Source organism: Phacochoerus africanus, chromosome 8, assembly GCF_016906955.1.
Source record: "Phacochoerus africanus isolate WHEZ1 chromosome 8, ROS_Pafr_v1, whole genome shotgun sequence".
In the NCBI taxonomy this organism is placed as follows: domain Eukaryota; kingdom Metazoa; phylum Chordata; class Mammalia; order Artiodactyla; family Suidae; genus Phacochoerus; species Phacochoerus africanus.
In genome coordinates, this window is record NC_062551.1 from 36,383,560 (window position 1) to 36,519,521 (window position 135,962).

At 46.2% G+C, this 135,962-nt stretch overlaps 1 protein-coding gene across 2 annotated transcripts; it reads left to right on the forward strand.

Moving 5' to 3' along the window:
• The first annotated feature begins 12,031 nt into the window (after window positions 1-12,031).
• ABCC12 (ATP binding cassette subfamily C member 12) lies at window positions 12,032-78,564 on the forward strand. Of its 2 annotated transcripts, XM_047791061.1 has the most exons (29): window positions 12,032-12,150; window positions 15,106-15,261; window positions 17,882-18,029; window positions 18,303-18,536; window positions 20,241-20,414; window positions 20,856-21,003; window positions 25,038-25,186; window positions 27,904-28,011; window positions 33,046-33,321; window positions 37,588-37,659; window positions 42,358-42,482; window positions 45,743-45,815; window positions 47,432-47,635; window positions 51,279-51,413; window positions 51,522-51,597; window positions 51,679-51,750; window positions 54,819-54,908; window positions 55,603-55,706; window positions 57,774-57,971; window positions 58,669-58,895; window positions 61,363-61,500; window positions 65,579-65,765; window positions 70,169-70,258; window positions 72,746-72,935; window positions 73,390-73,549; window positions 74,868-74,946; window positions 75,956-76,069; window positions 78,127-78,291; window positions 78,393-78,564. In XM_047791061.1, the coding sequence occupies exons 1-29, from the start codon at window positions 12,032-12,034 to the stop codon at window positions 78,483-78,485; spliced, it is 4,104 nt and encodes a 1,367-aa protein (XP_047647017.1). In that variant the 3' UTR covers window positions 78,486-78,564. The 2 variants fall into 2 exon arrangements, with proteins under 2 accessions (XP_047647017.1, XP_047647018.1); XM_047791062.1 differs by lacking the exons at window positions 12,032-12,150; window positions 15,106-15,261; window positions 17,882-18,029; ... (10 more) ...; window positions 51,279-51,413; window positions 74,868-74,946 and having other exon boundaries at window positions 51,549-51,597; window positions 51,691-51,750; window positions 73,390-73,535.
• The last annotated feature ends 57,398 nt before the right edge of the window (window positions 78,565-135,962 follow it).

Below are 135,962 nucleotides of genomic sequence, written 5' to 3' on the forward strand. Positions count from 1 at the left end.
TACTAATATGTTGTTGAGGATTTTTGCACATATGTTCCTCAATGATATTGATCTGTAATTTTTCTTTTTATGGTGTCTGTCTGGTTTTGGTATCAGGGTGATCCTGACCTCTTAGAAAATTCCTCCCTCTTCAGTTTTTTGGATAGATGTTAACTTTTCTCTAAGTGTTTGGTGGAAGTAACCTGTGAAATTATCTGGTCCTGGACTCCAGTTTGCTGGAGTTTTTACAGATTTTTGATCTGAGTTCCCATGAGGTTTGTATATAACAGCCTTTATAGATAGATGATTATTTTAAGTTGATGATCTCTTAAGTTTGATCACATTTTAACAGTCTTGCATATTTACTTTCTCTTTCCCCCAGGTTTAATGTTTTTGACATCATATTTTACATCTTTTTCTTTTGCATGTCTCTTAACTACTTATTGTGGATATAGTTGATTTTACCACTTTTATCCTTTAAAACTTCTGTTAGTTTTATAAGTGGTTTATGTATTACCTTTACTATATAATTGCCTTTACTAGTGAAAATTTTCTTTTTGTAATTTTCATATTTCTAGTTGTAGTCTTTTTATCCCCTTAAAAAATTCCCTTTAACATTTTTTTTGTAATGTTGGTTTAGTAGTGCTGAACTCTTAGCTTTTGCTTGTCTCTAAAACTCTACCTCTACAGCAAATCTTATTCAGTAGAGTATTCTTGGCTTTCAGTTTTTTCCTTTCATCACTCTAAATATATTGTGACAATCTCTTCTGGCTTGCAAAGTTTTTGCTGAAAAGTCATCTGACAGTTTTATGGAAGTTCCCTTGTATGTAACTTGTTGTTTTCTCCTTGCTGTTTTTATTTAAGATTTTCTCTTTATCTTATTGATTGTGATTTTAATTAACAGTGTTTCTTGGAATGGATCCCTTTGATTAGATCCTGTTTGGAACTCTCTGTGGTTCCTGCACCTAGATGTCTGTTTTCTTTCCCATGTTAGGGAAGTTTTCAGCTATTATATCTTCAAATATGGTCTCTGCATCTTTCTCTCTTTCCTTCTGGGACCCCTCTAATGTGAATGTTAATATGCTTGATGCTGTTCCAGAAGCCTCTTAAACCTCCTTCATTTAAAAATTTTTTTAAAAAATTTTAGTTCCACTTGGGTGTCTTCCAGTTTGTTGGTCCATTCCTCTCTATTATCTAATCTACTGTTGATTCCTTGTAGTCTATTTTAAATTTCAGTTATTGTATTCTTTAGCCCTGTGTGGTTCTTATTTCTATTTTCTAATTCTGTGCCATTAAACTTCTCACTATGTTCATCTTTTCTTCTCTTGAGTTCACTGAGCATCTGTATATCATTACTTTGAGCTCTTTATTGGGGGTAAATTTTTTGTTTATCTTCACCTCACATAATTCTTCTTTTGAGGTTTTATCTTGTTCCTTCATTTGGAATGTATTCCTTTGTCACCTCTTTATTTTATTTTATTTTATTCTATTATTTTAGGGCTGCACCTGAGGCATATGGAAGTTCCCAGGCTAGTGGTCAAATTGGAGCTGTGGCTGTAGCCTATGCTGCAGTCACAGCAATGACAGATCTGAGCCACATCTGTGACCTATGTTGCAGCTTGCAGCAATGCCAGGTCCTTAACCCACTGAGAAAGGCCACGGATAAAACCAAATTCCTCATGGATACTGGTTGGGTTCTTAACCTGCTGAGCCACAATGGGAACTCCCTCTGTTACCTCTTAATGCCTTATTTTCTATTTTCTATTTCTATATCCTAGGTAAGGGGTAACATTTCCTGATCTCGAAGAAGTGGGCTTATGTAGGTGATGTCCTATGGGGCCAACAGCACACTCTCCTCTGGTCACCTTATCTATATGCTCTAAGGGTATCTCCCTGCACAGGCCACAAGATCCCTTCTGTGGTAGGGTCAACTACTGTGGGTGTCCTGGTGGTATGGAATGCCCTCATATCTTTTGGCTGCCTAGCTCTGCCTCATGCATGGGTCTCCTGGTGGGAAGGTTCAGTTGTCAAAGCAGCTAGCTACAGGTTCCAGAAGGTCCTAGTGCTGCTGCTGGATTTCTGGTGGATTAGGCAGGTCCTGGGGTGACTGACTTTGGGGCTCCAGTGGGCCTGGGGCTGGAATTGTAAATTTTACTATAATTTTTTTTAAATTGTGTGTCTGGAGTTCCCACTGTGGCTCAGTGGCTAACAAACCCGACTAGCATCCATGAGGATGTGGGTTTGATCCCTGGCCTCACCCAGTGTGTTAAGGATCTGTCATTGCCATGAGCTGTGGTATAGGTTGCAGATGTGGCTAAGATCCCATGTTGCTATGGCTGTGGTGTAGGCCAGTGGCTGCAGCTCCAATTTGACCTCTAGTCTGGGAACCTCCATATGTTGTAGGTGTGGCCCTAAAAAGACAAAAAAGACAAAACACACACACACACACCCCACAAAACTGTGTCTCTTGATAATGTTACTATCGATGTTGACCTTGATCAGCTTGCTGTGGTAATGCCTGTTAGGTTTCTCCACTGTTACTTTTTTTTTTCCTCTTCCATATTTACCATATTCTTAGAAGGCACTGATTCTAGTTGGTAAAGTTGTTTCTCAAAGTGCTATGGATTGACGATTCTGATACTATTATCCTGGTATTTCTTTTTCCATCCTTTTATTTTCAACCTATTCGTGTCTTTAATATTAAAAATGACTCTCTCCTAACAGCATATCACTGGGCATTGCTTTTATGCCCAATCTGACAATCTCTGCTTTTTAATTTGTGTTTACTCCACTTACATTTAATGTAATTTACTTGTCTGTCACCTTGCTCTTTGTCTTCTATTTGTTTGTTCTATTTATTATTCCTCTGTTCTTCCTTGCCTATATTTTTGGGGGTAAATCTATAATTTCATCCTCCATTTTATTTTCTTGTTTAACTTCATAGCTTTAAGTCCTTATTTGTGTGTATGTGTGTTTTCTAAGGTTAACACTATGCTGTGGTTTTATATTTTTATGTGTATTATTGTGTGCTTATTTCTCCCTTTTTGGGGAGAGGAGTTGTGTCTTAGACTTCTCTCATACTCATCGTTATTCATTCATTCAATTCATTCATTCAACATGTTATTATCAAACATCTACTATGTGCCAAGGACTGTCTATTTTTTGGGAATATGGCTATGAATAAGAGAGATATAAAGCCCACAGATCTGTTTGGGGAAATAGATAAGTAAGTAGAGAAGTTTTCCCAGAGGAGGAAATATCTGAACTGAACCTTGAAGGCTGAACAGTGAAGTTCAAGTTTCTTCAAGTGAAGAGAGGGGTGTTAAATAGTTCCAGGTTGTGGCAATGGTGATTGAAAAGACCCAGAGGCAGGAAAAACTGAAAATTTTCTCAGGGAGCAGTAAGATATAAAGCATGGCTGGAGCAGTGTTAGGTGAAGCAAACGAAGGTGGAATTGTGAAATATGGTGCCGTTTGGCAAGAAATTTAGGGAGTCTCTGTTTGGTGATTTCTAATGTTTCATAAATCTAAAGCTGCAGCCATGATACTCATGTCATTAATGTACATTAATCAAATGATTTAAGAAATTTTGGATGGAATTATTGCCTATAAAACATGTGTCCTCTCTAACTGTGTATAATGTCTTGGTTTCACTTTGGGGGATTTGTCTTTTTGAAGTGAAGACAATTCTTTTTTGAAAAAAGAATATATTCTTCCAGAGGAGTGCTCCTTGTAATATAAGCAAAGGATTTTTCAGAGTTGTTGGAAAAGAGAGGGTGCATTCGTTTACCTATATCTGGGCTGCTTTAGATGAGACAGTGCTATTCATGTTACATATATTCTTTTCCCCTGGTTTTATTGAGATAAAATTGACATATAATGTTGTGCAGTTTCAGGGTGAACAATGTGTTATTTGACCCGGGTATATATTATAAAGTGATTTCCACAGTAGTGTTAGTTAACACCTCTATCTACTCACATAATTATTTCTTTTTTTTTATGGTGAGGGCACTCATTTACTGTCTTAGCAATTTTCAAGTGTACAATACAGTAATGTTAACTATAATCACCATAATGTACATTAGATTCCCCAGAACTTATTCATCTTATAACTGGAAGTTTGTATCCTTTGACAAATATCTCCCTGTTTCCCATACCACAACCTCTGGCAACGATTATTTTACTCTCTGTTTCTATGAGTTAGACTTTTTTAGATTTTACATGTAAGTGATGCCATACAGTATTTGTCTTTCCCTGTCTGACATATTTCACTTAGCAAAAGGTCCTTAAGGTCTATCCATGTTCTCACAAATGACAGTATTTTATTTTTCAGGGTGTTAATTTTGTGAGTGGTGTTAGATAGAAGTCCAATTTTATTCTTCTGTATGTGATTATCCGGTTTTCCCACACTATTTTTTGAAGAGATTATCCTTTCCCCCTTGAGTGTTCGTGATTCTTTTGTCAAATATTAGTTGATTGTATATCTGAGGGTTCATTTCTGGCCTTGCAATTATTTTCTATTCCTCTATATTTCTGTTTTTATGCCAGTACCATACTTTGTAGTATACCTTGATATCAGGAAGTGCCATACTTCCAATTTTGTTTCTCTTTCTCAGGATTGCTTTGGCCAGTCAGGGTCTTTTGTTGTTTCATACAAATTTTAGTTTTTTTTCTTTTTCTATGAAAAATGCCATTAGAATTTTGATAATATTGCGTTGAATCTATAGATGGGTTTGAGTAGTATGGACATTTTAACAGTATTAATTTTTCTGATCCATGAACTCAAGATATTTTTCAATTTGTTTGCATCTTCTTCAATTTCCTTCCTCCAATTCTTGTAGTTTTTAGTGTACAGGTTTTTTTACGTCCTTGATTAAATTTATATTTAAGTATTTTTATTGTATTTAATGCTATTATGAATAGGATGGTTTTCTTTATTTCTTTTTCAGATATTATGTTTTAGTGTATAGAAACACAGCTGATTTTATTTTCTTTTTAAAGCTCATCTGTGGCATATGGAATTTCCTGGGCTTAGGTTGGATTGGAGCTGCAGCTGCAGGCCTATGCCACAACCACAGCAACATTGGATCTAAGCTGCATCTGTGACCTATGCTGCAGCTTGTGGCAATGCCAGATCTTTAACCCACTGAGTGAGGCCAGAGATCAAACCCATGTCCTCATGGACACTATGTTAGGTTCTTAACCTGCTGAGCCACAATGGGAACTCCACAACTGGATTTTATAGGTTTTTTTTTTTTTTACCTTGCAGCATTACTAAAATTGTCAATTAGTGCTAATAGTTCTTTTGGTAGTGTCTTCAAGATTTTCTATATATAAGATCATATCATCTACAAAAACAATTTTACTTATTCCTTTCCAGTTTGGATGCATTTTATTTCCATTTCTTTCCTAATTTCTATGGCTAGGACTTTCAGTTGAGTAGAAATGGTGTCAGTGGCATCTTTGTCTTCATAATCTTAGATGAAAACTTTTCAATCTTTCACCATTGAATGTGATGTTAGGTGTTGCCTTGTCATATATGGCCTTTATTATGTTGACATATATTTCTTATATACTTAATTTTTTATCATGTATGAATGCTGTATTTTGTTAAATGTTTTTTTCTGCATCTATTGAGATGATCATATGATTTTATCTTTCATTCTATTAATACGGTGTATTAATTTATTGATTTGTATATGTTGAACCATCCTTGCGTCTCAGGGATAAATCCTACTTGACCATGTTTTTAATGTTGAATTCAGCTTGTTAATATTGTGATGATATTATTTGCATTTATATTTATTAAGGAAATTCGTTGATAGTTTTCTTTTTCATGTAGCATCTTGTAGCATCCTTATCTCGTGTTTGTATGAGGATAATGCTGGCTTTATAGAAAGAGTTTGGGAGAGTTTCCTCTCTTTAATTTTTTGGAATAGTCTGAGAAAAACTGTCATTAACTCTTCTTTAAATGGTTGGTAAAATTCGCTATGAAACCATCTGATTCTGGGCTTTTCTTTGTTGGGAGATTTGTGATCCAATCTCCTTACTAATAATTGGTCTGTTCAGATTTTCTATTTCTTTATGATTCACTCTTAGTCATATATTTCCATGAATTAACCTATTTTTCTGTTATCCAATTTGTTGGCATATAATTGTTCATTGTTTCTTGTGATCCTTTGTATTTCTGCAGTATCATTTGCAAGGCCTACTCTTTTTCTCCTCATTCTTTTTTTCTTAGACTAGTTAGAGGTTTGTCAATTCTGTTTATCTTTTTAAAAACCCAGTTTTCAGCTTCATTGATATATATAGCTCCCCAATATAGTCATTTATATCTTCTTAATAAATTGAAACCCTTATCCTTATGTAATTACCTTTATCTCTTATAGTTTTTGGCTTAGAGTCTATTTTCTCTGATATAGGTATAACTACTTGCTCTTTTTGTTTCCTCTTGCATGGAATATCTTTTACATCCCCTCACTTTGAGCTTATGTGTGTCCTTAAAGCTGAAATTAGTCTCTTGTAGGTAGCATATACTTGGGTCTTGTTTTCTCAGATCCATCCAAACCCTCTATGCTTTTTGATTGGGGAGTTTAATCTATTTACATTTAGAGTAGCTATTGACGCACAAGCTTTCTGATTCTTTTTGCCTTGTCAGTTTTGTAGTTCCCTTGTTCCTTTATTCCTCTCTTTCTGCTTTCCTTTGTGAATGGATGATTTTCTGTAGTAGTATGATTTAATTCCCTCCTCTTTATCTGTGAATCTACTATAGGTTTTGGCTTTGTGGTTACCATGAGCTTACATAAAATTATCATCTTATAGATATGATAGTCTACTTTGTGCTAAGAACTTAACTTTGGGTACAAAACCCATATGCTTTGTGTTTTGATACCTTTTAGTGTTTTGGATGTCATAATTTACCTCTGTTTATATTTTGTATTCATTAACAAATTACTTTAGCTATAGTTATTTTTAAAAATTGTATTGCAGCATAGTTAGTAATATACTATATATATATATATATATATATATATATATAAACTTTTTCATTTTCTTTTCCATTATGGTTTATCAGGGGATACTGTAAAGCACAGGAATATAGACTCTCTGTGCTATATAGTAGGACCTTATTGTGTATCCATTCTATATATAATAGTTTGCATTTGCTAATTCCAAACTCCCAATCCTACCCTTCCCCACCCCTCCCTCTTGGCAACCGTAAGTCTGTTCTTTGAGTCTGTTTCCGTTTCATAGATATATTCTTTTGTGTTGTATTTTAGATTCCATATATAAGTGATACATGGTATTGGTCTTTCTCTTTCTAACTTTACTTATTTGACTTACTTCACTTTGTATGATAATCTCTAGTCCCATTTATGTTGCTGCAAATGACATTATTTCATTCTTTTTTAGGGCTGAGTTTTATATATATGCATACACATACACACACACACATACCACATCTTCTTTATTCATTAATCTGTTGATGGACATTTAGGTTGTTTCCATGTCTTGGCTACTGTAAATAGTGCTGCTATGAACACAGAGGTGCATGTATCTTTTTGAATTATAATTTTGTCTGGATATATGCCCAGGAGTGGTATTGATGGAACTTATGGCAACTCTATTTTTAGCTTTTTGAGAAAACTCCGTACTGTTTTCCATAGTGGCTTCACCAATTTACATTCCTTTTTCTCCACACCCCTTCCTAGATACAGGTTTTTTGTTTGTTTGTTTGTTTTTCCTAGGGCTATACCTGTGGCACATGGAGGTTCCCAGGCCAGAGGTCCAGTCAGAGCTGTAGCCACCTGCCCATGCCAGAGCCACAGCAACGTGGGATCCGAGCCACATCTATGACCTACCACAGCTCACGGCAATGCTGGATCTTCAACCCACTGAGCAAGGCCAGAGATCGAACCCACAACCTCATGGTTCCTAGTCAGATTCATTAACCACTGAGCCATGACGGGAACTCCAGATATAGTTATTTTTAATACTCTTGTCCTTTAGCTTTTATACTAGAATTTAATGGTTAACACATGACCATATTATAGTATTAGCATATTCTGAATTTGATTATATACTTAACCTTTACCAGTATATTGTATATCTTCATATGTTTTAAGATTACCAGTTAGTACCTTTAATTCTGGCCTGAAGATCTCCTTTCAGCATTTCTTGTAATGTAGGTCTAGTGGTGATAAAATCCTCAGTTTTTGCCTGGAAAATATTCATTTCTTCCTTATTTCTGAATAGTATCTTTGCCAGATAGAGTATTATTGGTTGGTGGTTTTTTCTTTCAGTATTTTGAATATGTTATTCCACTCTTTCCTATAAGGTTTTTGCCGAGACCTCTTTTCATAGCCTTATGGGGATTCCCTTCTAAGTAACAGGCTTCTCTTCCCTTGGTGCTTTTAAGATTCTCTCTTTATTTAATTTTTGACAACTTCATTAAAATGTGTCTTGGAGAGGATCTTTTTAAGTCCAGTTTGCTTGGTGACCTATTACCCTCATGTAATGGCTGGATTTTTTTTTTTTTTTTGCTTTTTAGGCCTGCACCCACAGCATATGGAAATTCCCAGGTTAGGGAATGAATTGGAGCTACAGCTGCCAGCCATAGCAACGCAGGATCCGAGCCATGTCTGTGACCTAGACTGCAGCTCACGGCAACGCTGGATCCTTAACCCATTGAGCAAGGCCAGGAATTGAAACTGGAACCTCAGAACAGAAACTCCTTTTTTTTTTTTTTTTTCCTTTTTAGGGTCGAACCTGAGGCATATGGAGGTTCCCAGGCTAAGGGTCGAATCGCAGCTGTAGCCACTGGCCTTTTCCACAGCCATAGCAACATGCGATCTATACCTGCCATACCTGCAGCCTACACCATAGCTCATGGCAAAGCTGGATCCTTAACCTACCAAGCGAGGCCAGGGATTGAACCTGTGTCCTCATGGATACCAGTCAGATTCATCTCTGCTGAGCCATGATGGGAAATCCGGGATATTAAAATCTACCCAAATTTGAGAAATTCTTAGTTACCATTTCTTTTTTTTCATTTTTTTATTACTCAAATGAATTTATCACATCTGTAGTTGTATAATGATCATAACAATCTGACTTCACAGGATTTCCATCCCACAGCCCAAGCACATCCCCCCACCTCCCAAACTGTCTCCTCCGGAGACCATAAGTTTTTCAAAGTCTGTGAGTCAGCATCTGTTCTGCAAAGAAGTTCAGTCTGTCCTTTTTTTCAGATTCCACATGTCAGTGAAAGCACTTGATGTTGGTGTCTCATTGTATGGCTGACTTCACTTAGCATGATAGTTTCTAGGTCCATCCATGTTGCTAAAAATGCTGGTATTTCATTCTTTTTAATGGCTGAGTAATATTCCATTGTGTATATGGACCACATCTTCTGGATCCACTCCTCTATTGATGGACATTTAGGTTGTTTCCATGTCTTGGCTATTGTAAATAGTGCTGCAATGAATATTGGAGTACACGTGTCTTTACAAGTCGTGGTTTTCCCTGGATAGATGCCCAGGAGTGGGATTGCTGGATCAAATGGTAGTTCTATGTTTAATTTTCTGAGGAATCTCCATACTGCTTTCCACAGTGGTTGCACCAATTTACAATCCCACCAACAGTGTACCAGGGTTCCTTTTTCTCCACACCCTCTCCAGCACTTCTTGTTTGTAGACTTTTGGATGATGGCCATTCTGGCTGGTGTAAGGTGGTACCTCATCGTGGTTTTGATTTTCATTTCTCTAATAATGAGTGATGCTGAACATCTTTTCATGTGTTTCTCGGCCTTCTGTATGTCTTCTTTGGAGAATTGTCTGTTTAGATCTTCTGCCCATTTTTGGATGGGGTTGTTTGTTTTTTTTTGGTATGGAGCTGCAGAAGGTGTTTATAGATTTTGGAGATGAATCCCTTGTCAGTTGATTCATTTGCAAAGATCTTCTCCCATTCTGTGGGTTGTCTTTTTGTGTTGTTTAGGGTTTCCTTTGACCATTTCTTTAAATTAGTTTTCTACCCCCTTTTCACCTCTCTTCTCCTTTTGGAATGCCAATAAATTGCAAAAAAAAATTTTTTTGGGTGGTATTCCATAGATTATGTAGGCTTTCTTCATTCCTTTTCATTTTTTCCTTTATTTTCCTCTGAATAATTCCAAAGTTCTTGTCATCTAACTCACAGTTTCTTCCTCCTGTTGATACTCTCTATTACAGTTTTAATTTCATTCATTGTATTCTTCAGGTCCAGTGTGCTTGTTTGGATCTTTTCAATGATTTCTATCCCTTTGTTTACCTTCTCATTCATGTATTGTTTTCTGGATTTAGTTGAATCCATCTTTCTGTGTTTTCTTGTAGCTCACTGAGTTTCCTTAAAACAGCTACTTTGAATTTTTTATCAGGTAAGGTACAGAGCTCCATGTCTTTGGTCTGGTTACTGGAGGATTATTTGTTGTCTTTGGTGGTTTTATGGTATCATGCTTCCTTGATTTCTCATGTGCCTTGAAGTTTTGTGTTGCTGTTTTTGTATTTCCAGCAGGAGTCACCTCCTCCAGTCTTTACTAACTGTCCTTGGGAGAGAAATACCTTCTGTCGGCTTGTTGGGATTCTGAGGTTTTCTCAGTCCTTCTATGGATTCACTTGCAAAATTGCAGTTATTGGGAGGGAGGGAGACACAAATGAGGTACATCTTGGCCATGATTTGATGTCACTATTACATTTTCTCTTGAGTAAGTCCCTTCCTTTATCTAAGCCTCTCTTTCCTTTTCTGAACAATGAGAAGTTTGTCAAAGATTGCATCTGAGCATGCTTCCAACTCTGACATGCCATAGGTTTATCATCCATTAAAACCTCGATGGGAATTGGTTTGTTTCTAGCCATGAAAAATCCCAAAGAGAATTCATAGGATGAGAAACCATGGATTTATAATTGTGAATATTCTGGTTGTAAGTAACAGAAACCAACTCAGGATAATTTAGGAGAAAAAGGATAATTTATTTATAGGATATGGAGAGCACAATGTCATGAAACTAAAGGGCCAGAATAGAGCTCTGCCTTAGGGAATAACTGGAAGTAGGAATAGAAAACCTTCAGGAATTGTTCTCTATTCTTTGGGTTTAGGTTCTTGGTGAATAGGATGGTTGGTTTGTGGGCTGGGCAGGCATTCCCAAAAGTATCCTCTCCACCTGGATTGTTGACTTCCCTTTGTAGCAGTGGTCACAGAAATGGGAGGGGTGGGGCATGGGCTTGCTCAGATGTGCCTGGTCCTGAGAGGTGGTCTTGTTGAAGTTCTCTGATCCTTGGATGTGGGAACAAGGGGATGTGGGTGCACATGATCCTGGATATCTTAAAGAATCAGGGAGAAAAAGGGGTATGTATGTGTGACAAGCTTCACCCTGGGTCACACACAGGAGGCAAACCTATATTCTTGGGGTTCGTTTGCCGGGCTGGGAGTCAGACGTGGCCATGGGATGGCTCCTGGTAGAAAACCTGCAATGGGCTGCTCCAGGTCAACCTAAAATGGGAAAGAAGAGGAACAGAATATCTTTTCTTTTCTTTTTCTTTTTAAGGTCACATGTGTGGTATATGGAAGTTCCCAGGCTAGGGGTTGAATAAGAGCTGCAGCTTCCAGCTGACACCACAGCCACAGCAATGCAGGATCCAAGCTGCATCTGTGACCTGCACCAGAGCTCATGGCACACCAGATCCTTGACCCATTGAGTGAGGCCAGGGATCAAACCTGTGTCCTCATGGATACTAGTTGGGTTCGTTACCACTGAGCCATGATAGGAACTCCCAGAATGTCCTTTCTAATAAGGAAGGCACAGAGTGGAATTGAGGGCTGTGTGGGTCTTCTGGCCACACTCCTCCATAAATGTGGACGGTTAATTGATGAAACCAGATCTGAGTGGTTGGAGCAAGAAGCTGGTCTGGATGGAGTGGGGGCTGCCTGATCCCATTCCAAAATGTCCTCATCTCCACATCTCTCTGCTGCAGAGTGAATATTCCTAGGCCAAGAGCCCAGAGCTCTAGACTGCCACCAAGATGGTAAATGATGGGCCCTACCTTATTGCTGATCTGGACCGGCGAGGCCAGAGAAGGTCCTTTGCAGAGAGATATGACCCCAGCCTGAAGACCATGATCCCAGTGAGACCCTATGCAAGGTAAGAGAGGAGGATTGGGAGGTGGCCCCAGGGACAACTTGTAGGAATACCTTCCAGCCCATCAAGAGAGTGGACACTGCCCATGAGCCCCATCCTTCTGCTCTACATGCTTGTCCTTTTGTCTTTCCATCCATCCATCCATTTATTCATTTATTGACAATTCACCTCATGAACTCTCCTGTCCTTTGGTGAGAGGAAGACAGTACCAAATGTTTAAGGAGAGCTTTCCATGTGCCAGGACCTGTTCAAATTCTTTACAAACATCTTCTCATTCACTCTCCACAACCACCCTGGAAGTGTTATTATTATTTTTATCTGATGGGTGCGTAAGTGGGTGAATAAGAAAGGTCAAATAATGTGCCCAAAGTTAATTAGGTAGATTTTGCTGTGTAACAAGCCATCTCAACACTTAGTAGCCTTAAACAATTGACATTTATTGAGCTTATAATTCTATGGGTAGGTCAGCAACTTGGGCTAGGTCCAGTTGGGTGATTCACCTGGTCTTGACCAGGCTTACTTATGCATCTGCTGGTCAGCAAGATGGCTGTGCTTCTGGGGGCTGACTGGCTGGGGGAAGGTGGGCCATGTGAGTTATCCAACCTTCAGCAGGCTAGCCTGTGCTTGATCACATAGTAATGCAGTAGGCAGCCAAGAGGATGAGTTGAAGCATATAGGCCTTCAGGAGATTTCAGCTCAGAACTGTCTACCATTTCTCTCCCTGCAATGTATTGGCCAAAGCAAGTCACAAATCAGCCCTCACTGAAGGTGTGGAGAAATAGACTTAACCTTCTGAAGGAAGGAGCTACAAGGTCACATTCCAAGGGTCTGGGATACATATATTGGAGAGAGAATCAGGTCAGTTTTGAATTGCAGAGTAGGAACTAAGGCAGCCTGACTTCTAAGCTCACATGATGTTATATTATTATCATATATGTATTATAACACTGCATAAACTATAACTATAAAAGCTGCCTTTTCTGCATGAGAAGGGCCTGTGATATTTTCTCCCAGCAGAGGAAGGCAGGTGACACAGCACTACTCTCTCCTAGAATCTATGGAAGAAACATACACCCGTGAGCCCTCTAAAGTGAGAGGGAAGGCAAAAGATAAGAGCATTAGCTACCATCCTTAGCCCCAGGCAGGAGAGAGCTCTAACTACGCACTGCTTTGGCTCAGTTTGTAATCGCTTTGTGGACAGGCGATGTGGGATAGTGATTAACAGAATGATGGAACCTGGAGTCAGCAAGCAGTGGGTTTGAATCCTAGCTTCACCACTTAACAACTATAAGACTTGGGCAAGTACTCTAACCTCTCTGTGCCTCGATATTCTTGTCTATGAAATGGGCTCACCACACAACCCACATACCTAGTTCATGGAGTTGTTGGATTATATGAGGTAATGAATGACCTTATCATAAAAGTTACCCTTTAGGAAATGTTTACTATGTATCAAGTGCCTTAATAATAGCATCTCATTAATATTATTAATATTATCCCCAAAGTAGAGCCTGAGTCAAAAACTTGGATGCAGGTAGCTTATTGGAGAGGCAATTTTAAGAAGCAGGAGGGAAGATTTAGGGAGAGCGAGGCAGGGAAGAAGAACATGGGGTGTACATGGGGTGTGTCATTGGTGTCGCTGCTGTAGACATGGGTACTGGATTCTACTAGGTCCCCTGGAGAAGTGTACAATTTCCCGCCTATAGGATGAGAGTTGGGAACATTTGTCCATGGGCTCTTGTACTCTGTTAGTTACTTGGGTTTTCCCCTGGCAGCATAAGCCCCCTGCAATTCTGGGCTGCACTTATGCTCTGAGAAGACCCTAAAACCACATAGTAAAAAGAGGCACAGCATACCTGTGAGATGGGATGCTGTTAGCACAAGCGCTCCACAGCGAGATGGGACGTGAATGTGACAAAGTCGGTGACTTGGGGCATCTTAACAACATCTAGTACAAATACAAAGCTCTTCCAGGGCCGGGAATATGACAAACACTCAGCAATTAGTAGGTAGCACTTTGTGGCTCTGACTTTTCTACCATCTTGGACTGTTAATTCCTCAAGGGCAGAACCATCTCTCTTCCTCCTCCGTCCTTACTTCTTCCTCCTTTTCTTCCTTTCACTTCCCCTTATCTTCCTTCTTTGTCTGCTAGCTATTTTTTAAATATAATATCTTACATGGAATAATCCATTCAATCCTCAAAATAAACCACAAGTTTACCTCTAGCTCTTACTTCCTTGGGAAGCCTTGCCCCCACTGGAGGCACACTCTGCCCTGCCCTTCTCCGTCTTTCTGAGAGCAAAAGTCAGGCACCCAGCTCCTCTGATGGCCAGCTACTGGGTGGGTCTCCCTTTCCTCATGCCAAGTGGAAGAGAAACCCTCTTGTGGGATGGGATGCTGTTAGCACGAGCCCATTGTGGGATTGTCATTGGTAAATGCTCACTAAACCGCTCACTAAAAAATTCCCTGGATTGTACCATTAATCCCCTTTTATGGTGTGAGTCCTCCTACCATGGCTGACTTCAAGCTACAAACATGATGTCGCTGAGCACAAAGCTGAGAAGAGGTTCATGACATTAGATCCCGATTCTGCATGGTATTTCTACCAGAGATGATAGACTTACATAATCTAAAGAGCAGAGGTACTAGTAAAATCTAGGGCTATGTGTTTTGAGTATTTATTGCCTTTGTCTTTAAGATAATTGACTTACATTTCCGTAATTTAATTTTTAATATTCGCTGTATTTAAGAACTGATTTGAAGAATTCCTGAAAATTTAACAATCAGCCTTCACAAGCTGGGAGGAGCTGGTCCAGCACACTGCAGCTCATGGGGCTGATGGATGTGAGTCACAGGTCTGAGCGTGGCTGTGGTTGTTACTATGGTTGATAATTCCAGCCAAGGACTCAAGGCAGGGACCCCAACCTCCTGGAACACCAAGCATCTCGTTTGTCTTAGGTTGGCACCCAACCCTGTGGATGATGCAGGGCTGCTCTCCTTTGCCACGTTCTCCTGGCTCACCCCACTGATGGTTAGAGGCTACAGGCACACCCTGACTGTGGACACCCTGCCCCCGTTGTCACCCTATGACTCATCTGACACCAACGCCAAAAGGTATCAGGATTCTTTGGGGTCAGATCTGGGGGGGGGGCACCTAGGAGGGGACCTGCAACCCCTTTCGTGTGCTCCCATTTTGCCATGTGAAAATCGATGCCCATGGGTCTTGGTGGCCCTTTTCGGTGGCTTATCTCTGAGAGGTGGGCTGGCCTGACTGAACTTCCTGGCTCAGTCTCTGGGGAGGTGAGGACCAGGGAGAGTTGGTGGGGAGAGAGAACTTCTTGAGCACATTGGCCTGAGGCTTCAGGACCATTCTGGCCAGGCTATCAGCTGGTTTGTCTGAGCACCACATCAGGACAAGAGTGGCCAGACTCTCACTTTGCTCTGGGTTACCTGGACCCCACTTGGGCTGCTTTATGAGGTTCCAGGCATGGTGTTTTTGTTTCACTTTAAAAATTGGCATCAGATCTTTGTTTTACAAAATACGCTTAGGTTGAACCAAATGAAAACTGACAAGTTTGACTTGCAAAACCATACATTTCATAGGTTTCAGCCTAATTCATATTCACTATAAAAATATTAAAGCAACAAGTTTAAGTGGTGGAAATATATCCCTACTGTACTCCTGCTCCACTCCCCAGAGGTCAGTGCCATTAAATCTTGGTGCATCTGTCCAGAACTTTGTCTGCTCTCATTAAACAGCCCCTATGCCACCATCTTCACAGATCGACTCCTCTTCTTTTTTCTCCCTGCTCTGCAACCCACACCACAAGTTGTGGCTATGTTGGATCCTTAACCCATTGAGCCAGGCCAGGGATTGAACCAGCAATGCCATAAGGACAAGCAGGATCATTAACCCACTACACTCTGGCAGGAACTCCAGAAGTTCTTGTCTTAAGTGGGGAATCTCTCAAAGCCCTCTCTCTGCATCTTCTGGAATTCTCCTCTTTGGCCTCATGTGCTTGAAGGCCTAAGAGTTCTAATCATGCTCTAGCCATCGTTTTTTTCAATTGTGCATCCCCTCATCTGTGCCCTGAGGAAATCTCTGTCAGTAGTAGTTTCCCAAATCTACAGTCTGGAGAAAATTGCCAGGGAGCCGGAAGAGGAATGAGACCCAGGTGTTCTTTCTACCTCTCTGTCTGTTTTTAATGTTTCCTTCCATCTATCCCATATACCTGAGATCCTCTTCCCTTCCATACTAGGTTCGGTTCCAAAGGCTTAGCCACTGAACACATGCTGACAAACTCAATAGCACGCCATTGTCAGACCATGACTCTCTTCTGGACTTCACACTCCCAGCATCCCATCAGACAGCTGAACTTGGATGAGTCACAAGCATCTTACATCTAAAGCTGCATCCTTGATCCTCTTTTGTATCTAAAGCCCCATCTGATGATGTTCCCTCTTCCTCTTTTCCCCATATCTGTAAACCCCATTCCCACAGTTGGTCAAGCCGGAAAACTGGGATCCCTAACCCAATTCCCCCTCATTTTTCCCCACATTGAATTCATCAATAAGTCCTGATCTCTCCCCCATGTACCTTTCTTTTTTTTAAAGGACTCCATCAGGGGCATATGGAAGTTCCCAGGCTAGGGGTGAAAATTGGAGCTACAGCTGCTAGCCTATGCCACAGCCACAGCCATGCCAGATCTGAGCCACTTCTGTGACTTATACCACAGCTCACGGCAATCCTTAACCCACTGAGCAAGGCCAGGGATTGAACCCGAATCTTCCTGGATACTAGTCTGGATGGTTACTGCTGAGCCACAACGGGAACTCCAATCCACATTTCTTTAAATGCCACCGCCACTTCCCACCTGGCTGCTGGCGATCTTCCACTGTGGTTTCTCTGCTTCTGTCTTTGCTTCCCACCCCCATCACCCACTACTCTCACAGAAGCCCCATGTTCTTTTAGATACATATAATAATCTTGACCTGCAGTGGCTTCCTTTGCACTGGGAATTAAATCCATCTGGCCCTGCCTTGCCTCCCCATGTCACCACACTCCTGTCCCACTGGCCTCGTTTCAGATCTTGGAAATGGACAAGCTCCTCCTTGCCCTTTAGATTTTTTATCTTGGCTTCTTTGTTGCCTCTCTCTCTTTTTTAAATCACAACTGGTATTGTGCCAGAGACCAGCAGGAGAAGGAGGAAATCAAATCCTGAAAAAGAGCCCAAATGCCAGAAAACAGCTCATGCTGTGTCAGGGCTTTGCCCACTGCTCTTCCTTGGCCCATCCACCCCGCATAAGAAGAAGGGAGAACCGCTGCTGTTCATCTGAAGCTACCGCTGCCAGGTATGGGGGAGGCGTTGTGCTAACCCTCTTGCAAAGGTTTGTCCATCAGAGTAGCTTTAAACAGCAAATGAGAATGTAATTCCCCCCCCCTTTTTTTTTTTTTGCTTTTTTAAGGCTGCACCCAAGGCATATGGAGATTCCCAGACTAGGTGTCGAGTTGGAGCTGTAGCTGCTGTCCTACACCACAGCCATAGCAATGCGGGATCCAAGCCACGTCTGTGACCTACACCACAGCTCACAGCAACACCAGATCCTTAATCCACTGAGCAACGCCAGGAGTTGGAACCTGCATCCTCATGGATACTAGTCAGGTTCATTAACAGCTGAGCCACGACGGGAACTTGCGTAAGTCCCTTTCTTTCTTCCTTCACTTTCATCACAGATTTCGAATCCTTTGGGATGAAGAGGTCGAGAAGATGGGTCCTGAGAAAGCCTCCCTGGGCCGAGTGGTCTGGAAATTCCAGAGGACACGTGTTTTGATGGACATCGTGGCCAATATCCTGTGCATTATCATGGCGGCCATAGGGCCGGTGAGTGGGGTGGCCCTTCTTCTGCCTGGTGTCCCAGGTCCCCAGACTGGCAACGAGTGTCATTAGTTACTTTCTCTATGAATTGGTGGGTTTAGTACATTATCCTTATCCTTGCATTCCTTGGGAGCACATTTTTGTAAAGCTAACCCCTGTCAAGCACAGCGGCAGCCCCTGAAATTAATGAAAAAGTTTGCCTCATAACGTCAGCTTGCTGACATTATCTGAGCCCTCCTCTACCAGTCCTCTCTTCTTCCCCGCCACACTATTTTGCAGACTGTTCTCATTCACCAAATCCTCCAGCAAACCCAGAGCATCTCCAGGAAGGTCTGGGTTGGCATCGGCCTGTGCATGGCCCTTTTTACCACCGAGTTTACCAAAGTCCTCTTTTGGGCCCTGGCCTGGGCCATAAACTACCGCACAGCAATCCGGTTGAAGGTGGCCGTCTCCACCCTGGTTTTTGAAAACCTGGTGTCCTTCAAGACGCTGACACACATCTCTGTTGGGGAGGTAAGCTGGTCCAGGAGGAATCTAATTTTAGAACACAAGATTCCAAGTTTTCTGAGTATGTATGAGATGTGCTTCTGGGATGGAACCTCTGCTTCCCTTCTGTTTGTCAGTGTCCTGCCCATCACATCCCATCTCCCTGCCACGTGCAGTGGCAGAGACTCCAAACACAAGAAGAGGAGTTCCTGTTATGGCGCAGTGGTTAATGAGCCTGACTGGTATCCATGAGGATGAGAGTTCAATCCCTGGCCTTGCTCAGTGGGTTAAGGAACTGTTGTTTCGGAGAGCTGTGATGTAGGTTGCAGACGAGGTTTGGATCCCATGTCGCTGTGTCTGTGGCTGTGGTGTAGGCCCGCAGCTGTAGCTCTGATTCAACCCCTAGCCGCATCTTCTGCCCTAAAAAGCAAAAACAAAACAACAACAAAAAGTTGACTGACTAAGGGATCTGACCAGTCCAGTTGTGTAGTATTTGGGATGCCAACACATCATAAAGACCATGCCTATTGGACCTCAAAGCTGGACATTTTCCTAAGCCCTTAATCCTTAGCAATAAAATCTTCACCCTTAACATGAGGAAACTTCCTTGGCCAAGGGAACCCTAGGTGGAGTGAGGTAGGGAAAAGACTTGCTTCTTTCTTACAGTTGCTCTTTCAGTTCACAGCATCCTGTATCGACTGTGATTAGATTCAGTTGCATGTAACAGAAAACCCCAAAAGAAACCCTAAATTAAACTGGAGGGATTTACTTCGCTCTGTGTAAAAGGAGTTTGGAAGAAGATGACCCAGGGCTGGTGGGGGTAATTCCTCATCTTTCCATCTTTCTTCATCACTTTCCTAACACATGGCTCCTGTAATGGTTCAGGATGGTTGCCGCAGGTCCACCTATGTTTCGGAGAGCTGGTAGGAGGAAGGGGAAAGGAGCAAAAGGGGAAGGTCTTCCAAGTTGAGTTAGCCCCTTTAAGAATTCATCCCCAAAGTTCTTTTTGCCTCTTTGGCTTGTATCTCACTGTCCTTAACATTGTTATGTGGCCACATTCCTTGCCCAAGGAGACTGGGAAATGTGGTTTGTTGTTGTTGTTGTTGTTGTTGTGTTTTTTTTGCTGGGTGCCTGGCTGCCCTGATTAAGCAGGGTTGAGTAAATAAGGAAGTGAGAGCTATCAGGTAACCAAATGGCAAACTCACCAGCATGCTCCTAGATGGTAATACTGCTCTTAAAGCTTTTTTTTTTTTTTTTTTTTTTTGCATTTTACAGCCACACTTGTGGCTGATGGAGGTTCCCAGGCTAGGGGTGGAATCAGAGCTATATAGCTGCTAGCCTATGCCACAGCCACAGCAATGCAGGGATCTGGAGCCAAGTCTGCAACCTACACCACAGCTCACGGCATATCTGGATCCACAACCCGCTGAGCAAGGCCAGAGATTGAACCCACATCCTCATGGATACTAGTCAGGTTTATAACCCGCTGAGCCACAATGGGAACTCCTTAAAGCCTTTCTTCATTGGGATCCTCAGTTTTAAAAGACTGGTCTCTCCAAAGTCCTACTAGAATGAGACCCAAACTCACCATGTTGGCTCTCTGATGACCCCCAGCCCCTCTAATTCAGTTTCTCTCTTCCTTCCTCAGACCTCAGCTGTTCTGAAAGCTTTCAGTTCAGGAAACCTTTGGGTGGCCCTTCCAAAGCCTGAAGCCATGTGCTTTCTTTGCAGGTGCTCAATATACTATCAAGTGATAGTTATTCCTTGTTTGAAGCTGCCTTGTTTTGTCCCTTGCCAGCCACCATCCCAATCCTAATGGCTGTCTGTGCGGTGTACTCCTTTTTCATTCTGGGGCCCACAGCTCTTATCGGGATATCAGTGTATGTGATCTTCATCCCCATCCAGGTAATGGCAGGTCTTTGCAGTTGTATTTCGCACACCCTCTCACGGAGGTGGACAGAGGGCTTTGTTTCTACTTCTTCTGCACCCCTCCTTTGTGCTCCCAGATAGGATCATTTGTTGTTGTTGTTGTTTTTTAAATTGAATTTGAATGCCCTGGGGGAGGGGGATCTGCTTCTTTAATTTGTCAAAATCCCCAGCACTTGCTTCATGTCCTGGCTATGCATGCAGTCCTACCATCTGCCCAGATCCCCAGAGGTGACTCCACCACCCTCCACAGGGTGCCTCTGCCACAACTCAAGGGAAGGCTGAGAATTCTCCAGCTGAGAATCGCCAGCCAACGTCCCTTAGAACTTTTCCTGGCACTTAGGCTCTGATCCCCGGATTTCTAGGCCAATTGCAACTCAGCAGTTCTCTCTGAACACACTGTTTGTACCTTGATTTCAGATGTTTATGGCTAGGCTCAATTCAGCTTTCCGAAGATCAGCAGTTTCAGTGACAGACAAGCGAGTTCAGACAATGAATGAGTTTCTGACTTGCATCAAGCTGATTAAAATGTACGCTTGGGAGAAATCTTTTACCAACACCATTCGAGGTAGGATGAGCAGCTGCCAAAAGAACTACTTACTCTGTAGAATGTGATCTTTTAAGCGATTCTTAAGGTTCCCAGGCCAGGTGTTCTGGAAGTTCTGGAAAGGGACCCTGGAGCTGGTTGGCAGGCTTTTCAAAGGATTGCAGAGATTTTTAGAATAGGCCCAAGCATCTCTTCCAGTGAAGCCAAGGGCTCAGCAGGTGAGTGACATATGGTTTAGCCATATTGAGGCCAGTGAATGCTTATGCTAGCCAGTTACCTTTCACAAAAATAATTCACTAAAACATTATGAGCGGGAGAAGAGCTGTCTCAGGCTATTTCCGTGACTTGGAAGATGTCCACACGTGCTCACTCACATGTACCCTTGTTGCCAGCAGCAGCTTCGCTGGTATCATATGTCCCATTGACTTGATGTGCAGATAGGAGAATGCATATATATGCATATGTAGCTGTTTTTTTAAGATATTAAAACTATTTCAAGCAAATAAAAATGCAAATCTAGTGGCAGGAACATTTACATAATTGCTGACATAGACTCAGGTGGTTGGCGGTTTAATGATCTGAACCACCGTTACAACTGACTTTGGATCTACAATTACACTTTTAGTCCAGCGTGTAACTGGGCCTGCAGCTATGTGTCCGTGTTGTAGGAAGTGGCTTTAGGATACCTGCTTCTGAGCTTGCCAAAGGGAGTGCCTCAAGTTGAGACCCTGGCAACCCTACAAGTTGGCAAACCGTCTTTGAAGACACAGAACTACCTCCTCACACATTGAACTCACTTTAATAAAATGGATTTGATGTGATTAAATTTGATTCCATTTGACTGAGTTCAGTTTAACTCAGCTCAATTTAATTCAAGTCAGTTTAATCTGATAAATATGTGCCAAGTTCCTACTCTGTGCAAGGCCATGGGAACCACACAAAATACTTAAGAAAAGGGCCTCTACTTATAAAATTAAGGGAGGCTGAGTTAACTAAGCTCAAAAATATATCTAACTTTGTTTTTGTTTTGTTTTGTTGTGTTTTGTTTATTGCTTTTTAGGGCTGCACGCTTGGCATATGGAAGTTCCCAGGCTAGGGGGTGAAGCAGAGTTGCAGCTGCTGACCTACGCCACAGCAGCGCAGGATCTGAATTGAGTCTGTAACCTACACCACAGCTCACAGCAACACTGGATCCCTGACCCTCTGAGTGTAGCCAGGGATTGAACACACATCCTCATGGGTACCAGCTGGATTCGTTTCCCCTGCACTACAATGGAAACTCCTTGTTGGCTGTACTTCTAAAATACATCTGGAATCTTTTTTTTTTTCTCTTTTTACTGCTACACCCACAGCATATGAAGTTCCTGGGCTAGGGCTGTAGCTGGGGCCTATGCCACATCCATGGCAACACTGGATCAGAGCTGCATCTGTGACCTATGCTGCAATTTTGGTAATGCCTGATTCTTAACCCACTGATCGAGGCCAGGCATCAAACCTGCATTCTCACTGAGACAATTTTGAGTCAACCCACTGTGCCACAACAGGAACTAATACATCTGGAATCTGTCAGCTTTTCATTCCACTGCCACCCTAGTCCAAGCTAACATCTTCTCCCTTCTGGACTACAGCAAGAACTTCTAGATGCAACCCCTCCTTTCCTCCTTCCTTCTAAAACCCATGATGCACTCAGCAGCCACAGTGACCTTTTTAAAATGTCCCATCAGATCCCATCTCTCCCCTGCTGAAAAATCTTTAGTGGCTGCTTATCACACTTAGATTATTCAAATTTAGGACTTTTGAATGAAATCCAGATTCCAACCTACAGCTGTTTGATCCAGCACAATCTGGCCTCTGCTGACCCCTGTGACCCCAAAACATTTTATCCTAAGCCTTGATAACTCTGCTTGAGCCACACAAACCTTCTGTTTTTAGAAGAGCATCCGGGCTCATTCACACCTCAGGATCTCCACCATTGTGGTCCCTCTGCCTGGAATGTCTTCTGCTAGATGTTCATGGTGACTTTGTCTGGACTTTGGGTCTCCTAGGGTCAATGCCATTGACTGAAAGAGGCTGACTTGACCACAGCCCCACACAGGTCCACTCCCCACTTCCCTTCTTAATCACTTTACCATGTTTATTTCTTTCATATCACTCCACACAACCTGCAATGACCTTCTTTACTTGTTTGTTTGTTTCTTTATTGTCTATCGCCCCTCCTAGAAGAGCTGAGACCCTGTTTATCCCTATATTCCCCGGCATCAAGCACAGCATCTGGCATGTAATAGATTAAAATGTAATGAATGAGAGAATGCATGAGTTAATGACAGGATAAAATGAGTAAAATGCCATGAAAGAAAAGGAGAGGAGCTCCATGGGTGTGAGACATCAGGAAAGGCCTCCTGGAAGAGGTGGCATTTATTTATTTACGGTCATGCCCAGGGCCTGTGGAAGTTCCTGGACCAGAGATTAAACCTGTGCCACAGAAGTGACCAGAGCTATGGCAGTGACAAGGCCAGATCCTTAACCCACTGAGCCACCAGGGAACTCCAGAGGTTGGCATTTTAGGCAGGCCCTGAAGGATAACAGGGCTGTGGACACAGACAGAGTCAGGGAAGTCCCTCAGGCAGGAGCAAAGGCCTAGAGGCTGTGCTTGGGAAGAAGGAAGTAGCTGGTGTTCTCGAGGGGAAGGGCATGTGGACAGTAAGCTTTGGATCCCAGTGGAATTGGGTTCCAATTCTGCCTTGACCTCTTAAGAGTCAAGGCACTTAACCCTCTAAGTTTTACCTCTACTGTCAAAAGCGCAGAAGGATGGCTTCTGCCTTGCCCATGGTGGTGAGAGAAGTCTAATGAGAGCGTGCCTGCACAGTGTTTCACAGAACCCCTGGTACGTAGCCAGCACTGAGCAAGGATGGCTGTGGCGCCATGTTGAGAGGGTTTTTGCAGAGGAGGCTGAACTGCTATTGAGGACTTTAAACACCGGGGAGGGAAGCTTGGATTTTATTGGTAAGTGGTACAGAGTCATGGCCTCATCTGGACTTGGGAGAGGGAGAAATGTTCTTGTGTTTTTGTAGCTGTTGCTGAGACACAGGGCAGGGGCCTCAATCTGGCCATCTTCACACTGGCATATGTGTCTTATTTGGCCCCGGCAGTACTTTAACTTTTTCAATTAGTTCCTAACATTTAAAAGTAGGGTGATGTCTCACAAGATTCCAGATTTCAGACCTCAGAACAGTTGACAGTCTGGTGAGCCTAGGACTGCCTCGCTTTGGTCTTGCTCTCTGCCCCCTCCCTTCATTTACATTACTTGTCCGACCCCTGTAGACATCTGAGTGGATGAGTCTTGATGCCCAGAGAACCAGGATGGGAAGGGAACTTGGAAACCATCCATAATGGCAGCTGCCACACACTGAGCCCTGGTACATGCTGGCATTGTGCTTGGGGCTGTCTGTGCTTCCTCTCATTTAAACTTCACAACAGGAGTCCTTAACACTGATTTGCAGCAGAATTGAGCAGGAGTAATATGTTTCTTTCTTATACTGAAGCATAGCTGATTTACAATACTATTTTAGCTTCAGGTATACAGCAAAATAATTCTGTTATACCTACTATACATATGTATATATTCTTTTTCAGATTCTTTTCCATTATAGGTTATTACAAGACATTGAGTGTGGTTTCCTGTGTTATACAGTAAATCCTTGTTGTTAATCTATTTTACATATAGCAGTATGTATCTATTAATCCGTACTCCTAATTTATGCCCCCCCTCACCCTTTTCCCCTTTGGTAACCATAAGACTGTTTTCTATGTGAGTCTGTTTCTGTTTTGTAAATAAGTTCATTTGTATCAACTTTTAAAGATTCCATATATAACTGATGTTATGTATTTGTCTGACTGACTGAATTTAGTATGATAATCTCTAGAACCATCCATGTTGGAAATGGCATTATTTCATTCTTTTTTATGGCTGAGCAATATTCCATTGAGTAACAGTTTCCTAATGCTGGTGCTTGACATGAAAAGTAAGACCACCAAGGACTGTTTCTAATTCACAGATATTAGGAAGAGGGAGAGGAAATTACTGGAAAAAGCTGGATTTGTCCAAAGTGGAAACTCAGCACTGACTTCCATTGCATCCACCACAGCCATTGTACTGACATTCACCTGTCATATCCTCTTGAGACGCAAGCTCACTGCCCCGGTGGTAAGCACCTCTTCTTCACCCACCTCTGACAAATGCCAGGTAGGTAGCTCCTCCCCACCTCTGCCAAGCACTAGCATCAGAACACCCGAGCATGGTGAGCTGGGCAATGCCAGGATTCTACCTTGACTTTTAAAACAAGTGCTTGAGCTGACAGGGAGCCAAGGAAAGCTTGGCAACAATTCTTATTTGGTCTGTGACAGAGCTGGGGTCGTAGTTAACACTGGAACACAATTTTACATTTGGAAAACAAAATTCAAACCAAAGGAACCCTTGGCTGGTTTATTCATACTTATCTATATACACATCAAGTGGAAAGTTTTTGGAAGTTCTCTTAATGGGAAGGGTTGCCGGTATTGGAAGAGGCTGTGTGGTGTCAGGATCAGAGCTCCCTTGTTTCAGTCCTGAACCCAATACTTGCTCACTATGACTTACAGCAACTCACTGAACCTCTCTTGCCCTAATTTCTTTATCTGTAAATGGGGTGATGACAGTCCTTATGGTTGTGAGGACAGAAATTCTTTTACACAAAGCATGCAGGACGGTGCCAGGAATGCAGTAAATGCTGCATCAGTGTTTGCTGTTCTTGTTAGCCAGATGCTTACCCAGACCAGGCTAATTCAGGTTGAAAGCCTCAGAGGGAGAACTGGAGGGAATGTGAGGGGCTCAGGGTTTTGTTTTGTTCTTTAACAAGGGGGGCTGTGCATTCAAAAGTAAACCTGAGTTGGAGTTCCTGCTGTGGCACAAAAGGATTGGCATCATCTCTGCAAATCTAGGATGCAGGTTTGATCCCCAGTCTGGCACAGAGGGGTAAAGGATCCAGAATTGCTGCAGCTTCATCTTGGATCTGATCTTTGTCCCAGGAGTTCCATATGCTGTGGGACAGCTGAAAGAAAGAAAGAAAGAAAGAAAGAAAGAAAGAAAGAAAGAAAGAAAGAAAGAAAGAAAGAAAGAAAGAAAGAAAGAAAGAAAGAAAGAAAGAAAGAGAAAGGAAGGGAGGAAGGAAGAAAAGGCAAACCTGAACTAGAGGGGACATGGCCCCTGACTGAAATAAAGAAACAAAGAGCTCAGATATCAAACCAGTGTCTCACAGGCAAGTGGTTTGAGGAAAGAACACAAAGAAGGGAGAGAGAGCGAGAGGGAGGGAGAGAGAAGGAAATAAACAAGAAAACAAGGAGAGGTGTGCTCACAGGGCAAGAATTGCACCAAAATCAGGGATGTGGAGGGGAGGCTGGGGAGATATTTGAGAAGGCAGAACGCTTTTCTGGGGCATCTGTTTTAAGGCTGTCAATGCCGCTACTGCCCATGTTTCTTTGGAAGGTACTTTTTACTTGGTTCCTTCATTCACAGTCTTCTTTCCCACACACTGGGGGCTGGAACCCAGCCAAGAACCCAAAGCCGGAGTGAAGGGCAATGATCGACGTCCCAAAGCCTGAACAAATGCTACCTGATTATTGTGACTACTGTTTATAATCCCAAACCAAAAAAAAATTGTTTCCCAGAACACACCAAGCAAATTGATTTAAAGCCAAATTGAGTGTACATAGTTGATATTCTCTAAAATGATGATTTAGAGAAATCTAGAACAAAAACAAATGCCCTGAAAGAAAGGCTTTTGTTTCTTTAGACTCAGAATCCCTCGCCAGTAGGAGGTCAGCCCTCAGGCAGCTAGGGTGCTCTGCCAGCCAAGGCCTAGTTTCCAGAGCCAAGACAATGCTCTAGGACTTGGGGGAACTGAGTTCTCTTTAGGGATGTATTTAGCACCAGATGTGATGAAAGAGCGTCCTTCATCATCCTCTTAATGAACTAGCTAGGATTAGTGGAAGTCTGGGGCCCTGTCCATGGGGTCCATTCACCAGCGGGAAGGATCACTCTAGATTTGTGGATGGAAGTTGTGTTATTAATTTCTTAGATGGGTGGTTAGGGAGAGGCTGCTAATTACATATGGGACAGATGAGAGGATGGAATCTAAGAGATGCGATCATGACCTCCCCGGGGTACCCACAGAGCGAGGAAATTTGTCTTCATTGAGGCTATATGATATTAGCCACCTGCCAGGCAGGGCTCAGTGGGGAAGGCCCTAGAGAAGTGGGGGGTGTGTGGTTCTTTGGAAATGGCAGTGGAACAAAGGCACTCAAATCAGTCCTGAGTGTGTGTGTGTGTGTGTGTGTGTGTGTGTGTGCGCGCGCGCGCGCGCACAGGGCATGGAGGCCAGACCCTGGGGTCAGGAGAACCAGCAACAAGCCTGGGCCAGGCACATCATTCCAGGGAGCTTCTACCTTCATCCCTGGGCTGTGTGTAATGTGGAAAAGGTTGCTTTATCTCTGAAAGGTCAGATGAGAGAAGGGGATGATTTAGGAAAATCTGCTTAGGGTTTTGAGCAAATGTTCTAGGCCAAATGAAGGTGTGCTATGGATGGAGATTTCCAAATGCATACAATTAGAGGTACTTTTTGGACCTTATCCTCTGGATTGACAGAGACCAGGGGATACATCTCCCACCATTTTGGTGAAAATCCAATAGCAAAATAGACGAAGATGTTTATATCCTTAATCTGCCAACCCATGATTTCTGAGCCATGAAATGAGAAAATTGTTCCTTTGAGAATCCCAACTGTGCTACTGTTTCTCATCTCAGCAAGTTTAATCCCTACAGATTTAATGGTTCAAAGCCAAGGCAACATCCCATCCTAAACTCTATGCCTCTTTTTTGTTCTTCAGGCATTTAGTGTGATTGCCATGTTTAATGTAATGAAGTTTTCAATTGCAATCTTACCTTTCTCCGTCAAAGCAGCAGCTGAAGCCAATGTCTCTCTAAGGAGAATGAAGGTATAACTAACACTGGGTGAGCAGGGAAGAGACATCTTGTTTGGGGGCAGGAAAATTACTAAATAAGGCAGGGCTGTTTCAACCTATTAGAGAGCTGGGTCATTGGTTTGGTGGGTGTTGGGAGAAGACCCTCTATCAGTGCTGGATATATACATATATATGCAAAAATATGGACTTAGGCAGAGTAATCTAGGTGGCATGCCCTTTTAGTACAAATGAGATGGAGTCTCCACCCAGGGAGGCAATGTTTCTGATCCTCCACTCTTTCTCAATCTTAAATTGTTCCAGGAGTGGAGTTTAGTTTGCATCGAGCCATCTCTCTTTTGCTTACCTAGTTTGTCCTATAATGGATTTGGTGACAGAAGTGATGAAGACAGTGGTGGGGGGACTGTATTTATACACTCATTTAGTCCCTTTATTCATTCATCAAATAATTACTGTGTGAGTCCAAGACAGGATTAACTGAAAGAGGATCATACCAAGACACACTGTAATTAAAAAGGCAAAAACTTAAAGAGAAAGAGAAACTATTAAAAGCAGCAAGGGGAAAGCAGCAAGTTACCTACAAGGGAACTGCCATAAGGCTATCAGATGACTTTTCAGCAGAAACTCTGTAGGCCAAAAGGGAGAGACACATATATTTAAAGTGATGAAAGGGGAAAATCTACAACCAAGAATACTCTACACAGCAAGGTTCTCATTCGGATTTGATGGAGAGATAAAAAATGTTACAGACAAGCAAAAGCTAAAAGAATTCAGAACCATCAAACCAGCTTTAAAAGAAATGTTAAAAGGGCTTCTCTAAGCTAGAAATAAAACACCGCAACTAGAAACATGAAAATTACAGAAGGAAAAAGCTCACTGGTAAGGGCAAAAATACAGTAAAGGCAATAAATCTAATATGTATGAAGTTATTAGGAAAGGTACAAGATAAAAGTAGTAAAATCATCTATATCCACAATAAAAAGTTAAGTGATAATGGAACAAATAGATGTAAAATATGATTTCAAAAACAGTACTCGTAAGGGAAGGAGAGTAAATGCAGGGTTGTTAAAATGCATTTGAAATTAAGAGATCAGCAACTTAATTATCTATACATATATAGATTGCTATATATAAACCTTATGATAACCACAAACCAAACATCTATAATAGGTACACACACAGAAGAGAAAAGAATCCAAACATAATACTAAAGATAGTTTTCAGATAACAAAGGAAGAGAGCAAATGAAGAACAAAAAAGAACTACAAAGAAACCCTCCCAAACAATTACAAAATTGCAATAAGTACATAACTATCCATAATTAAATGTAAATGGACTAACTACTCCAACCAAAAGACATAGAGTGGCCAAATAGATATGAAAACAAAACCCATAGACATGCTACTTGCAAGAGACTCACTTCAGATCAAAGACACACAGAGGCTGAAAATTAGGGGATGAAAAAAGGCATTTCATGCAGATGCAGATCAAAAGAAACTGGGGTAGCAGTACTTATGTTAGAAAAAATAGTCTTTAAAACAAAGACTGTTATAAGAGACAAGGAAGGGAGTTCCCCTCATGGATCAGCGGTTAGCGAACTGGACTACGATCTGTGAGGATGCGGGTTCAATCCCTGGCCTCACTCAGTGGCTTAAGAATCTGGCATTGCCTTGCCATGAGCTGTAGTGTAGTTTGCAGGTGAGGCTCAGATCCCAAGTTGCTGTGGCTGTGGAATAGGCCAGCAGCTGGCTGTCACTCTGATTAGACCCCTAGCCTGGGAGCCTCCATATGCCGCAGGTGCGGCCCTAAGAAGCAAAAAAAAAAAAAAAAAAAAAAAAAGCATGGGTTCTTTTTGGAGTTCTCATCATGGGTTAGCAGTTAATGAAACTGATTTCATCCATGAGGACACAGGTTCCATCCCTGGCCTTGCTCAGTGGGTTAAGGATCTGGTATTGCCATGCACTAAGGTATAGGTTGTAGATGCAGCTCAGATCCTACATTCCCGTGGCTGTGGCGTAGGCCAGCAGCTATAGCTCTGATCCGACCCTTAGGAATTTGACCTGGGAACCTCCATATGCCTCAAGTGTGGCCCTAAAAAGCAAAAACAACAACAACAATAACAAAAACCATTAACAGATATAAAGGAAGAAATTGGCAATAGCACAGCAAAGGAAACCATTGACAGAATGAAAAGACAACCTATCAAGTGGGAGAAAATATTTGCAAATGATATGATCACTAAGGGGTTAACATCCAACCTTTATAAACACCTCATACAACTCCACATCAGAAAGCCAAACACTCCAATTAAAAAATGGGCATAACTGAATAGACATTTTTCCAAAGAGGAAATGCACATGGTCAAGAGACACTTGAACAGATGGTCGACATCCCTAGTCATCAGTGAAAAGCAAATCGAAACCAGAATGAGATATTACCTCACACCTGCCAGAATGGCTATTATCAAAAAGAACACAAATAACAAAGGTGGGAAAAGAGAACTCTTGTACACTTTTGGTGGGCAGGTAAATTTATGCAGTCGTTATGGAAAACAACAGAGTAAAATTTCCTCCGAAAACTAAAAATAGAACAACCATATGACCCAGTAATTCCATCCTGGGGTATATATTTCAAAGAAAGTGAAACACTAATTTGAAAAGATACATGTACCCCAATGTTCATAGTAGCGTTATTTATAAAAGCCAAGATATGGACACAATCTAAGTGTCCATCAACAGATGGATGGAGAAAGATGTGATACATAAGTACAATGGAATACTACTCGGCCACCAAAAGAATGAAAATGAAAATTTGCCATTTGCAGCAACATGGATGGACTTGGAGGGCCTATGCTAAGTGAAATAAGTGAAGCAGAGAAAGACAAATACCATATGATATCATTTATACACGGAATCTAAAAAAATAACATCCCCCCAAATAAAACAAAAAAGAGGCAGACTCACAGATATAGAGAACAAACTAGTGGGTACCACTGGGGAGAGGGAGAAAGGGAGGGAGAATATTGGGGTAGAGCATTAAGAAGTACAAAATGGACTACAAGGATATTGTGTACAGCACAGGGAATATAGCCAATGTTTTATAATAATTTTATTTTTATTCTTTATTTTTTTGTCTATTTAGGGCCACACCCATGGCACATGGAGATTCCCAGGCTGGAGGTCCAACCGGAGCTGTAGCTGCCAGCCCACGCCACAGCCACAGCAACGCCAGATCCAAGCTGCATCCACGACCCACACCACAGCTCAAGGCAACGCTGGATCCTTAACCCACTGAGCGAGGCCAGGGATCAAACCCGAAACCCCATGGTTCCTAGTCAGATTCGTTTCTGCTGCACTGCGACGGGAACTCCTATAATAACTTTAAATGGAGTATAATCAATGAAAATTTTGAATCACTATGTTGTACACATGAGACTAATGTAATATATATAATATTGTAAATCAGCTAATCGACGATACTTCAGTTAAAAAAGATTTACTGTGTGCTTCCTATGTTCAAGGCACTATGGCAAGTGCAGATGTTAGAGTTGGTATTCTTTAGAGCCTGCAGTCTAATAGGGGATCAGGTACGCCAGGGACAGCTACACACAGTAAGGAGCTAAGTGAGGTGCAAGAAGGGCAGATAAAGAGGTTTTGAAGTTGAGGCAGGAAAGGAAAATAAGGAGGGCTTTGCAGTCAAGAAGAGCACGTTTAGACAGCTGTGAACTGATTGGATGATCTTTTTTTTTTTTTTTCACTCAAGCCTGAAATGTGGATGTCATTTTAAACATCCTACGTGCTTGTATCCTTTTTGAGTTTTCCTGATCACTGTATTCCTTCAATTTTAAGAGGCACTGATCGTAAGACTGGGTTAGAAGGGGCAGTGTTGAGTTATTACTTTTTGAACAAAACACAGAAGTCAACCTCCTCACATTAATTGCATAACGATATCAGATAGACTAAAGGGACAGTGACAGCATTTTCAATGTCTCCACCTCCATGCCGTCCCTGTTGTCATCACCTTTATTCAAGGTCTCATACCCTTTCATCTGAACTATTACAGTAACTTAAGAACCAATCCTCATTTTCCAGGGCTGTCCTTTTTGAATCCATATTGCCCTGTTACCTGAGCTGTTACAATATTGGTCTGATCACTGATATGAACCTGCTTGAAATCCTCGCCCTTCCTCCTCCAGGGCTGAGCCCGAGCCCTCCATCCGCCAGTCCTCAGTTATGTCTCCACCTCCTTTCCTATCTTCTTCCTAACCCTGAGCTCTGGGCCTCAGTAATCCTGAATTTCTTGTTCATACCCCTCACCCCCCCCAAACCATGCTACTTCCTGTTTCGTCACCTTGGCTCATGCTGTGCCCTCTGTTAGAAGCCTCCCCTCCTCTCCCCCTTCCCTCATCGTTGCCTATACAGCACTGTACAGACTCAGCTCGGGCATTAATTCCTTGGGCTTCCAGGAGGGGGAGCCAAATGTCCCACCTCTGGCAGTTACAGGGCTTTGTCCCCAACATATTGCACTGAAACAACGGGTACATGTTCCCATCTCCCTTTGGACTGTAGTCTCTTCAAGGACAAGAAGCCATGCCGTATTCATATTTCCATATCCACTGTTTACCCCAGAATCTGGCACTTGGCAGGTGCTTTGTTGAAGTGGGCTGAGTGGGGACCTAGGAAGGAGACACAGCAGAGCTGAGCATGTGACCTTGGTTTCACAAGCATTAGTGCCAAGCAGTGAAGCCTACCTCCCAAAGATTAGCCAAAGCTGGCCATCTTGGGTAAAATGAGGGTACGATGTGGCTGGGATCAGCATTCTCCCATGTGGGTGACCCAGATGGGCCTTGTGGTTAAAGAGGTAACCCTCCTAGATGGGATGAGCTAACAGACTATTTTTGCTGCAGCTTCTCCCGGGGAAATATCTTCTACCCTGGGTGTCCTGGATAGAATTGCCAAGGTTATGCTTTGGGGTCACTAAGAGCTATATTGGGATAACTCTTGCAAATGGATGATGTCTGCCCAGTTAATTTTGTTTCTTTAATCTTAGAAAATTCTCATAGCTAAAAGCCCCCCATCTTACGTCACCCAACCAGAAGACCCAGATACTGTCTTGCTTTTAGCAAATGCCACCTTGACTTGGGAGCAAGAAGCCAGCAGGAAAAGTGACCTAAAGAAAGTTCAGAACCCAAAAAAGCATTTTCTCAAGAAACAGAGGCCGGAGGCATACAGTATGAATCCATCAGCCCAGGGAGTCACTGGCCCCGAGGAGCAATGTGGCAGCCCCAAGTCGGTTCTGCACAATATAAGCTTTGTGGTGAGAAAGGTGGGTATGTGTGCCAAAGGTGTGGCCTCCACCCTTCTCCTTGTGTCACATGGCCATGGCCTTCTTGAGGCTGAATAGAATTCAGTTAGTGCAGGACGTGGTGGTGGGATGCCTCTAACCAGACTGATTTCTCCCTCAATTTTAAAGCTATGTATGTCCACGGTGGAGGAGTCTCTTCAAGCTGGGAGAACACCATTGTCTTAGTGGTTGTATTAGAGCTGACCTTCAAACTCTGGAGGAGTTGAAAGCCAGCTGCGTGTTGAGTAGTTATCTGGTTTCAGCTGGCTAGACTCAAATGGACTAGTTTTCCTAAATCTTTTCAGATTGGTTCTTTTTTATAAATTACTTAATGAATTTTATTACATTTATAGATGTACAACAATCATCACAACCAAATTTTACAGCATTTCCATCCCAAACCGTGTATCCCCCCAACCCCGCAACCTGTCTCATTTGGAAACCATAAGTTTTTCAAAGTCTGTGAGTCAGTATCTGTTCTGCAAAGTTCATTGTGTCCTTTTTTTATATTCCACATGTAAGTGATAGCTTTTGATGTTGGTGTCTCACTGTCTGAGTGACTTCACTTAGCATGATAATTTCTAGGTCCATCCATGTTGCTGTAAATGCCAGGTTACTTCTTTCCTTTTAATGGCTGAGTAATATTCCATTGTGTATATGCACCACATCATCTTTATCCACTCATCTGTCGATGGACATTTAGGTTGTTTCTATGTCTTGGCTATTGCATATAGTGCTGCAATGAATATTGGAGTACATGTTTCTTTTTGTGTCATGCTTTCTCTGGATAGATGCCCAGAAGTGGGATTGCTGGATCAAATGGTATTCAGATTTGTTCTTAATCTCACATTGGAATCCAATGATAGACAATAATAGCTGACAGTTATGAACACTTTCCATTTACCAGGCACATAATGAACTCGCTTAAAAATTCCATTAACCCTATGAGGTAGGTCTATAGCCATCCCACTTTATGATTGGGGAACCTGGGGTACAAGGAGGTTAAATAACTCGCCAAAGTCACGCAGCTCGTGGGTGGTAGAAGAGGGCTTCACACCCAGGGCGCCCAGCCCCAGAGTCAGTGCCCTTAACACCATGCGGCACTGCCCTTGTGAAAAGCAACATGAGAGCAACAAGCAGCCCAGCAAGGCAGCCAGGCAGAGTCAGGTGGCTGCTCCCCTCCCCACAGGATTGGGGGATGGGGTCTTTAAAGAAGCTCTGCTGTGGGGGAATGTTTGACCTTCTCTTGTGTATAGTTTTCTTGCCCTGGGACTTCGGCCGCAGTGTTCCCCGGGCGGCAGTGTTGATTTTGTTGCAGAGGCTTAGCATTAATCTGATGCCTAATATTTTAATCTCCTATCTTGCTGACTCACCCTTTCCCCATGTGAGCACTATAGCAGGAGAGGCTCTTATGTATTATGTGATGCTAAGCTCAATAGCTGCTGTAGAGCGGTACCTCTTAGAGCTAACAAGGCTGTCTGCACAAATTCATCGGAAATGATATTTGGTCGGCTGAGTGCAGTTGAGCTCTGCTCTCTGCTAAATCCTGCTGCATGCAGCCCACTTGCTCTCGCATCACCTCTGATGTGCAGCACCTGGATTACTTCAATCCAGCCTGCTCCAGAGAGGCCCCTGTGAACTGCTCTCGTGTTGTAAAGAAGCTGCCTTTTAGTCCTGCAGTTGCTTTCCTTCTTTCAGGACGTTGGTAACTCCTGACTTTTCATCAAAGACATGTGTGAAATAAGCAGAAGACATAGCGGGCAGCACAGTGTTGCAGGGATCAAGGCTATGCCTCCGAGTCTGGTAGACCTGGGTTCCAGCCCCAGCCACTCATCAACTGCATGACCTTGAATACATTGCCTGACATCTTGAAGGCTGTCTCTTTACCTGCTCCATGGGTATTTATTTTTTCTTCTTATGGCTTCAGCTGTGGCATATGGACGTTCCCAGGTGAGGGGGTCAAATAGGAGCCGCAGCTGCTGGGCTACAACACAGCCACAGCCACATCCACACTGGATCTGAGCTGTATACGCGATCTACACCACAGCTTGTGGAAACATCGAACCTAAACCCACTGGGGGAGGCCAGGGATCGAACCTGCATCCTCACAGACACTATGTCAGGTCCTTAACCCACTGAGCCACACTGGGAACTCTGTGCTCCATGTATATTTTAATAATAGTACCCGCTTCTCAAGGTTGGTATGAGGACAGAAAGAGACACCATCACATAAATACTAAGCCCATCTTAAGTTCCCAGGAGGTGAGCTATGTTCTTGCCTTTTTCCTCTTAACAGTCATGTCCAGCTTAAGGGCTGCCCTTAAATGTCCTAAATTCAGGGCATCCATGTGTTTCCATAGTTAGTCCCCAGAGCCTCCTTGAAATCAGGGCACATATCTGTCTTGTTCACAGTGGTGGCCTTGCACTGAGCCCAGAACCAGGCACGGAGTAGGTTCCCAATAATATTTTCTGAATGAACGAAGGAGTGATCAGAGCCTCAGGGGTGCCAGCCTCATGGATTTCCTGCTGAAGACAAGGATGGATCTAGGAGGCACACACCTGGTCACAGGTAATAGGCAGGACTCAAAGGAGTGCCAAGTGCCTTGGGAGCCTCGATCCATCCCTGTGTCTCTTTGTCCCAAAGTCTTCATAATGTTCCTTTTCCTGGTAGTCCTTTTAGTGGGATTAAAACAGATCAGTTTTACTTCCTGCAGCTCCACTGACACTAAGGCAGAGAATAGGACCGCCTCAGTCACTGCTTTATTCTCAGTGCTTAGCATGGTGCCTGGTGTTCAGTAAACATGGCTCCCATGGAGCCAAGGGAGGCGGGATGACAGGCAGCAAACCTCATATGCTGGGGCTGGCAGGCAGGTGCTGGGCCTTTCTGGTCTAGTTCAGGTGGCCCCACGCTGGCATTTGTATCCTAAGGGATCACTGGGAACAGGTCTTAGTGAGAATGATCTAGACGTTCCAACCAGCATCTAGATGTTCCAGCATTGCAATAACTGCTTGAACACCCCACCTCAGAGTCTCCCCGGGGACTCTTGATCCACCAGCAGCGGCTCCCCCCAGAGTTCTACAAGTCCCAGTCCCTTGCATTCTCTGGGGCTTCCTCAAACACCACCTGTCGCAGGTACTGTCAGTGGCCCATCTGTGTGTCCTGGCCATCCTCCAAATTGCCAGACTGCATCTGCGGGACCGAGGGTCCTCCCCCCCACCCTCAACAGCTGAGGCAGCAGCTCTCAAACACCCACGGTTGCATATTTATCCCAACTCCTTCAGCCATTGGGGGGATAAAGCCATACTGGACTCCTTGAGTTTCTAAGCAGGATTGAACTCCATTTGTCTCCTGTGGGAGCTGACCTTTCAGTCCACCCTCAAGGGAAGGAAGTCCGCCTTCCCTCCCCTGTACCATCCCCCTCTTCCCAGCTAGTGTTTCCTCCCAGACAAGCTGCCCTCACTCAGTTCCCTGCTTTGGGGCCTCTTTCTTGGAGAACTCAAGCTAAAGGTATCCACCTGTCCATTGAGGCACCCAGCTGCCATCTCTGTCCTGCTTTATTTGTTTCCATGGCACGTATTTGACATACTCCATATTTTACTGATCTTTATTGTTTCCCCAACTACAATTTAAGCTCCATGAGGGCAGGCACTGACCTTTGTTGCATTCTCTGCTGTACTGTGCTATGGCTGGGGTTCAGAACCGGGCCCGGCACACAGCAGGTTCTAACAACGATTGGTTGGTTGAATTGACAAATCGCAGCTGTAGAATAATCCATGAACCCAACAGGTCAGAATAGCATAACTGCTCAGTAATTTCAGACTGAATTGTAAGGGTGAAAGGATGCTTTAAAACGATGTTGAAAAAGCCCTCGACCCTCTGCACTTCAAAACTATATCACTGTCCCTCTGGGCTGTGCAGACTTGAACTTCCATCACATTTGCTTTTCCTGGAGTCTGGGCACAAGGCAACCCTCACCCTCACGTTTTGAGCCTGTGGGTCCCAGACCAGCACAAGGCTGTTTTGTATCAGCTCTTGTTCATGATTTCCAGAAGCCCTCCAGGCATTCTGCTGTTCTGTGCAGGCAAAGGCACCTAATTAAGACTTGGGCTCCCGCGTCCTCCCAGGCTGTGGCCAGGACTGGGTTGTGTGGCTGCAGATGCCACGTTATGGAGCCAGCAGTGACCCAGTGCCTGGCTGGGCCACCACAGTTTGGGAGGGTGACTGTGTCTTTTTTCTGTTCCTCGCAGGGGAAGGTCTTGGGAATCTGCGGGAACGTTGGAAGCGGGAAGAGCTCCCTCATCGCAGCTCTCCTGGGACAGGTAAGCTGTGTGCTGAGCACTGCGGAGATGGACCCGAATGGAAAAGGGGGTGGCTCCCTGCCTGCTGTGTTTGGGGTCCTGGGCACCGGGTCATAGGTTTATTTTGTTGTTGTTGTTTTTTCGATTTTATGGGGTATAGTTGATTCACCATGTTGTATTAGCTTCACAATTATAGCAAAGTGAATCAGTTATACATGTACATATATTCATTCTTTTTTCCCAAATAGCTTATTACAGAACATTGATAGACCTCCCTGTACTCTCCAGTAGGTCCTTGTTAGTTGCCAGTTTTATACATAGTTGTGTGTCTATGAAAATCCCACCTTCCTAGTTTGTCTCTTTCCCCCACGGTGTCCCCTTTGGTAATCTTAACTTTGATTTCAAAATCCGTGAGTTTGTCTCTGTTTGATAAATAAGTTCTTTTGTATCATTTTTATTAGATTCCACATGCAAGGGATATGTGATATTTGTCTTTCTCTCTGACTTGACTTGATAGGATAATCTCTAGGTCCATCCATGTTGCTGCAAATGGCATTATTTCATTCTTTTTGTGGCCGAGTAATATTTCATTGTATACATGTGTACATTCCAGAAGCCTTCCAGGCACTCTGCTATTCTGTGCAGGCAAAGGCACCTAATTAAGACTTAGGCTCCCGCGTCCTCCCAGGCTGTGGCCAGGACTGGGTTGTACCACATCTTCTTTATCCACTCCTCTTTTTATGGATATCTAGGTTGCTTCTGTGTTTTGTCTATTGTAGGTAGTGGTTCAATGAACATTGGGGTGCATGTATCTTTTCAAATTATGATTTCCTCTGGATATATACCCAGAAGTAGGATTCCTGGATCATATGGCAGTTGTGTGTTTAGTTTCTAAAGGAGCCTCTATATTGTGCTGTATCATAGTGGCTGTGCCAATTTACATTCCCACAAACAGTATAGGAGGGTTCCCTTTTCTCACACTCTCTCTAACATTTATTGTTTGTAGACTTTTTGATAATGACCATTTTGACTGGTGTGAGGTGATACCTCATGGTAGCTTTGACTTGCCTTTCTCTAATAATTAGTGATGCTGAGCATGTTTTCATGTGCTTTTTGGCCATCTGTCTGTGTGTCTTTGGAGAAATGTCTGTTCAGATCTTCTGACCACTTTTAAATTGGGTAGTTTGCTTTTCTGATGCTTATCTATTTTGTGTAACATATTTTGGAGATTAAAACATTGGTCAGTTTCTTCATTTATAGTTTTTCTCCCATTCTTTGGGTTGTCTTTTCCTTTTTAAAAAAAATGGTTTCCTGGAGTTTCCGTTGTGGCTCAGTGGTTAACAAATCCGACTAGGAACCACGAGGTTGCGGGTTCAATCCCTGGCCTTGCTCAGTGGGTTAAGGATCCAGCATTGCCGTGAGCTGTGGTGTAGGTTGTAGATGTGTCTCGGATCCTGTGTTGCTGTGGCTCTGGTGTAGGCCGGTGGCTACAGCTCCGATTCAACCCCTAGCCTGGGAACCTCCATATGCCGCAGAAGTGGCTCTAGAAATAGCAAAAAGACAAAAAAAAGAAAAAAAAAAGAAAAAAAAAGGTTTCCTTTGTGGGCCAGAGGCTTTTAAGTTTAGTTCGGTTCCATTTGTTTATTTTTGTCTTTATTTTCATTCTTCCTCCCTCCCTCTCATTCTTTCTTTCTTTCTTCCTTTTTTTTCAGCCACATCTGTGGCATATGGAAGTTCCTGGGCTTGGGGTCAGATAGGAGCTGCAGCTGCAGGCCTACGGAATAGCCACAGCAACACCAGATCCAAGCCACATCCGTGACCTATGCCACAGCTTGTGGCAACCTCGGATCTTTAACCCACTGAGCCAGGCCAGTGATCAAACCCCATCCTCACAGAGACGTTGGGTTCTTAATCTATTGAGCCGTGTCAGAAGCGCCAGTTTTAATGGTTTTAATTTTCATTACTCCAGGAAATGGATCAAAAAATGTACTGCTGTGATTTATGTCAGAGAGTGTTCTGCCTGTGTTTTCCTCTAGGAGTTTTATAGTATCTAGCCTTCATTAGCAGTGATTCTCAGTCAGCCAACACGCTTGGCAGCTCCGTGTACACTCAGGTTTGCTGCCTGAGGACATGAGCTAAACAGTGATCGCTTCCTTGCCTGGAGCTCCATCTTGGTCAAAGGAAGAGACAGGTCATTAAATCCATGGTTTCTCCAGGACTTGCTTGGGCTGTGCTGATGAGAAAGGCCAGCCAGGTGCCTTGGCAGGAAGAACCCAGGAGCCTGCAACTCACAGTGACTTCAGGTCTGTCTCATTCCCCAGTGTCTGCCCTGCGATGCAGGAGGAGCTGGATGGAGGCATGAACAGAGCATACCACGTGGTAGGAAGAGAGACCTCAAGCTTCTTGTTGGCTTCCTCCAGCCACTGGACCCCAGGGAAATGGCTGGGCCATTTATTGTACCTACAAGTACATGAATTGTTCACAGTTGCCAAGCCTTCTCATCCCAAAAGAGAAATAATGTTAAATCCTCTTTCTCCCGACTCTGTGTTCCTACAGAGAAGTTTGGACATCTGGGGTTGCCCTTGCCTTTAGTAGGGAGAGGGGTCTGCTAGGCTCAGGAGAGCCTAACCAGACCAGGGGACTTCTTGTGGCCTCAGTCGACTCACTTGTAGAAAGAGTGACAGTATTTTCCCTGCCTGAAGGTGGAGGTGAGGCTGAATCAGATGAGCCTCTGTGGTCACTTGTGCTCTGGGATTCTGCGTGTGTGTCTCTGTGACAACGCTGGAGTCAGCAAGCGTAGTACAGGTGACCCAGCCCAATTCGCCATCTGATAGAATGAATCATCTCCCCTGCATCCTGTAAGAGATGAGCCAGCCTCTGCTCAGATGCCTCCGGTGATGGGGAGCTTATTTTCTCAGCCCTGTTGCCTCTTTGGAGAGGCCTGACATCGATGTATATGGGAGAGTAATGAGCCTCCTTTTAACTTCTGCCCTTTGGTCTGCTCCTTTGGAACACCCCTGAGAAAAGAGAATTTGTCTCCCACATGACAGTGGTGGGATCAGACCCCTCACTTTGTCACTGAGGAGGCAGGGTGGCAGGGTGGCAGGAAGAAGGGTCTGGACTGCCTGTTCACCGGCTGTCTCAGCCTCCACCTCACTGTTTAGCCTGGGACAAGTAACTTAACCTCTCTGAGCTCTGGTGTGCTCATCCGTAAAATGGGGATGGGAATGCTTGCGATGAGGATTCAATGAGATTACCTATGTAATAGAGGTTATAGGGCAAGTCCCAGCACCGGCCACAGTCATCAGCATTGTACATGCACCTAGCACAGTACTTGGTATATGCCCTATACATTCAGCTGTTATTATTATTAATAATGGTGTTATCATCATTCCGTCTTCTCCAAGTCTCCCGTCCTCTATCTCTTGGACCATTCCTGAGGAGAAATGCAGTCACGTCGCTTGGCTGTCTTGGCTATCCTCCTCCCCTGTCCCCTGACACACTGCCACTGACCAATATGCCCCAGTCCTGAGCACCACAGCTGGCCTCACACATCCCCCTCACAACAGCGACAAACATAGTATCACTACTAGCTTCCCCCTCTACCGACGGAGGCTCACCATGAGGGGCCTTTTTTGTTGTTGTTGTTGTCATGTATTTTGGCTGCGCTCTCAGAGTATGGAAGTGGCCAGGCCAGGGATCAAATCTGAGCTGCAGCTGCAACCTATCCATCAACACTGGATCCTTAACCCATTGCTCTGGGCCAGGGATCAAACTGGCAACACCACAGAGACAAGCTTGATCATTACCCACTGTTCCACAGTGGCAACACCCCATGAGGGGCCATTTAAAATGAACTTGTGTACTCACAGTCACAGACTGGAGCCCATGCATGTCTTTTTCTCCCTCCCTCCCTCCTTCCTTTCTGTCTTTCTTTCTGTCTTTTTAGGGCCACACCACTGGCATATGGAAGTTCCCAAACTAGGGGTCAAGTCAGAGCTATAGCTGCTGGCCTATGCCACAATGGCAGATCCTTTAACCCACTGGGTGAGGCCAGGGATCAAGCCCACGTCCTCATGGATACTGGCCGGGTTCATTACCACTGAGCCACAATGGGAACTCCCCCATGCATGTTTCTTAATGTGTTTCCTCAATGTTTTAAAAGTTTAGAGGTTTCACATGAAACTAGACATTCTACTCTTCTTGAAAAATCAGAAACTCTGGCCATACCAGGCTCCTAGCCTTGCTTAGCACCAACTGTGCAACAGAGTCGAGGCTGCTTCCTTAGGATGGGACACGCCAGGGCTACTATTCCCAGCAGCGCAGGATATGCCCTCTCCCTGGGGGCCTGATTGAGGAGGGCTGGGTCCAGCCAGTGCACCTGCAGGAAGAGGGTGCCTCTGTGATGGGTCTGCTCAGAGGCCCTCTTGTTCCGGCTGCCCCAAGGTGCATGTCTGGCAGCAGCCCTGCAGGCTGCACTCTCCAGTGCACAAGGCTCACTACTGCCCCTTCTGGAACATTCCCACCCGGCTTCTTGCAGATGTTTGACTTCGAGACCATCGGTCTGCACAGGTGGGCTTTGCAGTGTATGGCAAGGTGTCTTGTCACTCTCATGCACCTTCAGAATTAGTGCTCATGGAATAAGTAGGTGGCAAGGGGCCTCCGAGGAGAAGTCAGCAGGGTCTGGCTCCTGAAGGTTCTCTGGTGTTGTTGCTCCAGATGCAGTTACAACAAGGGATTGTGGCCGTCAACGGGACCCTGGCCTATGTTTCCCAGCAAGCATGGATCTTTCACGGAAATGTGAGAGAGAACATATTATTTGGAGAAAAGTATGATCACCAAAGGTAATATTAACTTTGAAAGCGTGAACCGCTTTAGCGCATGGTATACTCAGCTCCAGATGCTGGTGTCGTTGGCAGTGACGGCTAAATGAGTTTCTTTAATGAGTTCTGATTAAACATTCATCAGATCCAGATGGGTGCTGGTTTTTCTCTTCCTGATCCAAGAGTTCAGGAGAGGTGCCTTCTGCAGACCCGTGATCGCACTCTTAGAAATGGATGGAACCGACACTCAGTCCCGGTGCAGAGGAACGTATGTTCTGAGGTTCTTTGCAACAGTGCATATGGTGTCTGACTAGAGAAAGTGGAATCTAGCAAGTTTTTTTTTTTTTTTTTTGGCTGTGCCTGCAGTATGTGGAAGTTCCCAGGCCAGGTGTTGAACCCATGCCATAGCAGCGACCTGAGTTGCTGCAGTGATGATGCTGGACCCTTAACCCGATGTGCCACAAGAAAACTCTAAATCTGGCAATTTTGCTTTCAGCCAAGGAACCAGAACCTTGCTGGAAATTGTGAGCAGCAGGTATGCAATCAATCAGGCCTGAAATTATGAATTGACACCAGAGCGGGATATAGCACAGTTGATGTCCTCAAAATGATCCAAGGAAATAAAAACAAAGTTCAAGTCATAATTTTGGACTACACTTTGGGCCATTAGAGTTAAGCTCTGGAAATGGTTTCCTAAGGTTCTTTACTGAGTGTGCTGTGCTGCCATGTCCATGTGCTCCCTAGAGTCCCACAGCCACCTATTTAGGGAGATCTTGGCATCACGTCCCCATCTTACAGATGAAGAGGTTGAGGCCCAGAGGGGAGAATGGATCTGCCAAAGGTCAAAGCTATTAAATGCCAGAGTCAGTCTTGAACTCCAGGCCAGCCTGATTTCCTCCACTGGAGCCATCCAACATTGGGGTCACCTCGGAGCCTCCCAACATTGGGGTCACCCAGGAGCCATCCAATATTGGGGTCACCGTGGAGCCTCCTCAAGTGCCACAATGCTGAAGTAAAGACAGGGGGAGTTGGTTTTACAAATCTGGCTGTCAGCTCTTCAACTGTGGTCTGGAGTTTCACATCTTATTGTCTGAACCCACGAACTCTGTCCTTACTGGCCAGCATTGGGCAGCATGTGGTTTCCCAGCAAGGGATATGTTACTTTCCCTCCTTGTTCCCGGCCATGCCATCCTGTGGTCCGGAGGCTCAGCCCAGGAGTCCTTGGCACCAGTGGAATTGCTCTGCTCAGCACCTCCTGGCTTGCCTGTGCCTCCCCCCAGCTCCACCTAGAATGGCTTCTCTTTCCAGAGAAGAGAGAGGGAGTTTTGTCTTTATCAGTATGTCAGAGAGTAAATATTTACCAAATAGCTGCACTACATAGGACTGTGCAGGACCATGGGGGATACCGGAGTGGCTCAGATGCATCTTTGCCCTTGAGGTGCTTAAGTCAGGAAGGGCTTGTTAAGAGATGCACAGAAATGACAATGGGCCAAGGAGGAACCTGCCAAGGGCAGAGACTGTGCCAGGCTGTTCAGAGGCAGCAGCGATCACAAGAGGGAAGAGAGGGTGGTGCTTGACTTGGGCCTTGAAGCATGGATGGAGCACCCTTTGTATGTGGCATCTCTAGCAGAGGTTTTGCTCCTAGCGTGGACACTGAGGCTCAAAGGGCCACAGGAAGAAGGAGGGGAGGAAGTTTAAGGTAGAGGTGGAGGTGGCCGGGGCTGAAGATGTGCTGAGCCGCTGAACCTCATGGTCGAAGCTTGGCAAAGGTAATAGCATCAATTATAAGTACCCCTGATGGAGAACTTGCACACACCAGACGCTGTGCTCATGGCTTTACAGATGTGTTCCCTCTTCCTTCTCACAACCCAGTGAGAGTTATTAGCCTAACTGTGTAAAGTGGAGAGTGAAGATCAGAGAGGTATAGTTACTTGTCTAAGGTCACCCAGTTGGATTCAAACCCAGGTTGCTCTGATTCCAAAGCCGCTGGCTTAACCATGCATACCAGCCCAGAAGTCGATACATGGGCCCTGCTGCTAGGGCCTGGGGTGCCACCTGCAGGGTAGTTACCTGTGACTGGTCAGCTGGCTCTCTTCCTGGTGCCCTTTCTTAGGAAGGTGTATCTTGCAAAGCCTGAGCTGTGAGACTGGCCAATCACCATGCAGGGAGAAGAGAGGAGCCCAATGATGGTGGTGGTGACTGGATCAATTACTCCAGCTGTCAATCAGCCATCAACCCCATGGAGGCAGGCAGCCCTTCAAGTGGAACAGAAACCTGGGGCTCTGCAGCTCATTGGATGGGTCACAAGGCTGAATAGCTGCCAGGCACCCCAGGAATTCAGAGCAGGAGCTGTTCTCGAGGCAGCTGTGCAGCGTACAGCAGTGCCCCAGGGAAGATTGTTTGTAGTGGGGGCTGTCTGAGTGGGATAGAAGTGTAGAAAAACTAGGGAGGAGAATGTGCAAGCCTTTTCTGATCATCTCCCATTTTCTACCCACTCACCTGCTGACTTTCCTGGATCCCTGGTGTCTGAAGTCCTCAAAGAGTAGGACTGGGGTTATGTCCAGTGGGTCAGGGGCCCCCTGGCTCTGCTGTCCTATGTAGGATGAGGTGCTGGCCCCAGCAGTGTGACTGCTGAGAGCTGGTCGAAGCTTTGTCTACCAGACTCCCCACTGGTCTCCAGAACTGGACAGAGGGTGATGCTGAGGGGCAAAACCGAGAGGCTGGGAGATCCAGGGAGCTGGGGTCCTGTCCTGTTTGACCTCTCTACCCCCTCGGCAGCCTTCTCTGTGCCTCTGTGACCTCAGCTGTGAACCCTGTCCCCCCCCAGCCTAGTGGGTGGGGCTGGTGGACAGAGGAGCACCCTGGAGCATATTTCGGAGCCCCCATTCACAGCCACCACTGCCCTCTGCTGCTTCTGCCACCCACACACTTCTTCTCATCCATTCATGGTCACATGTCCTTTGGGATGCCTCTTCCAGCGACCTCCAGATCTCCTGGCTCTGACTCCCATGAGTTTTCCCTGCAGGGGTTTCACATGCGCTTATTTCATCTTTCTTGAATGGATGGACATCTGTGAGGGGCAGGTCCTCCTGAGTCACCTCTGCATCAGGTGGGAAGGGAGGAGGTCAAGGGGAAGCTGCCCTTGGACATCAAAGACAAAGCCACTAGCCACCTCCTCACCTGTCCTTGACACCACCATGCATTTTGCGCATCCTGGGGCACCACCACCCCCGGTTGTGGGGTCCATCTCACTGTGCTGACTTCTAGCCTTGTACCCCCAGGTACCAGCACACTGTTCGTGTCTGTGCCCTCCAGGAGGACCTGAGCAGCCTCCCTTATGGAGACCTGACTGAGGTGAGTGGAGCCTGAGCTCCAGCTCCAGCTCAGCCCACAGCCACGCACAGTACCCCAACCACCAGGTCCAAGGGGCTGATGCTCAGCAGGGGCCAGCTCCATCCTCATCCTGGCTCCCTGGAGGACCACATCCCCAGGAAGTGTGTCAGGTTGCTTTCTCCACCTGGGTCCTTTCTGGAATGATGTCACAGTGGATGTGGTACCAATCCTGCTTGAGTTGGGTTCAGCAATGGTCACTCTTGGGGTCACCCCTAATCTGCCTGTCATCTCAGCAAAAGTTTCTGGTAAAAGCTGCTTCCTCCCCTCAAGGCCCACTCTGTCCTCCAAAGAGGGAGATGGGAGGTACCGCATTGAGCCTGGAGGCTCAAGGGCCCCTTCTTGCCTTGCTGGCTCTGCCCACCCAGGAGCGTCAGGGTCATCTCCAAACATCGCCCCCTGGTTTCCCTTTAAAGGGCTGGCTGGGGCCCAGGCTGAGCCTGCCAGCCCAGATGACCCAGGGGAGTCACCAGGCCACCATCTGTCTCCCGGTGCATCTTTTGCATAGTCTGCGCAGGAAACCAGAGAGTGAAAGCATCCTGAAGAAAGCCCAGTGCAGAGCACTTTGCTACTGTCCACTGGTGCCTCAATATGACAGCCACCGCATTGGCACATGGCCACTACAGCCACTGCAGCCCTGGCTACCCTGCTAGGGATGACTTCCACCCACCCCTATCTGCCTACCTCACTGTGTACTCACCTTCCAGGTTCTAGACTTCTGCTCCTGCCGCTTACCACCTTCAGAGTTCCAACCCCAAATCCACACCCTTGAGGAAGGCTTTCCAGAGTCCCCCCGTCTGAAGTAATTTGCCCCAAAGTTTATGCTTCTCAGTTGGCATTTGTTAAACTCTTCTTTGTGCCACTATGATGCATATAACTAACCACACACTCCAATAAGATCTGAGCTCCCAGTAGACAGGGGACTTTCTTGCCTGGCTTCGTGTGTCCTCCCCCAGTGCCCAGCCTAATACCTGGCTGAACTCCTAGAGGCTCACTTTGGGGTCAGTTGGATAAAATCACCTGATGCAGGCAACCTAGGTTTCTCATCCTTTTAATAGATGCTTGGCCAGGTGTGGTCCAGACCTTAGGGATGTAATGATGAACGAGGCAGTCATGTCTCTTATATTTCTGGAGCTTAGAGTTGCTTAGCGGGGTGGGGTGTGGATCCACAAACAGAAAGCCCTCTTGTCCCTCTGCTCCCAGCCACTTCTCCCTCCCGGTTGCTTGTCAACTTGCCCAGAGCCTTCTGCTCATCAACAGTGCCCTTTGGTGTTAGTGGTCAGTCCTACGGGGTTGCCCTGGGATGGGGATGTGGGGAGCCAGGTACCCCTTCCTTAACATGGGAAGGAGTTTTCTCCTAGTTGCCACTGTCCACCAGGCTTCTTGCCGAAGCAGAGCCTCCCACTTCCCAGGGTACCTGGTTCAGCCGGGGGTTCCCATAAAGGGTGGAGGTGCTTGGCCATGGTGATGAGCCGTCTGCAAAAGAGTCTTGAAAAACTTCAGGAAGCTCCTGTTCCCCAGAGACAGCAGGGTGGGGGATGGGGCCCAGTGATGGATGATAGCCTTGCCCCTGTCTGCAGATTGGGGAGCGGGGCCTCAACCTCTCCGGGGGGCAGAGGCAGAGGATCAGCCTGGCCCGTGCTGTCTACTCGAACCATGAGATCTACCTGCTGGATGACCCCCTGTCAGCCGTGGACGCACACGTGGGGAAGCATGTCTTTGAGGAGTGCATCAAGAAGGCGCTCAGGGGGAAGACCATTGTCCTGGTGACCCACCAGCTGCAGGTGACGGGGACCAGTGGGACCCATGAGGCCACACAGTGGCTGTGGCTCCTGGTGCTCAAGGAATCCCCTCTTCTGCCTAAACCTGCTGTCCCCAGGTGGACAGGGTTGGGGAAGGAGACACTGATGGTCTCTGGCTATTCTGGCCTCCATGAAGCCCTGCCTGCCCCTCCCTGGGCTCGTCCTCCCCATGGCCCCACCTCTGGGCTCAGTATGGCCACGACATTTCCTCCAGGAGCAACTGGCCCCCTCCCTGTGTGATGGACCTGGGGCACCTTCTCCAGCTCTGGGCCACTGATGTTGGGGAGATGGGAAACCAGGTAAAAGCACCAGACCAACCTTCCCTCCCGCAAGGGCTTCAGAAGCCTGAGGCCAGGTATGAGGGGGCATGGGCATGGCAGGGGATGATGGACCCCTTGATGAGGGGTCTAGATGCCCCTGGCCTCACTCCTCAGGGGAAAGCACTGGAGGCTATGACTTCAGGGCTAAGGCTGGCAACTCCTCCCTGCTCAGGACCGCTCTCTCAGGCTTAGGAACACGAATCTTGCCCAGGAAAGGGACTGACCGAGCTTACCCTGAATGAGCTTGAGGATTCGGCAGGATGGGGACAATCCTCACTGTGTCAACCCCACAAATAGGGTTCTGAATGCCTGGCGGGAATCCAGAAACACTCTCTATCCTGAGATGAGCCAGGCTACCCCCCGTCCTACAGTGAGTCCCCAGAGGGGTGCATGCGTGCGTGTGCGTGCATGCACGTGCTTGAGGGCGTACCTCCTGCCAGAGGAGAGAGCCCACAGGAATTGCCTGTCATGAGAGGTCAGTTGTAGCCGAGGGGGTAGAATTCTTGTCTTCTCGACTCTCCTGCCACCTGTGCAGAAAATGTTAAACAATAGGTAAGAGGCAGGTCTCAGGGCCTTTGCAAGGGTAAGTCAAACTGGGGGAGGGTGGAAGCCTACAGCCAGTGAGGTTGCCATGGCTACAGGATGCTCTCACCAGCATTTTTAGGCTTCTGTGTTGGCTAGAAGGGTCAGCCTAAAGAGGGGGAATTTCTTCAAGACCCAGGAAAATAAGGCTTTCCTATTGCTCTGTCTCTGCCCCAGCCTGTGTCTCTTTGCTGATGGCTACAGTTCTCAGAATAAGTTCCAAGCACCTGAATTTGGCATGTGAGGATTCCCTAGGTTCCCTCTGAGTGGGCTCTGTCACCTGCAGGAGGTATCAAGCTTGGCAGGTGCCTACGCAAGCTTCTCAGTCCTCCGCTGGGCCAGGGCTGGGGTAGAGGAGAAGGTTTGATTTCTTTTGGGCCCCCATGAAGTGACGGAGAACAGGCCTTTGCCCAGCCAGGGTGCTAAATGTGGTGACCACAGGCTTGCAGGGTGAGGGTCTCACCCCTGGGGACCAGCTGCAGCAGGGAGGGCTGTCTTGGACTTCTGGGGATGCAGAGGGACACTCTTGGCCCCTGGCGGATGTGGGTCAGAGCTGTCCTTGCAGGAGTCCTCAAGAGGGAGAACGTGATCTTGACCCTGGCCCAATCTCTGAAACTCACTCACCCGCAGTAAGACCTCAGGCAAGAACCCAAGAGGCCTCCTCAGAGACTGCTTTTCACCAAGGTCATTTCATGTCGTTACCTTTTGCTCAAAAAATGTTGGGGGAAAAAAAGTGTTGAAAAATGCAGGCAGCCACCAGGTGGCGCTAGAATCTCAGTCCAGCTACCCAGTGTTGGGGAGGAGGGGCTCAGAACCTGGACCTGGAGCCCCTGGGCTTTTCCAGAACATTTCCCTGGCTGCTTTTACCACAGAGGCCCACAGGCAATCTGGATGCTTCCGAGTGCTTGGGCTGGACGGTTGCTCTTCTATCACGGAGGAAACAAATGAAATGAGGCCAGCGGCCGGTGGCTGAAGTGCAACCCAGGGCCAGCTTTTGTGAGTTTGCAGAACAAAGCTGCACAGATCACACCTGGTCTCACTGGAGAGAACTGGGGGCTTGCTGGTCAGAGGGGCTTCCCTAGGAGCTTCCAGGGTTGGAATATGTGCCCCCATGTCCGTGCCTCAGTTTCCCCATCTGGGAAATGGGCTAATGGAAATGCTGCCTGCTCTCTTGACTGGGCTGTGGGAGACAGAGAGAGGAGATGCGGTTGGGCTTTGAAAGTTAGAAGATGCTGTGCAAAGGTGAGAGGTGATGTTCAGAAAAATGGCCCTGTCAGAAATTGTCTCGCTGGACATGAGAAGCCAGGCTGTTCCTGCTCGGGCTGTCTGGGAAAGTGGACAGGGAACGGGGCACTTAGTCCTGAGGAGGAAGAAAGGCTGGAGCTGTTCAAAGCCAAGTGAAACTGCTGTCCTTTGGCCTTCTGGGTACCACCCTCTTCTCCGCCCCCAACACCTCATTAGGTGCATAATGACCAAATGAAGCTACTTCTTTCCGGGCTTAATCAAGAGTATCAAGGGTAGATTTGACCTTGGGTGGACCCCCAAATACAGGGAAGACCTCTTATCTCTATTGCAAGGCCCATTTAAATCTCACAGCATCTTGTCCAACTCCAAGGAGGGGCTTCCCGCCCTGAGATGGGCTGATCCTATGGGGAGAGCTCCATCTCATTCCAAAATGAAAGGAAACTCCTCTTCACAGCTCTTTGATCTCAGGCATGATATGGAAATGAAGGGAACTCGAATTAGAAAAACAGAAGTGCTTTGGGCAAACTGTGGGATGCTATCATTAAATGTAGCTCTATTTTTAGAATACCGAGAAAGCTGGTGTAAACTCCCCAGGCCAGGTGGTGTGGTCTGGTGGTTGGGGACTGCACCGTGGACTGCGTCTCCTGGGCTGGGGCTGGTTGAGGATGATGAGGTGGGCTTGTAATGCCATAACAGAGGGGGGCCACTGCTCAGCTCCTCTTTCGCTGCTCCAGCAAATCTTGGCTGCAGCGCCTTTGTCAGTTTCATGTTCCAAGTCTCCATGATCAGCTGTCTTAGTAAGACGTCCCATGTAGGAGCAAGAACAAAGGAAGGTCAATGTGCTTCACAGCGACAGCCAAGGGCCCCTTTTGTGCTTATGAGACCCATGGGCACTAAATCCGTGCCTCTCAACTGGAGCCATTATGCCTCCTCAAAGGCCTTGGGCATGTCTGAAAACACTTTTGCTTGTCACAACTGGGGGGAGCGGAGGCTCCTGACATCTAGTGGGTAGAAGCCAGGGAGGCTGCTAAATAAATACCCTACAATTGAGAGTTCCTGTCCTGGCTCAGCAATAACAAACCGGACTAGTATCCATAAGGACGTGGGTTCAATCCCTGGCCTTGCTCAGTGGGTTAAGGATCCGGCAATGCTGTGAGCTGTGGTGTAGGTTGTAGACACTGCTCAGATCCTACATTGCTGTGGCTGTAGGGTAGGGTAGCAGTTGTAGCTCGGATTTGACCCCTAGCATGGGAAGTTCCATATGCCTAAAAAGACTAAAATAAAATAAAATAAAATACCCTACAGTGCACAGTCAGCCCCACCCCTATCCCCAGTTATCTCACTGTCGATGTCACTAGTGCCAAGGCTGAGAACCCCCGGACGAGCTCTGGACACAGCTGGATGGGGAGTCTGGCGTGGCGTTCTTCTCCCTCGTCCAAGGCAGGCATTCGGTGTAGATCACTTTAATATCTCTGCAGTTCTTGGAGTCTTGTGATGAAGTCATCTTGTTGGAAGATGGAGAGATTTGTGAGAAGGGAACCCACAAGGAGTTAATGGAGGAGAGAGGACGCTACGCAAAGCTGATTCACAACCTCCGAGGGTTGCAATTCAAGGTAACTCTTCCCACTTGAGTGCAAGAGATGGGGCACCTTCCCTTATGACTTCTGGCCTGGGGAAGCTCTTGTCATTTCCCTTTCAGAGGTATTTCCTTTTGTCTCCAGGATCCTGAGCACATTTACAATGCAGCCATGGTGGAAGCCCTTAAGGAGAACCCTGCTGAGAGAGATGAAGACGCTGGTACAATCAGAGTTCAAATCCCACTTCTCATTACCCAGGGCTCATGAATGGACACAGATGTCTCTTTATTTCTCGCCCTAGTTTTGGCTCCAGGAGATGAGAAAAATGAAGGAAAAGAACCGGAAACAGAATCAGAATTGGTAGACATAAAAGGTATTTGCTTTTCCTTCCATCAGTTACAGACCCTTAAATTTTTGTTGGGCACTTGCCATGTGGAATAGAGATGTGTAAGCTGAGCATACGTCCTTTGGGGCAGCTAAAATTATATAGTTTATTGCAGCATGAGCCTTGGATTCAACTGCCTGAGTCCACATTCTGGCTCAACCTTATGCTAGCTTTATGATTTTGAAGCAAGATAGCTGGCCACTCTGAGTTTCTTAATCTGTAAAGTGGGGAAATAAGAGTACCAACCTCATAGGCTCTTGAGAAGATTACATGAGAAACTGTACATAAAATGAATAGCACAGTGCCTGACATATAGTAGCTCTCACTAGTTATTATTATCCTCACTAGTTGGAAAGATCAAAACGATGCCCAGAGATTAATTATAGGCAACACACACAGAGAACGTTTCCCATTTTCATGGGGGAATGTTGAGAGGGAATCATGCAGCCGTGAAGATATCAAGGTGGGATAAGGTTATTAATTCTGTCCACAAATAAGGACTCTGAATTCTACCATGTGTTGGGCACTAAGCGAGGCTGGGGAGAGAGGGGAAACATGCCTCCATCCCCAGGCAAGTTCACGGGAAACTGTGATAAGAGTAATGGGAAACCGGGGTGGAAGTTAACAGTGAGGGAGGGCTTCACAATGGAGGTGACCTTTAGATTGGTCCTTTAAGCATGTGTAGGAGTTTGCGGGGGACACTGTGGTGACAAGGTGGGGAAAGGGGATGACTTGGGGTTGAGGGCACCAGGCAATTCCAGGAAGGCAGAGAGGAGAGATGAGAGGGATAAACCTGGCAAGGAACGGGCTGGTCAAGCTGCCTCTCCTCAGACTCTGTTACCTTCCATCCCTTCATCCTCCCAACATTTGTTGAGCACTCTGTGCCCTGCCCCGTGTTGGGCACTGAGAGGGTAGGGGTCAAAATGTACCTTCCTCAAAGTACCCACAGCCAGGTCCCTCAGTAATGTGTCCCTGAACAAAAACCTTTATATATTCCATCAAATTTGAGATGCCACCCATTTTAAGATCACCATCATTTTAGGTACTGCTTAGAAAGAAGTCTCTGCCAAATTAGATGTTATGGCATACTCCTGAATGGGGCACATCCTGATTTTCAGAGATGTTAAAATGTGAGAAAAAAATGTGCGTCTTGGCACCATTAATGGTGCTTGTGACAAATGCATGCCCATTTAGAAAGACAACATATTTTTATCACTCTGGAGGCGGCCAAAGCCGAAGTGGGGGGTGGGGGGCAGCCATCTCTTCCATGCTTTCCCAGGAAGGCTCCAGGCTGCCCAGGACTTGGGGTCCTGTGGGAAGTAAACCCTGTTCCTCTTCTCCTCCTCACCCTCCTTCTCTGGGGAGGAAAGGGAAGGTATGAAATTAAGTGCTCTGAGAGCTATAGGACAGGAAGTGTTGAAGGCGGCACTGCCCACTGGCCTGGCACCAGGGTATTTTCCAAGCGCAGCAAAGGTGAGCAGAGCATCAGCAGCACAGGTGACTGGGCTGGGGCCACAGGGGGGTCTGACAGTTCCTTCTGCGCTCCAGGATGCCGTTCCTTAGGCTCTGCCAACCCACTGAGGCGTCCTTCTCATGCTGCAGCTTTAGAGGGGAAGACAAGCAAAAGGCTGAACATTCTCAAAGAAGCACAAGGGTTCCCAGGCAGAGACTATAAAGGCAGGTGTATTCATGAAGGTGCCTTTGAGATGTGACAGCTTGCCTTGCCCGGCAGGGTGCAAGAGAGCATGTGGGCAGGGGTGCCCCCTTGTCTGGCTCTATTTATGTCTGTTTATGTAGCCAGGTATAACCACAAGATTCTGCCTTGGAGCTGACCTTTTCATGCTTCTCTGGGGAGCAGAGCGAAGAGAGATGCATTCAATCCTGGCTGCTGGGCTTTCTTTGGCAACATCCCTGCCCCTCTGAATGTTGTTCCAATGAGAACTTGACCCTTTGCAAAATGGAGAGGACTTGGGACAGTCACGTCGAGGGAATTGGGAATCCATGCAGCGGCTGACCTGGGAGGGTGCCCTGGGTTTCTTCTCATGGTGTGGGCTCCGTGGTAGATGCCTTCTTGTTGGCCCCTGTGGTAGATGCTGTGGGTGCCCTTAGCACTTCTGCACATGCAGCCCAACTCCCAGCTTCCACACCTGCCTCCCTTTGCCTGGGCGTCTCTCTGGTAGCTGCCACCTGCCGATGAAGCTGGAAGTGCTAGGGAATGAATCTCCTGCAGGGGGAAGCCCTCACCCAATGGCCCATGGGAAGTGGTGTAAAAATAGCCCAGATCCTGATGATCACTGAGGTGTAGCCTCTGAGATGTAGTTCTGCCCTAGCTGGAGAGTCCTCTGTGCTGGAGTTAATGGTGCTGTTATGCTCCCATTGACCATGGGGAACTGCCTTGATGAGATGGCTGGCTTCTACTTTTGTGTGTGTGTGTGCACGTGCGCGCTTTTTAGTGAAGGTGTGGCACATGGAAGTTCCCAGGCTAGGGGTCAAATCGGAGCTACAGCTGCCAGCCACAGCCACAGCCACAGCCACAGAGGACCTGAGCCACATCTTCGACCTACACCCCAGCTCACGGCAACACCAAATCCTTAACTCACCGAGTGAAGCCAGAGATCAAACGCGAACTAGTCGTGTTCGTAACCCACTGAGTCACAACGGGAACTCCCTGCTGGCTTTTAGTGTTGCCTTCCTTTCCCTGTACCTCCAGTAATCCTGGGAACATGACATGTGCTCACATCTTCTTCCCGGGATCTGCTTCTGGAGACCCAGGTCAGGGAAGCAGGGAACCAGACAACCCCTCTCTCCCCAGGGCTGAGCGCATAGTAGGTGCTTCATAAAGATTTCCCTGAAGACTGAAAGCCACCTGCCTCCTAGGGCTGTCATAAGGACCAAATAAAGCAAAATGCACAGAAGTGTATTGGGAGCTTCAAAGCACAGGCTCGTGGAAGGAGGAACCACACTGCCCTTAGCGGTGGGGGGAGTGTGCGGGAGGGCTCCCCACCTACCCCCCACCCACCACGGGGGTGCCACAGGGCTTGTGTTTGTCTCCACAGTTCCTCTGCACCAGCTCATCCAGACTGAGTCTCCCCGGGAAGGAACTGTGACCTGGAAAACGTATCACACGTACATTAAGGCTTCTGGAGGTTTGGTGTAAAACAAGGGGTTTCTCGATTTAATTTGCGTTAAGAAATTCTTTCTTAAACTGTTGGGTTCACCTTTTATGATTTCTTTAACAATTACTCTCTTTATGCTAGGGTCGTTTCTCAGCGCTTTTATTTTTTTCTCCCTGAAAATCTCAAATCTGATAATACAGCCTTTTAAATGGAATCATCCTTTATCTCCATTAAAGCTGCCAGACTCTATTTATTGAAACCGAGTGAGCAGCAGCATGACCCAGCTATAGTTCTAGTGCAACCTTGCACTCTAGTCCGAGTATGACAGCCACCCATTTGCTGCCTGCCTTCAACGCGAGAATCCCATCTCCCTGGGCAAAACACACCTTATAGTTTCATTCCGTGTCTCTCTCGAGCAAGACTGGGTTTTTATGTGCTTGTTTGTTTTAAAGAATCCTGAGTCACTTCTATTAAAGTGCATAGTAGTGGTTTTTCTAATATGTTGACAGTTTGGACCCATTTTCCAGCCAGGTGAAACAGGTGACCTGTTGGGGTTCAGGGACCCAATCCCCAGACTTGTCACATCAGCCTAAGGGGTGGTTCCTAGGGGTGGGGGTGCTTTTCCTGCAGGCTTTGAATTTCCCACCATGGTTGACCCCAAGGAAGAGGAGCCTACCACAGCCCCCTCTCCTCTGTAACCCTGCACCTCCCCCCTCCTCTGCAGGGTACCTCCTTTCTCTCTTCGTTGTGTCCCTCTTCCTCCTGATGATTGGCAGCTCTGCCTTCAGCAACTGGTGGCTGGGTCTCTGGTTAGACATGGGCTCACAGGTGAGTTCTCCTTGGCACCAGGAAATGTTGAGTCAGTTCCCGATGGAGAGTCTGAATGTACCCAACACCACGGGAGGAGCCTCCCACTGCTCCCCACAAGGCTGAGGTCAGCTGCTTACACTCCACAACTCAACTCCTGAAGCTCCCTTTGATTTTTCAAGACCAGTCGGGCATCCAAATTTTAGGTGCCACTTTCAGATTTTAAAGAATTGGCTCAAAAGGTGGTGCCAGGAAAATGTCTGGAGTCCCACAGGTGCCGAAGAGGGTCCGTTTGCAGTCTCTGTTGCAAGGCACCTCTGAGGCGGTGCTGGGAGAAGCTGGGGAAGCCTAAAAGAGGACCTGGCATCTTGTCATTGCTGCTTTCTGTGTCAGAGGGTTCCACCTGGCTCTGCTCCCCAAAGCTCTTCTACAGGAACAGGACATGCAAAAGTCAGAGTCAGTCCCCGGATGTGCTGCAGGGCCACTGGGGATCTCTTTCTGCCTCCCTAGGTCTCATCTAGGCTGGGTCCCTCCTGGATGCTAAGTCTGCTCCCGCCCAAGCTTGCTGGAAGCTCTCCTGGCTTCTGGCTCATGGTTTCAGAGCATTCCTGGAGCCCTGGGAGATGCTATGGGGTTGCCTGCCCATCCTCCAAGATTACATTTTGATACAGTTGTGTTGCTATGACAACCAAAGTGAGGAGGCCCTCGGAAGACACGGGCAGGGGAGAGGCTGCTGCAGCCCTCCTGGAGTTTGGCACAGTTCCCTGAGACCAGTCCCAAGGGGAGAAGCCCATGGCTGGCCTGCTCTGTGCAGAAAAAACTCATCTCTGCAGTGTCCCCTCAGATCCCTGCTTGCTCCTGAAGAGCTCAAGGTTTGAATGAGAGTGGGGCCTCCCTGTATGCGTGGTGCTTCCCCAGTGTGCCAGGGCTGTGCTAATTGGGCAGCAGGCTGACCCACGCGGTTGCCCCACCCCCAGACACGGAGGGCACAGCCCACAGCACAGCGAAGCCTCCTTTGCACGCTGGTCCTTCGGTCAATTAGCTCCCCAGGGATGCTTTTGCTTTCATGGATGTTCATCCATCAGCGGCCACCTCTGGTTTATATTTCCGCTATTGCTGTAATCAGCAAAATGGCATTTAGAAGAAAGATGCTTGGTTGCTCCCCAAAGGCAGTCTTGACTTTTAGCACAGAGCTCAGAGGGAAATGGAACTGCCAGTTTCTCAGGAGGAGGAGATGGCCTTTCTCCGGAAATGCAGGCATCCTCAGGGAGGAGGGAGCCATAAGCGTTTACTCTGAACCCTCCCAGAGCCCTTGGTTCCCCAGGCTCCCTCCTCCCCACCAGGCCTCCAGGGCAGAGGACCAGGGTCCTCCCAGGTGTCCCCTGAGAAGAGGAAAGGAAGGGGCCCCGGGGCTGGCCCATCGTACAGAGAACCCCCGAGTCTCCCCAAGGCCTGGTGGCTTCTGCCAGCAGGTCCCTGATTCCCTGGCCTGTCGGGGCCGCCTGAGGTTTGCTCAGCCAGCCTGTAGGATCCAGATTCGGTTACTTCTGTGATTTTCCTGGTCCAGCATCACCTCTGGTCTCCTGGCTTCTGAGATGGCTGCTTTATTATTCAGGCTGATTTGTCCACTTTGCTTTTCCCACTGACTGTGCTGAGACTCCTGAGCTGGAGGATCCCAGTGGCCCAGGGGGAGGACCCATGTAAAGCTCAGGAGTACCCCTCCCCTGCCCCCAGGAGGTTGAGTTTATCACCTGACTCATTCTTAACATCTATGTATCTTTCTATTTTTTATTTTTTTTTAGGGCCACATCTGCATCATAATGGAAATTCCCAGGCTAGGGGTCGAATTGATCTGAGCCGTGTCTGTGACCTACACTGCAGTTCATAGCAACGCCAGATCCTTAACCCAAGGAGCAAGGCCAGGGATCCAGCCCACACCCTCATGGACGCTAGTCATTCCTTACTGCTGAGTCACAAAAGGAACACCTGCACCTCTTTTTAGTGTCTTCTCCCTGTAAGGATTCTCTGGAAAAGTCCCAATCTTTTGAGCATTGATCAATTCCTGGTGCTTCTCGTTTTCCCCCCAAGATGACGTGTGGGCCTCAGGGCAACGCGAGCACGTGTGAGGTGGGCACGGTGCTGGCCGACACCGGGCCACGGGTGTACCAGTGGGTGTACGCCGGGAGCATGGTGTCTGTGCTGGTGTTTGCTATCACCAAAGGCCTCACCTTCACCAAGACTACGCTGATGGCGTCCTCCTCGCTGCACAACCAAGTGTTGCACAAGGTCCAGTCCCCCTCCCCTCCCTCACCCCATCCCTCCCCACCCCCACCCCCGGGGCTGCCCACACATCCCATTCCTCAGCCACTGGCATTTACTGAGCACCCTCAATGCGCCAGACACCATGCTGGGCTCTGGAGCAGACACGCTGCTCACGGAGCTTACAGTCGCATCCGGGAAGAGTCCTCCCACACCTAATTATCAACCTCAAAGGCCAACTCCAGGGAGCTCTGGGGAGCGGGGGTCCCGGGCCCAGGCAGGGCTGGGAGTGAATGAGAGGGTGGTCTGGAAGGATTCCCTGAGGATGCCGCCCCGGAGCAGATGTGCGCAGGCGCAGAGGGCCTCCCCTGCTCCAAAGAGCCCTGGGTACACCGGGCCCCGCTTCATCCCACTGCTGCCGTGGAGGGCCCCGGCCTGAGCGCTCAGGTGTAGCCCGTACCGATAGTGGGACTTAGTTTTCTGTTGCCCTGGGGCACGAGGTTCCTTCCTCTACCAAGGAGGTCGACTCCCACTCAAGGTCACGTGCATCACGGTGGCCGCAAGAAAGGGACGCGCACATGCTCACTTCCCAGGATCATGTGGCACTCTGGGAACAAGCTCAGGCCTGGCTCCGCATTACAGCCCCAGAAAACGCCACCCCGGTGTCGGGTGGGGGGGTCACCGGACACGCCCCTCGACCCTGACGCTCCACTGTCACCCATAGATCCTGGAGAGCCCCATGAGCTTCTTTGACACGACTCCCACCGGCCGGCTCATGAACCGATTTTCCAAGGATATGGACGAGCTGGATGTGAGGCTGCCATTCCACGCAGAGAACTTTCTGCAGCAGTTTTTTATGGTGCTGTTTATTCTCCTGATATTGGCTGCCGTGTTTCCTGCTGTCCTTTTAGTCCTGGCAGGCCTTGCTGTAGGCTTCTTCATTCTTTTACGGTAGGTTGATGCACTGTTTAGAAAGAAGCACATGAAACCTACACGTAGTTGCTTAACCCTGCACAGTGACCAGTAGTATCACCGTATTGAGTCCCCGCTATTTTGTTTTTGTTTTGCCTTTTTTTTTTTAATGGCTGCCCCCACAGCAAATGGAAGTTCCCAGGCCAGGGACTGAATCTGGGCTGAAGCTGTGACCTATGCTGCAGCTGTGGCAATGCAGGATACTTAACACACTGTGCTGGGCTGGAGATCAAACCCACGAATGCACCTGCAACTCCATAGTGACTGGATCCACTGCATTTGGATCCTTAGTCCACTGCACTACAGCCGGAACTCCCTTACTGTCTCCTCTGAGTGGTGGAGCACATTGAATTCTGGTGTGAAGCGAAGTGACATATATCTGGCACTTGAGCCTCAGAGCAACGCTGAGAGGTGGATATGATTGGGCGGTGAAGTCACTGGTCCCAGGCCAGGAAACTAGCAACCTTGGTGGCGGTCTACCTGCTCTTACTTTCTTGATCATGGGGCTCTGGCACTCATGCTGCTGGAGGAGAGAGGAGACCAGTCCTCAGTCTCTCTGAGCTTTGAGAAATGGTCCCACCTGACTACGGATATGGCAAAAGAAGGGCCTTGGGCTGCTTGGCACCAGGGAGTTCCTGAGCCCACCTTTGCCCCCATGCTGGGGAAAAGTGGGAGGGCAGTGTGGGTCCCAGCCTTCCAGGAAACTCAGACCCTCCCGGTTCCCAGGCAAGCTGAAATTCTCAGCAGGCAGCCTAGTGGGTATTGTATGAGGGCTGAGGATAGGAAATCAGATGAAATTTGCACCACAGTCCCAACCCTGCTGCAAAACTAGCTGGAGGGCCTTGGAGAGGTCAGAGAAGTGCTGTGAGCTTCACCATCAAAATGATAATCATTGAAAGAAGCACCTCCCCTGTTCCTGAGGAGTTCTCGTGAGGATCAAATGAGACTAGGTGACAGTAAGTGTCTCGTCAATGCAGAATGAGACACAATGTTCTACAAACTTTGAGTTTCTATAAAACTCAAGAAAATGCTTCTTAGGTTCCTAGATGTGCCATCCCTGGGCTGGACACGAGGGGCTTGAAGAGGGTCCCCAGATTGCAAAGGATTCAGTCCACAAATCTTTCACCCACATCCACTGTCAACACGCAGAGCCAAGATTCAAAAATACCGCTTTGGGAGTTCCTGTTGTGGCTCGGCAGTAACGAACCCAACTAGGATCCAGTGACGACACCCCCGCTCAGTGGGCTAAGGATCCAGCGTTGCTGTGAGCTGCAGTGCAGGTTGTAGACACAGCTTGGATCTGGCATTGCTGTGACTATGGTGTAGGCTGGCAGCTCAGCTCCGATTCAACCCCTAGCCTGGGAATTTCCATGTGCCATGGGTGTGGCCCTAAAAAGCAAACAATTAAAAAAAATTAAAAGTTCAAAAAAGAAATACTGCTTTGGCCGCAGTGTGGAGGGTGAGTGAAGGTCCGGAGAGGTCAAGATAGGGAGGGAGGCTATAGGCCAGGAGACTCTTGAAGGGCAGAGTCTGGGTGAGCATTGAGACCTAGGCAGCAGCAGTAAGGGTGGAAAAGAGAGGTGGATTCGGGAGCCATTTCCAAGATAGTTCATCGGGGTTGGGGGATAGGAGAGGCCAAGGATGAGTCCAAGATGAGGAGTGATGTGAAGACAGATCCAGGTGATACAGGCGGAGATGCAGTTGTGGGTCATCAAGATTACAGATTTGGTTTGGGATGTTTCAAGTTTGTGGTGCAGCGAAAAGGAATCTGACTAGTACCCATGAGGACACAGTTTCGATCCCCGGCCTCGTTCAGTGGGTTAAGGATCTGGCATTGCTGTGAGCCTTGGTATAGATCGCAGACTCAGCTCGCATCCCAAGTCACTGTGGCTGTGGTGTAGGCCACCAGCTGCCCCTCCAATTCAACCCCCAGTCCTAGAACTTCCATGTGCTGTGAATGCGGCCCTAAAAAGGCCAAAAAAAAAAAAAAAAAGGCAGCCCCCGAGGAGACCATATTCAAATTTCATTCAGCATTACCTTTGAAGATGCCTTTCAAAGACTGCACCCTGGCAATTGATGTGCTGGATCCAGAATTTCCTCCAGAATTGGAACAGATCACTTTTCCTTTGGTGGGGCACCCCAAAGTGGTCGGCTTGTATTTAGAGGCTGCATTGTGTGACAAACTCAAGTCTTCAAAGACCAGAGTCATTTCTCTGGCAGCAAGATCCTTATGCTGCAAGAAACCCCAGGGACAAATGGCTCATATTTCTGAGCCCCCCCCTTCCCCAGGCAGGGATGGCACCCTCCGAGGAGATGGCGCCCCCCCCCCCTCCCCAGTTAGATGGTACCGTCCGCCTCGGGCTTTGTCTGGAACGTTGAGTTGGGTCTGTGTGAACCCAGGACAGCCCGGGGCGACTCCTCCTGGCCGCTCTTGGTTTTCCCGCAGCATTTTCCACAGAGGCGTCCAGGAGCTCAAGAAGGTGGAGAACATCAGCCGGTCCCCCTGGTTCTCCCACATCACCTCGTCCGTGCAGGGCCTGGGAACCATCCACGCCTACGACAAGAGGGAGGACTGTGTCAGCAAGTGAGTCCTGGGCGGGGCTGCCCCAGGCCGGCCCCCAAGGGCGGTTCTCTGAGGAGGGACGTCTGGGCCACGGGGATGGAGCCCCCAGAATGGAGGCGGGGAGCCCCTCAAACACCATGCCTTCCTTCCCAGTATCCGGGGCCCCCAAAGACTCTAGCTCATCCATTCAATGACAGCCTTCGTCTGGGGTTTTACACATTTCATTTTTTTCACGTTCTGAGTAAAATATGTTCAAGTCAAGAAAATAGGAGAAAACAAAAAAAGAACTATCACCCATAGGCTCCTCCAACTCAAATCCTCTTCATATTTTCAAATAGTTTATTCCAGTCTTTTTTTTTCTGTTTTTGAAATCTTTATAATCATTTTTGTCTTGTTTTATTTTTACATGGCATTTTTCATGTTATGACATATTCCTTGGAAAGTTCACTTTTTTTTTTTTGTCTTTTTCCTATTTCTTTGGGCCGCTCCCGAGGCATATGGAGATTCCCAGGCTAGGGGTCCAATCGGAGCTGTAGCCACTGGCCTACACCACAACCATAGCAACGTGGGATCCGAGCGGCATCTGTGACCTACACCACAGCACACGGCAATGCTGGATCCTTAACCCACTGAGCAAGGGCAGGGATTGAACCCACAACCTCATGGTTTCTAGTCAGATTCATTAACCACTGTGCCACGACGGGAACTCCTGGAAAGTTCACTTTTAAAGGCCATGTTACATCTCATTTAGTGGGTGGGCCAGTTTTCTCCTTTTTAAAATGTCGGAACTGGATTAATAAATTTCTCTGGAGTCCTCCAGCTTCAAAAGTCTAAAACCCTGTATAATCCCATGTAATCACTGTGTACCAGTCACAGTGGGCTCAGCGTGGTAACAAACAGCTCCAGAATTTAGGGGCTTAACAGGGTGCATGTTTGTTCTTCCTGGGGTCACAACTGAAGAGGGTCCATGGGCAGGAGTAGGGGACCAGGCTCCACACTCAGGCACACGGTCTCTCTCGTTCAGGGCTTTTCTATCCTGAGGGCCTTGGGGATCTTTAACCAGAAGAGAAGAGGAGAGATGTGGGTAGAAGACCCCAAGGAAGATGCTCATCATTTCTCCACCTTGGTTGGTCAGATTTCAGTCACATGGGTGCACATAACTGCAAAGGAGGCTGGGAAATGTAGTCCAGCTGTGTCCATAGGTGGAAAAGTAAATGGAGTTTGATGAATCTATTGCAGTCTGCCACATAGATGTTCTTTTTCCATCCTCATCCTTTCTCTCCTTAAAAACCTAATTCACACTTCATTAAAAGTTTGCATCTCTCTCCCCATCACCCATAATCTCAGTGTAGACCTGGCATCCCAGCATGGCTTTAGTTCAGCCAGCAGCTAGCCCTGTTACTGGTTTGATCTGAAAGTCCTCTGTCAAGAGTCCTGCATTAGGAGTTCCCGCTGTGGCATAGTGGGATCAGTGGCATCTCTGCAGCACCAGGACGTAGGTTTTATCCCCAGCCCAGCACAGTGGGTCAGAGGATCTGGTGTTGCTGCAGCTGTGGTATAGGTGGCAACTGTGGCTCAGATCTGATCCCTAGCGGGGGGAGCTCCATGTGCTGCCAGGCAACCAAAAAAGAAAAAAAAAAAAATTCCTGCATCACCCTTCTACCCTTCCAGTGTCTTGGTCATGGGCCATTTATCAACTCACAATAAGCCCAACTGATTCAAGCCTTGTCTTCCTGCAGTTTCTCCCCCAGGGTTTCCAAGACGATCCTGGAGGAGAGCTGAGCCCTGCATCGTTGATGAGCTCTCCCCTCTTTGGTGCTTTTTTTCCCTGTCGTGGATGTTCCTGAGGGCTTGGGCTTCTGACACATATTGATTTTGCAACCAGACGAAAATGCTGCCCCACTTAAAAAAAAAAAAAAAAGCTTTGAGGTTAAATTCCAATTTGATCCCAGCCAGTGATTCTGTTTCTGCACAACCTAAGCAACCTCACAGATAAGACCACAGATGATTCCTAAGTCACTTAAGCTGTCAGTTGAATTTGTAGGCTTTACAGCTACACGGTAGGAACATCACGGTATTTGGAAGAGTATTTCAGAGTGGAAACAGAGAGGAGGGGAGTGCCACAGCGCCCAGTTTCTCCCCCAGGATTTCCAAGAGAATCCTGGAGGAGAGCTGAGCCCTGCATCATTGATGGGCTCTTTCCTCTTTGGTACTATTTTTCCCTATCATGGACTTTCCTAAGGGCTTGGGCTTCTGACAAGTATTGATTTTGCTCCGGGGGGCGGAGCAGGGGGGGGGGGTCAGAGGTGCTTCTAGACAGAATCCTTTGAGGAGGTTTAGAAGAGAATGGAGCAGCAAGGCCCATGCATGCCAGTGTCATGACTGTGCAGATGGAGGGATCTTAACTCTTTAGGGATTTAAACATAGGTTTTCACTTTTTTCTAATAATGTCTACCTTTTTTGTTTGTTAGCTTGCTTGTTTTCTGGCTGCACCTGTGGATGCAGAAGTTCTTGGGCCAGGGATTGAACTCGAGCCACAGCAGTGACCTGAGCCACAGCAGTGATGATGCTGAGTTCTTAACCACTGAGCCACCAGGGCACTCTACCAGTTGTTCTGATGAAGTCCCTTTCCAGTTGAGGGAAATGTCAGTGGCAATTGCATTTGATGTCCCTCCTGGTCAGTGGTTAGCTCGGTCTCGTTAAAATTTCAGTCTTGGGTGTATTCAAGTCACAGCACTTCTCCTCCCCACCGCATCTGCTCAGCGGCTTGGAGTGGTCGCCCTGTGCTGCATGTCTGTTTTGGGCAGAGAGTGGGTTGCTGCTGAGAAGAACCTGGTTTGTTTTTTTAAACATCCTCTTCTTTTCTCTGGGCCTGGTTCTCTGAGGGTCTGCAGGGGGATGGAGGTGACACCCTCAGGGGACCACTCTGTCTGGGTCATTCTCCTTTCAGCTGATCCAGCTCCCATGTGGATGTGGCGTGGCAGGGGAGAACCCCCAACAGGGCCTGGATCCCTAGCGGCTCTGCCAGGCACTGCTGATGGGCAAGCTCTGCTTGCATCCTCCAGGGAGCTCCTCCTGGCACCTCCCACTGCCTCCTTTGATGTGAGGCCTCTTGCCTCATGCCAGTCAGTGTCACATCAAGACTGCAGCCCACATGCCATCTTCCCTCTGCACCCCCAACTCGAGGGACTGCGGGAATGGGCAGAACCCACGTTCCACACATCCGGGAGTGGGTCTTGCCCTCCTCCCTCGGTGTTGTCATCTCTCTGTTGTTTTGCCCTGTGCTCTTTCTCCTCTTTGGCTCAGTGGACACACAGCAGGGTTACAAGATGTCAGCTTCCTCTTCTTTTTTTTTTTTAATGGCCACACCCATGGCATATGGAAGTTCGAGGGCCGGGGGTCGAGTCTGAGTTGCAGTTGCAAACTATGCTGCAGCTGCAGCAACACCAGATCCTTTTAACCCATGGTGCCCAGCTGGGAAATGAACCTGCACCACTGCAGTGACCCAAGCCGCTGTGGGTGGATTCTTAACCCATCTGTGCCACAGCGGGAATGCCTCAGCTTCCTCTTCTTAAAGATACCTCCGGCTTTATAAGCAATTGCCTTGACTCTTCTTTCTCTGAAGTGGGGGGAAGAACCAACCCAGCACCCTCCCTCCCTTCCTCTCCCACCACAAACATTGCCATCTCCTCCACCTCCCACCCTTTACAGATCGAAGGGGACGATGGTCATTTCCAGTGGCCCTTAGGCTGGTGGCTGACTCCAAGGCAGGGCTCCATTGAAGGCAGAGGGTGGGGTTCTCAGCCCCTTTTGTTCTCAGCTGTGGGTTCCAGTTGCCAGTCCTGGGAAAGACAGAGCCCACTCAGCACCATGCTCTACCGCCACATGGGATATCTCAGAACAAGTGCAAACCAAAGATGTCTATGGTGGCAGATTTTGGAGAGAGTGGATATACGTTCATCTTTGTAAGAGACACCTCTGTAGGAGTGCATTGGTCCTTGCTTAAAAGTCCCCGTTGCCCTATTTCTCTAGGAGCCCTAACCCTAAGTCTGTGGAAGCACTACGTGATCTCCTGTTTTGTCTGGTTTCTTAATTTTAGGTTTAAGATGCTAAATGATGAAAACTCCAGCCACCTCCTATACTTTAACTGTGCTCTCCGGTGGTTTGCTCTAAGGATGGATGTCCTCATGAACATTGTCACCTTCGCTGTGGCCTTGCTGGTGACTCTGAGTTTCTCCTCAATCAGCGCGTCCTCCAAAGGCTTGTCGTTGTCTTACATCATCCAGGTAACACCTCATGTAAGGTTGCACTTGGCCTGGAGGCTCTGCCATAGAGTGTATCAGGGAGGATGGACCTAACAGAAAACCCACCTCAAGTGGGTTAAAACAATAAAGAGAGCTTGGTGGCTCACAGCTTTAAAAGGTCTGGCTGCCATGTGGGCTTCAGGCACAGTTGGATCCTGGCTTTGTCCTCCTCCTTTGATGACTTTTCCTTCGTGGTTGTACAGTGGTAAGTGGCAGCCTCTGGGGGCTCTTGCAGGAAGAAAGCAGGAGGAAAGCACTTCCTGCTCCAGCCACTGAACAAATGCCCTGTGCTGCATTCTTACTGGATTAATTTAGGCGTCTCAGAGCGAATCATGGCTTGATAGGGTTGGAATGATTGGCTTAGGTCAAAGGATGGCCTCCCACATCATCCTACCCGCAAGTCGCACAACAGCTGCCCCATGATGGAGAGAAGGAAAGGGATGCTGGAGAGGCACCGACTCTGACGATGACGGTGTCCATGATAAATGATTCCTGACTTCGCTTTTTGGTTGCTTTGATGTTGTTCTTTTGAAAAATAACAGTAACGGGGACGTCCTCATAATAAAGCATAATCACCATAAGAATAAGGAACACGTGCCGTTTTAGGCTGTGTCCTTTCCATGAAGTAACTCATCCTCATAACAACCCTGTGAGGTAGGGATGCCCTAATCCCCGCTTTGCAGGTGAGGAGATGGAGGCCCAGAAAGACAGCGCGTGTGAGAGCCAGGATTTGAACCCAGGTCTTCTGGGTCTGATAACTCATCTGCATCTGCATCCATCACTTGATGCACACCTCACGTTTCTCTGGAAGCTTCTGCCATGTGGTCCTTATCCCTGATGCTCTGACATTCTGGGACAATGAGTCTGAATGTGGGTGGGTTTCCATTTATTCTGTTCAAGGCTGTGGATGGAATAAAGTCAAATCTCTCTTTAAGTTGGAAAAAATTCTCCTTTTCCTCCTCTTGATAATTTCCTTGTCCCCTTTCCCTTTGTTTCTTCTTTCTGTGACTCGTATTGATTGCATATTGGATTTCTTGCATCCGTCCTCTGTTTCCTTTCTGTTATCTCAAAGTTTCCATGTTCTTGGCTTTTTATCTTTATTTGGGGAATCTTCCTTCTCTTGGTCATTCAGTCACTTTTGTTTGAAATTTAGCAGTCATAGATATGGAATTTCCACAAACCCTTTCTTAATCTCTGAGTTTTTAAAAGAATCACTTCAAAGTGGATGCGGTGTATGTTTTCATGTCCCCGAGGACGGTAGGCCGAGCTCTCCCCCTTTCTTGCCCTCTCCTCTCTTCTTTGACCGCTCTCTGTTTTTTTCTGAGGTCAGGCTTTTTGTTTGTTTGTCTAGTTCTTGCTCTTTCCTGCCATTGGTTTTGTTCATAAGTCTCTTGATGCGTTTGTGTTTAAGGATGAGAAACTGGGTTGGATTTTCAGAATTTCCTCTGTCTTTGTATATGCCTTGCCTGGTCTCTCCCTGTGGGAGGTTTTATAACTATGGGTGGGTGGGTTGGGTTTTCCACAGGCTGGCTTTACTTCAGAGGAGCAGCCAGGGAGCTGGCCTTCAGGCACCCAAATGTTAGATTTAAACTCATTTTATCTAGGATGCTATTCTGGGAGCCCCGCTTAGCCCCAAGAAATTCATTCAGTTTCTTTAAAGAGGTGTGCACGCACGTGTGTGTGTGTGTGTGTGTTGGCCTAGGGTAAAATGTTCAGCTACCTCTGGTTGGGAGAAGGATGAGGCTGGGGAAGAAATGGGTCTAAGAGACGTTATCTGTCTATAGATGGCCTATCAGCCAGTGTCTTTGTGGGCCCCTTCTCACCCTTGGAGCCTCTCTGAGTGAGTCCTACTAGACGTTATGCTCTGGAAGCCCCCACAGCATGCCCCACCTCTATACTGTCAAAAGGCTCTCATCCTCTTTCCATTTTCCAGAAATTTGTAACACTCTCAACTGATGATCTCTCTTATTAAACCCCTTGCTGTTAAAGGTCTATTCCTCTTTTTTTTTTTTTTGAACTCTTTCTACTATCATTTTAAAGGTATTTTGGAAAGGAAGAGAATAAATATATATACTCAGAACCCCCCCTTTTTTTTAGGGCCGCATCCATGGCATATGGAAGTTCCCAGGCTAGGAGTCAAATCAGAGCTGCATCTGGGGCCTCCACCACAGCCACAGCAACGAAGGAGCTGAGCCTCATCTGCCACCTATGCCATGGCTCATGGCAGTGCTGGATCCTTAACCCACTGAGCGAGGTTGGGGATCAAATCCATGTCCTCATAGATACTAGTCAGGTTTGTAACCCACTGAGCCACAATGGGAACTCCCCTCACAACCTTATCTTAAGTGAGAGAAATGATTTTTCCTTTGGGAGGCAGTTTCCTTCTTTGATGGATGATTTTATTTATTGTTGCCTAGTAAAATCTATTCAACAGCTGATGTTGAATACATTCCTGTACTTGGCCCAAGTGGAACAGCTTTCCTCCCCTGGGGGAGAGCTTCAGCTTTCCATGGGATTGTTTTCAAGCATTCCTGTAAGGCTGAAGAGTTTGCACACACCAAGATCTAGGGGACTTTTCCCCTCCAGCTGGCTTTGGGGCTTTATGGAGCATTAGCCCCGTTTGGAGAACACAAAATCCAAGGGACAGAGCTTCCTGTGAGAACAGAGGAGACTCCCTCCATGGATGAGAAATAGGTGTGAAGTCCCGCAGAGCGGAAAGCGAGTGTCAAGTAACATCGTGTAGAATGAGCACTTCTGTCATTGTGCTGATGGAATTCTTAGCCCACAGAGGGGCAGTCGGGGCTTTGAGGGGTTGATCCCTTTGAATTGAACAAAATACATATATGCCCTTCTCAAGGGCACAGTTTATTCATTCACCAGATGTCCGCTCAGCACCTGCTGGGAGCCAGAACCATGCCTGCCGGCTGCTGTGGGTTCAGCAGTGAACAAGCTGGACAGGTCCCTGCCCACACTGACGCCTCTCCGAACTCTTCTCTGTGCCTCACTTCTCCCAGACCCCACTGGGACTTTCTGGGCCCACCTCCTGGGATTGTTCCTAGGGCTGCTTAATTAGTTATCATAAATTAGTGGCTTAAAACCAGAGAAATGTATTCCCTTGAAGTTCTGGAGGTCAGGAGTCTAAATTCAAGGTGTCAGTAGGGCCATGTTCCTTCTGAAGGCACTAGGGAGAATATGTTCCCTGTCCCTCCAGGTTGCTGGGGGTGGTTAGTCTTCCTGGATGTCCCCAGGCTTGTAGCTGCGTCATTGCAATCCATCTCTGCAAGTCCTCCTCCTTGCTCTCTTATACAGACACTTGTTGGGTTAGGACCCACCCGGCTCACCCAGGTTGATCTCAAGATTCTCAATTACACCCCAAAGACCCTTTTTCCAATGCAGTAACACTCACGGGTCCCAGAGATTTGTCTTTTTTTTTTTTTTTAAGGGCCGCATCCATAGCCTATGGAGGTTCCCAGGCTAGGGGTTGAACCAGAACTGTAGCTACTGGCCTATACCACAGCCACAGCCACAGCCACATGAGATCCAAGCCGGGTCTGCAACCTACACTGCAGCTCACAGCAATGCCAGATCCTCAACCCACTGAGTGAGGCCAGGGATCGAACCCGCGTCCTCATGGATGCTGGTCAGATTTGTTTCCAATGAGCCATGATGGGAACTCTGGGTCCCAGAGATTTGGATCTGGACTATCTTCTGCGGGGGGACGACTATTCAACTGGCTCTAGTATACCACCCACCCTCAAACCTCAGAGTTGGCTTCTGGGGGATCCTGGCCTATGGCGGCCACCATCGAAGCCTAGATTTACTCAGGACCAAAGCAAGCAGATAGGCTTGGTGGTTTTCTTCCACCTCTGATGAAATGGGATGATTGGATTTCAGGCTGCAGGTGGGGTAACTCGGGGAGGGCATGGTGTGCAGGACCCCACCGGGTGGCGACAAAGGGGAGGGTACCTGGCAGTTCAGAGATCCCAGGAGAATACCTGCTCATGGTTCCCCACCTCTCCAGACAAGAAGCCAGTGCTGGAGCGGTGCTGTGGTGAAATGCCTCTTACTATCTTGAGTGCCAGGGAACATGTAATTACCATTTGTTTCTAAACACAAAGGAAGTGTTTGAAGGCAAAACACCCCAATAGGAGTGTCTTTACATCTGGGCACTTGGCGGGGAAGGCAGGCCTACCTGTTTTTTTTTTTTTTGGCCACGCCCATGGCACATGGAAGTTCCCCGTCCAGGGATCGAACCCGCCCCACAGCAGCAAGGAGACAGGCCTACTTTGGTGGGGTCTTGGGCAGTGCGACTGGAGGGGTGGCTCACAAAGCTGCCTCTGCGAGCACAAAGTGCTCTAACTGTGGCTGCTTGTTCCCCACAACAGCTGAGCGGGCTGCTCCAAGTGTGTGTGCGAACAGGAACCGAGACCCAGGCCAAGTTCACCTCCGTGGAGCTGCTCAGGGAGTACATTTTGGTAAGAAGTTCCTGCAAGAGGAGGAGCGAGGTCGCTTTGGCAGAGCTTATGCATTTGATATGTGAAAGAGATCTTTTTAAAAACTGAACTCAGACTGCAACACCTTTCCTTAAAAGTCCTCTCTACGGAGTTCCCGTCATGGCACAGCAGAAACAAATTCTGCTAGGAACCATGAGGTTGCAGGAGTTCCCATCATGGCTCAGCAGAAACGAATCTGACTAGCATCCATGAGGACACAGGTTCAATCCCTGGCCTCGCTCAGTGGGTGAAGGATCTGGTGTTGCCGTGAGCTGTGGTGTAGGCTGTAGTCACAGCTTGGATCTGGCGTGGCTGTGGCTGTGGCGGAGGTGCGCAGCTGTCGCTCCGATTCAACCCCCAGCCTGGGAACCTCCATATGCCGTGAGTGTGGCCCTAAAAAAAGCAAACAAACAAACAAAACAAAACAAAACAACCCCCCCAAACCCCCTATTTACAATACAGTCTAAAGTCATTGGTGTTGAGGGAGTTTTCTTTTTAAAAAGTTTCCTCAAGGGTAGTTTCTGTACACAAAGAAGAGAATTCAATGGCTTACTTTATTTATTTTATTTTTGCTTTTTGCTTTTAGAGGGCCAAGAATGTGTGTCATATGGAGATTCCCGGGCTAGGGGTTGAGTTGGAGGTATAACTGCTGACCTACACCACAGCTCACAGCAAGCCGGATTCCTAACCCCCTTAGCGAGGCCAGGGATCGAACCCACATCCTCATGGATACTAGTCAGGTTTGTTACCACTGAGCCACGAGGGGAACTCCTAATGGCTTACTTTAATTTCTAAAAATTAATATTTGATTGACTAGAATTGTAAATTGAGAAAAAATAGTCTAACTCTTAAGTTGTGATGTTCCACTTACAAATCCTGTTATTCTTTAAAAAGAGGTCTCGCCAATTCAAGCAGTCACTTTTAAGGGTCTTTGCATAGCATTTGGCCCTACTTACAAACTTAATTAAACACTTTAAAACATTTCAAACTGCATTTTAAAATTTAATGCGCTCCATTTCCTTCTTAAGTACCTCAGTGATCTGATTTAACAAACAAACCTTCCTGGGGTTATATAAATCTAATAAATTAAACTTATAAATATAGTGAGTTCTAAGTTCTCATAACAGTCCCAATGCTGTATATAAACAGTAAGTTTTTAACATAAAACCATGTTTAAATAAGTTATTCAATTATACATTTTAAATTAGAGTCACAGGCCTGAATGTTATTAACATCGTCAATACTTAAAACACCAAATGTGCAGATTCCATAAACTAAAAATGTTACGGTTACAATTTTGCTTCTCTGAAATACTATTATTACTAATTCTAAATCTTCTAGGGGTTAAAAATTCTCACTATCTACGAGGACAATTATTTTCTTAGCTAATCGTGGTTGCCTATATCCAGAGATCTGGGCTGGTCAGCCACCCTGCTGGAAAGTGGCGAGTCGAGTTAAGGCAGTCAAGTTGCTCTACTCCTTAATTTGAGTTTGCATTTCTCTTCGGGACCTTTCATTCCTTTCCTGTGGGACTCTGAATGTGACATCCTGTGTTATTAGCATCTTCCTACTTCGAACCCCACGATGTGACTCTTGCAGATAACAAAATTGTATCTGATCAAATGCTGCAAATTTCAAGGCTTGATCTGGATTGGTCACACAGCTTCAAGGTCACATGGCTGACACTTGCCCAGGCTCATGAGGGCCCCCAATGGGCTGCTCCTTATAATTCTCCCTCCCTCTTAGCTATTCACTAAGCTCTAGCCACACAACTTTTCTTCCTGTTCCTCAAAGTCCCCAGGCTTGTTCTGGCCTCAGGGCCTTTGCACTAGCTATTGGCTCTGCCTGGAACGGATCTTCTTCTTCTTTTTTTTTTTTTTGTCTTTTTGCCTTTTCTAGGGCCATACCCGCAGCATATGGAGGTCCCCAGGCTAGGGGTCGAATTGGAGCTATAGCCGCCAGCACACACCAGAGCCACAGCAACTCGGGATCCAAGCCACATCTGTGACCCACACCATAGCTCATGGCAACACCGGATCCTTAACCCACTGAGCAAGGCCAGGAATCAAAGCCGCAACCTCATGGTTCCCAGTCAGATTCATTAACCACTGAGCCATGACAGGAACTCCAAGGAACGAATCTTCCTATAGCCGGCATCTCCTCAGCATTCCAGGTCTCAGCTTGAATCACATCCTCATTGATGCCTTCCTCCAGCCTTATGAAGTGACTTTCACTCCTCCTCCTGCCTCCACCACACACATTCTATCTTCTATTACAAATAATTTATTGTCTTCCTTTCTCTTTTCTTGTTTACTACCTGCCTTCAGTGCAGCGTGAGTTTCTTGAATGCAGAGTCCTTATTGGTCGGGTGTACCACCAGGAACACCCGCACCTAGAATGGCGTGAATGAATGAAATGAATGAAAAAGCAAGTGACTATTAATCCGCTCTTTGGGATTCTGCCTTTCAGACCTGTGTTCCTGAATGCAGTCACCCCCTCAAAGTGGGGACCTGTCCCCCCGACTGGCCCAGCCGTGGGGAGATAACATTCAGAGACTATCAGATGAGGTACAGAGACAACACTCCCCTTGTTCTCAACGGGCTGAACTTGAACATCCAGAGTGGGCAGACGGTTGGGATCGTGGGAAGAACAGGCTCTGGTGAGAACAAGCTCTGACCGTGTTTCTTTTGGGTTGTGTTCTTTGCATTTCCGCCGGGCGTGCTGGTGAAATCACCACAGAGGGTGATGTGTGTGGCGGCGCATTGGCTGTTTTTTTTTTTCCCTGCCACCTCTTTACTGTAAATTAGGATTTCAGGTTGAATGAGTGTGTGGAGATGGAAGTAAACACACATCAGTTTTTGAATTAATTAAATGAGGATCATTCTGGCGAAATGAGGCCCAGAGGATGAGTCATAGGCTAACGGCCCCTGCGGGGTGGATCTGCTAACCTCGTTAGGGCAGCCGTGGCCCCTGCAGAGCGAGGGATCGCTGTTGGCACAGCCATCCACACAGAGCCGTTTCCATTGCATTAACAATTCCCTTGATTGGATGCTCAGAAATGATGGAACTTAAACTGATATTGGATTGGCTGCTGTCACACTTATTGTTCCCAGGAAAATCGTCCTTAGGAATGGCCTTGTTTCGTCTGGTGGAGCCTGCAGGGGGCGCCATCCTCATCGACGGCGTGGATATCTGCACTGTTGGTTTGGAAGACCTCAGAACCAAGCTGACTGTGATCCCCCAGGATCCTGTCCTGTTTGTAGGTACAGTAAGGTAGCTGTTTTTGATTGTTGTGCCTCCCTATTTTTGGATTAGTGAATTCAGACTGGCTAGAGCTTTGCGAAGCGCCCACGTCGTGGCTGGCCTGAGGCGGTTACCTCTGATGGGAGCTGCACCCTGAGGGGTTCACACCTCTTGGGAAGAGCCTAGGACCCAGGATCCCAAACATCGCTTGTATTTTATTTTATTATTTTATTTTATTTTATTTGTCTTTTTAGGGCCACACCCACAGCACATGGACGTTCCCAGGCTAGGGGTCAAATCAGAGCTGTAGCTGCCGGCTTACACAGCCACAGCAACACCAGATCCCTAACCCACTGATCGAGGCCGGGGATCGAACCCATGTCCTCATGGATAGTAGTCGGGTTCATTAACCACTGAGCCACGACGGGAACTCCATCACTTGTATTTTAGAAGCTGCACTACAAATAAACAAGATGCTGTTGTGCAGGGGAGCAGACATCCCCTGGCCCTGGAGAAGCCCCGGTTTGTGCCTCCGTCCCAGCATCCTATCAGGTTTAGCAGCACTCACTCCCCAAACGACCCCACTTTGCACAATAAAGTAGATGGTTGTTCTATACATGCAGCCATCCTTTGGGAAGTACGTCAGTTCACTCCCGCTAAGGAGTGAACAGAAGCTGCTCAAGCACAAGAACAGCAGCGTTGCCAGGACTCAAGATCTGTTGTCAAGGCACGAAGGGAACACCACAGGTTCTCACTTAGCCCAGTGCAGCGGCTGCCCCTCTAATGAGAGGGACATTTCCCCCGTGGAGCACCAGATGAAGTAGTGGGGGCTGCATTTAGAGTCCTTCGAAACGTCCATTCCAGGTCTTGAAGTGCTAAACTTGCACCTTGCCTATGAGACGCTCACTTTCTGCAAGGCCCTGGAGCTGCAGATAGATTTTTGCCTCTGAAGACACAGTGAATGCAGGGACAGATGGAACTGCTTGCTCCTTCTGTCTCTGCCAAGACTCTGCATAAGGTCAGAGCCACTCTGCTGCACACAGCCACAGGGAGGACCAAACGCCATGCCTGAGTGCCTGGCTTGGCACTGTCTATTGGCAGGGCTGGTCCTCCCCTCCGCCCCGTCCCCGCCCCCGCGTGGTCTCTGCTCCAGCCCAGAGTCCTGGGTCTTTGATCTCTCAGCCCAAAGATGGTATTTCATGGACCATCGTCCTGGGCTACGCACAGCTGTTGTTGCCGTGGCATTGTCACACACCGCCTCCCGCTCTGCCCCACGTGCTGTGGGCAACACGCTCTCCTGGCGTCTCATTCTCGGAGATTCAGCTCCCTCTCCTTTCCTTCATTGCAGGTACAACTTGGATCCCTTTGAGAGTCACAGCGATGAGGTGCTCTGGCAGGTTCTGGAGAGAACATTCATGAGAGACACAGTAGGTCTCTGGGGCTGTGCAGGGGGAGCCCGTTTCCAGCATCACCAGTGCCTCAGTTACCTGGCCCAGGTTGAAATCTGGTCCATTGTTTGTTGGCACCACCTGTGTCAGTAGAATACAATCCTTATTTGCTCCTTATTAAAAGTAACCATAGATGCTATTTATTAGGCCACTGCATTGATACAGTTAAGAGCTCTCTGTGTATTATCTTGGTGGGTCCTGATCACGAACCCTCTGAGGTTGGTACCCCTGCCCCCACTTTTAGAGATGCAGAAAATAAGACTCAGGGAAGCAACACCCTAGTGGCAGAAGGGAGGCTTGGCCCCAGGTCCGTCTGACTCCGGACAGATGAGTGCCCTGCTGCTCTGCCAGCAGCCTCATTTGCTGATTGAAACGGATAAGCCCTGGAAAGGGGAGGGGGCATGGCCTCTAGGAATGAACCATCATCTGCATGAGACGGGGCTCTGTCCCATAAGACCCGCAGCTGGGATCAGCAGGTGAGTGTAGCCACATCTGCAGCCCAGAGGGAGTTTTTCTTTTTCTTTTTTTTTTCCCCACCCAGGGCTCGGTATCAGGGCAAGCATCTCGCAAAGTCACTCAGACTTATCATGCTGCATAAATCAGACCCTGTCTTACCTTTCCTGGATGGCCAGAAAACTCTCTCTTCCCATCTCAGCTTTGGCCATGGACGTAGGGACCCTGAAAGCCATTTATTTACACGTGTTTGTGTTTCTCTGGAGCTATGTGTGCTACATTTGTACTCTTTTGGTGGGTGGTCTCCAGGGTTCTGTGAATCACACTGTGATTTTAAATTATTAATGGCCGCCTACTCCTTGGTCTTTCCCTGGTGCCCATTTGCAACATTGAAATAATCGTTGTTTTGCGCTTTCTTTTCTGCAGGAACATAAAGCCAGCTGATAAATGCAAGAGAAGGGGGCCATCAATATAGACACTGCAGGACGATTTTATAGATCCTCGGCACAAATATGGCATTCTCTATGTTTTGTAGATAATGAAACTCCCAGAAAAATTACAGGCAGAAGTCACAGAAAATGGAGAAAACTTCTCAGTGGGGGAACGTCAGCTGCTTTGCACGGCCCGAGCGCTTCTCCGTAATTCAAAAGTAAGCAAACAGCACGGAAAATGGGTTGGTCATATTTGGAATATTTCCTGCAGCTCCGCTCAATCCAGGAGACAGAGCCACGTGTTTGTCTTTGAGCAACGAGAGAGCCATTGAGCTGTTTAAAAACCGATCGCTTTTTCCTAAGGCAAAGTTGGGAGGTTACGTAAAAATTGAAAAATAACAGCCATTTACAGAAATAGCACCTGCTACCCCTGGGCCTTTCCCTGGGAGTGCTTGCTTTGTCTTCTCGCTGTTCTCCTAAGTGGTTTGGGTTTGAGAAATCATCCTCTCAGCTTTTTCCTTTTGTCCCTGAACAGTCCTCAGGCCCGATAAACAGTCCCCAGGATACTAAAGAAGGCCTTCAGAATATGAGGATTGTAACATTCCATACGAATATTTTCTTAGTGACTTAGCCATCTTTGCTTCCTGATGCCAAGGAAGGGAGCGCTGTTGCTCTAGAAACCTTTCTCCGAACCCTGATTGAAGTGTAAACAATTGTGTGTGCTCCCTAGATGTGCTAAGGGCAGGGCAGGGAGCCAGCATGAAGCTGTGAGCTGTGGTGCAGCTCACTGCTGAGTTGGTCTGTGTTGTCTTGGCATTTCATATTCACCCCTTTTATAGACAGAGAAATGGAGCCTTGGGGAAATTAAATAATTTTGCCAAGTTCAAACAGAGTTAGAGCTGAGCTCCAGCCCTCTGACTTGCAACCGGGGACTGCGGTAGGCAGAATAATGTCGCCCCCACACCCCACCCCACCCCACCCCACCCAAATGCCTATGTCCGGCTACCTGGAATCTGTGAACATGTTACCTTACCTGTGAAAAGGGGGCTTTGCACATGTGATTAAGTCAGTCTCTTGAGATGGGGAGATTATGCTGGATTATCCAGGTGGGCTCAGTATAATTACACAAATCTTTAGAAAAGGGGGCACGACAGAAAGAAAGAAGGCGATATGACGATGGATCTGCAGGTTAGAGTGATGCCAGGAAGGGGGCGCAGGCCAGGAATGCAGGCAGCCTCTAGAAGCTGGAAGAGGCAAGAAAACCATTTCTCCTCTTGAGCCTGCAAAAGAAATGCAGTCCTAGCAATACCTTGACTTTGGTACTTCTGACCTCCGAAACTATAAGATGATAAATTTGTGTTGTTGTGAGCCTCTATTTTGTGCTAAATTGTTATGGCAGCAACAGGAAATTAATAAGAGTGCTGTTATTATACCTCACACTGACTCATGTTAACGCAGTAGATAAAGACCGGGGCATTTCTTCTTATCAGTTTGTAGGATTAGAACAAACCATTTATAAAAAGAGGAATACAGAGTATACAAGCTTGGAGTTCCAGTCATGGTGCAATGGAAACGAATCCAATTAGTAACATGAGGATCCCTGGCTTCGCTCAGTGGGTTAAGAATCTGGTGTTGCCATGAGCTGTGGTGTAGGTCGAAGATGTGGCTTGGATCCACCTTGCTGTGGATGTGACTGGCAGCTAGGGCTCCATTTCGACCCCTAGCCCAGGAACTTCTTATGCTGCAGGTGTGGCTCTGGAAAAAAAAAAATATATATATATATGTATACGTATACAGCCTTATTTCTCCAGGAAGTCATTCTGAAGAAGGTGAAGGTGATGTGGTGTGACTTTTATTCTCTTGCTATTTTTGCAACTTTTTGAGATGGATTCTAGCTCGTCATTTTTCAGCCTTTTTTTTTTCCTTGTCTTTTTGCATTTTCTAGGACCGCTTCCTGTGGCATATGGAGATTCCCAGGCTAGGGGTCCAATCAGAGCTGTAGCAGCTGGCCTACGCCATAGCCACAACAGTGCAGGATCTGAGCCACGTCTGCAACCTACACCACAGCTCACAGCAACGCCAGATCCTTAACCCACTGAGCAAGGCCAGGGATGGCACCCGTAACCTCATGGTTCCTAGTCAGATTCGTTAACCACCACGCCACGATGGGAACTCCTTCAGCCTTCTTGTTAAATAAGTTGAGCTAAGACTATAAGTTTTCCTCCAGGTACAGCTTTGGCTTGGCGTGACTTTCACAATGTTCCTTCCTTGATAGATCATTCTCCTTGATGAAGCCACGGCCTCCATGGACTCTAAGACCGACACTCTTGTTCAGAGCACCATCAAAGACGCCTTCAAAGACTGTACTGTGTTGACCATTGCCCACCGTCTCAACACAGTCCTCAACTGTGACCGCGTTCTGGTCATGGAAAACGGGAAGGTGCAGAAGTTGGCCTCACCTCTCCAAAGGCTTCAGTGGCTTGGGCGCTAGGGTGGGTGGATATGTTCTGACCATTTCAGCTCTTCTTCTCTGATTTTCAGGTGGTCGAGTTTGACAAGCCTGAAGTCCTTGCTGAGAAGCCAGATTCTGCGTTTTCGATGTTACTAGCAGCAGAAAACAAAGTCCGACTATGAAGGGCCCCATGTGGGGGAGGACCACTTCAGCTGATGTTAGTGGAAGAGGAGGTGGCGTAAGATGAGTCAGATGTGCCTGCCGGGGGAGGGACTGTCATCTCAGGGGGCAGCCCTGGTCTACCATCCTCTTATGCCTGAAACACAGGCTGAGCTGGGGTGGAGTTGCTTCCCTGCCTCACCCAGCATGTGCCTCCTGACCTCACTTGGAGGGCTTGTGCCACGTTCTGGGTGATGAACAGAGGCAGAGGAACCTAGTGGATTAAAAAACTGCCCTCCCCTCCTAAAACCCCAAGGGTCCCTTGTGTGTCCTGATCAATACCACCCCGGTGCCTGGGACTGGAAACGTTGTAACTTTCAGTAAAAAACTGGTCAAATGGAATGAGAAAAATGCCCAAGGATGGACCTTTGTAAAGGTTTTCTGCCTTGTTATCGGAAAGGAAAAGAACAGAGTTTTCTTTCCGCTTAACTCCTATTCACATCTATTTTGAGTGTGTGACAAGCAATAACGACACAGATCTTGTAGCATGGAAGATTGATTACAGTGTTTGGTGAAAAAAAATTTTAAAAAATCATATCGTATGTCCCATTTGATCTATTAGAATAACCAGGAAAACAAAACGTTGGCATTTTTCTAAAAATGACATTTTTATATCTTCTATATTGGTCATTAAAATGCAGTAGGAAATTAAACTACCCTGAAATGTTGCCTTGCAATTATTTTGCTGAAGATATTCCAATTTCTGTACTGTTTCCTCTCACAGATCTTTGTCATGCTCTCCATTGACTCAGTGATAAACCCCCACGGTGTTTCCCAAATAAAAGGCTGTCTTTCCCATCTCAATTTTGCTATGAGGAGGCAGTAAAGACATAGTCCCAGCAGCCCAGGAGTGACTGCTGCTAATTCATGGTGACATTTGGGGGAAAAGTAGAAAATTCAGAGGGCTCTTGGGCAGGGTTTGTCACAGTGAGGCTGTTTCTCATTCCTTGTAGGATTGAAGGCACTATTGATGGTTCAGGGAGGTTTCCTGGACTCCTCTCCTGGATCCCAGGCTCTTCTCTAGATGTGGCCCAGGGCAGCAATGGCCATGAAGCTCTTGTCCCCTCCCCTTCTTAGTTCTGGTCCCACACTTCACTCTGTCCTTCCAAACTTGGAGGAGGGCAAGCCTGGCACATAGAACTCTACAACACCCTGATGGTGAGGTGGGTTAAGGATCTGGAATTGTCACTGTAGTGGCTTGGGTTGCTGCTATGGCTCAGGTTCGATCCCTGGCCTGGGAACTTCCACAAAAAGAAATAACGACATGAGTGCGTGATGCCAAGATGAACTTATCCTGGTAGAGACTCCCATCCTCCTCCCCCAGGGTACATGTGCATGTTAAAGGGTTTAGTCTGGAGAGGCTGAGGTTTAGGGCAGACAAGCCATCAGCTAGCATCTCAAAGGCTGGGCTTATGGGGTTTGCTTCCAACAAATGATTCTCCAGCTCTTCTCTGGCTGGGCCCCGGCAGGTGTCTGCAGGACCAGAGGTGAAGCAGGCAAGTCTGGCTGCAGGTGGTGCTCCCTGTCTGGCGGGTACTAAGGCCCAAGGTAAGGCAGCTGGGCAGCGACTGTGCCATCAGCATAGAAAGAGGGGTGTGTTTGAAAAGGCCATGAGTAAGGGGTCTCTATGACAGGCAGCTCCATGCCAAGTTCAGAGCTCCCTGTGAAGGGCCATTCTTCTGACCTAGCCTTCTCCCATCACAGGATGTAACGTTGATTAAATGCCTATCTGTGGGGCTGTGGAGCAGCTACCTTGGGCTGAGTGCAGCTTCATCCTGATGGGTGTCCAGTGACTCCCCTGGGAGGGAGTCTGTGCTGGCTCTGGGAATCCGTGCCAGCCATGTAATGGGGGTGGATCCTTTATTTCCTACCTCCCCTACCAACTGGACAATCAGCCTATGATTTCAGCGGGGTGTTTCTAGGGGGCCAAGGCTGCAAATATCCCTGTGGCTCATTGAGATGCACTGATGGGTGAATCACCTTCTATCACTCCTTCCCGCCCATGCTCCCTTTGGCTGGTCCCATCCAGGAGAGAATACCCACCCTGATATCTGGTGAGCCCCTGCAACATGCCAAGTACTATGATAAGCATTTTTACATGAATAGTTTCATTGAATGTTCACCCCATGAGATGGACACTTTTATTATTCCTATTTTCCAGAGGAGGAAACCAGGGCTCACTGAGGTTAGTAACTTAGCTATAGATGTACCACGAGGAACAGAGGCAGGATTTGAGCCCGAACCAGTCTGACTCTAGGGTCCTGCTCCTTACCCCTCCCTAGAGCCCCTCGTGCCGCTTCCCCTGGCTTGTAGCAGGGGCAGCGATGGTTGTCAGCAAGGCACACAGCAGGAGGGAAGCCTCCTGTTTGCCTGTGCACTGGCATGGAACCATCCCAGTGCCCTCCCCTCCCACTCTTTAACTGTTGATGAAATGTCAGCCAGGGACAAAGTATGTTGAATAATAATAACCAATGTTTAGCCAGTGAAGACTCATTCATCCTAAAGATATTGCAGGTTTGGTTCCAGACCACAGCAACAAAGCGCATCACGTAATTTTTTGGTTTCCTGGTGCACATTAAAGTTGTATTTTGCACTGCAAGTTCCCTTGTGACACAGCAGGTTAAGGAGCCGGTACTGCTGCTGCTGTGGCACAGGCCACAACTACGGCACAGGTTTGATCCCTGGCCTGGGAACTTCCACGTGCTGTGGGTGTGGCCAAAAAAAAAAGTTATATTCATATTATCCTATAGTCCACTAAGTGTACAATAGCACCTGTCTTAGTTAAAACACACTCATTGCTAAAAAATGCTAACCAGCATCTGAGCTTTCAGTGAATCACAGTAACATTAAAAATCACTCATCACAGATCACTGTAACAAATACAGTCATGAAAAGTTTGAAATGTTATGAGAATTATCGAAATGTGACAGAGACAAGAAGCAAGCAAATGTTGTTGGACAAATGGCATCAACAGACTCGCTCGATGCAAGGTGGCTGCAACCCTTTGTAAAAAACAGAGTATCTGTGAAATGCGATAAAGCAAAGTGCAGTGAAGTGAGTAGTCCTCAAAACACAGGCTTAGCTCATTGAATCCTCACCACATCCCTGAGGAGAAGGTACCAGCGTTATCTTTATATTACTGATGAGAAAAACCGTGGCTCTGAGAGTCACTGGACCAACATCACCCAGCTAGTGAGATCTGAATCCAGGTAGGCGGACACCAAAGTGTGTGCTCCTCAGTCCCACGAAGGACTGCTGCAAACCTGAGACCCTTCGGGTGAGACAGAACCCAGTGTTCTGAGTTGCAAAGCCCATGTATTGGTCAGGATTAGGCTCAGTTATGCTGTGGTAACAAACAGCCTCACATCTCAGTGGTTTATTTCCTGTTCACGTGACAAGACCATCCTGGGTCGGTTGTGCCTGGGCTGTTTATCTTCCTCACTCTGCAGCCCAGGCTGGAAGAGGGATCAGAAGTGCCACATGCCTCTTCACCACATTTCAACAAGTCACGCGGCCACTGCTGAGTTCAATAGGGAGGTGTGGGGTATGTACTCTACCTTACAGGAGGGGCATCTCAAGGCCCATGGTCAAGCTTGTCTCTGTAGGGAGTTGTATAATCCACCTCTTGGAAGGGGCAGTGGATATTCTGAACAACATTACAACCTACCACAGCCTGGGTTTGGGTCTTAATTTTGGCACTGAGTGGCTGTGTGACCTAGGGAAAGTAGCTTGCCCTCTCTGAGCCTCCTGTCCCTCATTTGTAAAATTTGGGGGTTTGGGCTGAGTGCTAAGGTTCTTTTCAGTCTTGAATTTCAATACAGGAAAAATAAAAAGGAGATATGAAAATAGTCTATAAAGAGTGGCATTTGGACTTCCAAAGGGATTATAGCGAACCCTAAATGTAACTAAACATTTTTGGAGACGTTAACTTTGTAAAGTCGAACAAGGTTTAACAGAGTTCTGAGTCTCTCCTTAGTGTCTGCTTTGATGCTCCTTAGGATATAAGAATGTCTTTGAAATTCGATTCTCATTTTATTTGGTGCCGCAGTTTTGCTGTATTCTGCTAATTTTCCTGTCTATTGGGTGATCATATGTTCAATGTTATAAATTAGAACTTCTCATATATTCTCTGTTTGATGTCAGCAGAGATGAGCATGAACCACTTATAAACATTGTAAATTAATCGCAAATTGCCTGTGACATGTTTCAGGCCAGCTGATCTAGAGCAAAGATGGGCAAACATGGCCATAGGCCAAATCCAGGCTGCCTGTTTTTGTGAATAAAGTTTATTGGAAGTCAACCATTCTCATTGGTTAATGCGTTACCTATGGCTGCTTTTTGGCAGAATTGGATGGTTGCAACCAAACAACCCTGACGCTTTACAGAAAAAGCTTGCTGACTCCTGGTTTAGGTATTGGTGGGTAACGCAGTTCAGGCCAGTGAGACTGGGTGGGAGGTCAGCTGAGGTGTGGGGGTGGATTCTGGAAAATATTCTCTTCCATTGCCTGGTGTGTGCAGTTGCCTTGGGACCAGGAGGACGTGGAGAGGTGGACAGGTAGACGGAGCACAAGCCCTTGCTGGTGACACTGAGTGGCTGGTTTGCGACCCTGCACTCACCCCACCTCTTATGTGAGAGGATGCGTTTTCCTTACTGTTTGGACCAGCTGGAGTGGACCCACTGTTACTTGTAGCCAGAAACACAGACCACGCAGAAGACAGTGGTATCCTCCTTCCTGGGAGGCTGCTGAGCCGGGCCCGAGGCAAAGGAACCCAGGTCCCTGCCCTGGACTTATACCTGCCTTCCTCCCCCTTAGAAGTGGCCCAAGTGGGCATCAGTTCATATCCCGGCAAGGAGGACTTTCTAGTTCTCATGCCCTGCCAAAGCTTCATGCCACTTCTGAATATTTCCCTCACTTTCCCTCCCTGCTGCCTGAGATCAGAAGGACCCAGAAAGAACTCATAGATTTTATTCTTGCTATTCAAGCGAACAGATCTGAAATTGGCCCAGAATTGTTGGTCAAAATGTGAAATATTCTTTGCTAAGAGTTAGAATCACTTTAGCCAGAACAGCATGATTTAAAATGAATTGAAAAACGCGGGAGGTCAGTGTGGGATCAGATGGACGATCAAAGAAATCACTTTTCTTTTGGCCATGTGTAGAAGGTCACCTCTGGGTGAGGCTAAATCGGGCACTAAAACCTTCAAATACATGCTGATTTCCATGGAGAAGGGTCCGCCTGACTCCACGATGTGCATGTTCACGGCTCCTGCTGAAAGGTTTTCCCTCTGGTGGGACTGGCATTAAAGGGCCAGATCCAGGCTGTTCCTATGGGTTCAGCACAAAACACGGAGGCAGCCAGGCTGAACTTTACCCTCAGCACCAGGAGCCTCTGGCAAAAATCACACCCAAATAAACTCAAATTTGGTTTTTGGCAACTGTTTTATATTCCTTCAAAATGTTTTTTTTAAATTATTTTAATTTAATTTATTTTAACATACATTTTTATTATTTATGTATTACGTAAAATGTACCTTTTAAACCATTTTCAAGTGTACAGTTCAGTGGCATTAAATACATTCCCATTGTTGTGCAACCATCACCATCACCCATCTCCAGATCTTTTTGTTATTCCAAACTGAAACCCCATACCCATTGAATAATAACTCCTATTTCCACCCTCCCTGCCCCCCTGAGCCCCTAGTAATCACTATTCTACTTTCTCTCTCTGAATTTGACTGCTCTAGGTACTCATGTAAATGGAATTATAGAGTGTTTATCTTTTTGTGACTGGATCATTTCTCTTAGCATAATGTCTTCAAGGCGTGTGTCAGAATTGCATTCCTTTTTCAGGCCAGCCTGTTAATTGGGAAGTGGTATCTCACTGTGGTTTTGACTTGTCCCTGACATTTAGTGACATAGAGCATCTTTTCATGTGCTTATTGTTCTTGCATTTCTTTCTTTTTTCTTCTTCTTTTTTTAGGGCCGTACCTGCGGCATATGGAAGTTCCCAGGCTAGGGGTGGAATGGGAGCTGCAGGTGTCAGCCTACCCCATAGCCACAGCAATGCCAGATCCAAGCCAAATCTGTGAACTACATAGCAGCTTGCAGCAATGCTGGATCCTTAACCCACTGAGCGAGGCCAGGGATCAAACCCATAACCTCATGGTTCCTAGTTGGATTCGTTAACCACTGAGCCACAGTGGGAACTTCCATATCATTACGTCTTTAAAGCAACTCATAGTTACGGTCCTTCCTGTTTGTTCAAGAAGGTTACAGAATCTGCCCAACTGTACTCAGCTGGTAGGTAGAGGAAACAGCATTTGCACCCCAGAGGCCACCCTCTCAGTCCAATCCCTCCACTTCAAAGACTGGGGAGCCGAAGCCCAGAAAGTCTGAAGCTGGTCTGAGTTCATCCCGAGAGTGGCAGAGGGAGGACTTAGGACCCGAATTCCAACTCAGTGCTATGTCAATGATGCCACACTGACCGACGCACAGATTGTTCTTGAAAAGACCCATGGTGGCCCAGTTCTGTGACCTTAAAGGAAATTTTTTTTAAAAAAATTATTTTTTAAATTTTTCCCCCAAGGAGCTTATCATAGTACTGGGGAAATGACTTAAAAGTGCCAAAGAGCATACAGCAAAATGCAGGAGGGTGGAGTGTAAGGTTAGATGTGAGCTCATTCATTCATTCATTCATTCTTTCATTTATTTATTCACTCATTCAGTATTTTGAGCCTTCCTTCCATTTTAATAAAAGGATGAAGTTTTGAAGAGGTGAGAATGATTCTGGAAACAACAGGGAGTCCCTGTAGGACAGGCGGGGGCCATGAAGGTGGGGTGATGGGAAGGGTGCTCCCGGTTGGGGAAATGATTCAAAGACGTGAGGTGAGGAGGATCCTGGTTGAGGGAGATGGCAGGTGATTGCCTCACTAAGCCTGAGGGCTGTTTGGAACGTGGTCAGGCATTTCACTGTCTGCATCTCCAAATGCAGTCAGAGACCACTGATGGCTTGGATATAATTGGTGACAGAGAACGGTTTGCTGTGGGGACAATTCGGGCAGGCGCTAGAAAGAGCCCATTAGCAATCAAAGGAATATGGCCAAGGAAAGCAGGGCCTCGGACAATCCCACTGCTGTGGAGCCAACAGGCTATGGGAGACAGAAATGTGTTGGTTCTGCACATCTCACTCCACCCCCGCCATCACCCCCCCCCTCCCTGGAGGCAGGGTGGGTGTCCTGAGGACGAACTGCCAGGGACATGCAAAGGTCCCATTCGCTAGCCTGTAACGTGCACGCAGCCTGCCAGCAGGAAGCTCTCTCCTGGGTGCGTGATGGAAGTGAAGCCAAGTTCCCTCTGGTGCATCTGTTTCACTGTGTGCCTCTTTGCTTCTGCAGCGGGTGAGTCAGATTATCTGCACAGCAGGATCATTTAGAAATGATGAGGCTGCTCTGTGCAGAGAGCATGTTTGGCTTGGCAATCAAAGGGCTTCTTTGGTAAGTGGTCATAACAGTGCTACAATGCTAATCACATTCCTCAGTGTTCTCTGACGTGGGGATTTTATTTTATTTTATTTTATTTTATTTTATTTTATTTTATTTTATTTATTTTATTTGGCTGAGACAGTGGCATGCAGAAATTTCCCGGGTGAGGGATTGAAACCCAACTACAGCAGTGACCACGCTGGCTTTGACATTCCTTAACTTTGAGGCCACCAGGGACTTCCCCATGTGGGGATTTTAAGCCAAGTGTCCTCACTCTAGGCAAAGGCAATATGTTAATATCTGGATGGACAAACTGGGGGATAGGGACACGTGGTGTGGAGAAACAAGCCTGGGCACTGGGCTTCTGGGGAACACTGTCGGTGCTCTGCCCAGATCCCTCTGGTCAGTGGGATGCTTCAGCCTGCTCTCAGCTTCCAGAGGACTCTACTAGTACCTCTTCTTCTCAGGACCACTGTGGGCTATTGGAGCCACTCAGCTCACAGGGAAGGCAGAAGACCCTAGAAGTTTACATTCCTCCAGGGCAGCTCTGCACGGATAGGCCCAGCTCCCTGGTCTCAAGGCAGGACTGTTGGGAAGTGTAACTCCCACTTGAAGTTCCCATGTGGGATCCAGCTAAAGGGAGCTCAGACAGGACTTGGCCAGAATCTGGACCTCTCCTCCTTCCTTGTCCTGCTTTCTCCCAGTCTTAGAGATTTTCCCTGGGAGCACTTTCCTGCTAAATTACTAGCATAGGAGTTCCCAATGTGGCTCAGCATGTTAAGAACCTGACTAGTATCCATGAGGATGCTCTACAGGTTAAGGATCCAACATTGCCATGAGTTGCAGTGTAGGTCGCAGATTTGGCTTGGATTTGGCATTGCTGTAGCCGTGGTTTAGACTGACACCTGCAGCTCCCATTCCACCCCTAGCCTGACAACTTCCATATGCTGCAGGTGTGGCCCTAAAAAACAACAAAGAAAGAAAATAAAGTACTAGCACGTACATCCTTATCTCCAGGTCAACTTCTGGGAAAGCCTACCTAAGACAGAGGGGCAGAGAAATCTGAGCTCAAATCCAAACCCATCAGTTTCAAGATCTCAGCACCTTTTGGGGGATCACTAGCCATCCTGTTCCCAGTCTAGGATCTGAGCATTTCAGATGATGCTGATCCACCAACTGTCTGGGGTGGGGGGGCTGGGATAGAGATGAGGCCCATGAGAGAGTCACACTTCTATGGCATTGTGAGAGCTCTGGGGGTGGCAGGTGACTCAGCCTGGGTCAGAGTCAACCCCAGGAATTAATTAATTAATTAATTAATTAATTAATTTTTTCTTTTTAGGGCTGCACCTGTGGCATATGGAGGTTCCCATCCTAGGGACTGAATCAGAGCTGCAGCTGCCAGCCTACACCACAGCCACAGCAACATGGGATTTGAGCCACATACGCCACAGCCTGCAGCAACGCCAGATATTTAACCCACTGAGCAAGGCCAGGGATTGAAGCCACATCCTCATGGACACTAGGTTGGGTTCTTAACCTGCTGAGTCACAATAGGAACTCCCAAACCCAGGACTTTAGCTGGAACCAAGGGGGAAACAGGGAATTCTTCTTCCTGGATGGGGAGAAGGACCCTCACCAGAAGGCCCGCCCAGCCTCCCAGGCCAGGCTGGGAGCTAGATGCTCTTTCATGCCCCTGCTTCCCCTGCACAAAACCTCATCCTAAAAAAACAGCCCCAGGAGTTCCCTGCTCTGTTGCACTGTCCTACCAGCATCCTAAAGCACAGAAATAAGAACACAGTTATTTAGTGCTTGCCACGTGCCAGACCCTATTTTCTGTGTTTTGCAGGATGATGGCATTTGTTTCTCACAAGAGCATGGTTAGCTTCACGTTTCACTGAGGCCCAGGCAAGTGAAGTCACTTGCTCAAGAATCCTGCATTTTAAAAGTCTCATCAAGGTTTTGTTTCAATGATTTTACATCTTTAATCTCCTTTTATCATCACGAGAGTTTCCTGAATTGAGATTATTATCCCTCATTTAGAATTAAAAACAACCAACAACTACCCAATGCATAAAAAGTTGAAGCAAATCACCTAGGTCAGACAAGGACTCTCAAGTCAGCATTTATTCACAAAACCATGGAGGCTCAGGGTTGGAGGGAACTTCAGAAACCATGCAGTTCCAGGTGCTCATTTACCGGTGGGGTGGTGGAGAGAGGGATCTGCCCAAAAGCAAGCTGGGGTCTGAAGTCTTCATCTTCTCAGCTCTTTTATTCTAGTGTCCTCTTGCCCTCTTCTTTGGAGGAGGTGTGATTCTCTCTCTCTTTCTCTCCCCCCCGCCCCCCCACTAACTCTGCACCTGCCTACTTTCTCAGAACGGCTCACCTCCATCTTCACCCCAACACCCCTTTGCCCCAAAACAGCCTCCCTCCAGAAGGGACAGAGGGTCTACGCTGGTTGTAGTCCCCCTGATGAGCTAGGGAGTGATGAGCTCCAATCCAAACAATTTTATTCCCCCCCCCCACCAGGAAGTGTCCTTCGTTGTCCAAAGAAGTTTAAGTTTTCCCTGAATTGTTTCCGAGCTGAGGCAGGAGGCAAGCACACGATGAAGGGACCAGCATCTGGGGGATGGTCAGAGCATCTCTGTGGAATAACACTGCTGCGAGGACCCTGGCCTTCCTCCACCCCATGGACTGTGAGTGCCCAGGAGATCAAATGGGAGGAGAATGGGAATGGAGGGCTTGACCACCAACCAGGCAGGCCGATGGGCTATTGCTAGTTCAGAGAATACCCAGGGGGGTGCTGGTGTTCAGAGTCAGAGAGAGAGACCCACACAAAGGAAAACTATCACCTATTCTGGGGAGGTAATGAAGAAAGCAAGTCAACAGAGGTAATGCAAACTCCGACCACTAAGCCGGGCCCATCCCTTCTCCCTTCTGAAAAGCTACCATGTGTGGATTGATGTGTATCCCCTGAGTCGAGGTCAGCAGCGCAAGTAGAATTCATGAGGGCAATAGCATGGAAATGCATTGTGTTAACAGACTCAATCACAAGACAAATTTAAACGATTTACATACATGCATCCAAGATAGGAACAGAAAGAAGACACAGAGGAAGAGAGGACGTGCTGAGGGGCATGACTGTGGGGGATAGTTGGGAACACATGGGACATGATTGCTGAAAGTTAACTTTTGGAAGCCCTTGGTGACAGCAACCCCAGAGATGAGCTATCTGATTAAACTGAAACATGAAAACATGGCAGTATTCAAGGTGCTGGCACCTGAGGAGAGAGTGAAGATGACAGCAGAGGACAAGGTGAAAATCAAGTGAAGAGCACGATGCTACAAAATTGGGTTTTGCAACTGTGTGCAAAGTGGAGTCCCTTGGGGGCAGAGTTCCACTGGAGGAAGATCTGGAACATTGACAGATGCGGCATCAAAGAAGCACAGTTCAGTGGGCTCCTGGCACCCACCTTGAGATGGATATCTCCTGAAGGTGTTGGTAAGTGTTCCAGGGAAGGAGCCCAGGGAACATTTAGATCTGGGCAGTGGGTGATATTTCCAAGAAAAGATGGCCATTACACAAGTGTTTCCCAAGGCTTCAGGCTTTACAGTTTCCTGTGTGCTAATGGGAACAAGGCAATGAGGTCTCAGATTGGGCAGTGTGGGGTTGGTGTCTTTCCCCAATGGCACTTATTTTCCTTATCTGATGAAGAAAAGGTGGAGGGACTCTTAGCTTCTACTTGCAGCAGAGTCAGTGGTCTCACCAAACATTCCATCTGCTCCTCCCCCACCCTCACCATTCCCAGCCCTCTTGCTGTCGGGGGGGGGTGGGTGGGTGGATTTTTGCCATTCTCTTGAAATTTTGGTCAGTAGGCTTCAATGGAAGGGGACACATGTCAACATGGACTCATGCATGGAAAAGACAGTGAAGAACCCTCCCAGTGCCTCTTCCACATTCCAGATGCCATTCCAAACGGCGGGGCTTCTATCATCCTGGGTTCCTGAGTAAGTGTGTGAAGAACAACCCCCACCCCTTTCCTTCTCCACTCCCACTGCCAGCTGACCTGAATAGAACATGTGGTATGAGTGAGAAGTCCATTTCTGGAAAGATAAATCTTTGTTGGGTTGAGATTTTGTTATTGCGGCATGGCCTAGCACACTCTGACTAATGTGCTACTTAATGGGCACCTACCACTATCCACACTGACATTTGACAACTGTAAGCTTTCTTAAGGTTCAAATATTTAAATTCAACCTCGTATAATGAAGTAACTCCTAAGTTCTAGGCACCATGATAGGCCCTGTGGCTGCTAAGATGAATAAGATCCAGGGTCTTTCCATCTATCTGAGGTGATAGATTCATGGGTATGTATTAATGACGCAGTGAAAGAAGGTTTATAGCATTGAGTTCAAAAGAACCATGGGGAAACCAAAGAGCTGAATCCTGGAAGCTGAGGTGGGGTGAGGGGGTCAGGAAGACCCTACAAAGATGGTTTCCTTTAAACTGGGCTTTGGAGGAAGTGGATGGATGTACTGGATAAAGAAGACTTCAAAAGCACACAAGTCAAAGAACTGAGGAAGACTGGAGTACCTTCTTTGTGCTTCTCTCTTGGGCTAACTTAGCAGCTACATATCCTTTAAAATCTTCTTAGGCACGGAGCCTTTCTGAAAGCCTTTCTTCCCTCCACTCCCCTCTGCCATCCCCTCCATCACGCCCAGAACCCCAGCCCTAGGCAAAGATGGGCAGCCCTCTTCTCTACCTCTGCAACATGCCAGCCCCATCACAGCAGCATTTTGTAATTTCTTGCCCATCTTCCCCATTGCGCTGGAACCTCTTAATGTCAGGACTATCACTGGATTCCCAGAGCCCAGCAGAGGGTGTGAGCCAGAGTACACACTCAAATAATGTTTTGAAAAAAGTTAATAAAAACAGGAGATGAAGAAATCTAATTAGAAACAGCTCAAGATTCCATCTGTGGAGATCTGGGTTCTGTCTGGTTCCAGGTTCTAGGTATAATGAGGATGAGGAAGAAGGAGGGAAGGGCTGCATAAGGCAGGAGTCTGGGGTCTAGAGAAAGTGAAGTCCAGCTGGGAGAAATCAGCTGACCCAGGAGAGGACTGACCTTTAAAAGCAAAAAGAGGGCAATGATCAATGTGGGAAGGTCCTGGAGGTGCCATAAGCTATTGAGTTTGTTCAATCATTAATGATGGGCTATTGAAATTCCCATTGTGGCTCAGCAGAAACGAATCCGACTAGTCTCCTTGAGCATGTGGGTTTGATTCATGGCTTTGCTCAGTGGGATAAGGATCTGGTGCTGCCTTGAGCTGTAGAGTAGGTTGCAAATGCGGATCGGATCTGGCATGGCTGTGGCTGTGGTGTAGGCCGGCAACTATAGCTCCAATTTGACTGACCCCTAGCCTGGGAACTTCCATAAGCCTCAGGTGTGGCACTAAAAAGACAAAACACTAACAAACAGAAAAATATCGGCTATTGGCCAGAAAAGAGCATCTCTCTTCCCTATGATTTCTAATTTTTCCAGGAGCCTCTTTGCTGTTCTGGAATTCCTGTTAACTCATGTGTTTTTATGGAAAATTCCACCTGTCACCATTCTTATTGCCGTTTCTTGGAGGCTGAGCGCTAAAGCTGATCCTGAGTCTGGGAATCAGCAAATACTTTCTAAGCCCTTGCTCTAGAAAAGATGCAGGGCTAGGAGTGGGGAGGAACCATGTAGACAGGACATAACTGGGCTCTGTAGTAGTTACAGTCTAGGGGAAACAGATAATGTTTTATACCATCGATTGACCCCTCAAGGTGGCAGTGGGGTGCAGAGCAAGCCCAGCTAACATTGGGCATCAGAGTGGTCCACGGGCTGGAGGCAGGCTGGGCTCATGCTGGAGGCTTAGGATAGCAGATATCCAGAAGGAGGAAAAAAAAAAAAAAAGACTGTTTCCTAAGCACAGCAAGAATCGATACCAAGAACGTCAACCTCTGTGCTCAAGTTCAAGGAGGAAGCACCAAAAATGGGAGAACTATTGAAAAGTCCGAAGTCAAGAAAGGACTGGGATAAAGAGTGAGGACTAGGATGGGAGGAGAAGAAGATCCCAGACTCTTTGCTCTGACCTGGACTGGAGGTCCCATTGCCCATTTTTATTGATCATTAGCCATACCTTCCGTGGGTTGGTGGATTTGTTTAAAGGCTCAGGATCTGGAAGACAGCTATGTTCACCACTATATCAACAACACAGGGCTTGGGGTTTGGATGTACATCTCTGTAGTGCTTTAAGTCCTGACCCACAAAACCCAGTCCCAAGGTGGATTTGATGTCAAGAGACTCAACAATCAAGAGTACCTTCACAGACTCACAGACATAGAGGACAGACTTGTGTTTGCCAAGGAGGAGAGGAGGATGAGGGATGGATTGAGAGTTTGGGACTAGCAGATGCAAACTTTTTTTTTTGTTTTGTCTTTCTCTCTTTTTAGGGCCATATCTGTGGCACATGGAGATTCCCCAGCTAGGGGTCCCGTTGGAGCTGCAGCCGCCAGCCTGCACCAGGGCCACAGCATCTTGGGATCTGAGCCGTGTCTGTGACCTACACCACAGCTCATGGCCAGATGCAAACTATTATATGCTGAATGGATAAACAACTAAACAACAAGGTCCTATTGTACAGCACAGGGGACTATATTCAATATCCTATAATAAACCATGATAGAAAAGAAAAAAAATCCAGTTTCCTGGGATCCACGCTAAAGAAAAAGAATAATTTCGAAGAAAGTACTCCTGTCCTTTATTATATTTTTCAGACATCAAGGCTAAGAGGATGTCAGCCACTCTTAACACATTCCTATTTCTCTCTCATCCACTTGGCTCATGTGAGCTGAATTTATTTTTCCCAAACCACATTGAAAAACTTCACCCTCTAAGCACTGCCTCCCAGACTTCTTGTATTTCTCTCTTTCTCCAGATTCTGTGCTACCAGGTCAAAAGAGCTGGTCTGTTGAGCTGTGCCCTTCTTGGAGGGAGGGGAGAAGATCAGTCAGAAAGTTCTCTCGTGGGTGGGGGGATCAGGAAAGACGGGGAATATTGTACACCATCATATATATAACAGACCACCAAATGCTGAATGTGGAGCAAATGCCAAGCGGAGCCTAAGGCTCAGACAGAATTTCCTGGACCATCACAGAGGTTTCCTCGGACCGGGTGGTGCTGTGGGGCATCCCAGAAAGAACACTCCATGTTCCTCTAGGGCAAGATACAGTTTTTCAGTGTATGCTGAAACTTGGAGGCTGTCTCCCTGTGCCTCTGATGGTCTGGACTCCAAACATAGGTTTGACCCAGCATTTCATGGTTGATTTCTCTCCTCACTGCTTCCTCATCCTCAACCAACATTATTAAACGCCTTTGCTTTGATGGGAGGGCGCACCTTAGATTTTCCAACTATAAAATGATCCTGTTTTATAACACTGCAGGCTCTGCATCGCTTGAATGCTTCTCAGTCCAGAATCAATCCTGCTCAAGCCAAGTGGTTGGGAAAAAAAAAAAACCCTCCCCAGCCATTTTCCATTCATCGCAAATGTGGAGTTTTCTGACATAATGGCCCGGTCCTGGGGTGTCTCTGCATCTCTGTCTCACAGCTGGAGGAGTTTGGTTCTATTTCCTTACAGGTAGAAGTAGAATGGTTCATTCCCTCACAGGCAGCAAAAAATATTCTTTGTGAAGTCTGAATCCTCTAGGAATTAGCCTAACCCATACACCACACTAGAAATGCGGGAACAGGAATTCAAATGGGCCCTGGAATGGCAGATGAACCTGTTAGAATGTCCACCGCAGCCCTGCCTTCCAGCCTGCCTGTCTCTGAGGCGTCCTAACCCCAGGTGTTTCTAGGTGGCTGCCTATTCCCTAGTCGACATCCTTCCTGTCTCACATCCTGCTCATCCATCCTATCCCTGACTCCCTCCCTCACCATGAGTGTGCATCCTGGCCAGAAGCTGCAACAGTGCTTCCCAAAGAGTGTTTTCCGGAACCCTAGTTCTTCAAACGGTTTGGAAGGCCTCCAGCTATGGCCCTTGCTTGGAGATTGGCTGTGTTTTAGTTTGGGCCTCCTGGGGGCATTTCCCAAGATAAAGTTTCCTGATTCCTCAAAAAATGAGGAATGGGAGTTCCCATAATGACGCAGTGGTTAACGACCCTGACTAGTATCCAGGAGGATGCAGGTTCGATCCCTGGCCCCACTCAGTGGGTTAAGGATCTGGTGTTGCCCTGAGCTGTAGGCTGGTAACTGCAGCTCTGGCCTGGGAACTTTCATATGCTGTAGGTGCAGCCCTAAAAAAAAAATTGAGGAATGAAAGTGGGGAAGTGAGACATGGGAGAGTGAGTGATAAGGGCAGTTACTCCTGTGAATGGAAGCTTGCGCCCACTGGGGAACTTTGCATCTGTGAGAGCACCTGCCGGCCATCCCACCCAAAGGGCAGCACGGGAGAGCTAGGTGGTCATATGTCGCCTCCATCCCTCTCTGACCGAGGGCTGCTCCTCAGGGCCACTCATGCCTTGGCACTTCCTGCGTGTCCCGGGTGGCTGCGTGGGTTCTAAGGATCACACTGAGCCTTCAGGAACAGAAAGGCAGGTGCTATTAAAAGAGAGAAAGAAGGAAGGAAGGAAGGAAGGAAAGAAGGAAGGAAGGAAAGAGAGAGAGAGAGAGAAAAAAAGAAAGAAAGAAAGAAAGAAAGAAAGAAAGAAAGAAAGAAAGAAAGAAGAAAGAAAGAAAGAAAGAAAGAAAGAAAGGAAGAAAAATAGAGAGAGAGAGAAAGAGAGGAAGAAAGAGAAAGAAAGAAAAAGGAAGGAGGAAAGGAAAGAGAAAAAGAAAGAGAGAAGGAAAGAGAGAAAGCAAGCAAGCAAAAGAAAAAGGTAGGTACGGACCTGGATGTAAGGTTGTGGGCACTGAAGTGGAAAGAGTCAGGGATGTGGGTGGTGCTGACAGTGACTGCCAAAGTTTATTAACTGAACATTCTCAAAACTCATTTGACCACAGAACTTTCTTTTCCCCCCAAGGAATATCAGTTGTGACGCTGTGACACGTTTTGGACAAACCTGGCTCAGACAGTTAGCAAGCAGACATAGAAAACCAAAGGCTGAATGTGGAGCTTCTGTTAAAAGAATAACAGGCTTTTTCAGCCAGGAGAGATGATACCTGAGAGACAGGGGAGCCCTGAGGGGTTGTCAGGCGGGGGCATACCAAGCCCTTCTTCCTTTGGAAGCTGGTAGACAGATCTGGCTCAGTGGCAGGAAGAAATGGAGCCCTTAGCGGGCAGCCGCTAAGGGGTGGAGGGACCGTGAGCTTCCTGGAGCTGGGGGCATCCTAATAGCATCACGATTCTGTGTGTGTGTGCTTGTGTGTGTGTGTGTGTGTGTGTGTGTGTGTGTATGCAGGGGGCATTAAGAGAGGGGACATTTATTAGAAAGCTGATGTTCTAGCTCTGAGACTGTCATTTTCGAGTCTTCATTTTGATGCCAGGGTTGGAGAACAAGGAGAAGGGGAAAGCCAGGGTATTCCTGCCCAGTCTCTCAGCTTATTTGACATCTCTAGCTCTAGCTGGGTCTCTCAGGGCTCCTCTTTCCTACTCCCTCCCTGGGCAGCCTCTGCCATGATTTAGTCTCTGTCAGAAGCCCCAGCTTGTGAACGTTGGACAAAATATGGAAGACGCACTTCTGCTCACAGCAAAACCCTCTCTTCCATTACGCATTTACCCACAGGCTGAGGGGAAAACGCCCTTTCCACACAACTGGGTGGGAGGCCAGTTAGGGAGAGCAGCGTTTAAGGTCCTAAGGTCTTCACCCGGTGTGGCAAAAGCTGCCTTCTTTCTTCCTTCCTTTCCCACTATGTTAAAAAATCCCACAAGAAACTCAGCCTGTGCTGAGATTCCCCAACCAAAATCTCAAGCCTCCAGATTACCAAAGAGGCAGGAAACTTCTTGGGCTTTTAATTCAAACAGCTGTGCTTTTCTGTTGATAAGAAATAATAGTTGTCCTCAGTTCAAAGTGTCAGAAAAATTGATTATCCTCTTGGGAACCTACAGATTTGGTTTAAATTAATCTTCCAAAGATGTATGGCAAGCATGAAAGAGAAATCCCAGATTAATAACAAAAAGAACTGAGGCACTTGCCCGAAACAAACAAACAAACAAACAAAAACCGAGCAAGTATAATTTCCCCAGTCCCAGCAGCCTTTCCTTCGCTGCTCTGCAGTCTTCTGTATCTTAGCAGAGCAGCCCTGGGTATGTAGTGTGGTTCTGGGACCCTGCTAACCAGTTTATCCAGTGCCTGCTCATACTCCCCAAGATGAGAAGTGCCCTTTTGCATTTTGATTCCTTCGAGAGACAAAATTGGAGTTCCCATTGTGGCTCAGTGGTAACGAATCCAACTAGTATCCATGAGGACTCAGGTTCAATTCCTGGTTTCTCAGTGGGTTAAGGATCCAGTGTTGCTGTGAGCTGTGGTGTAGGTCACAGACATGGCTGGGGTGTACGCTGGCAACTGTGGCTCCAATTGGACCCCTGGCCTGGGAACTTCCATATGCCATGACGAGTGCGGCACTAAAATGACCTGAGAGAGAGAGAGAGAGAGAGAGAGAGAGACAAAATTCTGTGCTGGTTCCAGTGGAGACAAGTGCACTGGGAACTGGGAAAGGAGGCTATGCCTGTTCACCCACCACCTGTCTCTTTTAGATCCATTGCCCACATTCTTTAGCCCACTGGGAGTCATAAGAAACTACATTTCCCAGAGTCCCTTGCTCACTGGACGTGGTGAGAGGAGGAGAAAAGCCAGACTATTTCTTCCCATCTCCCTCTGCTTACTATGGTGTGTCTGGCAGTGGTTGTGTCTCCTCCACGGCTTCCACTTCCACCAGACAGTCCCCTGCCACACTGTCCCAGCTACTTCCCAGCAGCCCCTTATAATTTTAGCTCATACCTGGAAGTCTGGCTGATGGACCTTGTACAGCCATGTTTTCCCATTGTCCTTCCAACCCTCAAATGAGAGTGACTTCCTGCACTTGCTAATTTCTGGCTCACCTCAGTGTGCTTTGCAAGGCGTCTTGGCTCTTGCATTACTTATGTCACCAGTTCCCCGTACTAAACTGGTTCTGTTTAGAAGACCTGGAGAGATTTCTGCTTTTCTGACTGGATCCTGGTGGTCTGTCCTATGGTTTGGGGATCAAAAAGGCCTTTATTGGCCAGTGAGATGAGAAGCTGATCCCCCTAATTGAGGACTGTGCTAACCAGAAGCCAGGCTGCAAGGAGCAAGAATTTGGGTCAAACTCATGATCACACAACAACCACAGAGACCCCTCGATGCCATAGTTCCGAAAATTCCCCTCTACACTGATCCAGGACATTCCATTGCTTACTGTCATTATCCTATTTTACAAATATGGAAATTAAAGCCTAGAGAGGTGAAGTCAGTGTGAGGTTTGAACAAAGGTACTCTGACTCCAGAGCTTGTGCTCCTGATCATTCTATGTTTCTTATCCCCTGACTTGTTCTTCACATGGTCCCCCAAATTAAGAATGACCAAGGCTGCCTGTTTTTGATCTTCTCAGACATGCCTTGGTTTCTTTTGGCTTTAAATAGAAGTTGGACTAAAGAAGATGAAAACATATGTCTGATTTTTTGCATCTTAACTTTCATTTAACTTCAAAACCAAGACAAGCCTTTAATCAGTTATGCTATAAAATGGCAGAAACAGGGGTTCCCTTTGTGGCTCAGCAGTAACGAACCCGACTAAGATCCATGAGGCTGCAGGTTTAATTTCTGGTGTCACTCAGTGGGTTAAAAGAGCTGTGGTGTAGGCTGGCAGCTGCAGCTCCCCTTCAACTTCTAGCCTGGGAATTTGCACATGCCACAGCACAGCCCTAAAAAGACCAAAAAAAAAAAAAAGGGCCGAAACAGACCCCAGTTTCTTTTTTGTTTTAATAGTAGCCCCCAGCTTCTAAATGCTTAGCTGCAACTGTGGGGCTGCCTCATGGACAAAGATGCTCTCTCTAACACAGCAATAAGGAGCCATCCTCCACACCTTCTTACTGTCTCTATGATTGCTCTGAGGACACTTGTAAGACACTAGGTGAGGTTAGGAGTGGGCTCTGCTTGCAGAACAAGCAAAGCTTGTTACTCCCGGTGGCCCAGGAGACCTGACACTAGCCCCATTAGCAAGGGTCTCTGAACAACTGGCAACAACCATTGACACAAACTCCTTTTCTTCCAAGAATATTTTAGGCCATAGATTAAAAGTCTGTGTCCCTGGTCATTCCCCGGGAGGCAGGCCTTATTAAGAAAAGAACTTAGTTGTGTCCAAAAGTTCCTCAGCATGACAAATTAACTAAGCTTTTTTATAAACCGTGGCCTTGGGGATGAGGAGGAACTGGGTTATTTCCTGTGAGTCTGCTCTGCTGGTGCAGGGAGCCTGTTGTCTTATAAAGAGTCCTGTATGGAGTGACTGGGAAGGTACAAGGTCCCTATTAGGGAAGAAAAGAATTTGCAGAGATCAAACTGGAGCTGACCTGGTTTCTTATGGGGAACCATTGCCTGGTGCAGAGACTAAAAATGCAAGAGTGAATATGTTTTAGGTCTTTATTGCCATCACCATCATCACCATCATCGATATTATCAGCCCCAGACAATGGTTAGTAAGTCTGCTGGGTTAGGCACCTTGGGATGGTAGCCCAATAAACTTAGAGTCATTAACTATGAAATTCAGGCCCACATCTAGACTCAATCAACCAAATATCCATGGACCATTTTCTGAATATCTATAATGTGATGAACCACTGGTTCTCAAGCCTGGCTGCATAGGAGAATCACCCAGAAATCTTTACAATCAAACCTGGCCCTGGGCTTCACGTCAGACCAATTAAATCCAAATCTCTAGTCATGGGACCTAGCATTTATATTTTTTGCAAAGCTCCACGGGAGACTTTAAAGTGCAGCCAAAGTGGAGGAGAGCTGTAAAAAGAAATGTGCCAGGTGAGATTAAAACAAAACAAGACAAAACAAAACCAAAACAAAACCACCCCAACGACCCTGACTGCTAAGTACTTACTGCCTAGTTAGGGAAATAAGATACAGTTAAAATATACATGCTACAAATGAAATAAGACAAGATTCAAAAGATGTTTCAAAGTGGCACAGAATTGAGAGAGAAGTTTCCAGATGAGTGGCAGGAAAAAAAAAAATTCAAGAGGCATGGAGAAGAGAGTAAGTTTAAGTATTCAGGAGTGCTTTGTGGGAGAGTTGGAGATTGAGAAAGGATTTATGGAGCATCAGATAGTAGATGGGTCATTCCATGCTGAAGTGGTCTTGATAGTTCTAGAAAAGCAGGTTAAGCTAGTTATTTTCTGGAGGTAGTCACTAGATCAAGAATACATCACATGATAGGTCGAAAAGATTAAAAATGTAGGTCATGAGCAAGATTCAAGATGGCCTTAGAAAACAAGTTTATGGTAACCAAAGGGGGAAGGGTGGAGGGAAGGATACACTGGGAATATGGAAATTACAGATGCACTCTGCCACATATTTTTAAAAAAAGGTGGCTTTGACTAAGTTGCACAGTCCATTTTTTGAACATATTCATTTTGTATAACTGAAACTTTATACCGGTTGAACAGAGTGGCTATAGTTAACAGTACTGAATTATGCATTTAAAAACTTTAAATTCATTAAAGGGGTAGTCCTCATGTTAAGTGTTCCTCACCCCTGCACAAAGGGACACAGGGAAACTTTTGGAGGTGATGTCACCTTGGTTGTGGTGATGGTTTCATGGGTGTATGCTTATGTTTTAATACATCAAATTGTGTACATTAAATGTGTATGTGTTTTTGTATACAAATTATATCTCAGTAAATATTTTTAAAAAAAAAGAAAGAAAGAAAAGAAAATGGCTTTGACGGCAAGCTACAGTGCTTGACTTTTACCCTACAAATAATGGAGGAACTGTTGATTTCTGAGCAGAGGAATGTCAAGATGTAGAGATTTTTAATTTTTGTTATTTGAGGCTTGGCTTTTTATAATGTAATGAAATGCAGTATGGACTGGAGTGGAAGGGAAATAGGGGAGCATTTAGAAGATTGTTTTTCATAGGAATGAGAACTTTGACAAAGACAAAGGCTGTATAGAGAGAGAAAGATACAAGAGATGCCCTAGAAGAAGACTCAGAGGGCCCTAGTGACAGATGGGATATTGGAGTTGCTGACGTGGGTGACTGATTGGATGGTGGTGCTCAGAACCAAAGGAAGGTGGCAGCTAGCCTGGCATGGTGATATCAAAGACAGCCAGCAAGGATTAGGAAGAGTTGACCTGAAGTTAAACTGTGGTTCAGTCATTTACTAATCAAATGAGCTTAGACTCTGAGATTTCATTTCTTTATCTGTATAGTGGGGTTTATAGTATCTGCCTTGCATGTTAGTTGGGAAGACTACAAATAATGTACAAATATTACCTACAATAGGGTCTTGTACAGTAATAGTACAATGAGTAATAGCTCATTTGGTGTTATTATTTTTAGTAGTATTATGGAACATAGGAGAAAATATTTGGAGGGATGAGGTTACATAATGAGTTGAGTTTTAGATGTTACACTTGCAGGATATCTCAGTAGAGGTGTTCAGTAGGCAGTAGGTAATATGAACCCAGTGATAAAGTTTGGGCCTGAGATAAAGATAGGAAGGTCATCTATGTAGAGGTGACAGCAGAAACTCAAGGAGATAGATGAGATTGCCCAGAAAAGGTATGTGGAATAAGAGAAAGATTGTTCAAGAGTGGGTTTTGGTTCTGTATCAGTCAGGACTCTGGTTACAAATGACAGAATCTCAGCTCAACTGGATTAAGGAGAAAATGGAGAAAGGAAGAAAGTTTATCAACTCCAGCAACCAAAGGTAGAAGGGGAGGTACACATGGCTTCCCATGGGGTTGCAGTATTGAGCCCGGGTGGAATGAATGTATAAAGGGGAAGTGGTACAACCTAATGGATTCAGAAGATATGGTATATATACACAATGGAATACTACTCAGCCATTAAAAAGAACAAAATAATGCCATTTGCAGCCACATGGACAGAACTAGAGACTCTCATACTAAGTGAAGTAAGTCAGAAAGAGAAAGGCAAATACCATGTGATATCACTTATATCTGGAATCTAATATATGGCACAAATGAACCTTTCCACAGAAAAGAAAATCATGGACATGGAGAACAGACTTGTGATTGCCAAGGGGGAAGGGGAAGGGAATGGGATGGACTGGGAATCTGGGGTTAATAGATGCAAACTATTGCTTTTGGAATGGATAAGCAAGGGGATTCTACTGTATAGAACTGGGAACTATCTCTAGTTACTTGTAATGGAGCGTGATGGAGGATAATGTGAGAAAAAGAATGTATATATGTGTGTGTGAATGGGTCACTTTGTTGTACAGTAGAGGAGTGACAGAATACTGTAAACCAGCTGTAATAGAAAAAATCAATTAAAAAAAAAATAAAGGGAAAGTGGGGACTGGGTTGGTATAAAGACTGGATGCCCACTCTCAAACTGTAGAGAGCACCTACAAACAATGAGCATCAACAGGCACAGGGAGCATCCACAAGACGATGAGCATCAACAAGACAGCATTATCAAGGTCAGCTTGAGGGGTGTGAGGAGACTCCTGTGGGAGCCTGTCTCGAGAGCTCCATCAGGAGAACAGCTCAGAGAAGCAGGTCAGCCACAGGAAGGCCTGGGAGGAGATCTGGACTGAAAGAGGTCTGGATGTGGGGACGACACTCAACAAGGCTCAGTGACAAAGTCTGCTGAAGGCAGATGGGCAGATGGAACCGGTTCATGAGTGCCACATTTGGGGCTTGGGAGGAGCAACCACAAGTCACAGGAAGGAGTTCTTGACAGAGAGGAGGCTCAGGTTCTTAAACTGCCTTGGTCCCTTTGGAAGGTTCTCCTGTCCTGGTCTTGGCTTGGAAGTTAACCCCTGAGAGCCCAGCCCACCTGCTCCAACACCCATCCTTCAAACAGCTGAGAAGCCATCCACATCAAGTCCAATGCATGGTTGGAAAGATCTGCTGTCCCCCTACTGACTAACTCACATTCCTCTCCAAGATCCAAAGCTCTGGGCTTTTCCTCGTGGGTTAAACATCTTCTGAGACTCTGAAATAAGCCCTGGGGAACTGCCCTGTATGTGCCGTTTTAATTTCAAGCAGGAAGTGTAAGGGCTGTTCCTTCTCCTCTTTTTTTCTTGAGCTTAATCAAAGACCCCTTCTGCTAATTTCATTGGAGACTATTAATTGCTGTTAAAATCATCTAACTCAGTCTCAGCTATGTTTGAATCCATTTAAACATTTACAGGGTCCGTTAAAGGCGGGATCAAGAATAACAGTTCCATTCCCCCAAGTGTCAGTTCCCTCCCAAGGGGAAATCTTCACATGGCAGTTCCTCTGTGCAGAGTCTAAAATGAGCTAAGATTAGTAACGGAAGCTCCAGCAGAGTCTCAGCCTGCAGTAGGTGTCCACAAATCCATTTCCCCTCCCTTCCCAGCCCTTTCAGATTGGGCCTGGGAGGGGCCTGCTGCTTCCCACTGGCCTTTGATTCCAGGAAGGGGGTTGTGGACAGACGCGACTGTTGAGACCCCCTTAAGGGAAAGTAGTCTTTGCATCAATTCATCACCTGGATCAGGTAGCCAAGGACCCCCTTGGAAAGCCGTATCAATAAGCTTTTGCATTAGGTTTTCTTTAAGAAAGGTTGTTTAAGCTGTCATCCAAGATAGAAGTCTGAGCTTTTATGAAGTCATTCCCTGGGAGAAGAGAAGACATTCCTCTGCCTAATGAAGGGCTCTCTCTCAAGGGGGCCATTAGGGCTTTTCTCATCTTGGCTGGGGGCAGCTGCTTGTGAGGGCATCAGGATAACAGCAAGGGTTGTGAGCCCTGGCCTGCCCACACCCCACTTTTTGGCTGATTCTTCTGGACAAAAATGAATTCAGAGTCAGTAGCCTTTTTGTGGCTACCCCGGACCACTGGGATTTGCTGAAAGGCTCTCCCTCTGCCCTCCAAGCTCCAGCTCTGCACCCAGCGCCCACCCCAAGGCTCCGTGACCAGGGTGTCCCCCATCTCACATAGTCAGTGTGAGTGAACATCTATTTGTGTGCATTTGTGAGTCCCCAGACAACCAAAAGGCTAACCGAAGAAATATACAGCAGATCAATGAAGGCGAGCAGGGAGGGAGTGTCTGGAGACCTACTGCCAACAGTCTGATCTCTTGGGATCCCTCTGTCGTCCAGTTTTCTGCCACTAGGGGGCGCTGTGGTCAGGGAGTAGAACTGACAGGAGCACTGTTTACAAAGAGGGAGAAGAAAGACAAAGCTGTGATTATTTCAGCTCGTGAATATTCTCGCGGTTTCTGAGGACTGGGGAAGTGTGCCTGCCTCCCCCCACCTCCATTTGGCAAGTCTGCGATTCATTTCTTACAGAGTGGCCCTGCCGGGCGGCCCATTTGAAAGTCCCCTCCTGCCCATCCTCGGGGGCCAGCTGCTGTGGCTGACACCAGCTGGGCGGGGCCACATCTCCGTCACAGGGCTCAGGGAGGAAGAGCTTCTCTGAGGGCGCAGAGGGGAGCTGGACTCTCAATGACAATGACAAACCCCGAGTAACCAACAAGGAAGAGAGGAATCTAGATTGGGGAGGCAAAGTGGCTTTCCCTGGATTCTGTAGTTCTCCATCGGGCTGGAGTCAAGATAAGGTGCTTCGGTTTAATCCAGGGCAGCATTTATTGAGCACCTAATACATACAGAATACCTCACTCTAGAAATTTATATAAGCTTTTCTTGGAAGAACTGAGTTAGAAATATGGAGGAAGGGGTAGGGGAAGAGTCGAGAGGCTTTTGAAAATAGAGCTAATGGAGCAAGGAAAGGAAGAACAGTCTATAAACTGCATCTGTTTAATTTACCAGGAAATAGAAATTGGTTGGGGGTGGGTGCATTGCTTTATTTCCTGAGGTTAAAAACATGAAAGCTGGAAAAATGATTCCCTGCTGAAGAGTGATCTCCCATGTGCTAAAAGGTCATGGTGACATTGTTATTATTATTGTTGTTATTATTATTGTCATTCTTACCTGGGAATGTTTTGCCAGTCTGAACAACTGTCCATAAAATACACCCACTGTTGCTTTTCAGTTTAGCTCTTTTCAATTTGAAAAAACAAAACTGGGAGCTCCTGCTGTGGCTTCTGTCGTGGCGGTGACGAACCTGACTAGGATCCGTGAGGACACAGGTTTGATCCCTGGCCTCACTCAGTGGGCTAAGGATACATCATTGCCATGAGCTATGGTGTAGGTCACAGACGTAGCTCGGATCTGGCATGGCTGTGGCTGTGGTATAGGCCAGCAGCTGCAGTTCTGATTCAACCCCAAGCCTGGGAACTTCCATATGCTGTGGGTGCGGCCCTAAAAATCACCACCACCACCACCACCAACAGCAAAAGACAAACCCATTTCTCTCCTGTTGGAAATAGACCTGAAATCAGCAGCATTACTCATGAGGTGTTTATGCCACAGCATTTTGGTCCGGGCTCTGGCACTCTGTGGTTTGGCATCTCAGGCTCCAGGAGAGGATCTGTGATTTTTGGGAGGGCAGAATCTGGGCAGGACTTTTGCATTTGCTGTCTGCAGCCTCCCCTGGGAGCGGACAATATTGGGTGCAAATAATAACTAGCCATCATCACTAGTTTCTCCTCCTGCAACCAGGCAGCCTTGATCTGGGCATGCTTTGGTGTCTCCCCCAAAAGAGCAGGAAATTTCTGGACATAAAGTTGGGACCTGTGTACAGAGGGACAGGAAAGCAGTCTGGAAAATATTCACTCACCACTGATGCCTGTGCATAATCAGGTAACTTCTTTTTTCTCTTCTTTTTTCTTTTTCGTCTTTCCTAGGGCCACACCCGGGGCACATGGAGGTTCCCAGGCTAGGGGTTGAATCAGAGCTGTAGCCACCAGCCTATGCCAGAGCCACAGCAATGCGGGATCTGAGCCACATCTGCAACCTACACCACAGCTCACGGCAACACCGGATCCTTAACCCACTGAGCGAGGCCAGGGATCGAACCCCCAACCTCATGGTTCCTAGTCGGATTCATTAACCACTGCGCCACCAAGGGAATTCCAGGAAACTTCTTTTTCTATCTGTAGCCTTCATTGCCCTCTAACGATGGTGGAAAGAGCTTGAGGGAAAATGTGTGGAATGAGCCTGGTTCATTGTCTGGCATGTAGCTGGTGCACAGCAAAGTGATTCTCTCCTCTTCTTTCTCCCCTATCACCTTGCCGCCCTCCCTCTAAAAGAAGCTGTCAAATCAGTGATTGTTGCTGAGAAGGGAATGGCTAGTGGTTCAGGAAGGGCCATTGTGGTCAGCTCAAGGGCCTGGAGGACATTTTCTCTGGGCTCTCTAGGGCCAGTGGGAGAGTAGCATCAGGATGAAAATCTGGATGAAAAGCTGGTAAATCAGAGAAACAGACCGAATGGAGACACTATGAGAGATCTCATTTTGCTACAAGGAACAGGAAGGGGCTTTAACTGTCTTATGGGTTCCTCATGAGTTATGTATTTTCTGCTTGTAAAGCACTTGACAGATTTTAAATGCATCAAACTGAGCAGATTTGTTGTGAAGTGTGGTACACATATGCTGAGTATTTTAGTAGAATCATAGCCACCAGGAATGCTTTTCTTCTGGTGTGAAAATACAAAGACAAATACCTCCTCCATACTTTGATCACAGTTCCCAGCACAGAGATCTCTGGATTAACATAAATATAAAGATGAATTTGTATGTTTGGAAATCACACTGTAGTAGATTTCTCAACTTTGTCTTTTTTTTTTTTTTTTTTTTTTTTTTTTTTTTTTACTTTTTAGGCCTGCACCCATAGCATATGGAAGTTCCCAGGCTAGGGGTCCAAATGGAGCTGCAGCTGCCAGCCTGCCCCACAGCCACAGCAACACAAGATCCTTAACCCACTGAGCAAGGGCAGGGATTGAACCTGCGTCCTCATGGATCTCATCAGACTTGTTACTGCTGAGCCCAGGGGAAACCCCTCCGTTTTGTCTTTTTTGTGGCAGGCTCAGCACTCAAAGACACTCAGAGAAGGAAGTGACCTGAAATGATGATTAACCCCTAACCTCACTGAGGAGTTTTATCTCGGTCCGGTCCAGGCATCACCTGGAAGCTGGTTGACAATGCAGAATCTCAGCTTCACCCCAGACCTAATGAATCACAATCTGCACTTTAATAAGACCTCCAGCTGACTCAGGAGCACACTGAAGTTTGAGAAGCACTGTTCCTCAGCTCTGACAGATGCCACCCACTTCCCCCAAGGGCAGATGAGCTCTTCAAACATTTTTTATTCATTCGCTATCATTGAGCCTTCTGAAGCAGCGTAAAGGAAGGCAGCCCCTTCTTTTCCAAGGAGGGCAATTAAATCACTCACCCAACAAATATTTATGGTGAGCCCACCTGCTACGTGTTTGCAAGGGAGGAAAGATATATATGTGCAGAGAGCAACTTTCCATCCCCCTGTTGTTCCTTCTCCAGACTTCCATTACTTTCAGGTACTTCTTAAATAACATGGCTCTCAGACCCCTTCGCCATTCTTCTTCAGCTCATCCAGGTTGTCAGGGGAATTCTTTCAGCATGAAGGCATTCACAGAATGTTCACTGACTTCCTCTTGAAATCTGGCACTTAACCAAGACCATAGTCTTCTTTTTTTCTTTTCTTCCTTTTTAACCATATGATCCAGCAAGCCCAATTTTGGGCATTTACCCAAAAGAATTGAAATCAGGATGTTGACAAGATACTAGCTCTCGAATGTTCATTACAGCACTATTCACAGCAGCCAAGATGTGGAAACAACTGAAGTATCCATTAGCAGATGAATGGATCAAGAAAATGTAGTACACACTATACTAGAATATCATTCGGCTTTAAAAAGGAGGAAGTTCTACAACATGCAAAGACATGGAAAAACCTGGAGCACATCGTGCCAGGTGAAATATGCCGGTCCCAGGTTCCAGGAGGACAAATACTTCATGGTCCCCCTTACAGGAAGTATCTAAAATGGCTGGAGTCCTACTGGAATGTTTGTTTCCAGGGGCTGGAGAGAGAGAAGAGGGGTAGTGACTAATCAACAGGCATAAAGCTCCAGCTGAGCAAAATGACTAAATTCTGGAAATCCATGTACACCATTGTACCCACTGTTCACATACTGTATTGGACACTTAAAAAATCATTGAGAGGGTAGGAGCTCCCATCGCGGCTCAGTGGAAATGAATCGGACTAAGCATCCAAGAGGATGCAGGTTCAATCCCTGGCCTTTATTTGTGGGTTAAGGATCCGGCATTGCCCTGAGCTGTGGTATAGGTCAAAGACACAGCTTGGACCTGGCTCTGATTTGACCCCTAGCCTGGGAACCTCCATATGCTGTGGGTGCAGCCCTAGAAAGAAAAAAAGAATTATTAAGAGGGTGGGTCATATTAAATACTCTGACTGATAGGTTCCCAGGAGGATGGAGACAGACCCCCAGCCCCTAAATGTGGCTGTTCACCTTGGAGATCTGCTGTGAACACCCTTTCCCAGAATGCGAAGGCCTAAGTTGGGCAGCCCGTGGAAACCAATTGTCTGCATAGATTAACCACCTACAAGCATTAACTACCCTCTGCCATGGGACTCGACCCCTCTCCTTCCCTTGACCTTCCCCTCCTCCTCCTTCTTCGTTGTTCCTGATACAAGTTCCCACCATGAACTCCAGCCACAGATTCCCACCATAGATCCTTTGTAAGCCTAGCACCTCCTCACAGTCAGGGCTGGTGCCATCTTGAGCTCATTCCATGCCCCTCTGATGCCTTCATAAATCTTTTTTGCTTTGCTAACTTGGCTTTGCTGCATTCCTCCCTCAGCAAACCTAACACTTACCATGATATGATTATAATTTTAAAGTCGTATATGTCAAATGTAGCATGAAAAAAACAGTAATTTAGGGGGCTTCTAGAATTGCCCAGGAGTCTCAGACTCAGTAGCTGGGGAGGGAGGCAAATTCTTTTCCATCTTTGGGCAATTTCATTTAAAGTGAGGGTGTTGGAGTGCCTCACTAAGATCCCTACATATTCTACATTTTATTCCAGACACCATGAAGGGAAGGAAAAAGCACCCCACCACATGGCTCAGCTGGTGCATGGCTCAGTGGAGCTGCTTTTCCACTCCACTCCCCACCCCTGTCTCAGACACATTCCTAGGCCCTGGAGATGCAGCAGAGACTAGAGAGCAAACAGCCTCTGCCTTCATGGAATCCGAGGTGTGATTTACAGAGGATCTCGCTCCCATCCACGCCCTGAGCATTTTGGGAAAAAAGCTCTGCTGTAAAATGGAAAATGTATGCTTAAGGGCAGCTGAGGGAGTAGACACTGCCCTGGTGCAGGGTCAGCTCCAGACTTGACTCACTGACTTTTCCTGGGCAGGCTCTTTCAAGTCTCTCTGCTACAGATAGCAGCCAGAGTCTAGGATAGCCTTTCCATAGGATGCCTGCTGTTCTACTGGTGCAGTGAACCGGCTACAGGAGGAAGTGACCCTTTGAGCGAGCTTTGTGATGGAGAGGCACCCCTGGAATGTTCCTGCGTAAAGCATGTGTCCTTTCCTTCAGGCAACCCCAGCTTAATGCAGTCTCTAGTCCCAAAGCCCCCTTTGGGATAAGAACTCCTCTGTATGGCCAGAAACCCACTTGAGGGTCCAAGAGCTTCTCACTGTGACTCAACAATATTATTGACAGTTAACAAACTCAGGACCTGCTCCTCTGTAGCTGCATGGCCAAGGAGGACCTCCTTGCATGGCCAAGGAGGATCCGCTCCCTTTCCAGTTCTGTGGCTGTCCACCTAGGTTCCTAGTCACCAAGGAGGGGCCTGGAACTTTGGAAAGATTTTAAGTCCTATCAACTCTTGCATCAATTAGGGTTCTGAGCTGCCTGCAGCAGCAAGTGCCCTTGGCATCTTTGTACAAAGGGAGATTGATGGGAAAGCTGTAACAGGCAGGTGCTGTTCCATTCAAAGTGTGAATGCCATGGCCTCTACCACCCCAACAATGAATGACTCCCAACCATCTCCACTTTCCTCTTCAGTGCTTTTCAAGATTCAAAGTCAGGGGAGAGAACACATGCCCTCACTCTCCTGGGGTCACATTGGCTCCCTTAGTTTTCATAGTGAAAGGTGATAATCTAGAATTATTTTTCCCCAAGACTGTCATCAGTGGGGAGGGGCAGAAGACAATTTCCCAACAGGAAACTGGTGCTCCAGCAGGGAAACGGATGAATGATAGGCAGCCAAGGCTGATGGATGTCCACTACATGGTTGGCCCAGCCTCCGTCTTGCAAAAGACAATGAAAAAAATTACAGTGGAAAGTGTCTGAAGCTCCCAGTTTAATCCTCTTTGTCTTTTTGTTTCATTGCCTCTTGAATGTACCAGTTGTAACACACAGGAACCCCCACCTGGATTAGCATATAGGACCCCAGCTCAGCCCTGCCCACCCTCTCCAGGCTTGGTATCCTTGCCATAAAGTGGGGCTAGTCTCATCAACTTGCAGGGTTGCTGTGAGCACTGCATAAGGAAATGAGAGTGAGTGTTCTTGAAGAGCAGAGCTCATCCTGTAATTGAGAGATATTCAGCTTGCTCTGAATGGGCCAGCTGTGCCTGATCACCAGCTTTTCATTCCCGCCTATTCTCACTCCCCTTTCATTTGCTTTTGCTCTGATTGAGTTAGTTTCACCCTGCTTTTTCCTCTGAGGGTTCACCTCTCAGGTGGCAGAATCCCTCCCTTGTTTTCCCTCCCTGGAGGCTCACATCCAGTCCTCTGGGATTTCATGGGGGCTTCTGCCTTCTTTTGGATTCCATGTGCAGCTGATGGGAGAGCTGGAACAAATGTGGGGTCACGTCCTGATGGATGACCTTTCCTTGGTACCCACAAAAGGCTAGAGTACCTTCCCCTCATCCTGGCTTGAGCAGAATCATTCCAACCCCTGCCCCCTAGTACATCTCCCTCTTCCTCCTGCTCTAGCCCCTTTTGTTCCTTCTTCTTCTAAGCATGACTAGTGGCTATGTTGGGACCACTGAGACTCAGTAGACTGAGTGCCATGTTGCCTGTGTCTCTGTCCAAGGTTCTGGATGTAACATACCTTCCTAATCAAGTCTACTCCAAAGAAATCGTTCAGCTGTAACAGCAGCAAACCAAAATTCCCATTGGAAAGGACCGTATAAAAACAACACCCTGAATCTTCTCAAAAAGAATATCCAACAACAAAATGAAGGCGCCATGGAAAAAGGGCAGGTTCTGAACAATGCAGTCACTTCATTATAAACCCATACTAAATAAATTGGGAATTATAACTATAGAACAGCCTGCCAATGTCACAAGCCTTGAAAATTAAAACAAAAACAAACAAACAAAAACCCTAACAAAATGGGGAGGGTAGCGTTGATTTCCATTTCTTCCACAGAATAGAGTAAATAAATCTTATTTAAAATAGTTATATGAAGCTAAAAAGTGACTTAAACCTTTTCAATTTTTAGTTATTATTTTCATCTAAGAAGCCTATTTAGGAATTAATACCCCTAGTGGTACAGTAATTTTTACTTCAAATTCATACATTCTTTTAGTTTAATGTCATCTTTTTCCTGCTCAATTTAAGTAAAAGTAAATTACTTTTAAAAAAAATAGCATGCAAAAGACAAAGAGGTATTTAGAACGATATTCTTATAATTTTTAAAAATTGCACTGTTTTAATGGTATCTATTTCTAATAGTTAGATTTAGGATAATTCTTTTGCTTTCTTCTCAGTAAACTTGGCGTTGCTTAAATTCTTTATGATAAACACAAAATGTTAAAAAAACGAAACAGCCCAATATAATCATTACTCTCAAAAAAAGCATTTTGAGGAAAAGGACTTTAGGTTAATTGGAAAATCTCCTATAGAAGTGAATAATTTAATGTGGGTTCTTAAGATAACATGTTTACCTGGACTGTTTGAATCTCGCTGATTTATAACTCAGATACGTATTTGTTAAGCTTAAAGACTTCCAATTTGGAAACTCCTCTGTATTTTAACACATGGCTATGTTGTTGTTGAAGAAATATAACACCATGCTTTCTTAATCCATGCAGGGGTGCAGAGCTGGTGGTAAAGTTGGGGCAGAGGGTGAGGAATGAGCCCTCGTGTTAAAGGCAAACGAATTTATCAGGATCAGTCCAACCAGGGCACAGTGAAAAGTACAACCAATTAAGGATGTGGGGGAGGAGCTGAAAGGAGAGACACTGGGCAGCAACAGAAAGCTTAGCCTTGGGACTTCAGGCCCTCATTTTCTGCCTCTACTGCCTCCCATTTGGGCTTGATGATCACGGCAGCCCCATGCTTTTAGAGTCTCTCTTCTTCAAGTTATGTTTTGCAGGTGGCAAAAATGAGAGAGAGAGAACCAAAAGCAAGGAGTTCCTGCCATGGCACAGCAGAAACGAATCTGACTAGGAACCATGAGGTTGCAGTTTCCATCAATCCCTGGCCTCGCTCAGTGGCTCTAGGATCCGGAGGTGCTGTGAGCTATGGTGTAGATCACAGACATGGCTTGGATCTGGTGTTGCTGTGGCTCTGGCGTAGGCTGGCAGCAATAGCTCTGATTAGACCCCTAGCCTGGGAACCTCCATATGCCCTGGGTGTGGCCCTAAAGAAAAAAGACTAAAAAAAAGAAAAGAAAAAGAAAAAGAAAGAAAACCAAGAGCAAGTGGGGTATTGGAAGAAGGCTTGCTGGGAAAGACAGGGTGCTGATAGGCTGCTCTTCCTAATTCCCAGCCCCTAGTACAGAAACACCCTGGACAAAGTTGATAATGTAAAGTGGATGGTTTTAATTTTCTTTTTTTTCTTTTTTTTTTTCTTTTTTGCTTTTTTTAGGGCTACACCCATGGCATAAGGACGTTCCCAGGCTAGGGATCAAATCGGAACTACAGCTGCCGGCCTACACCACAGCCACAGCTATGTGGGATCTGAGCTGCATCTGTAACCCACACCACAGCTCACAGCAACATCGGACCTTTAATCCACTGAGTGAGGCCAGGGATCGAACCTGCGTCCTCATGGATATTAGTCAGATTTGTTTCTGTTGTGCCACAATGGGAGCTCTAGATTTTAAATTTTAATTCATCTGGGCAAATTACATTTCTCCAAATGCATGCCAGCATTCTGATACAAGCTGCCACCCAATGCACTGATACTTAATCAGGGCCTTCCAAGGAATATATGATCCAATTCCATTTCTACTGAATTGGTGAGATAACTTTGAAATTACAACATAAAGAAATCAGGGAATGCATGAGTTTTTGTTTATCCATGGAGAAATATGTGGCATTATTTTGTGTGTGTGTGCTAATGTAAATTGTATCACACTGTATAGTTATAAAGCTTGCAAATCTCATCTCATAGCAATGGTGGCCTTTAGGGGAAGAGAGGGGACCATGGTTGGGCATGGGAAGAAAAAGGACCTTAGCAAAGGGACATCTGTAATGTTTTCTCCTCTCTTCCTCTCCCTTCCTTCCTTTTTTTTTTTTTTTAAGAAATATGTTCATACTCTACTTTCACAACTAAAAATTACTTTTAAAGATTTAGAAATAATACTCTCCAGAAAAATCCAGTTATACCCTTAATGACTGCCTAAGCAAAGTGCATAATTGGTTGTTTTTAAATACCGATGGCTTTGTAGTACCTATGCTCTTTGATGCATCTGATTCCATAAGATCACTGGGATGAATTAAAATATAAAAAGATGGTTTTTTTCATCTGGTGTTTTTATCAGAATAAATACTATTTGCTGCTGGGAAGAGTAATGATGCTTTTCATAAGTGGCACATAATATTCACTCAATAAAATGCTTGTAAAATGGATAAATGGATGGATGGATGATGGATGGATGGGTGAATTGTTGGATGGATGGGTGGATGGATGGATGGACTGATGGCTGGCTGGCTGGCTGGATAGATGAGTGGGAGGATGAGTAGATGGATGGGTGGATGTGTGGACAGATGGAGGGGTGGCTAGGTGGAGGGATGGATGAATGAGTGGAAGGAGATCTGTGGATGGCTGGGTGGCTAGGTGGATGGATGAGTAATCTTGTATGAGGGATAATCACTTGTTATATTAAGGATGACCTTGAGCGCAGGTTTTAATTTGAAAAAAATTAAAGTAAAAACATTCTCAACTACTTTGACCAAGAGCTGAATTTGGAAAAGGCAGTATTTCTTGACTTAAAAAATGAGAAAAATGAGGGGTTAGACAAGATAATCTAAGTCTAATAGCAAAGCTGAGGCTGAGACTTACTGGCGTGCAACTAGGGAGAAATAAACTGTTTCTCCTCCCTCAGCAGTGAAATGAGAGGAAAACATGCAAATGAACACCAAAATCATTTAGGAATGTAGCATAGTGATTACACAAGTTACAGGGAGGACAATAGTGCCCAGAGGTGCTGCAAAGCCATCAGGAAAACCAAATCCATTGCACAACTATGGGTTTTATTCCAAAAGGGACAGTAGAAGGAGACAGACCATCACTGGCAGCCAAGTTTGCTCTCCACCCTAAATATGATAATGGAACCAATAATCCCATAAAAGGAAGAAATGTATCTTCTCACGGGAACTCATTGAGAAGCGACTAGGAAGAGCCATTTTTGCTTGACCAGTGTGAAGTGATATCTTTTCTTATTCCCTCACTTTCCATTTCCCAGCCTTCCCCTCCCCATATTTCTGCAGCTCCAGATGCGGAGGAAAATGAAGACTGAACACGAAGCATAAAACTTTTATCCTATGTTTCCACTACTAGCCCTCTCTGCCCTGGCCCATCAGGGAAAACAAAATCTTTTCTCTGAGATCTAGAAGGTTTACAGCAGGCATCTTGTCAGCAAAACACCTTTTGGTTTATGCAGCAAAGAATCTCCTGGACGACACTTTGGAAAGGGTTGTATGATGCCCTGGGGTCCATGGCTTTCCAGGAGCTGCTAGGCATTGTCACAAAGGGACATCACTAAGGCAGAGAGTGCCTAGAAAATTAGTGGGAACAAGAGAGAAAATGGGTTTGCCTATTTCACACAACCATCTAAAGAAGGCAGAGTGAGGCTCTGGGTGGAAAGAAGAAAGGAGAGAGAAACAAAGTCCTCCCCAGCCCCCCACCCCCAGCCCCAGCTCCTGCCTCCCACCCCACACACGGGCTGGCAGTGATTGACTTTGGAAGTGCCATATACATATCTCTGCTTAAAACACATGCTGTCAAACTTGTTTTTCTGCACCTTGAAAAATTCCGTCAAATGCCATAAGCCATTCTGTCAAGAAAACTCTTGTTTTTAACTGCCAGATCCTTTGCCTTGCCTCTTTCTTCTCCAAAGCATTAACCTTCTTCATGGGCTGTTGGCCAGATATGATGGCAGGAATGGATGCTCTCATTGGTCATTCCAATGATTGAATGAGCTCCTCGGTGATACACTGAGCCACCCATCTCAAACTCAAATGCCTACAGGGGCCAGGCAGGAGACATAAATGAACAAAGCAAGCTTGATGACATATTTGGAAAAATGGACGGTCCTCATTTCACCTGAGAACCTGAAAGGTTCAGCTTCAGCTGACTGTTGACCTGCAAGTCTACTGTTGCCAGATCCGGCCATCGGTACCATCCACTTCAGGAACGACAAGGAAACTCAGAGAAACATCAGACTTAAGATAATTGTTGTTCCTGAAGCTGTTCAGCTTGAAGTAATTATTAAAGTGGCAAAATTTTGTTTTCTCTGGGTTGTAGGGTGTTGTTTTGTATTTTCCCTATTCCTTACCTCTAAAATGCGATTTACCTGAATCTAGTTTATCATCTCCTCCACAATTAACTTCTCCAAGGATGGGCACCCAACCCAGCTTGAATGATACTGCTACCTTACCCTATTGGCCACAGGATTGGTCCTAGACATGGGCATGTGACCCGCATTGGCCAGTCAGAATCCTTTCCTGTTCCTCCTCTCTCTCTCTCTCTCTCTCTCTCTCTCTTTCTCAACAATCAGAGCTTCTTTTCATTGTGAAGCTAGGAAGTAATCAGTGGCCCCGACTCCAGCCCTATGGAAGAAATCAGCTGAACGAACTCTGGAAATTATGAAAACCCTAGAGATCAGTGATAAAGTCCCAAGGGCGGTCAACTTCCCAGTCTTAGTTGTCTCAGAGCTGAGCTCCCTTCATGTTTTTTTCAAGGATGGTTTTATGAGGAAACAAACTCTTCCTTCCTGACTAGCTAATTTGACTTGAGCTTCTGTCACTGGTAACTCAGAAACTCTTGCAGATATGGGGACTCTGGGGCTAGACTACTCGAGAGCAATGGGCATCTGACACTTGCTGTCTGTATAATCTCGAGGAAATTCGTTAACCACTTTGTCTCCGTTTCTTCATCTGTAAAATAGGAACATGGGCTTATTGGTCAATTACAAAGAGAAAATGTGGGATTCCAGATCAGATCTTGGACAGAAAAAGATACTGGCAGAAAAAATTGATTAAATTCAAATAATACTGGGACTTTCTATTGTGGTTTAGCAGTAACAAATCTGACTAATATCCATGAGGATGCAGTTCAATCCCCGGCCTCACTCAATAGGTTAAAGATCCAGCATAGCTGCAAGCTGTGGCATTGGTCACAGATGCAGCTCAAATCTGGCATTGCTCTGGCTGTGGTGTAGGCTGGTAGCTGCAGCTCTGATTTCACCCCTAGCCTGGGAACTTCCATATGCTGCAGGTGTGACCATAAAGAGGGAAAAAAGAAAGAAAGAGACGGAGGGAGGGACCTAGTCTGTCTGCAATCGGACTGAAACTGAAAGAAAAATTTGAAAGCTGAAAGCTGGATGCTTCTTTCTCTACCATCTTCTCACACTTTAAAGCCTGGTAACTGCATTAAAAAGATGTTTCTCTTTTCCTTTCCCAAAAAGAAGGAAAAAAGAACCTTATAGAATCAAGTTCATCTTACATCAAGAGATTAGAAGACAAACTAGACAGAAACTCTAGAACAAAGTGGGATTCATTAATATTCTGAGAGGGATGGAAAGTTGAAGAGAGAGTAGAGTCATTATAAAACATTTAAACACCCACCACAAAGAGAAATTACTAATGGGTGAGTGTAGGTATAATTTAATGCTTGCACTTATAAGAGAATCCAGGAAATGACAGGCCTGTAATTTGGACTTCACGAGAAAGGTAATGGAAATGCAGTCCGGGCTTAGAGCAGCAGAGTGCTGTGGAAGTCATTATTTAATTAGGAACTGTGAGCACATATTCAAGCAACGGAAGAACTCTCATTTTTCATGTATTATGTTCACAGACATCCTGGAGAAGTGACGAAACAGAAGAGAACTGAGTTCCCTTTTCCAAGAAGGCCTCTCTGAAATGTGGTCCAGAGTGAGAATCTGGGGTCGTGAATCCAAAGAAAGCTGCCCTGCAAGCTGCCTTCACCCTTCAGAGCCCTTGGTGCTGGTCTTGCCAGAAATGATATCTTCCGTCAAGAGAATCCAGAGGGGAAGGACAAAGCTGAGCAGTAATTGCCATGTTTTAGGTACTGAACTGAGAAAGGAAGTGATGAAATGAATGTTGAAGGGGTTGCAGTTTTGATGGGAGAAGCGTTGCAAAAGTCTAATGATGAAACATCAGGTTGAGGCTATGGTGTCGGGGCATGGGAGTGTTCCTTCTTGGAGGTTTCCAGGATGGGAAGTGACAGCTCTCTGAAGACAGTGCCAGGAGAGTGAGTGAGACAGGCCCATTTAGGGTGATTTCATGGCTCTTTTTGCTCACCTCCACTGACTCCACAACACAACATATCACCATGACTTATACTGACATTTACAGACTGTAGTGGAAGGTTCCAGCACTAAATCTCCTTTAAAGACAAATGAAGACGTCCCAAGGGCCTGGGAAACCCTCTCTGTTAAAATGGTGGGAGAAGATGGATTAGAAGACTAAGGAAGCTCATGGCTGTGCTTGTTATCACTATTCTTCCAAAGGTAGACAGCAGCCTTAAAAAAAAAATGGATCATTAGAAAAAGGGCAGCTGCCAGACATAGAGAACAGACCTGTGGTTGCCAAGGGAGAGGGTGTCAGGGAGGGAAGGACCAGGAGTTTGGGATTAGCCGGTGCAAACTATCATATATAGGATGGATAAACAAAAAGTCCTACTGTATAGCACAGGGGACTGTATTCAATATCCCGTGATAAACCAGACTGGAAAAGAATATAAAAAAGAATATGTGTGTGTGTGTGTGTGTGTGTGTGTGTGTGTATAACAGAATCGCTTTGCTGTACAGCAGAAATTAACACAAAATTGTAAATCAAATATACTTCAACCAAAAAAATAAAGGTTACTAAAAATTTGGGGGGGGGGATGAAAGATTTTTATCTTTCTTTTTTTTTCTTTTGGCCACACCTGCAGCATGCAGAAGTTCCCAGGCCAGGGGATCAAACCTGTGCCACGGCAGTGGACCCAAGCTGATGCATTGACAGTGCCAATCCTTAATCTGCTGTGCCACAAGAGAACTCTGAAAGATTTTTTTTAAGTTCCTTAGGGGCTTGTGATCCTTAATAAAATTGTACATAGAAAAGTCCAATGTAAATATAATTTTAATCCCTTTTATCTGTAGTGTAATTCATTGCATCATAGGAGAGGGCTGCTCTTATTTACTTTGTAATTTACCTAACCCCCCAATAGGAAACTGGCAAACAGTCATTCCATAAATGTGAAGTGGGCAGGATTAATGGGATTTTTCTTAAATCCCCAACCAGGAGGAATGCAGTGCTTTATTTATTGGGAGAAGAGGGACTCCACTGATAGGACGAACAGAAAAGCCCCACTGGAATTAGGCTCTGTTCTTCTTGCTCTGCTCCAAATGCCTCTATCTCTAGGCATGAAGCAAATTGTTCTATGTAATTGCCAGAGGGGGTCTGCCTACAAAAGTCACATAACAGTGTCTGTGTTATCTTGAGTGGTTATTTTATTTAAAATAGCATTATTTGCTAGATCCAAAAAAGAAATAATTCTCAAAGTGGATCTCTACCCCAAATTTTAAGAATAAAAGATCCCCTACCTCTTCCCTCAAATATTTAAAAATTTTATTGGTTGACTTATATGTTGCATTAGTTTCAGGTATAGAGCAAAGTGAGTCAATTTTACCTATGCATGTATATGCATCCATTCCTTTTCAGGTTCTTTTCCCATATAAGTATTACACAGTATTTGATAGAGTTCCCTATGCTATACGTAAGCCCTTGATACTTTTTCTATTTTATATATAGGTTACTAAGAAAAAAAATTTTTTGACAATGAAAGATTTTTTCTTTCTTTCTTTTTTTCCCTTTTTATGGCCACACCTGCAGCACATGGAAGTTCTCACGCTAGGGGTCACAGATCTGCAGCTGCAGACCTACACCACAGCCACAGCTACACTGAATTCAAGCCATATCTGCAAACTATGCCACAGCTTGCGGCAACACTGGATCCTTAACCCATTGAATGAGGCCAGGGATTGAATCCGCATCCTCATGTGCAATGTTGGGTCCTTCACCAGCTGAACCACAAGGGGAACACCTGAGTCTGTTTTTATTTTTATTATTTTTTTATTTTTTGTCTTTTTGCCTTTTCTTGGGCCGCTCCCGCGGCATATGGAGGTTCCCAGGCTAGGGGTCGAATCGGAGCTGTAGCCACCAGCCTATGCCAGAGCCACAGCAACGCGGGATCCGAGCCGCATCGGCAACCTACACCACAGCTCATGGCAACGCCGGATCGTTAACCTACTGAGCAAGGGCAGGGACCAAACCCAAAACCTCATGGTTCCTAGTCGGATTTGTTAACCACTGCGCCACGACGGGAACTCCGTGAGTCTGTTTTTAAAGGGTGGCTGATCAGTCCCAATAATTATTTCCCTCTTATTTGAAAAGGTTGAAAAAAGAAAGTAAATCAGAGAGTGACTTGAAGAATTCATGGACAATACATTCCAAGGTCAGTCTCATTAGCCCCCAAACAATGTGATCTGGTCACAAACCCCAGGGACCTATGACCCAAAGTATTTCTAGATTGTCTCTGAGGACACCAATTCAAAAAGTGGTGTCTCTCTTTAGTATTTGAAAGCTTACACTTTGTGACTTTACTCTCCAGGTCATACCTGCAGGAGGTGGCCAGGTACAGAGAAGCAAACTTGTTTGAACCAGATGACACAGATTCTTGTCTCAACTCTCACTCTCATTCTGGTGACCCTGAGCAAGTCACTTTTCCTGCCTAAGCCAGTTCCCTTTACTATAAATTTGAGAGATTGCAGAGCAGTTGGCTTCTAATGTCCCTTTCAGCATTAAAGTTCCATCAAATCAGTTCTTTCTATAGTGGAAAGAGAAACTATAGCGCCAATTATTTGAAAATGTGTTTTGGGAGAGGCACATTTAATAATGAATGAAATGTTAGCTGAGAAGGCCAGACAGAGCAGGGCCAGCCCCAGGATGGCTAGAAACCAGGAAGTTTTCTCGAAGAACACACTCTAGGGGGACATGGTGGCCGAGACAGGAAGCGAGAAGCCTGGCAAAGCAACGTGACAAGAAGGAATTGAGGAAAAGAGGGAGCAGAGTCAATGCAGAGAGCAAGTGGGTTCAACACCAAGCTCTGCTGTGGGGTTCATTCATCAAAGTCAGGCTTTAGATTCACCTCTTTGGAGTTTGCCAGGTTGTTCCCTCCTGCCGTACTTTGGACCTGTCTTACTTCTCTCAGAGACCATCAGCGGCTCTTCATGGCCTAGAGAGTAGAGTCTAAAATCCACATCTGGGAGTTAGGATATGACACAGCAGGTTAAGGATCTGGTGCTGTCTCTGCCGTGGCTCAGTTTGCTGCTGACTAGAAGGTTCGATCCCTGGCCCAGTGGAGTGGGTGAAGAATCTGGCATTGCCACAGCTGTGGCGTAGGTTGCAGCTGCAGCTCAGATTCCATCCCTGGACCAGGAACTTGCATATGCTGTGGGTGCAGCCATAAAAACTAAACTAAAATAATGAAATAATATAAAATAAAATCCATATCTGGTCTGCAAAATTTTTTTTCTCAATCTTTCCAGATCTCTCTCTAAACTGCCTCCAGAAAGGGCTGAATACTTTTTTCCTTTCTAGAATGTTCCTGAATATTCTCTCACTGTTTCCTCTTTCTAGAAAGACTTCGGCCTCCTGATTGGCTGGTTTAAATACCCTCCTCTTTCAAGCTCTATGCCATCATTCCTGGTCCCAGGAGTATTTAATCCATCAGGCCCCACAGGGTTTTTATGAGCCTGTGACAACCTTTGAGACCTGCCATGGAGGTTTGTGTCAGAAAGAAAGAATGAGCTCCAAAATATGAAAACTGAAAAATCAAAATATTTTAAAGATGATTTTTTTTTTTTGCCTTTCAGGGCCACACACATGGCATATAGATATTCCCAGGCTAAAGGTCAAATTGGAGCTATAGCTGCGGTCTACGCCACAGCTCACAGCAACATCAGATTCTTAACCCACTGAGAGAGGCCAGAGATCGAACCCACAACCTCATGGTTCCTAGTCAGATTCACTTCTGCTGCGCCATGATGGGAAGTCCTAAAGACAAATTGTAACAATAAGATATGATATTTAGTATCAGAACTGGGTGCATTTTAATATGAGACCCATACTTGGAGGGCTCTACTCCTTCTTATTCTCTCGCACTTTGGGGATACAACTGTCCCAGCACTAATCTCACTCTGCACTGTAGCAGGTGACCCATGTCCATGGCTGCCTCCTGCTCTTGAGTCCTGTTTCCAGCCAGGGACCCCCAATAGCAGCTATAGGCCAACAGATAGGATTTTAAAATGAGGAGGTTTCACCAAATGACCATCTTAATGGCTTCTTTTAAAAGCTTAGGTGTGGAGAGTTCCCACTGTGGCTCAGTGGAAATGAATCTGACTAGTAACCATGAGGATACAGATTCGATCCCTCGCACAGTGGGTTAAGGATCTGGCATTGCCTTGAGCTGTGGTGTAGATTACAGATGTGGCTTGGATCTAGCGTGGCTGTGACTGTGGTGTAGGCCGGCAGCTACATCTCTGATTTGACCCTTAGCCTGGGAACCTGCATATGCTTCGAGTATGGCCCTAAAAAAAAGACATATAAGCTTAGGTGATCTGGGAGTTCCCATGCTGGTGCAACGGTGATGAATCCAAATAGTATCCATGAGGATGCCTGGCCTTGCTCAATGGGTTAAGGATTAGGCATTAACATGAGCTGTGGTGTAGGTCACAGATGTGCCTCGGATCTGGAGTGGCTGTGGCATAGGCCAGCAACCACATCTGTGATTCAGTCCCTAGCCTGGGAACTTCTATGTGCCATAGGTGCCCCCCACCCCACTCCCCTCAAAATAAATAAAAGCTTAGGTGATATGGCCATACCTCCTCATCTCACCTTTGCACAGGTGATGGGTGTCTGGAGCTGAGAAGGTGGCATGCAGCCTCTTATCTGTCCAGCCCTCCTGTGCCCACTTGGGCCATTCATGTAGGGAGACTGGAAGCTGCAGACACTGAATTGGGGGCCCCACATCTTACTTTTTTCCTCTTCTTCAAACCTAGTACATTGTCTTGGATAGCGTAGGAGTTTAATATGTATTTGTTGAGCAAATCAGTGATCACAAGACTTAGGGCTTGATGTTCCCAAAGTTCACTGTTAAAATCAGACTTTGAATTGCACAACACAAACTTTATCCATTTACTAATAACATGGCACTATTTTCCCTTTTCCAGCTGGTGGAGTGAGGAAAACTAATAATAAGCTATGTGGAGTATAATTGGATCATTTTACCGAAAATGATCACAGCAGTAGCAAATTATATCTTTATGATGGATCTCCAGCATTACCAAATTTTTTTTTGTCAAATATGCAGGCAAATTATTGTCTTAACTCCAAAATGAAGCATCCAAGGACTTGTTAATGCAAGAGTGTCAGAAACGATGGAAATTCATGATGAAACACAAACTGAAAGCAAAATGAATGCCTAACATCTAGTGCTTCTACTTTTCTTTCATCAAATAAAATTCATCTTCTCCCAGAAGTTGATAAAAATACTCTTTACAAGATGAGAAAATCAGCTGAAAAGAATGCTGGGGAAGCCTAAGCATGGCTGGTCAGAGATTTGAAACCATCACTTCAGAAAACTGAAATTTTTTCAGTTTCATGTTTGCTTCTGAGATCCAAGCTGCAGAGGTCAGGTTGGAGAAACATGTTCAAAAACATGCTAGACCATGGCCTCAGCTGTCAAATTGAAGGTGATATTTTCAGTGATGGTTTGACCTTAGCCACACATACACTTAAGTACTGACATGGCTGGTCCTTGTCCCCATAAAGAGCATATCATCTTTCCAATAAGACTCTAAGCTTCTTGAGGCTAGAGACGGTCTCTTTCCACTCAATCTGTCTTTACTTCCCTGCCACAGTGCCCTGTGCATCGCTGGTACCTACATATTTATGATTACTTAGCTAATAAACATGCTCAACCCATTTGCCATTACACATAACAAATCTTCATGCAATGCTTAGAAAAGTAGCAAGCTCTCAAATCAGGGAAGGCCATGGAAAAGTGACTAGATTTATATGGGGAGGCTTTGCATTAATAATTCATGCAGGGTGAAAACTACAACTGGAGAACAGAGCTCACTCCCAATGCTGTGGGTAAGTGTCTATGTTATTGCACTGGAAATGTTACTACCTTGGGAACAGAAAATGGGATCTATATATTGGCCGATTACATCAAATCAGATGTAACTCAGTTTCAGAGGAGAGATTTGATGCGTGCAATATTAAAATCAAAGAAATGCGAGTTCCCGTGGTGGATCAGTGGAAACAAATCTGACAAGCATCTATGAGGATGCAGGTTTGCTCTCTGGCCTCGCTCAGTTGGTTAAGGATATGGCATTGCTGTGAGCTTTGGTTACAGACGCAGCTTTGATCTGGCATTGCGGTGGCTGTGGCATAGGCTCGTGGCTACAACTCCAGTTTGATCCTTAGACTGGGAATGTCTATATGTTATGAGTGTGGCCCTAAAAAGACCGAAAAAAAAAAAAAGATGAACCAGAATGGAATAGAAATTTGTTGCAGCATTATTTTACAAATCAACAATATACTCAGTATTATCCTTGAAGTATGAGCTGTGTTTCTATATCTAGACCAAATAGCCATTGAAATCAATAACCACTGAGACCCAGATCAATGAAGGGACATGGTAGATTAGATTATTCTTAAAAATATTTCCTCCCTCTCTTCTCATCCATTCACCATGAGAGGACTTAATGTCCCTGGCCCTTGACTTTGAGCTGGGCCATATGACTTGTTAGCAGATGGACCTACAAGCAGGGGCTTGAGATATGCTTGAGTTATTGGTAATACCCACTTGTGCTTCTGCTCTTGACAATAGGAAGAACATGCCCTGGGTGACCTGTGCCCTTTCAGTCTGAGCCCTGAGCTGGGATCTGTGAAGCGGAAGTATGCACACATCAATGAGGATTGGGCAGTTACTCTGTAGCCCAGCAGTAACTGACTAATACAGGGGTTCTACCTGCCCAAGGTCAAACAGCTAGTGGGTGGTATTTCATGTGTGTGGACCAGGAAACTTGAAGATTCACAGAAACTTAGCTCTCCATCTTACAGAATGAGGAGAGTCCCAGGAAACTGGTAACTAATGTCTTTGAGGACTCAGATCGCCAGTGGTTGGGCAGAGAAAGAGGTAGCTAGCTATGGCTGTTGATTCTGGAATTCTAGAGCTGAGCTCCTGTCCCATGGCTGTGCTTTGAAGGAGAACCCACCTATACTGCTTTGAAAAATACTATCATCAAAGAGTTACGGGAACATACCAATGAATTACAGACCCCCAAACCCTGTCTCCCTCTCTCCCTCTTTGGGGCTCTCTTTTCCTTCTCTTTCTCTCCCTCTCTTTCAATTTAGGCATGGAGGCACGTGGTCAAGCTGACTGCACACTGGATAAAGAGGCAAGAAAACAATGCTGTGTTGCTGGCTTTGCCACTGTCTCTCTGAGACTTTGGCTAAGTTACCATGCCTCCTAGAGCTTTGTTTTCCTCATCAGTAAAGCAGATCTGGTAATGCCACCTGCCAAACAGAGATGCTGAAGGGCTGTATGAAACAGCAGGTCTGAAATGTGCACAGCAGTGTGTGGCTCAAGCTCTGCCTCTGGGGAGAGGCTGACATCTCTTTGTTTTACAATCTCCTGCAGCGTAAAATGTTACAAAGTTCCCCCCTTGTCAGGGGAAAATGTGCAGGGCCAGCATACACTAGCATCTTGCTGTCAAGAAAATTGGCACATAGCAACCTCCCTGGCTGAGCAAAACAAGTCTCCAGGGTCCTGTGCTCCTACTGTTAAGAGTCCTGCATTCTCCAGAACCCTCCCATGAGTTATTCTTAGTAGAAGGTAATGCCACAGAGTCTCCATTCTGGTCTTTTGACTTGGCTTCCTGTTTCACACATTAGGCCCCACCAGCTTTTGTTCCTGGAGAGTCATTCAGCTCGGAACCTCCCTAATCACCTTCATTCAACACACGTGCATGGTACCCAACTCTCAGTCTATGTGAGATTTGGCTACCCTCCTACCTGCAAGGTAGACAGGAGGAGGTCTTGTCTTCTTGGAGCTCCCTTTGGGGAAAATATTTCTAGTGGGAATGTTCCTGTATCCAACAGGTATTTATTTGTTTATTCTTTCTTTTTTAAAAATTGAAGTATAGTTGATTTACAATGTTATGTTAGTTTCAGATATACAGGAAAGTGATGCGTATACATACACATATACACTTTTTCATATTTTTCGCATTATAGATTATCACAAGATTTTGAATGTAATTCTTGGGCTATACAATAGGTTATCATTACTTATCTGTTTTATATATGGTGTGTGTGTATATATATATATATTAATATGTATATATTAATAGTGTTATATAATATTGTATTAATACTATTGTATAATACTGTATTAATACTGTTAAACACAGTGTCTATAATACCGTTTACATCAGTATTTATATACAGTGTATATTATATACAGTGTATATATATATTAATCCCAAATTCCTAATTTATCCCCCCTTTCCACTTAGTTAACCACAAGTTTGTTTTCTATGTCTCAGCAGGTATTTAGTGAGCACCTACTATATGCCATGCTCTGTGCCAGGCTCTGGGAATGCGGTGGCAAATGAAATGGTGCTCACAGAGACCTTTTGTCAGGAGCAGCTCTTTCCAATATAATGTGAGCCACATATATAATTTCAAATTTTCTCATAGCTGGGACTTCCCTGGTGGCTCAGGGGATTAAAGGGATCTGGCATTGTCAGTGCTGCGGGGTGGGCTTGATCCCTGGCCCTAGAAATTTCGTATGCCACAGGCCCTGCCAAAAAAAGCTTTTTTTCTAGTAGGTAGGTTAAAAAAAATGAAGACAAATAGGTGAAATTAATTTCAACAATGCATTTTGTTTAACTCAATATACCCAATAGGTTATTATTTCAACATGTAATTGAGATTTTTTTCCTCTTATTCATTCATACTAACTCCTTAAAATCTGGGGTGTATTTTTCACTTAGCACATCTCCTTTTGGACTGCTACAGTTCAAGTGCTGGGGTGCCATGTGTGGCAAGTGGCTGCTACATAGGACAGCTTGGGTCAAGAGAAATCAGCGAGCCATGGGAGGTGGTGAGCACATGCCATGGAAGGGGAATGATGAGGGTAAGAGGGTGCAGACATCAGAGAACCTTTAGGAGGAGACAGGTGGGGCTGGGCCCTGGAATGGGAGGTTGAGGAAGATGGCACATCACTGCCACACCAGAAGTCAACTCTGCTGTGCTGGGGAAGTATATGTGAGGAGACGGCAGATCAGAGGTGCTGGAGGAATTCAAACTCTGGGATGGCACATATCATCCCAGCCACAGAAGCATCCTAAAGGGAGAAAAACCAGCTCGGAGGACCATGGGCCCAAATATGTGGTTTGCCTCTGAACATGGATTCACTTTTTGTTCACACACAGATGTTTATTGAACATCTGCTATGTGCCAGGGATTGTGATTACAGTGGTGACCAAGATGTCCCTTCTCCGTGGAAATGCCATTATGTTGGGTGGGGGAGGTAGATGGTAAACAAGCAGGAAATAAATAAGACAGTTTTAGATAATGATAAGTGCATCATGGGGGTGGGAAAGAAACAAGGAGAAGTGATAGACACAGTTTATGTTGGGTGGTCAGCTGGACATTCTCCACCGGCCCCTGCAGACTCATTCTTCCCCTGTCCTGCCAGGAGCTGACCTCTGTGTCCTCTGGCTCTCTGTTGGGTCTGGCCAATGGAGGACACTGACAGGAGACTAAAGAGTAGGAGGGAAAGGTTAATATACCCAGGACCCACCTCTGACCCAGTTGGGACCACGGATTGGGCAGTGGTTGAGTTCCTGTACCTGTGGCCCCAGCTCTTGCTAAATACTGTTAACCCTCTTTCCTCCTCTTGCCCCTCCAAGCCAGGGACTGGTAATGGCCCCCATCTGGCTCGTTCCCCCATGCTTCACTCTGCCTTCTTGGTTCCCAGAAGCCCATCTATACCTCTGTAAATGTGCCTTCATTAAATGCTCTTCAATCACTCCTCTGAGTGCTCCTGTCACACCTCACATGGCAGAAAGGCTTTTTTGAGCTTTGGCTTAAAGGACAAGGAGCCAGCCAAGGTGACACCTGGGAAGGGATGTTCCAGGCAGAGGGGACCCTGGAGCAGAGGGCTTGCAGATAACAAACTAGTGCAGCACAAGAATAAGAAGAAAGCCAGAGGGATCCAAAGTCAGGAAGAGATAAGAGAGCTGGAAAAGTGAGATCAGACCACACAGAGACTCGTGTTCTGGGGGAGAACTCTGGGCTTATTCTAAGTCCAATGGAAACCACTAGAGAGTTTGGAGCTGAAGACTAATATGTCTAATTGATGCTTTAAAAATGCATGGCTCAATACCATATCACATAAATGGAATCTAAAATATGGCATGAATGAACCTATCTATGAAACGGAAACAGACTCACAATGACCCTATCTACAAAACAGAAACAGACTCACAGACTCACAGACTTATGGTTGCCAAGGTGGGCGAGAGTGGGATGAACCAGGAGTTTGGGGTTGGTAGATACAAGCTAGAATGGATAGGCAATGAGGTCCTGCTGTACAGCATAGGGAACTATATCCAATCTCCTGGGATAGACCATGATGGAAAAGAATATAAAAAAGAATGTGTATATGTTTATGACTGAGTCTCTTTGTTATAAAGCAGAAATTGGTACAACATTGTAAATCTAGTATACTGGAAATTTAAAAAAATACATGGCTCAAAAATAATATTAATAAAATAAATAGTAAAGCAATTTCTGTTTGGGGAAAAAAAATACCTGGCCTATGCCAAAAAAAAAAAAAAAAAAGAGAGAGAAACAACAGCAAAAAAAACCCAAAAAACAAACAAACAAACAAAACCCTAAAACCAAACCTCAGAAGCATGGGGACATAATAAAAGTCACAGAGTTCCCAATGGACAAACTAGAACATTTTTTTTTTGTCTTTTTGCCGCTCCCTTGACATATGGAGGTTCCCAGGATAGGGGTCAAATCAGAGCCGTAGCCGTCAGCCTACACCAGAGCCACAGCAACGCGGGATCCGAGCCGCATCTGCAACCTACACCGCAGCTCACGGCAATGCCAGATCCTTAACCCACTGAGCAAGGCCAGGGATCGAACCTGCAATCTCATGGTTCCTAGTTGGATTCGTTAACTGCTGTGCCACAACGGGAACTACGAAACTAAAACATTTTAAGCACTAAAACAGATAACAATGGTGTTGCATTTTAACCCAAAGAGGAAAATACATATTCATGAGTCCATATTGGTATAAATAAATGAATAAATAAATAAATGGAGGGGAAAGGCTAACTCTTCCTTCCAGAAGAATTTCTATTTTCCCATAATAGAAAAATAGAAAGCCATCATTAGAGCATGACAATAATCATTGGGGCAGGTAGAATCCAACAGTGAATGCTAAAATTCCTGGGGAAAATTTAAGAAGAAATAGGATATTTGCATAGCCTCAAAGTATCTTGCTTCACATATTAAGTAATTGCTATGGTGACTTTAACATACACCCACAAGTTCTTTCCCAGGCCTTCCTCCAAGAGGGTGAGCTGGTCTCCGGTCCTCTTGAGTGTGGGCTGGATTGTGTGACTCATTTCTAATGCACAGAGCATGCAGAGGGACAAAAAGTGACTTCACAGGGAGAAATGCAATTGACAGAACTTTAATTAAGTGAAGAAAACTAGTATCACCAGCAATAAGACATGTGGGTCTCACTTACCCCCTGGTATGATGGGAGAAGCGATCCTTGTCTTTGCGGTGCACTTCGCAAATCTACAGCCTCAGTCTAATCACAAGAAATCATCAACCAAATTCAAAGAGACTGCAAAGTGCCTGACCACTTTTGAAGCATTCTTCAAAAGTGTCAAGGTCATCAGGACTAGAGAGGACTGAGGAACTGTCACAGATTAGAGAAGATTAAGGAGACAAGACAACTGAATGCCACAGAATGTCTTGGATTGGATTCTGGAACAGAAAAAGGGAATCCAAAGAAAGTCTGCATTTTAGTTTATAGTACTGCATCAACATTAATCTCTTAGTTTGGATAATTGTACTACGGTTATGTAAGAAATTAATACCGGGGGAGGCTGGATGAAAGGTATATAGAAATATTGTGCTATCTTTGTAACTCTTCTGTAAGCCTAAAATTATTTCAAAATTAAAAGTTCAACAAAGCCCTGTTGTATAAATATTATGCATATACACACATATATGGATTGGCCATATATGGCCCACACAATTAGGAGGCAGAATTGTCCCATGACCTGCTGGCTGTAAACTGGAAACAGGAAAGCTGTTGGTGTAGTTCAGTTTGAGCCAGAAGGCCTGAGAACCAGGGAAGCTGATGATATAATTCTCAGTCCAAAGACAGGAGAAGACCAGTGTGTCAGCTGAAGCCGTCAAGCAGAGAAGAGAAAAGTTCTCCTTTCCTCCTCCTTTTGTTCTGCTCAGGCCCCCTAATGGGTTGGATGTTGCCCACCCACATCAGGGAGGTCCATCAACTTTACTGAGCCTGCCGATCCAAATGCCAGTCTCATCTGGAAACTCTCGAACAAACGTTTGGGTGTTTAGCCCATATCTGGATCCCCACTGAATCACTCAAGTTGGCACCTAAATTCAACCTTGACAGTGGTCCAAGATGAAAATACATGTAAAAGCAAGAAATTTACTTCGTATCCACAAGAGAATCATAGGGAAATTTTAGTAGCATAATTTTTATATTACAAGTAATGGTAGAAATCAAGTTTAATGTCCATTGACAGAGAATAGATAAAGATGTGGTACATATATACAACAGAATATTACTCAGCCATAAAAAGAACAAAATAATGCAATTTATAGCAACATAGATGGACCCAAAATTTATCTTACTAAGTGAAGTAAACCAGACAGAAATACAAACAGCATATGATATCACTTATATGTGGAATCTAAAAAAAGGATACACATGAACTTATTTGCAGAACAGAAACAGACGCATGGACTTCGAAAACAAACTTTTGGTTACCAAAATGGACAGGTGGGATAGGGACAGATTGGGGGTTTGGGTTGGCATACACACTGAGGTATATGGAATGATTGGCCAATGGGGACCTGCTGTACAGCACAAGGAACTCTACCCAATGTTCTGTTCTCATCTATATGGGAAAAGAATCTGAAAAAAGAATGGAGGTGTGTACATGTTTAACTGAATCGCTTTGTTGTACATCAGAAATTCTCACAACATTGTAAATCAACTATACTTCGATAAAACTTTAAAAAAAGTTAGCACACCCTCAGAGCTCTCCTTTCTGCCCACACACCCTTTAACAACAAGGGCAGAAAGATGAATCCACATGCACATCAAGGGCCCCCATCCTGCTCCTTCCAGTACAGGACAACTCATGCCGCATTGAGTTACAGGAACTGAGGTTTGTCCTCTCTGCAAGGTGGGAGGTTGGTTTGAGAATCTCTAAGGACTTTTGGGTTTGCGATCTTCAACTCTGAGGGCAGACTTACTGGATGATAATCATATCTCAAGCCCCTGGGGCCACGTGAAAACTTACTCTACCTCTTGCATGGTAAGATCGCCATGGCAGGAGACAATCACAACAGCAACTATAAAATAACTCATACTCACTGGACTCTCGCTGTGTGCTGGGCACTATTCTAAGCACTTGGTGCCTCCATTATCAAAACCTTGGAACATGATCATTATCATCACCTCCCCCCCCCCTTTATAGAGGAGAAAGCTGAGTCTGAGGAAGGCAAAGGGAATTGCGTGGGGTTCCACCACTCAGGCGCTGTACAGCTAGCACTTGAACGCTGTGTGATTATACAAGGGGTATGGGTTGTCCTGTACTGGAAGGAGCAGCATGGGGGCCCTGGGGAAGAAGATGATGAAGACAGGGACAGAGCCTGCCTCCTCTCCCAAAAAGGGAACAGCACATGCTGGCTGGTGTCTGCCCCCACCCCCCACCGGGTCCTGGGCACAGGAGCATGGAGGGGAAGAAACACAGCAACTTGCTGACTCCAAAAGCCACTTCCTTTCAGCTGCCTCACTGGGGACAGGGGAAAATACTTCTCTCTCTCTTTTTTCTCTTTTCTCTCTTCTCTCTCTCTCTTTTCTCTCTTCTCTCTCTGATTCTCCCTACCTCTTCCCCATCGCCTCCCAGCCTGGCTCATTATGGAAGGTGTGGGCTCACAGGTGGATGCAGTGCATTTATTTTGTTTTCTCTGTTGGTTTTACAAAATTTGCAAAGAGGCGAATGCTTACTGTAAAAACATTCAAAGAGCACCAACATATATAAAGGAAGAAATGATAATGCCTCCACCCCTCACAGGTCCCTCAGGCTTCGGTGACCTTCCCCAAATCCCACTCCCTGGGGACAGTGGCCTGAACAGGGATTTTCTGAGGATGTGGCACCAACATTTTTCATATCAAAAATAGGCCCACGGGAACCAGGACTGGGTGCGACTTGCTCCTTCTTGTTCTGTTGTCCTAAAACAACAGCTAGACAGCGGATCTTCTCCAGAACGATGGGTTTCTTTGGGATCAGCAGAGGACTGCAATTCATGGTCAGCAACTACAGCCACCCATGAGTCCCCACAGGCCAAGGGAAGGGGACGCTTCTATAACGGGGAAAGGCAGCTGGGAGGGCGGTAGTAAACAAAGAGCCTATGGCCTTTCACTGGCCAGGTCCTTGCCAGGAAAGGAGAGGGGTCTTGCTTCTTCCTGTTGGGCTCTGCCATAGTCACAGGGTGCGAGAACTCCCCACTTTGGTCTCCCAATTCTATTTAGTTGGGATTTCTGTTCATTAATATTTTTTTTTACAGTTCCCAGAGGAGGGCCTGGGTAGGGAGCCAATCATATTTGCTGAATGCTGAATGAATAAATGATTTCTTCTTCAACTTACTCCTTTTTCTCAAGAAAGAAAGCTACTGGAGTTCCCATCGTGGCTCAGTGGTTAATGAATCTGACTAGGAACCATGAGGTTGCAGGTTCGATCCCTGGCCTCGCTCAGTGGGTTAAGGATTCGGTGTTGCCATGAGCTGTGGTGTAGGTTGCAGACATGGCTCCGATCCCACCTTGCTGTGGCTGTGGCGTAGGCCAGCAGCTGTGGCTCTGATTCGACCCCTAGCCTGGGAACCCCCATATGCCTCAGGTGCGGCCCTAAAAAGCAAAAAAAAAAAAAAAAAAAGAAAGAAAGAAAGAAAAGAAAAGCACTTGGGTATTTTTGCAGAGTTTCCATTACAAACATGGGGCAATGAACCCTCCCCCCGACCCCCCCATCTTATGTTCATGGACACCCACTTCATAAGGGAGTTTCTCTGACGTGGAAAGGGTGCATTTAAATTTCTGCCCTAGAGATGTTAAAGGACCCTGGGGGAGCTAGACAAAGGGCATGTGGTTGTGGTGGGGTAGGGGGTGCTATAGGTTTTATGGGGTCATGAATGCTTCCAGATGAGGTTAAATCAGCATCTGCTGCTCAGCCTTAGGCCGCAGCCTACAAGGAGAGCAAGTTCCTCCTTTAGGGCCCCGGCCATTGAAACTCACTGGCAACCTGCAAGTTTGCTTAAGAGACAGACAAGGGTCTCTTTGGGCATTTAGGACTCTTTCCTGGAACTCTTCCTGTTACTGCTTGTGATTTTCAAAATACATTCACCAGATCGGCTTCTGTGTCTTCTGAGCCACGAGGTGTGGGCTGGAAAGCTAATGCCATTCACTCTAAGGAGAGGTGAGTGACAGCCCAGGCCACACACTCATCAGCAGGAGTAAAAGCAACTGTGCTCACTGACTACCAGGAGGACAATCAGAAACCTAGAGTAAGTTTGGCCTTTTTTTTTTTTTTGCTTTTTTGCTTTTTAGGGCCATACCTGCAGCATAGGGAAGTTCCCAGGCTAGGATTCAGAGTTGCAATTGCCAGCCTCCACCACAGCCCCAGCAACGTGGGATCCAAGTCACATCTGTAATCTACACTGCAGCTTTCAGAAAGGCAGGATCCTTAATCCACTCAGCAAGGCCAGGGATCGAACCTGAGTCCTCATGGATACTAGGTGGGGTTCTTAACCTGCTGAGCCACAATGGGAACTCCCTAGTGACTTATTTAAGGGCAAAAATGTCCCCGGGGTATTTCTCAGGTGCCTTTAGGAAGAAAAGAAAGTGAAACCAATCTGGTGTCAAATCCATAATAATGTCTACTGGCTCGCAATTGAAGATCTCCAAACAGCTCTTCTGAAGAGACCACTCAGATGGAGAAGCGTTTTCGGAAAATAGAAACAAGGCCCCAGGGATACCAATAAGAAATGAATTCCGGTAGGTCATCTCAGCTTGTGGCTTAGGGCAGTTTAAGTATTGCATCATTTAAAGAGACCCCTGATGTTTTAAAAATTATTTAATTTTGTTAGGGTTGGGTTCACAGTTCAATTAACTCTCCTCATCAGAGGGTTTGATGATTGTGCCAACAGCAACAACAACAAAACCCAGACTGAAATGGACATGATTTTTTTTTTTTTTGTCTTTTTGCCTTTTCTAGGGCCGCTTCCATGGCATATGGAGATTCCCAGGCTAGGGGTCCAACCGGAGCCATAGCCACCGGCCTCCGCCAGAGCCACAGCAACTCAGGATCTAAGCCACATCTGCAACCTACACCACAGCTCACAGCAACGCCGGATCCCTAACCCACTGAGCAAGGCCAGGGATCGAACCCGCAACCTCATGGTTCCTAGTCGGATTGGTAAACCACTGAGCCACGACAGCAACTCCATGAAATGGACATGATTTTTGACTAAAGTCTCTGGGGAGTCCCTTCCACTCCCTGTATTCGAGAGGAAATCCTCAGAGTCAACCTCAGGGGTTTTGCAGGGGTGATCAGCAAAGAGGCCACATCTACCCAGGGTCCCTGAGGTGGTAGCTGGTGAGTCTGGAGCTGCTGACCACCCTCTGCCCTAAGTATGGGGATAAACTCCTTAAGGATAAAGTCAGCATCCTAGGAAGCTGGCTGAGAGATGAAGGGACATAGGCTCTGAATCCAGCTGTTTCTGAGGCCAAGCAATCCTGGACTTCCCAGCAAAAAGCGTTGCAAATCCCACTTTTTTTTTTTTTATCCTTTTTTAGGAAGTTGCGGCATATAGAAATTCCTAGGCTAGAGATGAAATCAGAGCTGCAGTTGCCAGCCACAGCCACAGCCATAGCAACCCATGGGATCTGAGCAGTGTCGTGACCTACATCACAGCTCATGGCGATGCTGGATCCTTAACCCACTGAGGGATTGAACCCAAGTCCTCATGGATACTAGTCGGGTTTGTTACCACTGAGCCACAATGGGAACCCCATCCCACTTTTTGTTTAATCTAGTTTGGTCTCCATCACAAAAGGACTCCTTAGTAAGATTGATCTTAGGACACAAAATGTTAAGCACGAATAGAATAATAATTAATAATTATGATTTTACTGGTAATTTTTAATGAGGGTATAATTTATATAGTAAAATTCAGGTCTTGCTCGTTCAGGTCCATGAATTTTGACAAATGCATGCACACCCCTATTAAGCCATAGAGCCGTTCCATCACCCTTAAAAAAATCCCCTTTCCTTCCTCCCTGGTCCATCTGTTCCCACCTCAAGGGCAACTGCTATTCTGATGACTTTTACCACAGATTCATCCCACCTGTTTTAGAACTTCCTCCTGGAGTTCTCCTTGTGGCTCAGGGGTAAGGAACCCAACTAGTAACCATGAGGACATGGGTTCGATCCCTGGCTTCACTCAGTGGGTTAAGGATCCAGTGTTGCCATGAGCTGTGGTTCCAGTTGCGGGCTCAGCTTGGATCTGGTGTTGCTGTGGCGTAAGCTGGCAGCGACAGCTCCAATTCAACCCCCAGCCTGGGAACCTCCATGTGCCCCAGGTTTGGCCCTAAAAAGACAACAACAAAAAACAAAAAAACAAACTTCCTCCCAGTGAAGCCAGATGAGCTGAAGCCAGTATGTGCTCTTACAGTCTGGCTTCTCTCACTCTACGTGAGGACTTAAGGTTCATTTACATTCTTGCAAACATCGCCCAACATATTGGAACTCTCTCTGTGAGCCGGGCACTGTAGGTAGTGTTTTCCTTTCTGTATGTCTTTGTATGACTCCCTTGGCATGTGGTTATCATTCCCCTTTTGTAGCAGAGTAAACGGAGGCTTAGGGAGTTCAAGCTATGTGCTCAGATGGCCTTGCCAGTCAGTGGATCAGTCAGAGGATCAGTCAGAATTTGAGCTCGCGGAGTCTGACTCCAAGGCGCAGAGTACCCGGCGCAGGGCACCTGCCGCTGGAAACAGGTTATTAACCATTTCACACATGTCCGTCCCTCGGCTTCCCAACTGCTCCTTCCCATTCTGTGGTCGCTCTCCCTGGCCCAGAATGAGATCTCATCTCCTGGGAGTTGAGGTGGGGTCCCCTTCATGCAGCCCCTCGTGAGCGCGCCTGGGGAGAGGAGCCCCCGTATGTGAAGGTGCCTGGGCTGCTCCGGTGAGTTATGGCACCCGTCTTCATCCGCTGAGGGATGACCTTGACCATAAATACAGCTATGTTTCTACCAAAAGAAAGATTATCTGCGGCTATAAAACGGGTAAGGTGAAGTTGGAAAACAAAACAAAACAAAACAAAACCACCTGCCACCCAGATAACCCAAATTAAACAAAAGCTTTTCCATCTAAGGTGACAGACACCCGGTTCAGAGTGCAATGGGGTGGGGGTGGGGGTGGGGGTGAGGAGCTATTAGTCACTACTCACAGATAAGCCCCGGAGACTGTGCCTACAGCCCACGGATCTGGCAGCCCGGCAGCCCATGTTCCCTCCACATGGGGTAAGCCTTGCTGGGAGGCAGGGCGTTACTCTGTATCCAGAGGAGCTGAACCCTTGCTCCTGGTCCTGATGGCTTCCTGCCGCAGCTCCCCAAACCCTCTAGCCTATAGACTCCTTGAGATCAGGGGGCAAGGTGGTACCTCCTTGTAGTTTCGATGTGCATTTCTCTACTAATGAGTGATGTTGAGCATCTTCTCATGTGCCTGCTGGTCATCCATTCATCTTCTCTGGAGAAATGTCTGTTGAGTTCTTCTGCACGTTTTTTCATTGGTTTGTATGTTTTTTGGTTGTTGAGTGGTATGAGTTTTTTGGCTGTGTGATCTTAAGCAAGTTGCGTAACTTCTCTGTGCCACTGTTTTCTCATGGGGATAATAACAGAAC

What these genes read in the sequence shown, in the direction of transcription:
- ABCC12 (XM_047791061.1), top strand. Translation starts at nt 12,032, where the DNA reads ATGGTAAATGATGGGCCCTACCTTATTGCTGATCTGGACCGGCGAGGC. An exon ending in GAAAAGTATGATCACCAAAG is followed by an intron (nt 42,483 to 45,742) that starts GTAATATTAACT and finishes TTGTACCCCCAG; the next exon opens with GTACCAGCACACTGTTCGTG. An exon ending in CGTGGGAAGAACAGGCTCTG is followed by an intron (nt 72,936 to 73,389) that starts GTGAGAACAAGC and finishes TATTGTTCCCAG; the next exon opens with GAAAATCGTCCTTAGGAATG.